We start from the raw sequence: 128,903 nt of genomic DNA, 5'->3' as shown, positions 1-128,903 counted from the left end.
CCGCCGCGGCCGAGTCTGCGAGCGCGCGGGGCTGCGGCGGGGGGCGGACGCGCCGCGGCGGCCCTCAGGGGCGGCGCGGGAGCCGCCGGGAGCCGCGAGGCCGGGGCGTCATCGCGGGGAACGCGGACGGACGGATGGACGGGCGAGCGAGCACCGCCGGGCAGATGCTGCCTCCCGGCTCGGGCTTCGCGCTGCGCCTGCCTCCGCGGCCTCGCTCCACCCCTCCGCGGCTAATAAAGCCTCCGCCGCGCTCCCGGCCCTCCTTCGCCACTGACTCACCCGCCGGCTGCCCCAGCCCAGGCCCCCGACCGCCCCGCGCCTCCGTTGCCTGACCTATAAAACCGGGCTGCCCCCCCACCTCCCCGCGCTCGCACGAGGCAGCCGGGCGCCCGAGCGAGCGAGCCGCCCCGTCACCCCCCCCCCACCACCGCCGGCGACGTCCCCCCCCCGGGGGCTGTGTGTGTGCACGGGGTGCGGGGGGGGGGGGGTGATGATGCCTTCGCCCGGGTGCCCCGGCCGCCCCCGGCACCCCGAAACCCCGTGGGACGAGTTGGGAAAGCAGGGCGGCGGCGGGGACCGGGCTCTGCCCAGCTCACCCGCCCTGGCGTTCCCCTTCCAGCCCCCCGCCGCACCGTGCCCGTGCCGGGACCCGGCATCGCTGCCCCGGCCCGGCCCGGCCCGGCTCGGCCAGGTGCTCGGCCCGCCTCTCCCGGCGGGACCCCGGCGGGACCCCCGGCTGGCTTTGCTGGGAGGTGAGGCTCGGTGTCCGGGCAGGCAGAGGCGGCCGGGGCGGCTTTTAACGTCGTAGGTGGCACTGAACCTTTTGGGTTTTACGCGGGAAGTTTCCCCCAGCCCGGAGCTGGCCGAGTTCAGTCCGGTGCGGCGGTTCCCGGGGTGCCAGCGGTGGAGCCGGCAGCCTGCGTGCAGGGGCCGCGCAGGGTGCTCGAGGGAGCTTTTCCAGCTCGCTCCTCGAGCCAACGAAACGTGCACCTTAGTCACTGCTCTCCCAGCGGGGAGATTTCCGGGGGCATCGCTTGCGCCATAGGGCCACGGCCTGCCAGGGCACAGCCCCGGCGCGGGGCAGCAGGGACTTCCAAGAACCGGCTCCTGCCCAGCGCGGTAAATCCCCAATATCAGCTCGCTGGTGCGGCCCTGCCTGGCTCCAGCTGGCCTCTGCCCAGCCGGTGACGTGGCTGCCGGACGCCTCCTTCGTGTGCCAGCAGCTCGGGCGCGCGGAGCAGCCCCGGCCGCCCGCGGGCTCCCTGGGCCGGCTCGGCTCGGCTCGGCTCGGCTCAGCTCAGCTCAGCTCCCGGGGCAGGCTGAGGCACCCCGGGGAGCGCGTGAGCCCCTCCGCACGGCTCGGCCCGGCCGCCCAGCGCGGGAAAGCGGGCTGCTGATGCTCGTCCCGCCGCTCAGCCCCGGGGAGGTCGGGCATATCTCGCGCCGCCCGCCGCTCAGTCTCCGTTGGTCTTTTCCCAACGGCTCGTCCCGTGCCCAGGCCCCCGCCTGCCCGTCCCTCCGCCGGGACCCCCGGCACCGAGGACTTGCAGGGCCTCTCGCGGGCGCCGTGCGTGGAAACCCCCGGCCGGGCAGCACTGGCGGCGCTGGCAGAGGCGGCTCGGGAGCCCCCGGCAGCAGCCGGCTCGACCTGCCGCGGCAGCTCCTCCCGCCCACGGTTTCGCCGTAGCCTGGTTTCTATTATAAGCCCCGTTTTCGTTCCGCCGGCCTCCTCCCTCCTTGAGTTTGCCCCACTTTGCCCTCCTGCAGGCGACTCCGGCGCGTGGCCGCCGGCCGCTGACCCCGGTCCCCACGGCCGGGGCCTCATCCGGCTCGGCTGGAGGCAGGAAAAACACCCAGCGGCGACGTTCCCGGCGGCTCCCGCTGCCTCGGGCGGGGGTTAGGGCGCGGGACCCCGGATTTGCCAGGGACGGTGCTAGGAGAGCGGGAGGAAGCTGGAGAACCGGGGTTAGGAAGAGTTGGTCACCGGGCTTTGCAGGCGGCAGCGCCCCGGCAGCCTTCGCGGCGTTTGTGCCCTCCCGGGAACGTGCAGGGCAGCAGCGCCCTGGGCACGGCGCTGGGGCCGCCGCTCCGGCCGCGCTGGGGCCGGCGAGCGCGCCGGGCTGCCACGAGCCTCCGCCGGGCTCCCCCGGAGGATCCGGGATCCGGAGCGCCGAGGCTCCAAAGGTGTCATTAGGAGCGTGCCTGTTTTTCCAAGCTAACTGGTTGTGTGGGTCCGGCCGCGCTGACGAAATCGCTGCCGGGTGGCACGTGAGCCACCCCTGCGGCCGGCGAGCCCCATCTCGGCGCCCGCGTTGGACACGGAGCGAGGCGGCGGCCCCGGGTGCAGCGCTGCCCGGGACCTGGGCGAGGGGAACCGGGCCGCTCCCGGGCTCGCGCTTCGGCGGGGCTCGTTTTCCCGGAACCGGGAGCTTGTTTTCCTCGAGGGCATCCCGTTTTTAGGGACATCCTGTTCAAAGGGCGGTGGCGCCGCTTCCCCGGAGCCGTTGCTGCAGCTCGTCCATCCATCCGTCTGTCCATCCCCGTGCGGCGCCCGGCGTTGGGTAACGCTCGCCAGGCGGTGACGCCGGCACCCGCGGGTGGGGGCAAGCAGTTTCGGTCGGGGCAAGAGCAGATGCGCACAAATTAATGGTTACCTTCGCCCTGAGCTGCTAAGTGGAGGAAGTCTGTGATTAGTTGACACCTCCAGCCAGGCTTCGGAAATTAAGCCGGGCTGGAGCAGGGGGCGGGTGACACCTGCTGTGTTCACAGCTGATATATAAAATCGAAAACAGGCTCCAGATGTGGTATCAGGACATTCTGGTGGTGGCGGCGGCCGAAAGGGGCTGGCACCAAATATGTGGCGAGTCCCCACGAGGGATTTGGAGGAGCAGGACAGAGCAAGAGGTGCAAGTGGGATGGGGACAGCTGTGGCACTGGGCAGAGAGGAGTGAATTACGCGTGGGCTTCGCTGTGGATTTTGCAGAGAAGGCGGCTCGGCTCTGTGCAGGGCTGTGCGACAGCTCGGTGCTGGCTGCGGGGTCTGGTTTTAGCTTGCAGTTGGCTTTGAATAAACCTCATGAATCAGCCGCCTCCCTGATCTCACCCTTGGGAACGGCAGCGATTTACCCCCGAGGTTTGCCCCTTCTGCTTTTGATGGTTCCTGTGTCTCGAGTAGCTGATGCGAAGGGGAGAAGGAAGGGCGGGGAGCGGCCGCCAGCCCGCATCGCCCTCCGGACCGGGAGCCCCGCGGCGCGGACGCAGTGCTGGCGGCCGGCTGCGCTCCGCAGGCGGCAAAGGCTCCCGGTTCCTCCCCGCAGCGCACCAAACCGCCGCCCGGCCGGGACCGCGGGGGGGTCACATCCTGACCCGGCCTCCGGGTGCGTTTCGGGGGAGCAAAGCTGGAATCTCTGCAGCTGGCTGCAGCTGGCAGGTAAATCCCTGGCTGTGCTCCCCCCCGGGGTGAGTTTCATTGCAGTTTAGCAGAGCAATTTCCCGTTTGCACCTGCATCGGCATCAGCACCTGTCCCGCTCAGGACCTCTCCGTTGGCCAATGCCATCCTGCAAACCCGGGCGTTTGCGGGAAGTTCGGCTGCGGGCGGGCGGGCGAGCTCCAGCCTCGCCGTGCAGCATCGCGGCCGGCCGGCCCCGGGCAGCACCGGCCACGCTCGCGCCGGCGACGTCGGGTGCCCCTGACTCAGCCGGGAGCGGGCCAGCCGGGCACGGATGTGAGCCACGCACTGCAGTCCCCGGGACGGGCCAGCGCGTGCTTTAATTTTCCCGTCGGTGGTGACCAGTTTGCGCCACGCCGGCTGGCACAAAAGCACATCCATGAGATTAGCGGGCAGAGGGATCTAGTTTCTCCCCGGTTCTTGCGCACCGATGGGAAGCGTTTCGTCACCTGCGGTGGCCACGAGTGCCCGGTGCTGCTCCACTGACTCTTTGCAAACAAAGAAAGTTCCCAGGAACTGGGCGTTGGGGATATTTGTTCAGGTTAAACACGGTGCCGCATCCCGTCTGAGCCGGGTTGGGAGCGCGGGGGTTATCGAAGGGCCCTGGCCGGCTGCCGGAGCTGGTGCGTGTGCCGGACGGGACCCGCGGCCACGAGGGCTGGGGGGGCTCGGTGGCACCGCGGTCCCGGGTGGCTCCCAGTGCCCCAAGGGCGCTTTCCCCCCCACACGAGGAGGGGGCTCGGGCCGGCACAGCCCCTCTTCTGGAGGGCATCCCCAGCACCCTGCCACCCTCATTAATTTTATTACCTGAACATGTGTTGAACCTATGGGGGGGGGGGAATCCCACCCGAGCCCCGGTGTCATTGCCTGGTTTGGCTTTTCCCTGTCCCGGCTCGCGGGACCCCGTGCCGGCTGGGAATGGCTCGACTCTGCACCGGGCATCGCGCTGATCCCCGCCGGCCACCCTGCGCTCGGGGGCTTGTGAGTCCTTGCTGTGGTTTTCCTCCAGAAGTGGAGGGGTTTGCTTTGAAGAAGAGGCAAAATCAGCTTTTCCTGTCACCCAGCAAGTCTGACTGGGGTTGGTGGGTGCAAACCGGGGTGGCAGCAAGGCGGCAGCAGCAAGGTTGCAACCCCAAGTCTGCAGGCCCTTAACCAAAGCGCAGCACCGTCGTTCCGGGTGCACAAGCTCCCGGCACAACGCGGCCCTGACCGCAGGGCTCGGCCGCTCGCGCGTCCTGGAGAAGCGCCCGCCCCGAGGCGGGGGCCGCAGCGGCGATGAAGCCCCGAAAGCGCCCGTGAAGCAGCTCAGCCCCTCGGCGGGGGTAATTAGGTGGGATTTGCCAACCCTGCTAACGCGGGAACACCCTGATGGTCCGTGCTTGAAATCTTCCATCGTGAGGGAGGGGCTGGGAGAACCGGCAAAAAATGAGAGCAAACCGAACGGGGCTGTTTCGTGCAGCCTGGGTGATGGATGGATGGATGGATGGATGGATGGATGGATGGATGGATGTTCATCTCCTGATTCTTTATGCGGGTGTCTGAAAGCTTAGCCGCAGTGTCGGCTGGCTCCAAGCCCTCCTCCGGGAGCCTGAGGAGGAGGGAGGACTAGAGAAGCTGTTTTTCTTGTTTGCCCCACGTTTACCCTGGGAAAAACCATCTCTCCAGTCCCGCTTGGAAGCGATCGCTCGTAACATGTGTCTCTGGAGCGAAAGCCTCGCGGGCCCCCGATGCTCCCCCGTTGCTGCGGCCGGGGCGCTTTTTTGGGGCGCGATGGTGGGAAGCGCGGAGCCCGGGGGGCGGCGAGCCCCCGCGCGAGGGTCGCTTTCCCGGGAGCCGCCCGGTGACGTGCTGCTGCGCGCTCCGGGGTCCCGTCCCGGCGAGCGCAGAGCGAGGCGGCGCGGGCGTCCCCGCAGCTTCCCGGCTCCCGGGGCGGTTTCGGGGCGCTCAGCCGGAGGTGGAGAGGGAAAAGCGAGGCAACCCTCGCTGACCGCGCCGGCGGGGAGGGCAGGGACAGCGTTTCGGCGGGGAAGCGGACGCAGCCGGTGCACGGGCAGCCGCGCGGCCCTGCGCTAGCCCCCCCTCTCCCGCGGCTCGACTGCTCTTAAGCTCCACGTTAAAGAGGCTGCCGGGGCCAAGGAAACGGTCCCTCACGGGGCAGGATGCGTTCGCTCTTGCTCTCCTCTCCGAACAAACGAAACCCTATCCCCTGCCCTAGACGCCCTGCTTGGGTTTCTCGGGGCTATTTCTGGCACGGGGCTCCATCGCCTGAAGCGTTTCCGCTGCCTCTCTCCAGCTCTTTTCTTCCTCCGTCGTTTCTCCGTCCTCTCTGCCCTCTCCGTCCTCGCCGGCGCGGCGGCGGCGGCCCCTGCTCGCCGCCCGAGATGGGGGCTGCTGCCCGAGACGGGCCGCCAAGGCGCATTAGTGCGATTGCTAATCTGCATTCGCTCTCCTCCCCGCGCCGCCCTGCTCCTCCCTTCTCCAAATTGCTCCCGCCTGGGACTCCGGCGCGGAGTGGAGCCGGAGGCTGGCAGGCTGCCCCGAGATGGACCGCGCCGCGGGAGCCCCCGGCCCGCCGCGGGGGTGAGTATCAGCCGAGGGCTGCCGGTTTTCCCGAGCCCGGCGGTTCGGGATGCTCCGGCGGCTCTCCCGGCTGTCAGCCGGTGCCGGGTCCCCATTGCAGCGCCGCTCCTTTATTTATTTATTTTTTCGTTTTTAAGCGTCGCTGCCCTTGTCGCGTCCTTCAGCCGGCGCGGGGTGGGCGGCCGGGGCGTGCGCGGGGGGCCCGAGCCCGGCAGCGCCGACGGCTCCGTGCCGGCCGCCGCGGCACGACTCGCTGCCGCCTGTGCTCAGCAGGGCCCCGGGGGAGGAAGAGCATCCCGCCGGGCCGCCGCGGTCCTCGGAGGAGCCGGGGCGGCGCGACGAAGCCCTCATGGCCGAGCTCGCGGAGCTGGTGCGGGAGGTGGTGGAGAGCAGCGGCTGGTGGGAGAGGCACGGCGTGGACGTCTGCATCATCGCCCTCAGCTTCCTCCTGCTGCCCGCGGGTGAGCGTGGCCGCGCCGGGCTCCCCGTGCCGCCGCCGCGCCGGCCTGGGAGCTGGGCAGAGGAGTGCGGGAAGGAGCCTGGGCTGGAGGGAAGGGGACGTGGGGAAGGGGGAGAAGGGGGAAAGAGGGACCGGGAAGAAAGGAGAGGAGGAAAGGCGCAAGGATGCTCGGGGCCGGCGAGCGGGAAGCGGCAGGCGGTGTCCGTGCGGATGGGGGAGGCTCTCGCCGCGGTGCGGGGTGGCAGCGAGGGCGATGGAGCGGTGGGGAGCCGGTGTGGGCAACCGGGGCGGGGGGGGGAGCGCAGGAACCGAGGCCTCCCCCGCGCCTCCCGACGTGCCGGCGGCCGATCCCGTCCCTCCGGCGTTCGCTCCGCAGGGTTCCTGTGCCTGCGGTCGGCCTCCGCCGTCCCCTTCCTGGCCGGCGTTGTCGTCCTCGGCGTGGGGCACCACGCGGTGACTGTGAAGGGCAGCCACCTGGCCAGCCACAACGCCTTGACGGAGTCCAAGGCCTGGGGCAAAGTGTGGGCTGTCTTCTTCATTGAGGTGAGCAGCGCCGAGCCAGCACCGGCCACCGCCGCCAGGCCCCCGGCACGGGTGCGGTTAGGTCCCCTTGGCCACGGCGCCGTGGAGCGGGATGTCACGAGTGCCGGTCTGGTGGTGCAGTGACACACAGTGTAGGAGCAGCCAGGAAGTGGCCAGCAAACCTGCCGTGGCTTGGGAAAGCTCTGGAGGGCAAGGAGATGCAGCATGCTGTTGCCAGCTCCCCATGACCAAATTTGGTGTCTGCCTGTGGGTTTCCTCCCCGGGACACGATGGTCGACTGCATTTGGGGTTTCTAGTGCTAATCTCCAAGAAGTTCACCTCTAAGCTGCTTTGGAGCACGTGGATGCTGAGCAAGGTGTCCTGGTGATGCATCCCCAGGCTGGTGTGATGCTCCTGCCATGGCCCTGGGGCATTGCCTCTCCTCTCTCTCCTCCCCCCAGGTCTGTTCAGCTTTCACGGCCGAGCAGGCCACCTACAACCATGTGAAGATCCACCACGGCTACACTAATGTCATCGGTTTGGGGGATTCCAGCACCTGGAAGCTGCCTTTCTTGAACCGCTATGTGTACATGTTCATCGCACCTCTTGCAGTGCCTATCATAACCCCTCTTGTTGCGCTGGGTATGTGCCTGGGAAGGGGCCCTGGGTCTGATGAGCATGTTTTTGGCAGGGTGAAACCTTGCTAATAAGCCCTGCTGCATCTGGACACATCAGGGTATCTAAGGTGTGCACAGTGCGATGCAGAGAGGAGGCGATGCTGCTCATCAGGATCTGCTCCAGCTAAGGTGTTTGCTCCAGCTCTCTTTTCTCCTGATGCTCAGAAACACTTCAGACCTCCCTATGTTGGTCAAGGATTGAAGACCCTGGCAAAAGCCGTGTTGAGCCCTAAGTGCCCCAACTTGCTCTCCCTTAATTCAGACCTTTGACTCTAGCAGGGTTCATGTTTGCACGCGGGTCTCTGGCCATTCAGAGTATCGCAGTGATGTTGATGACCGTGCGCAGGGTCAGGGCTGGGGAGGGATGCACCAGGCTGGTGCTTGACAGAAGCTCTGGCAGACCAAGTGGCAACATGGAGGAAATAATGGTGCCAGGAGATGATCATGGGAGAAAAGCCCAGAAAACGCTAATACAAGGAAGCACAGCCCTTCCAGGCTCTGGGGGCTGAGTGCAGAGCTCTGGGCAACGCCAGAAAAGCAGAGAATGACTTGGCAAATTCTTGATTGATTCAGCTTGGTTTTCCTACTCTACCCCCATCGCAGAGGAGTTAGCCAGGTTTTGTGCTGCCTTTGCTCTGTCCTTGAGCAGACACGCTCTGGCTGCCTCCGAGGGATAGGGCTGGGGGCATTTCCATGCTCCAGCGCATTACATGAGCCCTTGAGCAGGTCAGCAGGGCTTGGGGCTTTCAAGCTGGTCTGGAGGCTGAGGAAAGGGGGAGGGAGAGTGGGATGGAGGCAACGCGGGGCTGCGCAGGTGGCTCTGCACGTGCGTAAGCCCAGGCCCCTCTCCCATGTGCTGTCTCTTCTTCCTTTTGCAGATTTGCTGAGGAATGTCAAGTTGAAAACAGCTCTCCGGACCATTTGCTTCATGTTTCTGGGTCTTTATTCCCATTACTGGATTCTGCTCCATGTCTCGGGTTTCCGGTCTGCCTGGTCCGCTCTGCTCTGCATGCTGGTCACACGCTCCCTCCTTGCACATCCCTATATCCACGTGAACATCTTCCAGGTAAAAACTTTAAGCTTGAAGATGTCCTAATAGCCTTGGAAACAGGCCAACCACCACCCAGTGAAATAGTCCTGGCGTTGCTGGCTGGTGAGCTTTGCTTTAATCTCCCTCGTGCTGATTTCAGAGCTGAGGAGGTTCAGGCCTGAAGTACTGAGGAGGGAAGTGTTGGCTCCTGGAGCTGTTGGGAGAAAGTCAAGGGAGAGTGAATGCAAAAGGCCGGACTGGGCTCTCCTCCCTGCTGCAGTGAACTGGGGCGGCTTATGGGATTTGGGGCAGGGGAAAGCTGTTGCATTTACGCTGCGGTAGATGAAACCCGTATTGAAATTCCTGGATTGGAGAGAGGCTCTTTGTGCGAAGAACCAGTGTGTTTAGGGGGACGGAGCGATGGGATGCTCTGTGGGTGCTCCATGGGTGCCCCGGGCGTGGGGCATGCTCCCAGACAGAAGGGTTTGGGGCAGAGGAGGGCTAGGGACAGGGCAGACGAGCGCGATTCCCAGCGCTGCCCGGCCTCCCCTGCAGCACATCGGCCTCCCCATGTTCGCGGCCGACAAGAAACCCAAGCGGATTCAGCTCATGAGCCTCGGCGTGCTGAACCTGCCCCGCAACGCCCTGCTCGACTGGGCCTTCGGCCACTCGCTCGTCAGCTGCCACGTGGAGCATCACCTCTTCCCCGGCCTCTCCGACAACATGTGCCTGAAGGTGAGGGCAGAGGTACGCGCCGGCCCCCGCCTCGCTCCCCTCGCCCCGCGGACCCGAGCCGGTGCCGCCGCGCGCTGCCGGCCCCCCGTGCTGGGGGCCCTCTCGCCGCCTCGCACGAGCCCCAGAGCCGCTCTCCGCTCCAGTTTCCTCCGGCCTCTTCCCCGCTCCCGCTTTCGTCCCCGGCGCTGCCCCGGAGCCGCCGGGCTCGTCCCGCCGCCTCGCCCGGCAGGGCGTCTGCAGCGCCGGGCGCCGCGGCGCTCGTTTTGCCTGGAGCCCGTGCCAGCCCCCTGCAAGCCCGGTCGTGCCTCTGCTTGCCGCTCTGAGACGCGGGAGGTGTCGAAAGCCTCCGATCCGGGCGCTGCCCTGCCCAGCCCGGGGGGGGGGGGAGGGGGCCGTGTCCCTAACGCCTTTCGCTTGGGTTTCCTTCCCCCCACGTTAAGCGGCCGTAGAGCGAGCGTGGCCGGAGCTGCGGGGCGGCTCTGCGGGGCGCCCGGAGAGCCAGCGCCGCCGCCGGTGCCGCCGCCGGGACGTCCCGTCCCGTCCCGCCCCGGGGTGACTCTGCCTTTGCCTTCCCAGATCAAACCCGTCGTCTCCCAGTACCTGAGGAAGAAGCAGCTGCCGTACAACGAGGACTCCTACGCGTCCCGGCTCCGGCTCTTCCTGCAGAAATACGAGGAGCTGATGGTCCACGCTCCCCCCATAACGGAGCTGGTGGGCGTGCAGTGAGCACAGGGCCCCTCGCGCTGTCGGGGGGCCGTTTCCGCAGGGCGTTACAGCACGGCCGGTGCTTTCGGCGGGATTGGGACATCGCAGGCGCTTGCTTCCATAAAGCAATTGCATAGGAAACTCGTTTCTCCTGAATGTCTTGCTTTTGCGTAGCTGGAGCCGTGCACCGGGGCACGCGTGGGCGGCGCTGCGGGCGAGCAGCTGCGCGGCGCCGATGCCCGCGACCCAAAGGGCATCGCTGTGGCTATCTGCAGCTAGGACTTGGTTTTGTCTGCTGGTAGATACTCGCGGAGAGGAAAATCCCTCCCGGCGGCCGTTCTGTGCCCGGGTGTCCCTGGGGCGGGAGAGGACGGCGGGCGCACGCCAGGCAGCGCACGGCATCCCTACCGCCAGCGCAGCCGGGGCTCCCGGGACCGGCTCCCGGCCGGCAGCCGTGCCAGAGCCTGGATGAGCCGGGCGGCCGGGCCGGGGCTGCGGGAAAGCGTGTTGCAGCACCACGGCCGGCGGCTCGGTGGAGAGACCGTCGTGGGAAGAGGGGTCGTGTCGCTGCTGCCCGCGTGTTACCTGATTTGGGGGTAAATGAGTCTCTTCTAATAACACCAGTTTGGCAATTCAGCCTCAGCACGTGGAAGCAGATCTTCTTCCTCATGGTTTTTGCTGCGGTGCCCTCGGTGAAAAGCCGGGTCCGCGTGGGACATTGTGGCTGTGGCGGCGGGCACTGCACTAGCCCCGGCTGCGGCCGCTGCGCCCTGTAATTGCTGCTGCAGGAGTTTAGCAGGAGAATTGCCCACGGGAGGCAGGTGGGTTTGCGGTCTGCACGCGTTTGGGAGCCTTCCCCTTCTGAGAGGGGACAAACTCCTGGTCTGCTGGACGGACGGATACGGCTCCCAGTGCTGGCAGGCACCAGGGTCCCCGATGCTGCTGTGTTTCAAACGTGCCCCTGGGACGATGCGCCCACGTTTCCCCCTCTGTGTTATCACGGACCTGCAAGACTAGGAGCAAAGTCCAACGCTGTGTTGTGGTGGAGAAATGTAGGCAGAGAAGGTCGCAGCAAGGCTTTGCTCTGAGCCTGGTGTGTAGCTCCCTGCTCCTGGTCCATGCTCCCCGCCCCGATCCCATCGCCCGAGCCTCCTCCTGCAGTGAGCTGGGCTTTTCCTGGAGGCTCTGCTGGTGAGGACGAGGAGGAGGAAGGCGGCTCTGGGCGATATGTTGCCACCAGGATGCCCTGGAGGCCTGCGGGGCTCCATGGTGCAAAGGCACCTCGGGGACATAGGACCCTGGCTCCAGCCTCGGAAGGGCAGGTGACAAAGTGCCTTTTTTTAGCCCCTTTTTCCCACCGGAAATCTCTAGGAGTTCATTGGTGTTGTCGAATTAGTATTTGGCATTGAGGGAAGAGGGCTGCGGATAAAGTCACTGGGAAGGAGGGGCTGCAAAGCTGCCCCTGGCCGAGCTCTGCCCCGCTCCGGGAGGGCGTTTCGGCAGCAGGGATGTGCTGGGCCTCTGGGCCCGAAGCGGTCGTTACCCCGGGACAGCCAGCAGCAGGGAGAGGGTCGCGCCGGGAACCCCGCGGGCTTTGCACCCCGAGGGGCCCGCGTGCGGCCGCTGTGAAAGAGCCGACGGGCAGGTTCTCGCTCTTCGAGCTTGGGTTGCGCCAGCTCCGTGGGCGGCGATGAAACGCAGGGCTGGTGTCGGGGCGTAGCAGCCTCCCCGCCGCCTGCCGAGGGGTTTTGCAGCCCGGCTCCCAGAAGAGCCCAAAATGCCATTTCGCCTCCCGAGTCGCAAAGCCGGGAGCCGCGAAGCGCCCCCGAGCGCGGCGGGCAGCGGCGCTTTCCGCGGCCGCGGCCCCGCGGTGCCGTTTCGTGCAGTGCCCTCTAAGGGCAGATGCTCGCGGCTGCCGCCGTCGGCGGGAGACGACTCGTGAGCTGGGAAACACCTGCGTTATTCGCTGTCGGAAATGGCAATTACAGCAGAGGTTAAGTGGAGACAACGGATTTTCCCCAGTAAAGGAAAATTTCCAGCATCCCATGGTCAGAGACTCCCAAATTTCTGCCTTGAGCAATTTCTACCATCCGCAATCTGAACCGGGCTCCTTTTGTGGGTAATATTAATGCAGATACTTTGAAATTAGAGCTCCAGCCTGGTTGCTCTGGGTGAGGGGTTGGAAATCCCTGTGTTGCGCCGAGCCCAGGGGTTCGGAGTGGGAGCGTGGACTGTAAAGCCCTGGGAGATCCCGGCCCTCGCTGCAAACGCCCGAACGGAGCTGAGCAGACGGAGGCATATGGCCAGCTAATGTTCTCAGCACGCCTCTGCAGAAAGCCGTGAACCAATTTCTAAGACCATGAGCAAAAGCGTGTGGGTTTTATGACCCTTATTAAAACCAGCTTTTAGTTGTAAACTCCTCTTGGTCTTAATTGCTTTTAAAAAGCCCCTTTAGTGCTCATCTGCGTGTTTTGGCATCCATACAATCTTTAAATGTCTCCTGGGCCCTTTCAGATGATTTCCCTGCCTGGTGCCTTGCACAGGGGCTAAAAGGGGATGGGCTGCTCCTACTGCACGCACTCGGGAGTTGGCGTAGATGAATTTTAAATGAGCCAAGCCATGGAGGAATAAAAAGGAAATAAAATAATAGAAGGCAAAACTTTGTGTTGCGTGAAACCATCACAGAGGCTGGAGCGGGAGCCTGGTAGGGGAATTTATCCTCCAGCACTAATGTTTTATCCATGATCAGGAGGAAGCTGTGGGTTTGTTACAGCTGGCTCATGGCAGGGGCGAAGGGCCTCCCTGCGCGAGGTGGTTAAAGTCAGCATCTACTTCTCTTCTCCTGGGGGCATCCGAGCTTTGGATCTGTGCCAGACCACTTTCTGTTGCCCCTGGAGGCTTTTTCAGGCAGCCAGCTCACAATTAAACAAGCAAATGCAACTAAAATCCAAAGCAAGCATGCTTATTTGGTGCCCCTCTTCTTGCTGAATGGGAGCAGAGAAGGGCAGGCTGCTCCTGCATCCCTTGTGCAACGCAACGGGACCAACCTGGCCCAGCAATGCTTCTGGGACTCTGGGCGGTGAGGGTAGGTCAGGGGTTCCCTGGTGTTGGTGTGAGACCCTTAAGTCCTCTGGCATTTCCCTGTGGTGAAATGTTTAAATTTCCTGTGCAGCCACTAGCCCTGTAGCCCAGCAGAGTGCTTTGGCCTGAGGTCTCCACTCTTGGGAGGAGGGAGCCCCAGTGCTGCAGGATAGCCCTTTGGGCAGCCCTCGGGGCACTTGCCATGCACTAAGGATAGACTTGTGCATCTGCAGCGGATGAGATCCAAACCCACCTCGCCCCTGCTGGAGATGGGATGCCGGCAGGAGAGGCAGAGGGGAAGGCAGGTGGCTGGTACCAGGGGAGGAGAGTGTGGGCCGGGACAAGGCTGATCTCTCCCAGCTATTTGGCAGCACTGGGCCGGCTCCAGGGACTGTGGGACTGCTGAGCCCTGGCTGGGCCCTTCACTTCCGCCTCTGGCACTGCACTCATTTTTAAGCTGAAACCTAACCCTGCACAATCAGGAGGTCCTTGGCCCTGCTTGTGTGGGCCAGATAGGGGGAGCAGCGGTGCCAGCAGTCCCCCCATATCCAGCACCTGCACTTAACATCTGAGATCCCACGCCCCAAATCCCCACATACCCGCACCAAGCATCCCTGCATGCCACATCTCCACCCGGGGCATCCCTGATCCAGGCATCCCTGCAACCCCACACCCCGCCGCTCACATCCCTGCACTGCGCATCCCTGCTCGCCACATCCCACATCTCTGCATCCTGCATCCCTGTACCTTGCATCCCCACGACCTGCACCCCATATCCCTGCACCCCTGCGTCACACATCCCGCACCCCGCGTCCCACCCGGCCGAGGTAGAGCCCTGGTGCCTGGTAGGGTACCGCGGAGGCCTCACCATAGAGAGAGAGAGCACGAGCGCCCTCGAGATAAGCTCTCCCTCCCTGTCTCTCTATGATACAGCCGACTTCCGGGTGGCGCTGCAGGACGTTGCATGCTGCCATTGGCTGCCGGACCGAGGGTGGGGCAGAGGGGCGCGGCGGGGCGCCGTGTGGGCGGGGTTGCGCCAAGCGGCGGCGCTTTCCGCCTTCGCGATTGGCTGACGGGACGGGGGCGGGGCGAGTGCGGCGGCGACGGTAGCCGGCATGGGGCCGGGCGGCGCGTGCTGGCGGGGCGGCGGCGGCGTCTTGGGCGGTGAGGGGCGGCGGCGGCGGCGGCGGCGCGGCCTTCGGGGAGCGCGGCCGGGGAGGCCGCGGGGCCCGGCACTTCGAGGGAACCGTGCTCCGGGCCTTGGGCACTGGGGGCCCGGGGGGCACCTTCCTCCCTCCCGGCCTGGGGAGCGGGGCCCGGGCCCGCGGAGGACACCGGGGCTCCGGGCCGGGGCTCGGCGGTGCCTGGTGTTCCGGGGCAGGGGCCGGGGCGAGAGCACTGGGGGTCCCGCCGCCCCCCGAAGCGGGCCCAGGGGGTCCCCGTGCTATGGGGCTGCGGGGGCAGGACTGGGGGGGGCCGGCTCCCGTGGGGGGGGTGTGGGTCTCTCCGGGAGGGGCTGGGAGCGTTGGCCCCACCGGGGACGGGGGCCGGCCCGTAGGGGACCCAGGGCTGGCCCTGCATGGGAGGGTGGCCCCACGGAGAACACGGGACCAGCTTCACGTGGGGTGCTTGGAGCTGGCCCCGTGGAGGCTTAGTGTGGGCCCCCGGGGTATGGGGGCTGTGGGCAGCCCAGCTGTGGGTCAGCACTTCAGTACCGGGCACGAGAGGCCAAGCAGTGGGGCACGGGGCGAATGCGAGGGGCTGGTGTGGCCTGGGGAGTGAGGAGCGCTTTCGAGGCTGGGAAGCGTGCGGTGCTGTGCCGTGTGTGGGCTGCTGGCCTCGCTGGGGACCTGCAGGTGCCCCCTGCCCTGCCTTCGCCCTGGTCTGCAGGGACCTGGGACACCAGAGCGGGCTCAGCACAAGAAACTGCTGCCTGCCCTGGGACTCAGCAATGGACCACATGGGAATCCCAGTCTGATGCAGCTAACAGGGTTTTCTGCTATTTTTGTGGGTTATGTGAGTTAGGAAGGTGCAGGTGGCAGGTCACTGCAGGGCAGCTGACGGGTGGTAGGTCCAGACACTGCTGCTCAGCTGCCATACAACTAATGTGCTTAAAAGCCCTTTCAGCACAGTTTCTATAAGCAGGTGAAATGGCTGTGTCTCAGCCTGCCTGGATTCAGCTGGAGGAGGCAGAGCCTGTGTTGGAGTCTGGGAGAGCCTAAGAAACCATCGGGGGCTTTGCCCTAGGCATGTTCTGCTGGAAAAGCCTTGTTCTTGCCAAAAGAAGCAGAGCTGGGAGGTATCTGCTCCTACAAGCTGTAAATGCCAAGGTCACGGTCTTGGCGGAGAGCTGGAGTTGCCAGCTTTGACCTCGAGGTGTTTTGCCTCAGATATATTTTGATTGAAAAAAAAATGTTGCATTGATGGGCTAGGCTGTGCCTAGCCTGAACCGGCAAAGAGCCGTCATCTCCGTCCGGAGCGGCAGCAGCGTGGCTGAGTGTGCGATGGCCGGTGTGGGGAGATGTGCAGCTCCGGGTCGGTCTGCCCGCGGGGGTCTAGGGGAAGCGCTGCTGTTGGGGCAGCCTGACGTGCGAGTTAGCAGTTTGCACAGTATCATGTCGTCTCTGTTCTTTGCACATCCAGGTTTCAAACGGTGGCTGTCCTCGCAGGCCCTGGCTCCTCGTGTCTGTGTGGTGGGCAGCGGACCTGCAGGGTTTTACACGGCTCAGCACATCCTCAAGGTACCGGGGCTTTGACTTCCTGCACGGGAAGATTTGGGTTAGGGCTGTGACTTTTCCTGCTGTGAGACAGAGGAGGCATTTTATGCTATGTGGCTATAAGTAGCACCAGTTTCGGGACTGATTTCACGTGCTCCTAGCTAGGGCTGTGTTGCTGCAGAGGCTGCTTGCAATATGCCTGGTTCCTGCAGAGTTTTCTGGCCACTTTATTTGTAGGATCTGGGAAAGGTGTCCTCCTTTCCCCTGCCCTGCCTCTGGGTCACCCAGGCCAGAACCTGGCCTGGCTGCATTGCTATGAGTTAAGACTTAAATGATTTTTTTTTTTTTTTTTTTTTTTTTTTTTTTAGAATCAAATAAAACTGCAGATGTCTGTGTTGCTTGGACCTGCTCTTCCCTAGCGCAGGTGACATTAACAGCTTGTTAGAGGGAATATGGAGGAACTGCTTTCCTAACTCATCCTCCAGCTGAACTAGGGCAAATGGGCGATCCTCTGCTTGGTGACTGTAAATGTTAGCACTCTGGGTGATCAGAGCTCTGACTGGAAATGAGACTGGATCATGTAATTGAGCTACTGGTGCTGACCAGAGATGCAGCAGCTTAACCCAGTTATTAAACTGTGCTGTATTGTCTCTGGGATGTTTTGGAAAATAGCTCTTATTAAGCCTCAGGGACAAATTTCAGGGCTATTCAATCTCTGGGAAGAAGCTGACTCAAAATACAAGATAAAATACTTGCAGCAAAGCATTTTTCTAGAATCCCTACAAGCTCCAACCCTGAGGCAACTCAACTCAGTGGGGTCTCGGGCTCTGCACTGGGGAAATGGCTGCTGGGGGCTGGTAAACAGCACTGTGGGTCCTCCCAGCCCCGAGGGTGCTGCGCCTGGTACTTCGCATCCAGCACGTGGGGCCTCCCATGATCTCAGGAACCAGGTGGAGCCAGCTGGGCAGACAGACAGTTTGCTTCCTGGCTGTATCTAGCTGTGAGATTAGTGTTGCAGAAGGTTAGGCTGGAAGAAGGGCTGTGGGATGGGTAAGAGGATGGAGCCCCCCACTAGGCATCCTTGGTGGTGGTTAGGATCACATCTGTTCTGCCATGACTTGTGAAGCAATGGATTCAAGGTGGCAGAAGCAGGTATAGTGTCATCTTGTGTATCAAAGAGCTGTGAAGAGTCTGGAACTGGCTGTATTTTTTGCCTTACCTTCACTTGTTTCTGGCTAGAGGCTCTGGACGCACCCCTCCCTCCTGCCCCAGCAGCATGCGAGAGGTGCATGTCCCTCCTGAGAGCTGACAGGCGGCTCGTGTAGCCTTTCTGTCCTTGTTCTTCATGACTTTTCTCCTTTAGCACCATGACCTGGCACGAGTGGATATCTACGAGAAGCTGCCTGTTCCCTTTGGGCTCGTCCGTTTTGGTGTGGCACCAGATCACCCTGAAGTAAAGGTTAGTGATGGCTTCCTTCCCTCGCCCATGGCATTTGCCATCATGATGGCTGTAGGTGCGGGCCAGGCAGTCAGTGTCCTTCATGGTGCCTCACGCTAGTTTTGGTCTGGGGTATCACGCTGCAGTGGTCCTACAATGTTGCAGTCTCCTCCTTGTCCCCTCTGAGACCCAGCAAGGCCATGGCCTGGTAATATGGGACATCTGGCTTTAGGGCTCTGAATGCCAGGTCAAAACACAGGGGCTGTGTGAAGGGGAAGCGTTGCTCTGGGATAAACTCACAGCACTGTTCAGACTGGCTTAGAACAAGAAGTGCTGATGAGTTTTCTTTGCCCCAGGAAACTTTAAGCCGGGAGAATATTGTCTGCTCTCCTGCAGCTGCCGTGGCATCAGGGCAGATTCTGCATCTTGTGCTGTGCCCTAGTCTGGAAGTGCAGTTGTCTGAGCTCAGCCTGGATCCACTTTGGGTGATTGGAGATATGCAGATCTGCTTTTAGGGGTAATGCAATTTGGCTGTGTGTGTGTGTCCAGGCAAGGAGAAGTTAAACCAAAGATATATTGAAGTCGACTTGTTTCCCTTTGCATTCCAGAGGGCGTGAGTTGTGCACAGCAGTAGCTACTGTGTCTGAGCTGGGTGGAGGTGGTTGCAGGAGGAGGATACAGGAGACCCAGAGACAGCAATGTTCTGTGACAATTCCCCCATATAATCCCCTGAGGTAATCAGGCCAAAATGCCTGCATCCGTTTGATTTGAAAGCCAAGGAGTAGTTGTGTGGACGTATGGGATGTATGTGAGGTTTGGGGCAATTTCCCGCAATATAGTTGTCTGTCCTGTTACCAGGCATAGCGTTGTTGGACCTTCAAGGGAGGAAGAGGATTTTGCTGAATAGCTCCATTTGCTCAGAAGAAAAGTTTTTGGATGCTGCCCTGCCTTATCTCCTTCCTTGATGAAGAGGGTTTCTAGGAAGACTTAACACAAGAGGCTGGTGGGGGGGATCTGACAGGCAGCAGCCTTGATGGAAGGGGTTGTTTGGCAGGGCTGTGTTGCAAGTTTTACCTTTGGGAAGGAGTTTTCTCCCACAGCGGTGTTTACTTAGAGGGACTAAAAATACTAAAAGCTTCCCATTCATTCTGAGGGGGTGCAAAAAATGGATCTTTTCTGCAAGGGTGGGGGAAACTGTGCCAAGTCACAGCTGTGTTTATCTCTTGCTGAATTATCTTTGGCCATTGTTAGATAAGAGTCTCAGAATAACAGAGAGAAACGGTTTCAAGGCTGGGGAGGAAAGGGAACGGGGACCTCCTGTCTCTAGTAGACCTTGGCTTCTGGCTGCGTTTGAATGTAACCTTCTGGTGCTTGTTTGATCTCGACAGAATGTAATCAACACGTTCACGCACACGGCGCGCTCGGACCGCTGTGCCTACTACGGGAACGTCACGGTGGGCAGGGATGTCACAGTGGGAGAGCTGCAGCAGGCCTACCACGCTGTGGTGCTGGTGGGTAGCAACACCTTGCTGGGAGGTGTTGAAGCAAGAGCTGCCCTGGTTTTGCGGAGTTTGCAGGAAGGGTCTGTTGGGTTATTCCCACTGGGATCTTGAGAAGAGGGTTTGTTTAGGTAAGGTGTTTCCAGGTGCCTTATTACTGTGGTAAACTCAACCTCTCCCTAGCTTTGGGACAGCTTTGCAGCCCTGAAGTGCTTAGGAGATGTGTCCAAAGCCTCGCAGGGACCATGTATTAGAGCAGAACGTCAAATGCAGATCTCAAACTCCAGAGTAAGGAGCAGTTGTTGAGGAACCTGTTCCCTGTAATGGCCAATATCTGCCTGATGTGAATCTGTTGCCATCTCTTGAGCCCTGAGTGCTGCCCTGGGCTTGCCACATCCTGCCTAGGCCTGGGAAGGCCAGGTTTGGTGCTGGGCTCAGTACCTGGAGCAATGGTTGAGGGGATGGGTGAAGCCTCCGTGCTTGGGCTATATTTATCTACTCAGTTGAGCTTCCAGGCTGTTGGGCAAGGGTTGCCAGCTGTGTAGTGTCCTGGCAGTGGGCATTACTGGAGGGAGACATTTATGATGTGAGGTGAAACCCTGCATGCAGTGGCCCCTCTGACTGTACCTGCTTTTTCCTCAGAGTTACGGTGCTGAAGATAACCGGGTCCTGGGGATCCCAGGGGAGAATCTCTCTGGGGTTTATTCAGCCCGAGCATTTGTGGGCTGGTACAACGGGCTGCCTGAGAACAGAGATGTGAGTACAGCAGGTTTTTTTCCCTGCCTTCCTCTCCTGACCTGCATCCAGATGCATACATCCAGCTCCAGATTAAGTCCTGCCTGAAAGGCCTGCAATTGGAAAAGATTAGCAGGCACCACAGTAAATCCCTCTTAGATGATAGAAATGTGAACAATTTGCACATCAGTGAGAGCGGATTAGCTGGCTCTGTAGGTTGCCAGCACCTTTTGGACAGGCCAGATGGGAGCCCAGGGGTACACTCTGCTTTGGCCTCAGGAGGTTTTTTGGCTGGCCCTGCCAAAATAGCCACCGCTTCCAGAGATGCCATCTCAGAGGGAGGAGGAAAGGGAAACATCGGGGTGCCTGTGAGCAGCTGTGCTGTTGTGTCTCTTTGGGGAGAAGGCCAGCGTGGGGTTACCCCATCTGCGTCACTTCCGTTTGGTGAAAAGGGAGGCAAAAGGGAATTTTGACTGATGGAAGCGCATCCGAGGGGACAGACATCCTGGAAGCCTGGTGAATTCACTCGTGATTGGGCTTTTCTCTCCCTACAGCTGAAGCCTGACCTGAACTGTGAGACAGCGCTGATTCTGGGCCATGGCAATGTGGCACTGGATGTTGCCCGGATTCTCCTGTCCCCACTGGATCTTCTCAGGGTAAGTTGTGAGGGGATGCTCCAGGCTGTGAAGGCAGATTGTGGCCCAGATTTGTTCCTCACCAGGTCACTGATCTCAGCAAAATCTCTGAGAGCAACCTCTACTGAGCATGGACTTTTTGGAACCTTCTTGTCTCTGAGCTCTTTCACCAGGGAAAGATAGTGGCCCACAGTCTGTAAGGTATGAACTGAGGCTGTGGCCTGGCCAGCCAGTGGTAACACTGTGGAACTCTGTGGATTGCTGGCTTTTAGCATGTTAATATCCAAACTGGGGTGCTGGAATCCCAAATGGTTCACAGCTGAGCTTTATCCCCTCCTTTCCTGTGAGAAACAAAGGAAAAGATGCTCGGCCTCTTCCATCATCAAACTAGAAGCTTCTCCTGTTGGGATTTTTCTTCTGCTGTAGCTCAGGGTAGAAGCCTGACTCTTGCTGGTAGCACTGGATGCACTGGTTGCTGTGTGCAGGACCAAGCTGGCGGACCTCTCTCACTGCTGTGCTCCCTATGGACAGCTGAGAGCTGTTTGGCACCAGCTGCTCCATACTGCTGCTGCCCTAGATGTTAGCAGCAAAGGCTCTCCCTCCTGGAGAACTGCCACAGGGTTCATTACAGCTGTGCAACAACTTCCTGGATTAATGACTAAATTAATGACTAATGAATGTCTAAAAAAAATTAAAAGGGTGACTTTGCCAACCTCTTAGGGGTGTAAATGGTTAAACCCGGCTGGGGAGCAGTGCTGCAAAGGGCATGGTGCTGGAAAAGAGCATGCAGGCCATTTCCTGCTAAGGGTGTTGGTCTGGGATGGCTTATCCTGGTTACCTGGTGTCCCTCCCATCCTGTCTTCACTGGGAAAGACCCTCAAATAATCTAGATACAGGCACATGACTGAAATAGAGCGTGGGGTTGATACAAGATATGAACCATCAGTCGAGTACTGGTGATGCTTGTATTTGTGCTCCGAGCTGTCAGGGAGGTGGGGGACAGGCCGTGATTTTTTTTTTTTTTTAGCTGCAGTCTCTGTTGAGTTTCACTCAAGTGCCTGTATATCATGAGACTAGAAGTTACTCGAGAGCAACTGCAGGCACCCCAAAACCAAGGTCACTGGAGAAGTCTTTGCTCTTTTAGCCCTAAGATTATGCCTGCCTGCAGAAGATCCCCTTGATACAATCTCATGGGGTGTTGGCTCCTTACCTCTCCTGCTTTACGGCCTCTTCCTTTTAATTTTGAGGGAATAGCTGTTCAAATAGCTCTGTGCAAAGCAAGATGATTTGTTTTCCCTCCCACCCCGGTCTCCCTTCATGTACAGCCTGATTTTCTGCTGGTTTTCTCCTTTAGAGGCTGTACCTTTCCCCAGCTTCCTCCAGATCTGCTCTGGTCCCACTCTCCTGTCGTGCGTCTGTGTCTTGCAGAAGACTGACATCACTGACAGCTCCTTGGCAGCTCTTGCCTGCAGCAAGGTGAAGCGTGTGTGGCTGGTTGGGAGGAGGGGACCTCTCCAAGTTGCTTTCACCATCAAGGTAAGGCGAGTGTGTGAGCTGGGGGTACTGGAGGCAGCTATATTCCTGATGAACCCCAAGTTTCCCTTTCACAGTGGGGGGAGAGTCTGTCAATGGGCAGGTAAACCTGGGTGTCCTAGTTCCTGTACCCAGTTGCAGACTCTTGGCCTGGACCGCCAGGGGAGAGGAGCCTGGTGGACAGCCTCTCTCCACTGGATGTAATATCTTCCTGCCCACAATTCTCAGGAGCTGCGGGAGATGATAAACTTGCCTGGTACCAGACCTGTCTTGGACCCTGCTGATTTCACAGGCCTTGGAAATGCTGTTAAAGGTAAGATAACATGCCGTGTTCCTCCGGACAGGGACTCGCCTTGGCAGACAGGCATCCAGGAGGGTTTTGGAGATGCTCAAAAAGTGCAGGGTGAACCCAGAATCCTTGCTTTCCTTCCCCACCCAGTTGCTGAAGAGCAACAGAACCGGACTGTGACTTCCCTCTCCTCCTTGGATTGACGTTCTGGTCCCTAGCTGCTCTTGCAATCACCAGATTCCCCTGCCCATCTTTATTTCATAGATCAGAGACTCTTGCCCTGTGTGGCCTTAACGTGTGGCACATGAGAGCCAGCTGGCCATGGTGTGGCTTGTCCTCGGGATGATAGGAGAGAGATCAGAAAGGCAAGAGGACAGCCCCTTTCTCCCTGATGTATGCTGCCTTGCTATTTGGGTGTAATTGCTCTCTGAGTGATGTGGGCAGGAGGCTGGGGAAGGATGGGGAAACCTATCAAGGGACGTCCCAGGGCTGTTGATTTAAGAGCGTCCTTCAGACCTAAAAAGGGAAGGCTGAGTTCAGGGGTGTCCAGAGACTCTCTCCTCCACGAGCTGCTGCCTCTAAGCACTAGCAAGACAGCAAAACTGTAGGCTTTGATTTGTGTCTCCCACTGGCCTCAAGCCTCAGGAGCTCTCCTGGTCACTGACACGCTGTTTGTCATCTCAAAGGCACTGGACTGCTGTCTGCCTGACAAACTCTAGAAAGGTACTCGCACAGCAGTAAAAACTGCCTCGGCATGGCCTCGGCTCCACACCAAGTGGCTTTTGTTGAGGTTTCTGTTCTGAAGGTCTCTCTTTGCTCTTAGATGCCCCCAGGCCTAGGAGGCGGCTGACTGAGCTGATGATCAAAACAGCCTTGGAGAAGCCAGAGGAGAAGATGCTGGTGGCACGCGTGGCGACAGCACAGGCAGCGCCTGCCCGGGAGTGGGGCTTGAGGTTCCAGCGCAGCCCCCGAGAGGTGCTGCCCACTGCTGACGGGACGCGAGCGAGGGGTGTCCGTGTGGCCCTGACCCGGCTGGAGGTACGAGCTCAGGGGGACCCTTCTGTGGCGCTGGCCTGGCCCAAGCAGGGCTGGAGGATTGGGCAGGAAGCTGTTGCATCCCTGCAGCCTTTGGGAGCCCGCACTGATCCAGAAGGAGCTTTATTGTCCCTAGCTAATTGGAAGGGCTGATGGCAGGTCTCCTGGGGAAACTGATGCCACCTGCAAGAGCCTTTCCCTTTCTAAAGGGAGATCTGCACTGCAGCTGCAGGAAGGCCTTTAGCAAATACCCAGGGGTGAAGGATGCTGAAGGGACCAGAGGAGACTGCTGCTCTGCATTCAGTGACTGGTGGTCAGCAGCCTCTTCCTCCCTCTCGCAGGGCTCGGGTGACTCTGCCAAAGCCATCCCCACTGGAGAGGTGGAGGAGCTTGAGTGCGGACTGGTCCTCAGCAGCATTGGCTACCGGAGCCTGCCCCTGGATCCGGCTGTACCCTTCGACCCTCAGCGCGGTGTTATCCCCAACAGCTTGGGCAGAGTGGAGGGTGCTCCAGGTTTGTATCCGCAGGGATGTGTGTGGGGTGCATATTGAGCACAGCTGGCAGCTTGTGGGGTTTGAGGCGAAAAACCCTGTTCACCGAGAGCACTGATGCAGGTGGTCGTGTCAGGTGGTGAAAACTGAGGAAATGATCTGCACCGGTCAGACTCCGTAAGACTTGTACCATTCCCAGCTCACATTAGGGACTTCTGTTTTTGCTGCAGACAGTGCTGAAGGATGTGGTTGTTTTACTAGGCCTTCAAGCCTGTAACTAAAATGATACAGCCCAAACGGCTGTTTAGTGCTAGCCTGAAGTGACAAATTCCTGTGTCAGCGCTGTCAGAGGACTGCACTCAGTCCTCACCAAAGAGGTGGATTCTTCCACCGCCCACAGCTTGAAGTGGCACCCAGGGCTGGGAGAGGGCAGGAGCCTGGAGCCAGGAGGGTTTGTGACCATGGAGCCTGGCTGCTTGCTGTGCCTGTGCAGGTCTGTACTGCAGCGGGTGGGTGAAGAGAGGACCCACTGGCGTCATTATCACCACCATGAATGACAGCTTTGACACTGCCCAATCTGTGCTAGAGGATCTCCAGGCAGGCGTGCTGGACGTGTCTACCTCCAAAGAAGGCTCTGGGGCCGTGGGCAGCATCCTACGCAGCCGAGGTCAGTGAGTGTGTTGGGGGGGTCTCCACAGCAGCCAGCATAAAGGTATGATACAGCCAAATTCCTCGTGGATCTGGGTAATCCTGGGTCAGCGAGTCACACATGCTGCTTTTGGGAGTGCAGCCTGAACCAAGGAAGTGTGTCGTGCTGCTGTGTTACTGCTCCAAAGTGCAGGGAGCAGTGGGGCTTGAATTTGCTTAAAATCAGTGTCATTGCTAAGGTTAATGACCACTTTCTGGGAAGGACCGTTAAAAGAAGTGCAGGCCTTGGGTAAAAATGTCATTGTCAGCTCTTAGACAGCGAGCTATTGCTCTTGAATGGTTTTCTTAGCAATCCTTCTAGGCAAATTTGAGGGAAGATTAAAATGCCCAGGAGAGTCATTTGCTGTTGCTGGGTTTAAAGGCATTCAATTAAAGTGTGTGTTTGCCTCTTTACTGTCCAAGGTTTAACAGTGAACTGGAAGCATTTTGTCCCCTAAGGTGGTGCTATGCTTGTTGTTACGGCTTGCAAAGGTCTGACTAATCAGATTTGACTCGAACTCGCAATCTTTCCCCTCGTGGTGGTAAAAATTATTATTCCTATGTGATGCTGAAGTCTGACACCGTGTCGGAAAAAGGCCAGGGTTTGCTTTGCACATGAGGTCCCTGCTAATGGGAAGGTGAGGCTGAACTCATTCTTACTTGGTTAACGTCTCCCTCCTGTCTCTCACTGTTACCCCAGGTGTCCGTCCCGTCTCCTTCTCGGACTGGGAGAAGATAGATGCTGCCGAAGTGGCAAGGGGAAAAGCTGCTGGCAAACCACGGGAGAAGATAGTGGATCCTGAGGAGATGCTGCGGCTGATCGGTCACTAAAGCAGCAGCGATGGGAAAGCGGCGCTGATCCATCGAGTAGCCTCCTGGGGCAATGCCAGCGAGTTACAGGCAGGGGCCAAGAGAGCAGGGCTGGCATCTGGAACTGATGGTCAGTCTAGGGAAGGTGTGTGACACTTGAGGCACTCTGGTAACAAGCTGCAAGGGACTCTGGATTCCCAAAGTGAGTGTGTAGTAACAAAAACAAAAAACAAAACCACCCACGTCTGAGGCTGCTGGCTGGCCCCACATCTCTGCAGCTGGCTCCTGGAGGCGATTCTTGTTGTCATTTGAGTCCTTTGTGCGTTAGCTTATTAGCTGGAACAGGCGAAGGGAGATTTGCTTGTCGCAGGAGTCTCGGTCAGAGATGTTCCCCATGGCAAGCAGCATAGTGAAACTTCCCTGTGTCTTGCTGCCTCCCCTTTAAGCCTCAAGCCAAGTAACTTCCTTACCTTGTTGTTTCTGCCTGGGCTCTGAACAAATGTATGTGTGTTTTTCTTTTAATAATAACTGTTTTTAAATAAACCCTTCCAGAAAAGCCAGACTGGACCTGCCACTTGAGTCTGACTTCTTTGTCTGTGACTGTCTTAATCTTTGAAGCAGCCAGCAAGTGCCGTGTGTCTCGTGTAGCGTGTCCCGAGACAAACCAGCTCCCCTTGCGCGGGGTGGGACTGTTTGCTTGCTGCCTGCTGCGAGCTCTAAACAGACGAGGGTGTTAATTTGCTTTCTGCCTTCCACGATCAGAACCTGAGCAGAGCTTGGGCCTTAGCTGGTGGGGTGCAATGGGATAACAAGTGTGTAACTGCTTTGTTCCAGATCGTGAAGGATCCTGTGTATGCTGCTGCCTGCCAGCCTCGACTTGGGCACGCAGGGCCTTTCACTTCATTTCACTTTTCTTGTCCTGTGTGTTTTGAAGCTTATTAAATGCTCCTCGTAGCCCAAATTGACTGTGGTGACGGTGTCAGGTTTTAAGCCAGATTATAAACCGTGAGCTGTAATCTCCTCTTTATCTGTAGTGCAGGGGCAGCATCAGGGCGGCCCTCTCCCCTTGCAGTCCTGCCACCCACGCTGTCCCTGACCCGCAGCAATCGCCTTGGGAGCTCAGCGAGCACCACAGGATTGAAACAGCTCCTGTCTCTGACCTGTGTAAATGGTGACCATGGGTGGTGTTTGTGGCTGTTGGGACCTGGTGATGGAGGCTGAGGGTAAATCACACTTGGGAACGGGGCAGTTGTCTCCAATTCCCTGCTAATCTGTGGTGACTGCCGAGCCCCCTCCTGTGCTGAGGTGCTCACCCATCAGGTACGGTTTGCCAGGCGCTTCCAGACTGTATTTCCACTCTCTATCTCTGGTCCAAGCTTAGGCAAGGAAGATCAGTGGCTTTTTTTTTTCTTTTTCTATTTAAATCTCATTTGCAAGCTCATTAAGAAACTCAGGAAATGTGGTACTGGGAACTCATACGCAAACGAGCAATAAAGCTTTTTTCGAACAGCTGCTCGTGTGATGTGGCTCTGGTTACGTCTCATGGCTGATGCAGCCCTAATGCTGAACCCTTGAGCGGGAGATTACATCAGCTCTGGATTCGGAGGCAAATAAGCGCTTGGGAAACAGGGGTGTGGAGATGAGGGGGTTGTGCTCGGCGCAGGGCAGGCGGCAGGTGGGTTGGTGGATAGCCCGGCCAGAAACGTGATACTTGCTGAAGGGCTTCCTGTGGCTGCCTCAAATCTGCAGGTAAGAGGAAGTGGTGGACCAGCTCCTCCCCAGGGTTTTCTTCCACGCTGCCTTCAGTGTTGATGCCAAGGTGCTTTTGTAACCATGATGCAGGTCATGGGGCTGCTCCAAGGATGGCAAGTGGCAGTTCCCAAGCAGGTGGTGCTTAGGGATAGTTTTGGGGATGTGATGACAGACTAAAGGGAGCATCTTTCTTTGTGGAGCCCAGTATCTTTGCTCAGGCCAGAGCTTGACTGAGGCCCTGAGGCTAATGCTCTGCTCTAGGGAAGCCACAGGACCACCAAGGTCACCAAGGCAGGGATGGAGGACTAAGCCTCAATGGTAGAGAAAGGACCATTAAGATTGCGTAAATCTCGTTCGATACCTTTGCTGCCTGCGTGCCAAGCCCCAGCTCTGTGCCTCCCCCTCCGTCTGGCGCTCTCCAGCCCTCTCTCCTGGGATTCCTGGAACTGGGATGTGTCCAGCTTCCCCATGAAGGTCCTTATCGCCTGTCCCCGTGTCGTTAGGTGGCGCTGGGCAGCCGGGAGCAGGGAGCCGGGGGTTGAGTGAGGACGGAGGGGAGGCCGGACGCCCAGGGCGGGAGAGCGACCCGGCTGCCTCGCTGCCTGCAGAGCCGCGGCAGGCCGGGAAGCCCTCGCGGGTTCCCGTTCCCGTGCGGATGCTGCTTTTCAGCGGAATTAACCTTGCGTTTGCTCCACATATCCTCTCCCGCAGCACCCGCCCTGAGACGTCCCGCCGCCGGCGGCAGCCGGTGCTGGGCAGCTGCCCAGCCGCCCGCCGCCCTCCCGAGCGGCCGGAGGGGAGGCCGAGCTGCCGCCGAGCAATTTTCCACGGCGGTTGAGGAGCCGGGAAGGCGATGCCGTGAGCGGGACCCGGCTGCTGCCGGGAGGAGGCCTGGGAAGCCAAAGCGTGGGGCGATAGCATGGAGCAAGCGTTGAGCCTTTGCAGCCTCCCGCTGCTGCTCTGCCTCGGTTTCCCCAGCCTGCGACGTCGCGCAGCCCGACCTCCCCCTGCCCGCGGGCAGGCTGGCCCTGGGACGAGCCTCTCGCACGGGCTCCCGGGGACCGAGCCGGTCTAAGACAGCCCCAAAAGCTCCCGTTGTTACCGAGCTTTGCAATTACCCCCAGGATGTGCGTAGGGTCTCTTGCTGGCTTTGGTAACTGGCCTTCGAAACTGAGTATTTAGCGAGTGAGCTACCAGGCTACCTGTGCTCTGGTGCAAGGCAAGAGCCCGCTCGAGTCAGGCTTCAGCTCCAGCGGGGAAGAAGTATGTTGTCATTTAAGAACCAGCTCACGTGAGCAGAAAAACGGTTGAAAAAGCTTTTTCAGCGGCGTGGCTAATGTATAATTTTCCAGACCCGTTTCCGGAGTCAGCGCGCCTGCGGAGGCGGTGTCCAGCGTGCCGCGCTCGCCGGCCTCCCGCCGCGTGAATCACCGGACCGCGGCATCCGCGCGCGGGAGCGGGGCCGCGCCGGGGAGCGGGTGGCTCCGGGGAGCGCTGGCTTCAGCGCTTCGGCTGGGCGAAAGCCGCGGCGCGGCCCCCAACCCACCTTCTCGCTCCGCTCCGCTGCTCCCCGGAGCCGGCGACCGGCCCAGGACGGGGCCGGCGCCTCGGGCGAGCGCGTTGCCAGCCCTCCCGGCAGCCCCGAGGGACCCGCTTCCTCCCCGTCCTCTCTGCCAGCGCCCCCAGGACCTCCCTGGGCTCCGGACCCTCTGACACTTCCCCGTGCTTTGCCCTCCCTAAAGCGTTTTGGACCCAAAGCCACAGAGCTGCCGAGACGCTCCCACGGGTGCCCGGCTGCCGCGTGCACCCGCGCCCTGGCCGGAGGGTGCCCCGCGCCCCTGCAGGATGCCTCTGTGGCCCGGGTGGGTTTTTCCCACCCCTCTGGGTTAACTGCTCGGGAAACAGGGTGCTGGGAGCAGGTTTCCTGCGGCCTGGAGCGGGGCAGAGGCACCGACGTGAGCTCGCGGCAGCTGCTTCAAGGAGCTATTTAGGGACGCGATGAAGCGGCGGATAAAGTCGGAGGGGGAGAGGGCCGGTTCCGCCCCGCGAAGAAGCGATTTCCTCCTTTCCCGGGAAATTTCCATCTCCCGCTGGGCAGGTTGCGCTGCCTCCTCTGCCGGCGCTGGGGCAGCCCCACAGGCAAGCGCCGCCCCGCCGGGAGGAATTATCCCCGCGGGGATGAAATGATCCCTGGTTCTTTTAGCTCCCTTAATTACCGTAAGGGAAGGATGCGCGGCGGAGCCGGGCCGGGCGCGCGCGGCGGCCGCCCGCTGCTCCGGGCTTTGCTCCGCTCCCCCGCCGCGGCCGGGGCAGCAAAGCCGCTGCGGGAGGCGGCAGGGCGCCCGGGCCGGGCCGGGTGCAGGGTGGGCGCTGGCGGCGGGGACCCGGCCGGGTGCTGGCCTGGAGACGCGTGCGGTGCCCAACCGGGCCCGGGAAAGGGCACGGCGCTGCGCGTGCTCGCGCGCGAGCCCCGTCGGCCGCAGCGCGGCGGGACGCGGCGGTGGCTCTGCCCCAGTTTGCCCCGGCTGGAGCCCTCCCGTCCTCTTCCTCCCGGGCGCCTGGCCGCGGACGCGCTTGGGTTGAGAGCGCTTTGGCCGCGTGTCCGAGGGCTCCTTCCCTCCCTCGACTGCACGAGCGGCTGCGCTGAAGATTTGCATCTCTGGAGCTGAGCTGAGCATCTCAGCTTCCCCCCCCCCCACCCGCAACGCATCCCGCACAGGAGGAGGAGGAGGAGGAGGAGGAGGAGAAGGAGGAGGAGGAGGAGGAGGGCGGCGGCGGCCCGGCTCGCTGCCTCCCGGCCCGGCTAGCAGCGGGCTTTTCCCTGCAGGACGTGGCTGCGCACCAGGAGCTGTCAGCGCGGTGTCGTGCGTTTATCAAGCTGCTTTTAGAGCCTCCTGCTTGGAGGAGGCCGAGGCGCCCGGGAGGGTCCCGGGGCGCCAACCCAGCCGTGTGAGAGAGGAGGATGAAGGGGGAGGAGGAAGGCACCCCGGGACGAGGCGGCAGGCTGGGAGATGAGGCAGTTTTGTGCTCGTTTTATCTCCCACGCCACACGGAAAGCTGTGCAAAAGGGAGAGCAGGGACAGGCAGCGCGGCATCCCCGGAGAGGATGGTCCGCAGGGCAGGGAGAGAGGGGCACTGCCGTCCTGGAAAATCAGAGGGTCTTCAGCTGGGAGGAAGAGCCAACCTCGGGCCGAGCTGGGGGCTTGGGCTGGGTTTCAATCTGTGCTCTTGTTGCTGCACTGGCCTTTTTAACCATCACACTCACGACTGGTTTTTAACATAAAAAGGCTTTTTTTTTTTTTTTTTTTTTTTTCATTTAGAAGATGCCCAAATAAGGCATTTTGACAGTTGCAAAACAGCTTCCAAAAGCTGGTTCTTGGTTAAAAACCTCATGGCATGGACCTCCTGGCAGCAGGCTGGATTCAGGGAAGCTCTGCATTTTCCCATGGAAAAAGCTTGGGTCTTTATTTCTTGCCTTTTTTTTTTCTTTTTTTTTTTTTTTTTTCTTTTTAAGACACTGAAACACTGAAGGGCTTTGACAAGAGAACTGAAAACACGCAAGGGAGCTTTTAGCACCGGTCCCTGCAGAAACTCGGTCTGCAGCCAAGCCAAGCCATGCTGTCTGCCTCCTCTTAACAAGTGCTTTATTTCCTCTCAGCTAAAGCAGATAATTTGGCTCTTTTTTCAGCTGTGCCCGACTCCCAGGGGAAAGGAAACGCGACTGTCGGGGGGCCGGCGCGTGTCAGCCCCGGCCTTCGCGCCACGCGGCTTCTCCCGGCGCCGGCCAGCTGTGCGGCCAGCTGTGCGGCAGACCCCGCTGCCCACACCCGTCCCCCCACCCCGCGCGGGATGGAGCTGCCGGGGGGGGGAGGCGGCGGGGGGGGGGTACTGCCCCGTGGGGGTGGGCACGGCCCCCGGCTCTCGCTGCCACCCGCCTCCTCCTGCCTGGGCATGAGGAGGGGAGCAGGAAGGGTTAAATGCAGCCAAGCCGTCGCCTCTCTCTCCTTTTGAGGGTTAAAAGCAGCAAGGACCCTCCTGTTTTCACCTGGAAAAGACCGGAGGCAGCGAGGACCTGTTGCTGGCCCTCGCCTCTGCCCAGGCGCACGGGAGGCATCGCTGCCGAAACGCCAGGCAGCCGGGACGGGGGGGGGGGTGCCCGAAGCCGGCGCGAGCGGGGGGCCGGCGCAGCCGAGGCGGGAGCCGCGAAGCCCCGCGCCCCGGGGCCCCGCTGCTGCGGGCCGTGCGGGGCCGTGCGGCGCCGCCCGCCAAACCCGTACGCGCTGGCCCTTCGGCCGAGCCCGCCTGGGGAGGGAGAGGGGGTTGCCTGTAAATCGATTATAAAGGAAATGCTTGAGGAAACCGTGTTTTCCGTGCCCTCCGACGTTGATGCCAGCCTCTCTTATAGGCACCGTGCTTGGGCCAGGCCTCCCGGGCGTCTGCGGAGCATCTTCAACTCCCTGGTGCCCGAACACCACCTTGGTGCGGGAGTGTTCGGGACCCCGCTGTCACCCCCCTGCTCCTTGTCCCGCGGGGATCCAGCCTGGGAAAGCCCAAGCGGTTGGGCAAAGCGAGGCGGGTATTTGCCCGCGCGCTGGAAGCTGTGCCTCTCCGAAATGCGGGGCCTCCTATTTTCCCCCTTGCGGTAAGTCCCACAACCCGGAGGAGTCTCGAGGGCTTCTGCAGCCCCCCCGGGGCCTCCGGGAGCTGGCAAGGACACAGCCGCCGTGGGGAAAGGCAAGGAGAGGCCTCGCGGTTGGGCAGCTCGTGGTTAGCGGAGAGCAGCCGGTTTTCATGTGGGATAAAACCTCTCCGGAAACGGTCTTCCCAGGCCCCAGCAGCGCTGCGTTTAGCCGGAGCAGGGGGCGATGGCAGAGCTGGGGCACGGTGCTGGGAGCCGCACGTGGGGGGCTGAGATTGCGGGCGCGCTTGCGCTGCCTCTCTGCTGCAAGCGAGCGACGAAGGAGCCCTTAAATGCCACAGGGAAGTGACATCGATGCTGTCGCAGGTGGCTGCGCTGCCAGGTTGGTCCGGCAGCTGCCAAAACGCTCCGAGCGACTTGCTTTTGGGCAGCCGCTCCGGTTTTGCAGCCTCCCCCCCCCCCTCCAGGCCAGGCACTGCAGCTCCAAGCGAGTGCTCCTGCACTTCTGCCGCCCGTTTTGGGAAGGCGGTGGGGTGGGGGGGCACCTGGGCGCGGGGCACTGCCTGGGCAGCCGCATTTGGGGTGAAACAGGGCGTTTTGGTGGCTCTGAGGCGGGGCACGCTGCGATTTTTGGAGCAGCCGGCCGTGCTCGAGGTGCCTGCGCTGGGCTCTTGCCCTGGCCGGGCCCCGCGGGGAGCCAGGCTCGCTCTGCCAGCGCCTCAGCTGCGGCAGAGCGCGGGCTGCGGTCGGGACCGCAAGCCCAAGCGCGACTCCCCCCGGCCCGGGAGCCCGTGGGGCGGCTGGTGGAGGCTTCTGCCCGGCTGGGCCACGGCCCCTCGCTGCACCCCCCCAGCGGCCCCAGCCTCGGTGCGGGCGGCTCCTCCGGGTCCCAGTTCCTCTTCCCCCCCACGTTCGCCGGACCCCCTCCCCTCTCCCCCCAGTCCGCATGGCTCTAAACCAGTGCTGCGGGATCAGCTGACCCTTTAATACTGGGCCTGGCGACAGCTGGAGGATGCTGCTGCCCACCAGGGCTTTGCTCTCTCTATTGCCCCCCCCTCAAAGTGCTGGGGCTGCCCTGGGCAGCTCGTGGGGGGCCCGGGGGGGGGGGAATCAGCCTCCTCCTGCTGAGCTAGCAAAGGGCTGGAGGGTATTTCCGGGGGGCAGTGAGCGCCACTGCAGACACTTGCAGCCCCCCGCCGCCTGTCCTGGGGGGGGTGCGTTGAAAGGGGAGGCGATGCCCGGCGGGGGGGGGGGGATTGCTTTGGGTAAGCTGTGCCGATTTGCCCTGAGGTTTTTCTTTTTTTATTATTTTATTTTATTTTATTCTTTTTTCTTTTCTCTCTCTCTCTTTTTTTTTTTTTTTGGCTCCTGAGGAAGGCGAAGGGGACTCGCTCCCCCCACCCCCCGGCTCCCCAGGCGGGCGAGGCCCAAGGGAGCCCAGCAGCTCCCCGGGCCCGCGGCGGGGCGGGAGGACGTGTGCCTCGTCCTTGTGCCAACCCCTCCTTCCTCCCCCGGCCGCCTCCTCCCGCCGGCCGTCCCGGCTCCGCCGCCGCCGCCGCCGCCGGGCGACCATGAAGCGGGGGGGCGGCGGGCGCCGAGACACCTGCCGGCCCCGGGCGCGCTCGGGGCCCCCCCCCGTGCACACCCGCGCCTCTCCCTCCTTCCTCCCCTCCCGCCCCTGCCTCCCGCCGCAGCTGCAGAGCCTCCTCCTCCTCCTCCTCCTCCTCCAAGGACGAGTCCGGACCGACGGCGCCTGCCGGACCGGCGGCTCCGCCAGCTCCGGCCCCGCCGCGGGCGCCGGGCGGCGCGGGCGGGCGCGGGGCTCCGCGGCGGGCGCCGGGGCCGGGGGGCGCCGGGGGCCGGGGGGCGCCGCGCCGCCGCGGGACATGTAGGCAGCGAGCGCCGCGGGCGGCCCGTAAGTAGCGCTGCCCCCGGCGGGGGGCTCCCGACCCCATCTGCCCCACTCGCGACCCTGCCCCACTCGCGTCCCCTGCCCCTCGCCGCCCCCCCCCAAAAAAAAAAACTCCGACGGGGGAAGAGGATTAGCTTTAATTTTAGGGCTTTAATTTACGGGGATCTCGCTCTGTCTTTTTTTTGGGGGGAGGGGGGAGAAAGAGGAGAGCAAAAGGAGAGGAGGCATCCGGCCGCCCCGCCGTCCCCCCGCCGCCTTGCGTAACCCAGCAGGCGGCAGGACGCTTTGGCGTTTATTTGGGGTTAATCCATATTCGACCTTCCTAAGCCGCGTTTGGGTGGGCGCGAGCGCCTGAGCCGGCGGCTGGGGCTTCGCGGCGGCGCGGTGGGTGCCCCGCAACTGTTGCTGCCGCAGGTGCCGGCGAGGAAGAGGAGGGCTGCGGGGTGATGCTGGCTGGTGGCAGATGAAGGTTGAAAGGAGACAGCGCTCACCAGAGGGGCCTGGGGGCTGCCAGCGCTTTCCCCTGCGGATTCCCCCCGCGTGGGGACAGGGACAGCAGGAAGGGGCTGGCGAGGACCTGGCACTTTGGGGAGATTTTTGCTGCTTTCCTGCCTTTCGGGGGGCTCTGCCGAGGTGTCCTTGCGCTGTGGGGGTGTCGCTCATCCGGGCAATGACGAACCCTCACGCAAACCCGTGCCCTCCCTGGTCTCCCTGGCACGGCTCCTCTTGCACTTCCCTGGAGGTTCGGGTTCATTTTGTCCTTTAAATCCCTCAGCAGCACCGTCCCTCTCGCCTCCCCGTGCGCCCTGTGTTCCCTGTGGCTTCAGGCTTGGAGGGTTTTTGAGATAAGATTTCCCTTTCCCGGAGAGGTGTTTTGCATTTCAGGACTTCATTTCTTCCGTCCCTAAGGTCGAAATATCTGCATGATCTCTCCCCTGCCGGCTGCCTTCCGTTGCCGATCCAGGGAGGGAGGGAGGGGTGGATGGAGGACGAAAAGGAGGTATAAAATTAGGAGCAAACTTTCTCTGTTGCATTAAAATGATATTTTAGGGGGATGCAGGAATGTAAGAGCTTGACTGGTGCCTTTAAAAGCTGGTTTCTCTAAGTGTTTATTTGCCAGGTGAAACTGTGTTTAGGAAAAGGTTTTTACCTGCTTAAAAATATTCCAAAGCAACAAAAAAACAGGTGCCAAAGCAACAGGACAGCTCCATGCCGGCCCTCCGGTCCCCGGGGAGGCGGCCGGGGCGAGGCATGGCGGAGCCCCGGCTCCCGGCCGGGACACGCTCGGCAGCCGCCCGGCCCCGGCGAGGCCCTGCTCCTGCCTCGGCAGCCGTCCCTTCCTGTGGCAGCGCCCAGGGCGCAAAATCCACCTTTTCGATAATTTTCCCAGAAAGTGCTTCTGCGGTGCTTGCTTAAAGGGGCTGGAAAATGGGGATTAAAAACTCCAGAGGGATTTTATTTATTCTTTTTTCCAGCCCCAGAACATGGGCCAGCTTGCCCTAGCCCCCGCTAGACTGGCCGGCCAAGGGGCAGCGGTGGCCCCTTGCCGAGCCGTGGCCGAGCCGGCGGGGGGAAGCGCCAGGCTCCGGCTTGGCCTCCGTGCAGCATCCCGGCGGGCGCCCGGGCCGGGAGCAGACCCTGCACGTTGCCTACAGCTGCCCGGGGCCCTGTGCAGCTTTGCCGCAGCCCGGCTGGTGCGGGAACGCGGGGAATGGCTTTGGTGGCTATTTTTCCTCCTCTGTCTCCGTCATCTTTCTGCAGTTTGCTTTTCCTCTCCCCTCCCTCCAAAATCGCATTTTCCCAGGCCCAGTCGCTCTTGAGCTCGCTCCCGTTTAAGAGACAAGGGCTGTGGGTCGCGCCGGCTCCGTCGGAGGCTCTCGTTGCACTTTGCATCCTGAGCCTGGCCACGTCCCTCCGCTCTCCCTATTTCCACCCTTCCTGCGATCTTCATTCCCTTCCGGAGCCCCGGGGCAGGGGCTGCTCTGGGGCAAGGGGAGCAGTGTGTCCGTCCGTCCATCCGTCGGTGCAGCGCTGCCCGGGGCACATGCCGGCGGCCTCGCCGGGAGGGCGCTCGCTTCGTTTTGGGCAGTGCGGCGTTCCCCTTCCTCTCGCCTCCTGTAGCTGATGCTGGATTCCCGATGAATTATTTATCACGGGACTAAAAATACTTGGAAATTCGCAGCGAGGAGCGAGCGGCTCGACCCGCCCCGGTGCCGTGCCGTAGCGTGGGACGCTGCCAGCATGACTCACCGGCCACCCTCTCCGGCCAAGGAGCGCCGGCGGCTGCGCGCTCGCTCCGGCGCTCGCTCCGGCGGCCCGCGGCAGCACCCCTGCCCGGCCTCTCCGGAGGCGAGAGCCCAGCCCCGGGTGCTGGGCGCCTCAAACGGCGCCGTGCACGGCCGGCTCGCGGAGGAGGGTCCCTGGCTGTTGGAGACGTGGCTACGGGCCAGCGTGAACGGGCCACCGGCCCCGGCAAGCCAAAAATGAGTTATTCCCCGAACGAAGCTCCAGCGAGAGCCGTGCCTGGGCCGGCCACGTTTTATATGTAGCGTTGTCACCCTGGGTGCTCAGTCTGGGAGTCAGTGGAACCAAAGGCGGCTCGTCAGCCTGCGACGTATACGTATATATACATACATATATCGCGATGGGAAGGGAAGGCAGGGAGCACTCCGGCTGAGCGCGCGGTGCCGGCTGGGGCTTGGGGGAAGCGCCGGGGCTACAGAGCCGCCCCAACCTCCCCCCCAGGAGCATCTCCCCACACCGGCCTCGGGGCTCCTCTCCTTCCTGCGGATGCTCCCGGGGAGCTCCGGCTGCGAAGGGTTAATGGGTTTTGGCGCCGGGGGCCACGGGTGTGATGGGCTCTGTGCCGTCCTCGCAGGGACGCGGCGACGGACATGGGCAGAGCGCCGGCGCACACCCTGCTACTGTCGATGGTGCTGGGCTGCTCGGCCGTCTTCACCGACATCCTGCTGCCCGGCCCCGAGGAGCCCGTGGTCAACGTGGCCGTGGTGTTCGGGGGCACGTCCTACCCGCTGCACATCCGCTCCCGCCTCAGTCCCCAGAGCTTCCTGGACATGCCCCTGGAGATCCAGCCCATCACGGTCGTGGTGAACAACACCAACCCCAGCACCCTGCTCACCCAGATCTGCAACATCCTCGCCAGCCACAAGATCCACGGCATCGTCTTTGAGGACAACGTGGGGACGGAGGCCGTGGCCCAGATCCTGGACTTCATCTCCTCCCAGATGCAGGTCCCCGTCATCAGCATCAGCGGAGGCTCTGCTGTGGTCCTCACTCCGAAGGTGAGACTTCTCCCTGGTGGCTCCTGCCAGGGGGATGGAGGGAATGGGGCTTATCAGAGCCTTTTAAGGGGGGCAGAGCTGGACATCAGGGTCACTGCTGGTTTGTGCCATGGGGGCCCATTGCAGGGGACCTCAAGATGGGACCTTCCCTGGTCCATTCCAGCCCATCTCCCATACTCTCGCACAGACCAGGGCAGCCGCATCCCTGGCCTGCCCCGCTGCTCTAGGGGGTGGCAGCATCCCCGGTGTCGGGAGATGTGGAACCGGGGCTGCAGCAGGGCACCGAGCAGGCTCGGCGGGCCATCGCCGATGGGCTTCCCTCCGGCCGGGTTTCTCTCGTACCTCCTCCTCCTGTAGCTCTGCCCAGCTTTGGTGCCCGCAGGGGTCCTGCTCCTGCCGGCCTTCCCTGGCACCGGCGGCAGCCCGCTGCTTGGGGAGTTTGCATTTTGGCAAGGCAGCTTGCAAATACTGATACCGGCCCGTTGACTCCACTGTCTGGATGTTTTTGGTTTTAATATTTTGGTTTTCCGGAGCTTTTGGGGGCTCTAGCCCCCGGATCTCACCTCTGCAGGTTATTCCCCCCCCCCCCCCCGATCGGGGAGGCTGGACAGGGACCGGCTGCCTGCCCTGCAGGGGCAGTCAGCCCTGCCCCAGCAAGTGCCCCCAGGCGCCCCAGCCTGCCCGGGGCCGCGGGTGGGTGTCAGCGGGCACAGTGGGCTCAGGTGTGGCCCCACGGGGCTGTAAGAGAGCCGTGACTTTGCTGCAGACTGGATATTTTTCTATAGCCTGCTCCAAGGCGGGTGTTTCCAGGGGCAGTGAGGGGACCCGTTCGAAGGCCTGCCCTCCTCTTCCTCAGCCACGTTGCAGATCCCCCTTCTCCTGTGATGAATCCCTTGGGGATTCACCCACTCCAGGCAGACCAACGCCCCGACAGCAGAAACACTTGGCTGGCGATGGAGGCCATCAGCACGGCAGAACGCTGCTGCCTTTTCATGACCTTCTGCAAATGCCGTTCACTGAATCATTTAAGACAGAATCAGATCAATTAAGATTTGCTAATGAGAGGCCAGATGGCTGGGGAGGTGGGGTGGGAGGGAAGGCGCAGTCAAGGGGCTCCGGGAGCAGGTCGCGGTCCAGAGGCTGGAATGGGATATATCCGCCCAGCAGAGTATTTGCCCCCCTCTTCGTGCTCGTGATTTAAGGGGAAATTATTGGTGTGCTTTGGAAAGCACTGGATGAATTTTTGGTCAAAGGGGGCCTCACCAGCTCTCAGCCCCCTGAGCTCCTCTTCGGGGTGAATTCAAGGTTTGCAGGCGAGAAGCCCCAGCCACAGGACCTGGGTGCCAACCTTCTCCCCACTGGGCTTATCTTCTCCTGCAGGAGCCCGGATCAGCTTTCCTTCAGCTGGGTGTCTCCATTGAGCAGCAAATTCAGGTGATCTTCAAGGTCTTGGAGGAATACGACTGGGGCTCCTTTGCCGTCATCACCAGCCTGTACCCCGGCTACAACATCTTCCTGGACGTCATCCGCTCCTTCACGGATGCCAGCTACTTCGGCTGGGAGCTTCAGGACGTGCTGACCTTCGAGATGAGCCAGGAGCAGAGCAACTCACGGACGCAGCGTCTCCTGCGGCAGCTCGATGCCCAGGTGCTCCTCGTCTACTGCTCGCGCCAGGAGGCCGAGTACCTCTTTGAGATGGCGGAGCAGGCTGGCCTGGTGGGGCCGGGCTACGTGTGGATTGTTCCCAGCCTGACGGTGGGCAACACGGAACGGCTGCCCATCTCCTTCCCCGTGGGCCTCATCAGTGTGGTGACGGAGAGCTGGAAATTGAGCCTGCGCCAGAAGGTGCGGGATGGTGTGGCCATCATCGCCATGGGGGCGGCCAGCTTCTTCCGGGCCCACGGCTACCTCCCGGATGTGGGACGCGACTGCCGGGCACCTGCCAGCACCACCACCAACAGCAGCTTCTACCGGTGAGCCTTGGGGAGCAAAGCCTCCGTGTGGGACGGTGGGGCGTCCTGGAGCATCGTTGCTGCAAGCGTCCTCGCTTTGCAGTGGATGAAGTGAGGAGGAGCAGGGAGGAGGAGGAGGAGGGAGCCGGTGGCAGAGCCACGGCACTAGCTGGGAGCAGGACGGTGCCAGGCTGCTTGCGGCTGACCCTGGTGCCGGTGGGGTTTTTCCTTTCTTTGGTTGCTCCCACCCACATGTCTCACCATGTCCAACTCCGGGAGCGGTGGCCATGAGGCCCCAGTCGGCAGCAAGGGAGGATAGAGATGTGCCACGGGGTCGACGGGGGCCGCTCAGGCTCACGGCACTGCTGTCGCCCCGGCAGGCACCTCCTCAACGTGACCTGGGAGCACAGGGACTTCTCCTTCAACGAGGGCGGCTACCTGGTGCGGCCCACCATGGTGGTCATCTCGCTCAACCAGCACCGGCTCTGGGAGATGGTAGGGACCTGCGGGGGACCCGCTGGGCTGGGCTGCGGGAGGCTGCGCCCCTGCCCCGGGGCAGGCTGCACCCTGCACAGCCGAGGGCGGCTTCGGTGTTGCCTCTGCCGACGCGGGGCGGCGCGGACCCCCCCAGCCCCGGCGCGCGGAGCAGCCCGCGGCAGTCTCCTACCGCAGCTTCGTGGTGGAGCTGCCCGGCCCCGCTCCAGCCGGCGCCCGGCGCACGCTCGCGGCCGGGAAGGGCGCCCGGTGGGCTCTTGCCTCGTGGTCAAAACCGCGTGGGCGGCCTGCGGGGTGCCTGGGCGGCGGGGCTGCACGCCTCCCTTTCCTTTTTCCCCCTCAAATCGGTGGCTGCAAAGTTCCAAAAGATTTCAAACCGCGAACGGCCGCCTTCGGGGAAGAGCGAGCCTCCAGACCGGCCGCAAGCCACGCGGAGCTTTTTTTTGCCCCTTGAAAGCATTTCGGTTCCTACTTGGCCATGTTTTTGCTCACGGTGCTGGCACAAAGCCCGCTTTTGGGGGCCCGGGTGGAAAACTCCCGCCGCGGTCGCTGGAGCAGAGCGCGAGCGTGCCGGCGGGTCGCGGCGGCGCGGGAAGCCGTGACCGAGGCACGAGCTCCGGCGCAGCGCCGTGCGGCAGAAACGAGCCCTGGGAGACCCGCAGGGCAAAAGGCAGGACGCGGCAGGACTCCCGGCGCCGAGCGCCCGCTGCCGCCTCGCCGGGCGGTGACGGGGCTCTCCCCGCCTCGGCAGGTGGGCAAGTGGGAGAAAGGCATCATCCACATGAAGTACCCGGTGTGGCCCCGCTACGGCTCCTTCCTGCAACCCGTGGCCGACAACCGGCACCTGACGGTGGCCACGCTGGAGGAGAGGCCCTTCGTCATCGTGGAGAACACGGACCCCAGCACGGGGGTCTGCGTGCGCAACACCGTGCCCTGCCGCAAGCAGACCAACTCCTCCCGAAGGTGCGCGGGGACGGGGCAGCGCGGGGCCCCCGGGCCGCGCGGCACCGAGCCGTGCAGGCGAAGAGGGACGCGGCGGGTGCAGGCGGACGCTGTCTGGCTGAGCCTGGGCGGAGGTTTTACGGGTTTCTGGCTGTCCTCGTTACGAGAGGCGCCACTGAACTGCGACTCAAGCTGCTCCTCTCTTGCAACCTGGGGCTTCAGCTATGGTGTGGCTTGAAGCCCCCTGCCCAGGGCGATGCTCCAGGAGTTCAGCTCACCGCTTCCCCGAGGCTTTGGGGAGCTCGTCAGTGGCTTCTCTTCCTTCCTCATTTGGGGTTAACCACCCTAAACCCATTCGCTATTCAGCAGCAGGGGCAAAGCTCAGCACCTCTGGCCCTGCTCCCTGGGCAGCTGGTACCGTGGAGGCACCAGGGGAAGGGGGGATGGGGCGGCTCAGGGTGCTGTGTAACCCCTGGGGTGCTCAGGGCACCTCCAGGAGGGCCTGGCGACGTCCTAACCCACTTTTCCTGGCGCAGTTTCAGCGGCGATGGCCCCGCAGACCCCTACACCAAGCTGTGCTGCAAGGGCTTCTGCATCGACATCCTGAAGAAGCTGGCCAAGGCCGTCAAGTTCTCCTACGACCTCTACCTGGTGACCAACGGCAAACACGGCAAGATCGTCCGCGGGGTGTGGAACGGGATGATTGGTGAGGTAGGGGTGGGCAGGGCTCGTCCCCCAAATTCCCCCCACCCCCAGGCGTCCCAGGGCGTCATTCTCCAGCCTTGCTTGGGGGCAGGGCCCGGGCTGGGATTTTCCTGTTGAAACGGGTTAAAGTTTCTGCATTTGGACTCGTTTGGTTTTGGCTGCCCTCCGCGTAGGGGATAATTCGGCGTGAGAAAGAGCAGAGGTGCAGTTGTAGATCCCAGGGATTATGCCTGAGGGTTAGCGGGGAGGAACAGGCGGGGTGGTCAGAGCGCCGAAAGCTCATCATCCCCCAGCTGGCCGTGTTGGTCTCCCTGTTAATTTAATAAGCCAATATTTAAAAAAAAAGAAAAAAGTTAAGGTTGCAAAATGAAGCACTCAGGAGGTGAGGAAACGCCTGGAGAAGGTCGTCTGGGTCCCTTAGCCCTGCCTGTTGCGTGCCTGCGTTCCTGCGGGCTTTGCAAGGGCCAGCTCACGGCCCAGTTTCTCCGGGGGATCCCTGCGCGGTCCTTCGGGCACGTCCTCGTCCGCACAGGAGCGCGGGCCGCGCTGGCTCCGGTCCAGCTCAGCGCGGCCGCGGCTGCACCGCGGCAGCCAGCAAAGCACCATTCCTCACTCGAACCTCCAGCGCTGGGATTGCTGCCCGAGGGGCGCGGGGAGGCTCGGGCTGATGCTGCGAGCGCAGGCGGTTCCCAAAGGTGCTGCCCCGGAGGAGGATCACACATCCTGGCGCTCCTGGGTGCCTTCAGCCCGCCTCCTCTTCCTCCGGCGGCCGGCGGGAGGTGGCGGGCGCCGCCGCCGAGCCGCCCCCGCTGAGGGTGGGCTGCCCCTTCCCAGGTGTACTACAGGCGAGCGGACATGGCCATCGGGTCGCTCACCATCAACGAGGAGCGCTCCGAGATCGTGGACTTCTCCGTGCCCTTCGTGGAGACGGGCATCAGCGTCATGGTGGCGAGGAGCAACGGCACCGTCTCCCCCTCCGCCTTCCTCGGTGAGCAGAGCGGGCCGGGGGCACGCAGGGTCCTCCCGTGCTCTTGACAAACGTGGGTTAGAAATGCCGGTCGTCGTCATTCGAAATAAAAGGGCCTGTCTGGGCGCTGCAAGGGCGCGAGCGAGCGCGGGAGCGTTGTGGCGTCCTCCTCCCCGTGCCGTAAGTAATCCTTTTACTACGGAAACCGAGGCTGGGGTCGGCATGGCTTTTCCTCTCCGTTCCTTGCTCGGCGGAGGCAGGCTGGAGGCGCTGGAGGTTTAGAGGGAAGCCGGGGATTTGCCAGCGCTGGAGCCTGCTCGAGGGCTCTGCTCTGGTTGCTGAGCCGCCACCAAATCCCGTGTTTGAGCTGGGGAACTTCCCGGCGCAGGAGACTGCGGGTGCTGAGAGCTCGAGCGAGGTTTAAAGAACAACCGGGCGAAGCGCCCGGCGAGGCGAGGAGATGGGCCAAGGCCCTGGTAAAATCCGAACGAAAAGTCGGGTGATTTCTTGGGGCATCCCAGCGAGAGAAAAACAGCAAAATGCCCGCTGAGGCGGAGCAGGGCTTTGCAGGGCGCCGCGGCCCCGGCCGAGGCCCTCGGCTTCGCGGTGCCCGCTCCGGGCGGCCGCCGGGGCTCCGCGTCCCAGCGGCTCCCCGCTGCCTTGCAGAGCCCTACAGCCCGGCCGTGTGGGTGATGATGTTCGTCATGTGCCTCACGGTGGTGGCCGTCACCGTCTTCGTCTTCGAGTATTTCAGCCCCGTGGGCTACAACCAGAACCTGAGCAGCGGCAAAAGTGAGCGAGCGGGGCGGCGGCGGCGGCGGGGGGCGCGGGGCCGCCCTGGCCGGGCTGACGGCTCCCCGCTCCCGTCCCTCTCCCCGCCAGGGCCCGGCGGTCCCTCCTTCACCATCGGCAAGTCCGTGTGGCTGCTCTGGGCCCTGGTCTTCAACAACTCGGTGCCCATCGAGAACCCCAAGGGCACCACCAGCAAGATCATGGTGCTCGTCTGGGCCTTCTTCGCCGTCATCTTCCTCGCCAGCTACACGGCCAACCTGGCCGCCTTCATGATCCAGGAGCAGTACATCGACACGGTGTCGGGGCTGAGCGACAGGAAGGTGCGGGGCGCGAGGGACGCGGCGGGCGCTGCTCCAGCGCCGCCGGCCCGCACGTCTTCTCCATCCACGGGGGACCAGGGTAGGGAGGTCGGGCGCAGAGCAGGGATCAGCCCAAGGAGCTTCACCCGTGGGCACAAGCGGGGATGGAGAAGGCAGCGCAGGTGCCGGGCCCTGGCACAACTGCAAATTAGCCTGTTCTCCCTCAGAAAGGCGGTGGGGGTGCACGCGCCGGCAGGTGAGGGGGCCCCGCGTGACGCCGCCGCCCGGGGCTCCCCCCGCAGTTTCAGCGGCCGCAGGAGCAGTACCCCCCGTTCCGCTTCGGCACCGTGCCCAACGGCAGCACCGAGAGGAACATCCGCAGCAACTACCCCGACATGCACACCCACATGGTGAAGTACAACCAGCGCTCGGTGGAGGACGCGCTCACCAGCCTCAAAATGGGGTACGGCTCCCCCCTCCCCCCCGCCACGGTGTCTCCCCAAGGGGGTGCAGACCCCAGCTCCCCCCCCCCATATGGGACGGCTCCCCGAGACGGGCACGGCTCCCCCAAACGGGGAGCATCTCCACCGAGTCGGGCACGGCTCCATCCGGCAGCATGTGGCTCCGTCCGGCTGCCCCGGAGGGGCCGCGGCTCCCCGAGGCGGTACCCCCGGCCCCCTCCTCACCCTGCCCTCTCCGGGCGCCGCAGGAAGCTGGACGCCTTCATCTACGACGCGGCAGTGCTCAACTACATGGCCGGCAAGGACGAGGGCTGCAAGCTGGTGACCATCGGCAGCGGGAAGGTCTTTGCCACCACGGGCTACGGCATCGCCCTGCAGAAGGACTCGCGCTGGAAGCGGGCCATCGACCTGGCCCTGCTGCAGTTCCTGGGAGACGGTGGGTGGCACCGAGCCCCACCAGCTCCTCCTTGGCCTCTTCCACCTCCCCAGTGCCCTGGCTGGCAGAGAGAAGCTACCGGTTTCATTTTCAAGTGTCTTTATTTCAGTCTTGTAAAGGACAACATGAGGTCTTCCAGCCCCTGGAAACCCACCTTTTGCACAGCAAATTAGCCCAGGGACAGCAGAGGACGAGGCCTTGCCGTCTGCCCTCCCTCGGCGTGGGCCGCTTTGGTCCCTGGCACCCTTGGAGGGGTTCAGACCCTGCTGTCAGCTTGGAGGACACCGTACACAAGTTATATGAGGGTCTGGGGGTGGGGGAAGGAGAAGGCAAATCACAGGACAGGGAGTGTATCTAGCTGGCACTTGGGAGGAGGAAGATGGAGGGGAGAAGAGAGAAGGGAGAGGGCCTCGGAGAAGCATGAGTATCTCGCAGGGCGATGGCGAGGGCTGAGCTGATACCAGCTCTGGGGTGGTTTTGTCCTCCTCCAGCGATGGTGACAGGCAGGAGCTGTGCTTGGGGAGATGTGGCTCGGGTGGGAGTTTTTCACCCGCTGCCTCTGTGCATGTGTGGTGCCAGGTGAGACACAGAAGCTGGAGACAGTGTGGCTGTCGGGCATCTGCCAGAATGAGAAGAACGAGGTGATGAGCAGCAAGCTCGACATCGACAACATGGCTGGAGTTTTCTACATGCTGCTGGTGGCCATGGGGCTGAGCCTGCTGGTCTTCGCCTGGGAGCACCTCGTCTATTGGAAGCTGCGGCACTCCGTCCCCAAGTCCCACAAGCTTGACTTCCTCCTGGCCATCAGTAGGGTGAGCGTGCAGCCACCGGGGTTCTTGGGGTGCCCAGGTTTGCTCCTGTCGGGCCGCGGAGGCGGGCACGGCTTTGCTGATGCCCCTCGGACCTGCGTGGGGCTCGCTGGTGGAGATGCTTGTGTTGAAATGCATTATTGGTCAGGGCACCGCTGGGGATGCCCACGAGCAGGCAGCGCGAGCAGGCTTTTTCAGTCATGTAAGCAGACTGGTCTGTGGAATGGGGGGGGGGCAGTGGGACAGGAGCTGCTCTGTGGTGGAGGTGGGAGCAGGGATGGGGTCTGTGGAGCTGGCGTGCATGGGGTCCCCAGCGTGGAGATCAGATAGGATAGAGGATACGGCACACATGAAGATCTCGACTTTCCTAATAGCCAGAGATCTTGGCCTGATCGTGTCATCTGAGGCCAGTTCTTCTTGACCCACCCAAACCAGCTGCTGGCGTGGTGGCATTTGAGAACCGTGCATAGGAGGGCGAGCTGGCTGATGGATGTGGACGTGCAGCTCCAGCTGCTCTGCTGACGGGGCCGGGGGGATTCCTCTATCTCTGCAGGGCATTTACAGCTGCTTCAACGGGGTCCAGACCCTGGCGAGCCCCGTGCGGGCGCCCACCCCCGACGTCACAGCCGGCTCAGCCCAAGCCAACGTGCTGAAGATGCTGCAGGCCGCCAAGGACATGGTGTCGACGGCCAGCGTGGGTGGCTCCGCTGGAGACCGCCACGCGCACCATTGAGGACTGGAGCAGCCGCAGCGAGCGCCTCCAGACCACCTTCTCGCTGAGGACACCCCAGCTCGTGGTGCAGAACAGCACCGGCGCCCACCGGCACCCCGCTGCCGGCCCACCGCAGAGGTTCAGCCGGGTCTACGTGCCCAAGGGTGCTCCTCCAGGCCTGCCCCAGCCCGTCCTGGTGGACTGCAGGCTTCCCGGGGACGAGAAGTGGACGAGGGGCCAACGAGCAGCCCCCCGTCCTTCACCCGCTGAGGTTTCGGGGCGGCTGTTCGGGGGACGTATCACTGCCGGGCCCCGCAGCGGGCGCTTTCCCCCACCTCCTGGTGAAGACCATGCCGGAGGGGGACGGCCGAGACCAGACGCCGATGGGCAACCACGTGGGTGCCGCCTTGTCCCCCCTGACGCCGCCCAGGGAGCTTCCCCCTGCCGGACATCTACCGGGAGCACAAGCGGGCGCCGGCGCGGGGCGACCGGCTGCAAACCGCCCCGGCGCTCTACGGGGACGGCGGGCCCGGGCGCCCGGCGCCGCTGCCGCGGCTGCTCTCCGCGCCCACCGAGGAGGCGGCGGGGAGCCCTGTCCGGCCGCCCCTCGGGCGCCCACGGCTCCTTGCCCGGAGCCGAGAGGACTTGCAGAGCCTGGGGGCCGGGGGCCGGCGCGGCGGCGGAGCAGGAGAGGCCGAGCCGGCGCGCGGGCCTCGTGCCGGGCGGCGCGGGAGCGGGGCGAGAGGCGGCGTGGGCTCCGCGGCGGCGGCGGGGGCAGCTCGCCCGCCCGCGCCGACGTGCCCGACCTCTTCCCCGCCGGCTGCGGCCCCGCGGCCGAGGGCCCGGCGCCGCCGGGGGCCCGGCTGCCCTCGTACCGGGAAGCGTGCCGGCACGGCCCCCGCCCCGCCGACGGCACCCTGCCCCTCTACCCGGGACGCCTCCGCCGCGGGTCCCCGCCGGGCCGGAGCGCCGGGCGCCCCGACAGCGGCTACCCGGGACTGCGGGAGCCGCGCGGCGCCGGCCTTCCCGCGGGCGGCGGGGACGGGGCGCCGGGGGCCGCCGGGGGCCGCGGGGGCCGGCGGCGGGCCGCTCCTGGCGCCGCGTCTCCAGCCTGGAGTCGGAGGTGTGAGGGGCCGGTGCTTCGGCGGTGCCGCGGGTGCCCCCCGCCTGCGCCCGCCTCTGCACCAGCCCCCGGTTGGGGGTGGGGGGGCCCGAGAAGTGACCTTTTCCCGCGCTTTCCCCCCGCACGGGTCCCCCCCATCCGGGGACGGGCTTGGGCGCAGGTGCCCCGAGGCTCTCGCTGCCGCCGGCGGGCGCCCGCGGGGACGCGGGGGGGGGGGGGGGAGACACGGCTGGACACTGGTGGGGGGGATGAGCAAACACGAGCGTCCAGGTCATTAAAAAGAGCCGTTTTAAACCTTTCCGGGGACCGTGCCTCCGTCCGGCTGCACTCGGCCCCTCCGGCTGGGACGGGCAGCGCCGCGCCGCGCCGGGGGCACCCGCAGCCGAAGCTCCCCGGGGTCGGCCCTGAGCAGGCAGGAAAGTCGGGGAGCCGCCGAGCCGGGGGGGGGGGGGGGTGCGTGGGGTGCGTGGTGGGGGGGCCCTGCTGCAGGGACGTGGTGCCACGAGGCGCCGGCGCTCGTCCCGGCTGCTCTCACACGGGGCGCACGGAGAAGCGGCTCGCCGAGGAGCTGCTCTACAGCTCCTTCCACTGCCGCCCAGTTTGAAGCCGCCCTTTGGGTTGCTGGGTGCACGGGGGTGAGCGCACAGCCGGGGCGGGGGGGCAACGGCTGGGGAGGGGGCACAGCGTGCAACTGGGAGCTGCTGCAGCGCTGAGGAGCAAAAAAAGAAAACCCAACCAACAAAAAAAGGCGCCTCCCCGGGCCACCCCTCCATCCTCCCCCCCCGCTGGGGTTAAATCCAGCCCCCCCCCCCCGGGCCTCGCAGCCGCGCTGCCACCGCGCTCTGGTGCCGGCGCTTTAATTCCCATTACTTATTTATTTCCGCAATTGTCTCCTAATTGCTTTGGCGGCCTCACCGAAGGCATCTTGGCGTGGGAAGACGGAGCCGACGTACAAATAAAGCCGATAAATAAATAAACCCGGTGGGTCCCGCGCGGCTCCCCGGGGGGGGGGGCGGGGGTGGGAAGGGGGGGGCGTCCCCGGCGCGTGGCTTTGCAGCCCGAGGAGTCAGCACTCAGCACCCATGGGTGCCCCAGCGCGGCAGCCTCGGCTGGGCCCGAGCGGGGTACCGGTGGGAGCTGTGCGAACAAAAGGGAGCCAAAGAAAAGCTTTTGTTTAAAAAAAAAAAAAAAAAAAAATCCCCAACCCACGGTTTTAATTAATTAGTTATGTCCCCAGCGACTCCGCGGCGGCAATGGCTTTGCCTCATGTTTCATTGAAGGGCGCTGGCGCGGGAGGCTGCGCGGGCCCGCGGCGAGGGCGGCAGCCGGCCCCGGCCCCCGCCACCGCAGTGCCCCTCGCAAAACTTATTTACATGCTAAAACTGCAATGGGGAGGGCAGCAAAAAATCCCGGCTGGAAAAGGGCGCCTGGCACCGACCCCTCCGCGCGGGGCAATGCCGAGCGCTTTGCCGGGGTATTGCCCGTCATTCTGCCTGCGTGGGGCAGGAGCGCTGCCCCCCCCCCCCCCCCCCCCCCCCCCCCCCCAGACGAGCGCAGGGCACAGCTCGGCCCACGTAGTCGTCCTGGTGCCAGCGCGCAGGGCTTTGCAAAGCCACGGTTTGGGCAGTTTAGTGCTTAACAGCCCTTGAGGGATATTATTTCTCTTTGGTGAAAGCAGCTAATCAATCACTTTTTAATTCAGCTGGTTCTGGCACCCATGCCACCCTGGGATGCCGCAGGCTGCGGTTTATGAGTGCCCTGAGTGGGAGGGGGGGAAAATAAAATAAAAAATGGTAATAATACCGGCCGGCTCGCCTGCTTGCAGCCCGCCTCCCAAACGGCGGCTCGGCCCCGCTCGCCGCCTCCGTGGGCCCGGGGAGCCGTGCCCCCCACCCTCGCGCCCGGGCCTTTCCTGGCATCCCCATGGAGGCAGCACGCAGCCGCCCTCCCCCCCCCCCCCCCCCCCCGGGGGTGTCCCACGGCCCGGCGCGAGGACTCCCCGGCGCCCCGGTCCCCGCCGGGAGCATCGGCGCTGGCTGCGCCCCACGCCGGTCACTTGCAAGCTGACGGAGTGACCGCGAATTGCGGTAGCTAAGTCAGAGCTGGCCACCAAGGTGGGGTCCTCCCCCCTTCCCCCCCCCCCACCCCCCGATTTCCAGCTTTTAGCGAAGAGCTCAGGTGTTGCTCCTGCCCCGCCGCGGCCCAGGGCCCTCCCTGCAGCCCCCGGCAGCCCCCGGCTCGGCCCGGCTGCCACACGCGGAGCGAGGGCAGGGTTTGGGAGGCTCAGCCACCACCTTTCCACCCTGAACAACGACGCTCTTCCTTGGTGATTTTTAAGCCTTTTCTCAATCCGTTGCGCTCTCTAAACCTGTTCAAGGTCTTTATTTTCCCTTCAGCAGCTGTTGCTCTTTGAACTGCTGCAGAAGACTGAATCCATCCCTGATGCCACTTTGATTTCAGATTTACAGTCCAAGCCCCAAAATCCTCCACTGCTTGTGAGGTCCTTCGAGAGACTCACGGAGAAAGTGTTTATTTCCATCATAAAGATGTGTTTTAATATTTTAACATAAATCAAGCTGCGCTTTATGGTGATAATAAATTTGCTGGCAGAAACTGCCTTTGCAGCCCGAGGCAGCAGAGCAGTTCAATTTGTTTGGTTTTAAGCGTAAGGATATGTAATTGAGAAGGAGAAAGTACAGATGTTTTAACTGAGTTCCCAGATACCACCTAGAGTTGCAGGAGACTAATCCAGAGGAAGAGGCGAGGGTCTCCATTACCCTCTCTGCTTGCCACCTCTCCTCGGCCTGCAGACCCGTTAGTCACGGGCGTCCCCTCCAGGAATAGCTGCTTGCTATGAGAAGAGGAAGGGAGGTGAAGAAAGATGCTAGACTGAAACAGATGTATAATGTGCATTTTATTTTGCCGTTAATCCTTTTTTTTTTTTTGAAAACTAATTACAGTCAGGACAATCATCACGTGAGGATCTGTAATAGTGATCTGTTAGCACTGGTAATAGCCAAATAAAAACAGAGTCATTCCTGGTCTGCAAGAGCAGAGTGGCTCCCACCCCGCGCCGAGCCGGGGCAGCGGTCGGAGGCACCCGCTCCCCGGCTCTGCTTCCCACCAGCCCGGCCCAGGGCAGCGCGGGCTCTAGTGAGCCATCCTGTTCCCCCTTCACTGGTGATTTTTAAGGCATTGCTATGTCATGTTTTGTATGAAAAATGTTCTCTCCCCTTGGAGTTTCTTTCCACTAAACGCCCTGATTCCTAAGGTAGATTTGTTTTGCTGCTCTGCAAGGACAGCAGGTGTCTGGGAATTCTTGGTTATTTATTTAAGAAATCGCTCATGCTCCTCTGGGACCAGAGCTCTTCTAGGCGAGGTACCATGGCAAATGCTGGGGACAGGACGCGCGAGGGCAAGGCAGGCAGCGCTCCCTGCACCACGGCACCCAAACCCTGCCGCCAAGCAGCTCTCCGCTTGGACTAAGGCCCCTCGGAAGTCACTGTCGTGCACCATGCCGAAGAGGAGAGTCGGTCACCGAGGCCAGGGAAGAGAAGGCACGTCTTCAAATGCAAGTCCACCAGAGAGGGCTGATAACCGCTCTGCCCGCTGTGCGTCACGGCGGCCTGCAGTCACCCCCGCGGTGGCGGCGGGGGGAAACGCGCCGAGCCTCGCGCTGCTGTGCCACGCTGGACGGGCTCAGCCCTGCGCCCCGCTCTTGCTGCGAGCGCTGGAGTCTGAAGGCTGCTGCTGTAGGAAAAGAGAGATCCCTTCTCCGACTACTTGGCTTAGGGGCAGAAAGAGAGGGGAAGAAAGGGCAGCCCTAAGCAGGGAAAGGACGAACGGAGGCAAATAAGGAAGCGACCGAGGACAGCCCGTTCTCTGGTTGGCAATGATATGTGAAGGCAAGAAATTCAGCTCAGCGCCTGAACGGACGGAGCTGACTCAAGTGCCCTGCAAAGCACAGGCAGCCTGGGGCAAACAGCCTGCCGGGAAAGGCCTCGGCCCCCTCCATAAATCCACACCTGCGCACTGGCACAGAGGAGCAGCCTCCTGCAGGGCTGCCACCCTTCCGAAGGCTCATTTCATGAGGATTAAATCCCTCCCTCTGGCTCTGCCTACCTCCCAGCTGCACTAGGACAGAACAGCGCGGCGTGCCCCACCGGGGCATCTGCGACCTGTCCTGTTTCTGGCAGCCAGGACTGCGCAAGAGCCTTGAGAACAAGCAACAGAAGGGAGCAGTTGCAAACGCCTGCCCCACGCCTTGCAGGGGGGCCCCGCTCCGCTGCCCGCGGAAACTTCCCTCCAAACCGCGGGGCTGCTATCGCTCTTCCTAAGCGAGACACCAGCTACCCGTAAAGCAACTTGCTAATCCGGCACTCGAGATGCCACATCAGCTTCCTTACAGCACTTGGGGATGTTTACGTTCACTAGCAAGGGCTGCCAAAGCCTATTCAGGATGGAGCTGGAGATGGGTGAAACGGTCCCCCCAGCTCCTCTCCGAGCAGCGCAGCAAGGGCACATTCACAGCTCTCAGGCCTGAGAGGTGAAGGGACTTCTGCTTTCAGTATCATGTAGTGTTCTCATACAGCTCCAGGTACTTGCATATTCCCCCAGGAGGAGCACTAGGAAGTCCTACTTGAAAATAGAGCTTGATTAAAAAGCAGCTGCAGTTCAAAGCTTGCTTTTAGTGAGCAGTGACACTTAATACTATAGCAGTACAAAGGGCAAGAGGATATAGCACCAGTGGCATGCTCCTGGCTTTGAACCTGCTTTAATAAGGGCTGAGGGAGAAGAAAGGCTTAAAAGATTTCAGGTGAAAACTTCTGAAGTTCCTCCTTCTGATAGGAAAATCTATCTGATCTTTGCCTAAGGGCTTCAGATCACTACCACCCAGTGACAGACAGCATCGGTTCCGTTGCAGTGACCAAGAGAAGCCTCAGAAGCAGAGATTATAATCCAAGGCATTAGCTGCCCAAAATAACAGGCAGAGAATTATCTGGGAGCCCAGCAAACTCCCAGGTAAGCTGAATAAGATCAGTGAAAAGCCCACCTTAACCCTTCGCAGAGAGAGGACGGGTGGGTTGAGGAGCAGTCTCAGTAGGGGTCCAGTTTTCTCCCTCCCATGACACAAGCTCTGCTCCTGCAGAGCACCAGGCGCTGCTGAACCATAGCACAGCCTTTTCCTGCTGGCTCGAGCCCATTCCCTTGAGTTAACACCCACCTTGTTTCAAGGCTAATTACCCAGCACAGGAGGCTGGAAATGCATCAGTGTGCACAGCCAGAGCTCTCACAGATCTAACTCGCATCAGGCCTGGGTAATTAGCACCTCCCCAGCCCACATAAATCCTGACCACTGCAGCCGGGGCCTGGCCTGGTGCTCCAGCCCTGCATGAAATGGAGAATAGCTCTGCCAGCTGAAGTCACTTAGCTGCACGCAGGAGCCAAGGGAAGCAAGGCTGTGTTTTCCTTTCCAAAGGTGAAGAGCTACATCCCTGCATGCATATGGACACTGCTCTATAGGGTGAGGGCTGCCAAAGCAAAGGAGAACAGGACGAGAAGTGTGAATGTAAACTCCAGGGCTGTGTGTGGCAGGGGGAATCCAGTTCTGCTAAGCAAGGGATCCCAGATCCCGGGCAATACATGGTGCTCCTTACCCAGAGCATAGAACAGGTTAATGCTTCTGAAAGAAGAAAGTGTAACAGATATTATATATTAAAAAAGGGGAGCAGGGAGGACTATTCTCATCCCAATTTGTTTTCTCTCCCCTCAACTGGCACAGGAGTTTTGTGTATGTAGGGTCCGCAGCTGGAGAAGAGAGGTTAATTTCCTTCAAATTCCTGCTGGATTCTGTGCACAGCAGGTCCCTGCCTTTGGGGCAAGGGATATTTAGCTGACTACTGTAGTGACCAGCCAATGCTGTCAGCTCTCCTGTGTGCTGAAACCTGCAGCGTCAGAGAAGGGCCGCGGTAGGGGCGGAGAAATGCTTGAACAGAGCTCAAGGCAGAAATAGCTGGGCACTGGTTAATCATACAGGTTGCCAAGAGCTCAGCCCCGCGGCTTTGCACAGCGGGTCTGTGATCAGGACCGTAAAAATGCTGAGCCCACTCCATCCACACCCAAAGCGGAAGTGGAGAAAAGAAAGTCTGTGTCCAGGTCTGACCTGTGTCACCAAACCAGCGGCCTGGAAACTTCCTTCACACACACTGCCTCTCCTTCCCCCTCCGCAGTCCAGAGAAGCGAAGTGCCGGAGTCTCCTGTGGAGCCCCAGAGGGAGCATGCCGCTATGCCCACCTCAGAGTTTTGACTCACTCAGAACAATGTTTGCAGTCACAAACATGAAGCAAGAAAAGCCCCATATGAGCACAAACACAATCCAGAAGGTGTGCCGGAAAGGGGACAGGTGCTTGTTAACAGTACCACTGCCGAAGACCAGCTGAGTGTCCTTCCGACTACAGTATGCGAGGAAAGCCGGAATGAGGTACTGGATCCCATTCCCAGCATAGGCTCCCGTGATCCCCACCAAGGACTCCAGATCATGGGTGCAGAAAGCCACCAGCACTGGGGGAATCAGTGTGATGGCAGGAAAGACAATCCTATCTACCACCCATGGGTAGGTTCCCCCTTCTCTGTGGAAAAGGGTCTTCCAGTTGTTGCGCAGGGTCACAGCAATGATGGGGAAATTAGTGCTGATGGTGAAGACTGGGAAGAGGCCCAGGAAGTAGCGAATGAAGGCGATGTTGATGATTTCACAGTTGGTGAAGTTGAGCGTGTACATGTCCATGAGGGTGTCATTGCGGAAACAGTAAATGGCAGTGAAGGACAGGAGGCTGTAGAAAGCCAGTATCAGGATATAATCGAGCAGCACGAGCTTGTTGACATGCCTCTTCTTGGAGATGGGTGTGATGAGGGACGGCAGGGAGTGCTGGCACATGAAGGAGTAGACACACACCCCAAAGAGGTTGCGGATGCCCGACAGCTGGGCCATGGACGGGTGACCCTCTGCTTGGCCTCTGCTGATGCGGATGAGAGCCAGAATAATCATGAGGATGAAAGCTGGAGAGAGAGAATGTTTCAGGTCAAGCCTATGTCCATGCTCCCCATAACCCTCCTCCCATCAGCACTGGCAGCCCTGGCACCAGATCTCCCAGCTACGCCATGAGAGCATTTCCCTGTCTCTGGAGAATGTGATACTGCACATCAAAGGCAAGATACACAGGAATTAATCATGACTTACTTTCATTGCTAGTCAGAACATAAGGGAATAGGCTCAGGACCATCTTCAGCAGACATCTCCCTCCAGTCTGCCTCCCTCAGGGACTCTCTCACTTGCTTTAGGAAATGATTGCTCTAGGCCCTTCAGAGACATAACACTAACACTGCTGTCCAGACTTATTACCTTCTTCTCCAAGGGTCTCAGGCCATGTAGGCTTCTGCCACGTACACTGGCTAACTGTCACTGTCTAGAAGTGACTTACGGAAAGGTTTGAGCCCTGACTTCTAAATGAAGAAAACATCAAGCCTGGCTGCAGAGTCAAACCCAGTAATATTTTTGCATGGTTTGTGGCCAGACTAATATTTTCAAGACCTCACCTATGCACACAGGCATATGCACGGGGACAGCCACTATAGAGCTTTCCTGTCCCTATGACCTGTCAAGCACGACAGAACAAGAACTAGCCAGCCATTTCCTGGGTAGGAAGAACAGACTGTCTGTAGTCAATCCCAGGTGGAGAAGCCAGTCTAGAAGGGACTAAAACAGCACTGAAAGGCTGCTATTAAAATTCATCACTTCTAGGCATGAAGTCTGCTTGTCTACCCTTTACTTATGGCAGGGGAAAGCCTAATAACATTTTATTAGCTTGTCACAAAATGCTATTTGCTATGGACAAAAAGGAAATGGAAAGATCGGGCTAATACCTTTATTTACTCTACTGGTGGAAATTTGAGCCAGAAACAGTTACTGCTAGACTTATTCCTAGTGTGGCACAAACAGCAGAAACCTAATTCTGGCATCACAGAAATCACATCAACCTGGGAAAGACGATCATCAGCTGCTGGAGTTAACAAGGAACAGGGGAAAAAGCCTGCCTGGCTGGGCAGCAAGCAACAAAATTTACAGTCTGATGCTGGCAATGGATGGGCCACTGTAGCTTGCACAGAGCTGTCTCTTGCGCTGGTTTGAGGCATCAAAGCACAGCTATGAATTATCAGATATTGAAAAAACCCAGAGTGCTGACACTACTATTATGGATAACTTTGAATGTCATAAATAAAAGAGCAGAGAAATTGGAGCAGCACACATCCCCACAGCCAAGCCCACAGCCACTGGCACTGCAAATAAGGCAAGGCTCACTGTGGGGCAAAGATACTCGCTTACTCTACTGGAAACTAGCAGCCGGAGTGAAGGCCTTGCCACGGACGAGAAGCGATAGTTACAGACCAGTTAGCAGACACCGTCTCTGCTGTCCCCAGAGAGACCAGATTAACCTTAACTGAAGCAGTATCATCTCTCTCAAAAACACCACCCCCCCCAGCAATTTCCCAAACAGTTTCCCCTCTCACAGCAATCCTCCTTCCTTTCCTCATGTTGCAAACACTGTTTTCATGCTCAGCACTTATGTATTCACACTCTGCATTTCACCTCTTACTGCCTCAGGAAACCTCTCAGCTTCCAACTGTTTCCCAGCGACAGGGAAAGCCAACAGTTCCCCACAACCAGACAATGGACCAGAGAGACGACAGCAGATCTGTTACCACAATAGCCAAGCTATTTCGGGAGTGCTGGGCACTATAGATCTGCCCAGGACCAGTCAGAGAGGGCTAGGAAAAGCAACAGCTCATTGCTCGGGTGTGCACAATTCCCCTTGCCTTCACTCAAGCTAGTAAACGAAATGCACTCTGAACACAAGTATGGTTACTGTGTCTTTCCACGCTTCCCCATCGCTCCCTAGAGGAGAGATGCTTGCCAGCCACATCAGCTAGAGCAAGATAACCTTAAAGAGATGGTGTCAGGACATCAGGGTCTGGGGTTGCACACGCTACAAAAAAAAAAAAAAAAAAAAAAAAAAAAAAGAAGGTGCCCTGAAGACCAAGACAAACCAGGTTAAGCAACTAGCAACTTTGGAAACACACTGAGGTCATCCCTTTTGCTCTCGCTTGGGGAAGCGGTCAACCTCTGAAGCCAAAAAAAAAAAACATTCCTGTATATTGATTAGATTTAACTGCAGAAGCTTTGTACCTCTTCCTCTGCACATGAGATCGTAAATCTCTACCAGCTGTGATTAACCAAGAGCAAAGAGTGACCTATTTCTGTCTCCTAACTCTCTCACTATTGGCTCAAAATCCTTCTTTCCATAACAATGCTAACAGGACCAGCTGGACTTCAGGGGAACCTCCAAGCTCCTTCCATCTTCAGCCAGAGATCTGAAAAGCTCTTCTCTGCCCCAGCATGTGTTTTTTCTGGTAGGAAGTCCTGAAGGATCAGGTTTCCAGTGGATTCCCTAAATGACAAATAGAAGCCTACAGGCTTAAGAAACTGGAATTCAGATAACCTTCGCTTTTCTTAAATGCTTCTTTCAGAAATTAAATCTTCTAAAAGTATGAGGAGTGATAATCCAAGACTAAGATCTAAATTCATACTGTTTTCAAGAAGGCAAGGTGTGATGCCTTACTGAACACTTGGAATCAAAGTTTGAAGTGTTATACCAGCCTTTGGGAGACCATGCTGTTCCTTAGAGTAAACAGCTCTTTTCCTACCCTGGTGCAACAGTACTCTCATTTTGTCAGATTAAAGAAATCACACTCTTCTGGTCTTCCTTTCTGTCCCTTAGCACCTTTCTAACATTTAGATTTATATCAATCCCCTTTGGACTCTTCACTCACGCCAGGGCTCATCTGTATATAACATAGTCTTTCCACTCACAAACGCTATTTTGGGAAAGTAAGCCTACTCCAAGATATCCTGCAGTCATCCTTATCATTCTTGATAAGACCCAGGGAATCCTGGGGCTGCAGACAACTGTGCTTTGGTAATTAGGAAGTCCAGGATCTCAGATAGCTTGTCTGAGCTATCAGTGCCACAGAGAGTTGCTTCCTACTTATTTCCATGGACTGAAGTGGATTCCTAAAGCAAATCTGCTTAGACATCTCAGATCCCACTGGGCCAAGGCACAAAGTGACTTTGCTCAACTATATTTGGAGCTTTACTATAGACAAGAAACGGTACAAACAAGATTAAAACATCAATCCTCTTTTTTTTTTTTTTTTTGGGGGGGGGGTTGTTTTTTTCCCACCCTGAGAACAATGCATGTGAGACATGCCAGTGACTCTCCCAAAAGTTCCCAGCTCTGGAAGAGGTGCTATCTATGATCAAGCATTTCCCCTGCCTAGTGCTAGTGCTCTGTGGATGTACTGCCCTTGAGAGAGGTGGTAAACTGGAAACCTCCCCTGCCCAATTCCAACCCCAGAGGTCACAACAGCAGCCCTACCCTGACAGCTGTGTTTTCTCTCACTCCCTGGGGTGGAAGTTTCTCTTGCCCTGCTCCCAGAGTCAGAGAGTTAAAACATTTGCATCCTGGATTTATCTCTCTGTCCCTGGGAGAAGGCAAGGCTGAAATGAAACTCTGAAACCTAGTTATGCTGGATGATAAATCAAGATGAAGAGAAGATGACAGACTCTGACTGACAGGCAGCTTTGAGCAGATGAGGCAGCAGAGGATCCTGCAGACGCACACAAAGACCCTGCTCACATCCTTCTCCACCTAGGACAGCAGGCTGAAGACAGAGCCCCAGTGTACCATTTCAAGTCGCCTACAGTTGCCACATCAACTGCTCCTGCAGCGCTCCTTCACCAGGAGGACATGGGTTGGTTAAAAAAAGCCCTGATCTTTCCCCGAACAAACAGGACAGAGGATCTGAGCAACATGCTTCAGGAATGAAAGAACTTCAGATACCTCCAGCATTAGACCTATTTCAATCCCACATACTACTCAACAGGCTTTTCAGTCAACAAGGCACAGAGGACACTTCACCCATCTCATCTCCTGGTCTCTAGAGATCGGAGTATCCTTTTTACTGAAGGATGTAAATGGAGCTGGAGAATAAAAATGGGGGTAGGCTATAAAAAAAGTGTTGTGATGCACTCTCATCACCCCTGTTCAGTTGCCTCTCCCTATAGACACCTCCCTTCACTTTGGGGGAAAGATACACCAGCTTTTTCTCCCAGTCAAAATGGACCTTGCAGACAGTTACTATCTCCTGTCCCGCTTGACTCAAGAGATTTTGATTCAGAAACAAGACAGCTCTGCTATGTTTCTTGTAGATGGAAAAAGATGAATATGGATGAACACACCCAAATAGCAAAACTTATGGAAAATATGGGAGTCTGGGGATATTAAAAGGTACATTTTTGTGAGCTGTGATAGAAACATAAACAGAGCTATACAGAGAAATAGTGGAGATGATACTGAAGATAATTTAGCCATTTAAGTATTGTTTTGCAGCATCAGAGCAAACACCTTTGCAAATAATAAATGCTGTCTCATGCTTGTGCTTCATTTCTCTGCAAAAAGGCTGCTGCAGAAAAAAAAAAGTCCTAAGCTCAAACACTTTTTTTTTTCCCCTCCAATCATACAAGGTTCTTGGAAGAAGAGGAGCTGACAGCTGATGTTCAGAATGAGGTTTTGGCTTAACTCTTCTTCGTGTGCCCCTGGCAAGACACTATGCTATGTTTGTAAGATGTTTCACCTGGTGGACCCCTTCCGTCTCTCTCTTGGGATGTAGAAAATAATGGAAAGACCCTAAACTCAGCCGTACTGGGAAACGGGGAGGAGAGACACGTGCTGCTACACAATTCAAAAAGAGCTGCCCTGGCAAGGAGGATGTGAGCTCAGAAGTGAGGTTCTGCAGATTTATGACTTTGGATAACCTCTGTGATCCCAGGAAGGAGGGCTAATTGCTGATAATAGCTCCCCAAGTTCAACAATAAGCTCCCACTTTCAAAGCACTGGTCCCGGTTAAAAGCGGGATGGTTTTATTGGCTCTGGAAAGCAGGGGCAGACAGCTACAAGCCATAGAGGAGCAGAAAAGTTACTGAAAAAAAAACAGAACAAAGGTCACATTACAGCTACCTGTACATTAAGAAACAGAAAAGTAGAGATGGGGAGGAAATATCTGGTACACCCATTCACCCACAGCTCAAGGCACGTCCTTTCTGACTCTGTGCCTACTCTCTTTCCTTCTTCCATGAGGAAGGCCCAGTATCATCACCAAACCTGTCATCCCTTCCAGCAATCCACACCACCTTGCCATCAGCAGAGCAACCCATGCCTCACTGCTCCCCTACCCCTACTCGGAACCATTTGTTTAAGCAAGTGCTGCGTTACACTTCTGGCACATTTGCGGCAGGGCCATCCGTCAACGCTGGCTGATAGCGTGACAGAGCTTTCTTGTCGAAGCGGAGAATCAATATGCCAGGAGATAATGATAATGAATCACCCTTTCATAACGCGTGCCGCTTGCTTCCCTTTTCATATATTAGGCTGCATGATGGATTCCAAGAGGAGGAAGTCTTCATGAGCTTCCTGGGCTCATTGTCTTCAGATGGACTCAAAGGAAGAAGCTTTCTGTGCATCTTAACCTTGGTCTTGAAGCCTCACCAAGCCAAAGCACACCAGACCCCTCAAATAGAGGACTGGACTTCCTCCAATTTATCATTAGGCAGCTCTTCCAAGAGAAGCATAGAAGAAAGACTGTCTCCTCTGCACATACTGAACAGCATAGTGCCACGTCAAGATAATTTCACTTTCTGTATCCCTAGCTATCACTTGGTTTGCCCATCACTATGATTGATATCCTTCTAGGCTGCTATTCCCCCACATCAGAGCCAGCTGCCTTCTGTGAGTTCTTTAGGCAAACTTAAGAGCCCAGTGCAGCTCTCTGGAGTTGCTAGGCATCATGGATGCTGTGGTGTTTGAAGTCCTAAAGCATGGTTGAAGTTCACTACTCCAGCAGAACAAAGCATCTGAAATGAAGACACTGATTCTTAAATGTAAAACTCGGTTACCCAGTTTATCCTTCAGAAACTGTATCCTGTCACTTGCTCATGACCTCAAGCTCTCTAAACTCTGGAACAACAACCAATAAATTGTTCCAGGCTTCAGAGGTTTCTACATGAAATGATGGTAAAGGGGTAGTACGAAAACCAGATTTGCCCCATCAGATGTGGGAACTGGAATACTTTGGATCAGACGAGGCAATGACTGAGCCTGAAACACTGTCTCTAGGAAGATGAAGGATTTATGAGTACAGAGACTATGGGGAAGCAAGACAGATCTGTTCACAGAAGACAGCAATTCTCTTGAGAGATGTCAGAAAGAGAAGAGAGAAACTACTTCTCAGAAAAAAGTTATCAGCTATGAGAAACTGTAGAACATTACAATGGCTAGTTCTCCTGGTGGAGGGCAGGGACCTGCAGGAATAAGTTACCTCCCTGTCCCAAAGACTCATGCACAGTCTACATGGCCATGGACTGTTGCTCATACAACAGGGGAAGAAGAGCAACATGTTGGGCATATTATGATCACAGAAGCACAATGCCACTTACCAAGAAGGCAAGAAAAACCCTGAGAAATGGAAGCATTGTATCTCACTGCACTACTGCTCCCCATGCCATTTCACCTGCATTGCCAGGTTTTGCTAGCTCCTGCTGCAACCCTCTCAGCCATTACTGCTGCCCTGGCCTTGCGCCAAGCAGAGCCAATTTCGTTAACAAAGGAAAGCTTCATTAAACAACACCAAGTCTTTTTGGCTGTCAAAGGCAGTTCACTAGGACTCCTCTGCTGTGAAGAGATCACCTCTCTGCTTTTCTTCATGGTTTGGGGTAGTGTTTGCTACATGGTAACTGAGATTTACAAGCAACCTCCCCAACCTGGTAACAATTCCTGCTGTGAAACTGTTGGAGGTACCCTGCTCTCAGCCCACATTTGCTGTTTTCCAAAGGCATCTGCACACCAGTAACAGTTCATAGAGAGAAAAAGTGCTCTGTACTCTGGTGTTTATCACCGATGGTTTATCTCAACATATGGGAAGGGAAGATCAGGCAGGGAGGTTTGCTTCTGCTTGAAAAATCACCTGTATAGTTTATTTTCTGTCACCACCAGCAGAAACATCATAAAGCCTTTACAACTGGGACTCAGTTCAGAGTTCTGAGCTCTGCTCTTGACTTGGTCTGTTAGCTTTGATAGTTGCTTCCCTCTCCATGCCTCAATTGACTCTTCTGTGAGAAGGGAATATTACACACTTCGGTGTCACTGTGAGCCTGAGCTAGTTCTGCATGTTTTGGAAAGCACTGGGTGCAGCACGCCCATGTCCCATGAAATCTGGGTGCCCTGCAGCCTCAGCCATACCTTCTGCATCTTGCCACAGACCATGCTCAGCAAACAGTTTTAATGACCTTGTCCCAGAAGTTCCTCCTTTCACACTCTCAACAGCAGAGAGTAGCTTTGCATGCCAGACTCCTGCCCTGAAAAATCTGTGTGGGCACTGTCATCCAGATCCTTCAGTAGGGCAGGGACATAGGGCTGAACTCAACTTGGTGTTTTCAGCTCCCTCTCGCCACCTCTCAGACCCATCAGTTTGTCTCTGCTGCCTGGCTAAAGTACTCTTTTCAGGAACGTTGACTCTTCAAGCAGGATCTCAGTGGTCCTGTCCAGCACTGCACGTCACTCTCCATCTGCATCTGAAGCCAACAAGGCACTTTCACTCGCACTGGCACTGCTTCACCCCACTGCCCCCCACCAGCACCACTGAAATGAGCTCCTCAACCGACAACTCGAAAAGCAGGCATGACAGAAGCATAGCCTTTTAACTAACTCTTCATAAATATATTCACTTCTCCTAGTGAATTATTTACCCCAGGCTCTGGCAGCAGCTTTCTCTGCTCAAAAGGGATATAGGAACATAAAGTAACTTTGTGGAAGGTTGTCAGAATCCTTAAAACAATTCAACATGCAACAGTGTCCTGATTTACAGTTCAATTCCATCTTCCTTGTCATTCCCTTATGCTCTATGAAAGGAGAGGGGCAGAGGTCTAATGGGCCCTTCCATAAGCTGTGGCAGAGAGCTCCATTTTTAATCTGGAAAAGAGGCTGCCTTGAGGACTGTGGACACTGGCAAACTAATCCTTCTGCAGGATACTGGAAATACAGGGCTTCAGACAACTGCCATGGCCTCTGACATCAGTGTCCTCTTTAATTCTTACAGTCTACAGTTAAAGGAAAATAGCAGAGTCACTCTAGGTATCTACACTGGATCAACTCAAGCATGGCTAGGTAAGCCTGCTAAGGATGGCAGAGACAGTTACTACAGCAGGTGAAATCTGTTCTCTGCAGAGGAGTGCTGAAGACACCTATCACAGGCAGGACTCTGATGGGGAAAGCAGAACTGCCAATGAAAAGCTGTGAAAGTCAGCCTCACCAGTACACTTTGGAGAGCTCTTCCCCAGTTTATTCTCCAGCAGCCTTTCACTAAGCAAGCTGGAAGGGGAACAGAGAGCTTAACGCACACTTCCTGCTATTCTTGTCCTTCGTCATTCCATCTTACCAGCCATGAGGGAAGAGCTCAGCAAGAGATTAATGGTCTCCAGTTTTATGCCCACAATTTGGGAAGAGTTGGAAGTGATCGATCTGAAGGGCTGTAGTTACTGGAATGGATGTAGTATGCTCTGACTATGCTACAGGGAGAAGGAACTGAGCATGCAGCAGCCAAACCCAGAAGTTTATTCCTCTATAAAATGGCTTTTTATTAAAATACAATACTTTAATAACTACAATATAACATCAAGAGCAGCACATGAAGCAAATGTCCCAAGCGGGAGCTGTCTGGGAACATTTGCCAGAGACTATTCAATAACAGCAGCAATAATCATGCTACCACAATCTTTAAAGCCGATGGTCCCTGCCTATAGAGCTGGGCATCTCAGGCTGTAACAGGCTGCAATTAATTGGGTTAGCTGCTTAACACACAATAGCCCAGTGTCTGCTGGTGAGCTCCACCAAGCCCTGTCCTTTTTGTTAGCTTCCCTAATCCATGCACCTTTCTGTGACACTGCGAAACAGTTATTATCTAATAATAAAGAGGTAGGGCTGGGCACCGGAAAGCTGTGTGTTCCCTTTGCTTTGACAAGTGCATCAGCCTTGTCTGACTCAGTCTGTTCTCTGCTCCCTTTACCAAGGAGAAAGGGCTGTGCTGCCCCCTCCAACAGCTCATCCCTAATGCAATCTATTTCACCAGGACTGGCGAGAGGAGGGTAAGAAAAATAGCTAGACATCAAGTGTCTAAAGTGAGCAGTCTCTCACTACCAAAGATTTAAACCCTTTGGGGGAGGGGAGGGGGAGAATAAATAAATAAAAGACAGAAGCCTGAGCAGCAAAGTTTAAAATACCAACAGTTCAACCTAACCTATTGATGGCTTAGTTGGATTAGCCTTCTGCTGAAGGCTCCCTATACCAAAAACCTTTTAAGAGACCTGCAAACAGGCTCCAAAACTCATACCGCTTGGGCTAATAACAGCTCTACTCTTTGGTTAGGCTGAGATGGAAGGAAGCTGAAAGAAAGGAAAGAAAGAAATAATTGTTGGGGGAAGGTATCCTCCCTATCCTAAAAAGGGGATTCACATCGGCGACGTACTTATCCGGTCATCTAGTCTGGGTCTTGGGTGTGCTCTTAGCAGTGTTACTCAAACACTGGTGGAGCCAATAAGGTTTTATCGCTAACTCAAATCAAGGTCTTACCTTAAACATTATCTGGATTTTCCTGACTATAGCCCTTCGTCCATTTAAGCACAGCAGGCTTGCTTTCTATCACACTCCTCAGATGTATATGCTTAAGAGTACTGAGGTCTCCCGAGGCATTTCGGACACCAGCAGTATAACAGGGCTGACAAAGGTTGAGGAGCTTTTGCTCTTGGGTATGGGATGAGAACTTGGCGTAGGCAAACTCTCACACAATGGCCAACTCTGAGAACCAAGACTGCTAAGCACAGACAAGCCCTTTAATTTATGCATCGACTACTGCACTAAGTTTAACTATTGGCACTCGCCCATGGGAGGCAGCAATCAATTCTGCAGCCAGGTCTGTAAGCTGTTACTCTTGAGAAAGCTGCCACTGGATCCACATCTCTGGAATCCGTCTCTGCTCTTAGCCCCTTTCCACCTGGAGATGCAGATCCACCCTCCGTGCTCCTATTAGTCCTGACAGAGAAAACGCCTCACCGTGCCAGCCTGGTTTCCAGATGAGCTCTCTGTGTTCAGCAGGCCCAAACAGAAAAACTCCATCTGTTGAGGCTCTCTGGCAGTATGGCACTTGAGCTTTCAAGCTCCTTCTTCAATGTTCTCCTTTTAGAGACTTGAGAGGAGCCTGTCCTGGCCAGTCCCCCTGTCCCGGAATGAAAAATGCAACAGAGATCAGCCCTATGTCTGGCTGCAACTCCACATTCTTTGAACTGATTCAATTTTTCTCTCTAATTCAGGTCTTAGCATTCAAGATAGTGTATTTTTTCATACAGAGACGGGGTGAAATTTTTCTTCTCCACGAGGTGCAGAGAGAGACCGCTGTAAGCTTTGTTAGCTGAAGCGTTGCTTGCAATGAGCACAAGGCTCTGCAAAGAGGCTAGTGACATTTGATTATCACTTAGATGAGGAGAAAGAAGAAAAGCAACTTTCAAAGGCAAGGCTGACACTGTTACAAACATTAGCAGAAATGACCTTCACACACAGCTAGCTCTCTGCTGCCAAGAATCATCCTTTCAGCCACTGTCATCTTTATCTCCAGTACACCTGAGGCAGTGCAGTCTTACATCAGCCATTGCTGCTGCTGCTGCTAAATTCAGGGGCTTTTCACCAGGCTGGGAAAAATGGTGTGTGTGTGTGTGGGGGGGGTGGTCCTGCATGGTAGAGCGCCTGAAACTGCCTCATGGCTCGAAGAGGAGGCTTGGTTTTTCAAACAGTGGTGCAAAGCATGGGTCAGCTTCCCATCCACACCAGGCCAGCAGATACAGGTAAACTGAATAATCCACTATCTGTACAGAAAGAAGTTTTTACCCAGCAAAGCGAACAGCTAGGCTGGCAGCTCCAGCATTCAGCTCTGCTGCTCAGAGTGCCTTGCAGAAAGAGAACCACCTTCAGCACCGCATGGCTAAATCCAACCAAGGGAAGAAGGAAGAAAAGGCAGATTGTAGAAGGACAGAAGTCTACATCTGGCCACTGATGTTCAGGTCAGAAAGGTTCAGGAGACTACAAAACACAGGCTAAAGTCATTCTTTAGGATCTTGTCTAAGCTCTATCAGCAACATAAAACCTACCCATGTTTAACTCAGAGCTCTACTTTTGGAGAAGGGAGATGGTGGGTGATGTGAGAACATGCAAGAAGCCAGTTTGGTAAGTCCGAACAGTGCTGGATCCATCCTTAGCCCAGAATCTGCAGCAGAGAGTGTTACACTGTTCCCTGCATCACATGGCTTTCTGATAAATAGTCTTTCCTAATAAATCTATCCCTCATTGTACACATACGGAATCCATTGCTCTAAGTTGCCACTGAGGTACTGTCAGAGTCATTAAATATCATTATCTGGGGCAGCTGTTCCCCAGTGGGCTGATGCAGGAATCAATCAGGCTAAAGCATGAATTTCCCCTGTGCTTCTCCAAATGCTGCTTTTGTCCCTCTCGATCAAGCGAGAAAAAAAGAGGCAGTTTGCCTTTATGGTAAGGTTTTTAACAAACCTCATACTAGAGGGAGCTGGCTAAAAGGAAACCAATGGCAGACCAGACAGGCATCAGGTTGTCACAGAGACAGGATGAAGTCTGACTGATGTCTCTACCGGGAAAGAGCAGGACAGGTGATTGGAAACAGGCCAATGAGCTGAGAAGAGATTACTTTTTTTTTTTTTTTTTAAAAAAAAAAAACTTACTTTAATACCCCTTAATGAGATAACCTCTTTCTCTGAAGAACATGAGGGCTTTCAAACCTTTCATGTGCTCAGACAACAAAGGGGAGAAACCAACATTCAAGATTTTCATGCCTCCCAAGGTCAGCATTCATTAACTCAAATTACGCAGCATCTGAGGCTCCAGGCTTAAAACCCAACCTCATTTTCTTGGGTGACAACTGCTTAACCCCACCTCAGATGTTCTTTGGAACAGAGAATCTCTGTTCCCCTACAGTTACCGCCAACCATTTCCAAGCAGGATCAGGGCCTTTGAACTCACAGAAAGTTATGTTTTCCCCAACTAAAGTCAGGTCAAATAACGGTGTGTGTGCAGTTGTGGTGGGAAATAGTCTGAGAAACAGCTTTTCTTTGCGTTGCAGGTCAGTGACAGGCACAAGCAGCACTACCCTGTGCTAGAATGGTCTGGGACCATCAAACAGGAGACTCCTAAGCTGCTGAAATGCTGCTAGTGCTGTACCACCCTTTCTGTTAGCTCTGAATATCAGTTATCCTGCCTAGGTTACACACAGTAATATGAACCTCAACATAAGCCTCCATAAGACACACTCGCACCTCTCTGCATGTACACATGCAAACCAGATACAAGGCAAACGCATCTTTGGATGACAACAGCACTGCAAAAGCGGGGATCTTTTAATCCCCTTAAAGGAAATATGGTTTGCACTGATGTCTTCCCCAAAGTCCTTGGCAGTAAGATTTTGAAAAGAGCTCACGAGAGCAGTGCTTCCCAAGGACAGCAAACATTGGTTCAGGAGTTTTCAATGCAGCATATCCTACACTAAAGCAAAACCCATGGAAAAAAAATGCAACCAAATAATAAAACAAAGGGGAAAAAAAAAATCCTAGAGAAGTCCCTTTTGTTCTCAGATCAAAAACAAGATTGTTCAAAACCTGTTGTTCACACACTGAGAGGCAGGCTTACTACAGAACAGCAATTGGTAGTTAGCGTATTTAGCCCAGATAAAGGAGATCAATCCAAATCTCTTCCATCTCTCTCACATAAATGAGGTTAAAGCTGTATCTGCTAGACCATGTCTGATCAAGAACAGTGTTAGTTTCAGTCAGAAATTTCATTCCAGAAGAAAACCACATCTTTGCTGATCAAAGATTTATCAGGCCTGGACAATCCTCCTCAGAGAGGCTGTTTTGACAAGCATTTGTTTTCAAACAAAAAAAAATCTTGCCAAAAAGATTCATCAATAGCATGACTCAGTTCCATCTACAATGAAGAGGTGGGGGCCTGCCAAGACTCACCTATCCATCTCATCAGGGACGTCATGATTTGTAAATACTTTGTCTTCTGCACATTGAAGAAGGTGAAAGGACCCAGGAGAAGAGTGAATGCTGCCTGGAAGGATAACAAAAACATGCATTAGGTTAAAAAACAGAAGTTGTGCTATTAAGACTAATTTATTTGTAAAGCTAAGCTTGCCTTGAAAGTTCACCTCCAGACACATCTGTTTGTCACTGAGCTTTCTTTGTTGCTTAATTTTACAGCTGGTTTGGCTGAGACACAAGAGGGTCAAGCAAGTTGCTTGGTATCAGAGAACACGCCTCAGGCAGAAGTAGAGAGCAGGATTCTCTTGGCTCTCAGCCGCTTGCTATCACTGCTACAGCACGCCTTTACTGACACATTTCAGTATGAGCTCTCAGTGCAGCTTTACAGAACATTAAATATTAAACTGTGGCATCTTTGTCTGGGTACATGCTCAATTTAGGTCTGGATAGGAATAACTGTGACCAGTCTGCTTGTATTAACATTGATGGGCTAGCTTTGAGGTGTTCTAGGCTGAATGGCAATAGAACCAGGTCTACCCAGACCATTTCTTCCATGCTTTAAATTGCAAGTTTTATAGTAGGAAGTTTACACTATAACAGTTAAGCTGTTGACTGGAAGCTGAAGTATTTTGCAAAGTAAGGAAAATCAGAGACGCTCTTAAGAACAAACTCTATTCAGTATGGAAATTAAAGATACTGTCAACAAGACTGCGCTCTTAGACGTGAATTTAGAGACCAGTGGACCTTCGTAAAGTACACTGGCAAATGCTGTAGTACCGAATTGTTGCATCTCTTTCGGGCATGCCACAGAACACCCGACAAAACTGGAAGTTAAGACTGAGTGGTTTCCTATGAGTTCCTTCCAGCACTCTACCACGGTGCACAAGGCAAACTGTCAGCCCACACCAAAAGGAGCCATGCTCTCTGCCCAGCACCACTACCACAGGAGACCGGAGTACCTCTCAAAAGCCCTAGCTGGTCCAGGTGGAGAAGAGAGAGAACTTAACTCCATGAAGATGATAGATCTTGACTGAGGTCTGAATGTGGATGGAGAGAAGCCTGTAGGACATTGTTTCAGTGCAGCTACCCGTACTGGGGAGACGGACCGAGCGTTACCAAAGACGGCTCTACCTGTGATCCAGGGGGCAGCATAGGTTGACCACTGCTACTGTCATGGGCTAATGATACACCAGCAGATCCAATCAGTAAGAGAGCAGTGTGCCGAAGGCCACAGCACACACTGTGCAGATTTGTTCAACATCCCAGAGGGATTTTGAAGACACATACTAAATATTAATATTTACACATTGCTCTTTTCTATGACTTCTTAAAGCAGTTCCTAAAAAAAGGTGTCACCAGAAGGGAAGAACAGAGACTCAAAAGGGCAGGCTGAGGAGCCTCAAGGTCTCTGTCAGCCCCAGCAGAGTCAGTGACAGCACAGAATCCAAGCTATTTTGAGATTAGTACAACCCCAAGAAACCTTTCTTTGAGTCAGCTTCAGAACATCTGCAAGGCAAATTGGAAACGCCTCACGTCACAAGTATTCTCAGACGACCAAAGTATATCCAGAGAGGGGACCCGAGGAGAGAACTCTTGGTTCCACACGTCGCTTGGTCAAGACATATTCTGACCTGGGGCCAACATTTACTTCAAACTTTGTTTTTTCTGCTTCCAAAAGAAGGACAAAAAGCATACAGAGAATTCAAATTTGTGAAGCAATTCAGGATCCTTGGAGGAAACTCTGAAATCACACAGAAAATACTACGTCACAGGCATAATTGACAAGACTAAAACCTAAAGCTGCCTTAACTATTAACATGCTTTCAATTTCAACACAGAGACAAAACAATCAGATACAAGTTTTTTTTTTTTAATTCTCTCTCTGGCTACTTTCTTGCAACCAGATGCGTAATGCCACTCTCCTTCCACTCTCTCCTGCCCTCTGCAGACTGTTGTTATGTCCTAGGATAGCGCACAAACCCTAAAGGACTAAATAAACTTTTGACTAAGAAGAGAGATGTAGGTCAAAGACTCAGAGCAAACAAAGTAGACACCAACTCTATTACTGGAAATTATGCTCAAGTTTGTAACTAATCTCTCTGAACTCCCTCAACCCCACAAACATACTACTGAACACAACCTCCTTTCAAATTATGTATGCTTACGTGTCAGAAAGCTGAAACAAAAGAGACAGATGAAGGATGGCGATAATTAAGGAACAGGTGTCTTTTGCAAATCAGTACGTACCAGAACCAATTGGCAAAACAGTAGTTCAATCCAATGCAAAGACTGATACAAGATCCCCGGCCACCAAAACTGCTGGGTTTGAAATCTAGATTTGCCCTAAGTAGCGAAGTAAGAACTGCACTGAGGAGTGTTTGGGGCTTGATTGTCAAAATGCACAAAAAGCATCTTTAGACAATGGAAGAACCCGGATCCCCTAAGTGCTTCCCCACAACTACTGCACAAGCATAAAGAATCCCTTTCAACTTCACACTCCAGCTTGTACCGCTATTCTCCAGTGCTCTCAGCATCTTAAACAACTAAATCCATGATTAGCAGAGTGCATCTTTCCACTCTCCATCTCCTCTGCTGGCTTTGCTTCTCAACACACTGCGGGCAGGGGGGTGATAGGACTCTTTGTGCCTGAAGGGTTGGAGTCCCCTCCCATCCTTCATGGGTTTTGTTCTTAACAAGATCCTGGAACCGGTCTGAAGGAAGTAAGCGAGAGATGAATTCAAGTGCGATAGAAATACATATTACCTTTTCCACTCGATGCCCATTAATGAACCAAAATGGGTATCCAAGGATCAATACGAATGATGCTAAGGCCTGGAATGAGATGAGGTTGCACTGCTTTGCAGCGATTTGTGCCAACCACTTTTAGGAAGGGAAGCCATGGTACACACCAAACTGCTTGAGAGGAGAAAGGCAGAGCAGAAGAGGACATTAAACAGCAAGATTAACATCACTTCAAAGTGAAATTGTGTACAGCTCTACAGGAGTCAGCATAGGACAGGAAAGAGGAGTCAGTTCTTCACCATTAGCCAAGAAGTGAGGGGCAAGGGCTCAGTCCCTCGAACGGAGCTGATCTTAGCAAACTTCAGAAGCATCCTGAGGCCAGGTAGCCTAATTAAAAATGCATCCAAAAAGGATGAGAAGAGACCATGATGCTTAGAAGGAGGATATCTACTTTCCCTGCTTCACTGTGCCAGGCACCTAAGTGCCCTTCCTACTCTGGACTTAATTAGTTTCACAACTTCTTCCCAGCTCCCCAGGGGAAAAATAAGCCCAAATATGCACACGGGACAAATACACACCCAAACTTTCTCCTGATGTTTTCTAAGCTCAGGTTTTCCCCAGAGGGATACAATTTACAAACCGAGTTTCATTACATGTGCAATTCAAACATTCTGAAGCCTACATGGAAAACTGCGTCAGTTTGCCCTGTCAAAACATCAAACATGCAGAGATCTCACACATCAAGAAAGCTCTCCTGAGCTTTCCAGTTCACCTCTTGATCTGGCCTAAAAATATTCCTAGGAGTTTATCACTCACCTCCTAAGCTTCAGCACATTTAACCCAAGGCAGAACGAATATAGTCTACTTCAATTAAAGATTTGTCTATTACCGAGTTGGTTTCCTAGCAGGAATAAGCAGCTGTACAAGGCAGATTTCCACCCCCCCTCAAATTATACAAAGTAAAAGAATCCTCCCTTTGGCCACAAAGGAGCATTAGCTCTACTGAATGCTGTTTACATTCACAATAGGATGGGAGAGAGAAACCTTTACTGCGTTTTTGCACAGGACTGGCAGTTAAGAGACATTCCCTAATTTCTCTCCCAACCTGTTCCATTAAAGAGGAAAGGCCAGACATGTCCCAGGCCTGTTACAGAGGGGACGCGGAATCCCTATACAATAACAAATAAATGCAACAGATGCAAAAAGCTTTACTTTTCCTTTCAGTTTCCTTTCTAGTGTTGAAAACAGCATGAGGACCCAGCACATCACTCACTGAAAAGAACAGTGGTTTTGTGGCTTTTACTGAAAATTGTATTTCCAGTCAGAAAAAATTAGAAGCTGACTAGTACAGAGGAAAGAGCAGCAGCTTGTCACCCTGAATTCCACGCTGCCTTGCAGGCTCATAGGAGCCACAGGCAGCAGACCAGCTTCCTCGACCCTGGCAGGGTCTTCAACCCGTTCCCCCACCAAGCCAATCCAGAAACACACTCAGGTTGGGGCATCTGCCCCAGCCAGCAATGCAGCCACCGCTGCTCTCCCCACCTCCATACCTGTCAGCTCACAGCATTTCAAACTGAAACGCAGCCTGGTCAACTCGAGTCTTCTTGCCACAGGAAAACTAGCTGGGGTGTACCACGGTCAGAAATGCATCTCTAGAAGTATCTTTTACTAAAGCTCTTATGTTAAAACTTGGTTACATAACTTTGTTTATTGGCTTATCTGAAAAAACAAGAGTAAGACCAAGTATTAATAGGACATCTGACTGATTTTATCAGCTTAGTTTCAGTCAAGAGGACTACCAAGAGAGCTCTCAACTACTAAGTCACGGCCACCTAAAGCCAAGAGTAATTCAGACCATATAAACACGCTTTATACCAAAGTCACAGGGCTGTATTGACTAAACAGGCTCTTTATTGACCTGAAGTGTACTTAAATCACTCTGAACCAGTACAGTTCAATAGCTTTCATCTGCTTCTCAGCATGTGGCTTTTACAAAAAACAATACGGCTCGGGAAGTACAATTAGCATCCCAAACTTCATTGATTCATGTACTAGATGTAGTAACTACAGCATTACAGCTAGTGTCTGCATATATTTGCAAGAGAAGCAGCCGAAAATCAGTTTCATTCATAACCGTCACTTGCTCATTTTCAGGCTCCACAAACCCATCTGTAGGAATGACATCTGTATTTGGTGCTCACTGAACAGTGAATTAAAAAGAGTAGCTACCATTTCTTGTTGATTTAGAGCCCGAAAGCCCTCTCAGCCAGGCTGAGTAGAAATAGGGTATTTGCATGAGACAATGAAGACTTATTTTTATTAAATGGAGCAACTACTCCAGGAGCAGAGCAAAAATAAAAATTTAAGATTCTTTGGATAAATTCATTCAAGTAGCACAAAACCATCATACCAATACAAAGTTAGCAAGGCTCAAATATCAGGCCAAGGATCCTTCATTCTAACATAAATCAGACAAATTATAGCACTCTCTCCTTAAATATCACTGTTTGGGCTGTGCTCCCAACCGCTCTTTCCCTTCCTCCTCCTAGCCTTCCTAACCCTCAGAGCCAGGGCTCACCTCAAAGGAAAACTTTGGAAGTCCTCACTTTACCTTGATAGAAGAAGTGCCAACATCTCACACAAACTTCATTTCAGGACAATATCAGCTCTCTCTCTCCCTCTCCAGAAAACGATGTTTCAACTTCACAGATGCTGAGCAACAGTGCTTCCTCATCCTCCCTCCCCTCCCGCCCCGTCAAAGAGTCCTACAGATGACTTAACACTAATGGGCAGCAAGCTGACATTTAAAAAGAAAGAGCTATGAGTTTAACTTGCCATCTTGGTTGGAAAGCTCAGTGTCGAATGCTTTACAGAATTTTCAAGACTACAGATATGGAGCACTCCCACAGCAAAGCAAGATTTGACAAGCAGATGCAAGCTCTACTGAACTAGCACCTCCCAGAGGAAGCTCGCTCTTTGATTCAGCGTTTAGAAGCAAGGAAAGTCTCCTTGAACACTAGGAGAAAGCAGACATTTCATGCACACTGTCAGGAGCGGCAATTCTGACACCAGTTCTGCTTCTGCAAGATGTCCCTGAGCTCGGAGCCCCTTCACAACCCAGAAGAGTGCTGGAAGGGACAGACAAAAGCACAAAACAACAAAACCAGTCTATGCAAGTATGGAGATGAGACAAGATGTTACAAGAGCAAGGGACTGGCTGCTCTGTTCCCACGTCAGGTGCTCTCCTCGCGAGTACGTCTGAAGAGGCACATGGGAAAAGAACTTGATTAACCAGTACTGACACTGGTCAGAGGTTTCATCCCTGACTGGAAGCTTGAAACAGCTATTGTCTTCAGTAAAGTAGTTTTGTTTGAATTTGTGTTCCTGAAGTCCATTCATGTTCTCAGGGTATTTTTAGGGCTGACTTCAGACAGAAACATTAAATTTAAGGTGCCTTCCCCATTCCCATTTGTTGCTCTGAGATAAGGAAAATATAGCTTTAAAACATTTCAACGCTTCTAACAGCTATACCAACATCTACCAGCAGTCTCTGACACTGCTACAATAGTTCCACTATGTCCACTTCAAATTATAGCAACTGCGATGCTACTCAACAGCAGGCTCCAGTCACTCAAGCCAGAACTTCAGCATTTTCAGCTAACATTTGTCAAGGGGAAAGGGTCTCGAGTGCAGCATGGTGCCCCCCTCTGCCATCTCTCCTCCCCCTTCACTACCGTGACAAGGCCACGTTTCTCTCCCGCATGAGCTCATATCTCAAGCTAAAGAGCCAGATGGTACATCACTGAGGGCTGCGATCCAAGCTTTCTTTGGTAAAGCTTTACCCCTTGCAGTGGACAGTACAAATATAAATACATGAAAGGAGTCTGATTGTTCAGGAAGGAGCTTTTTAGAGAGCTGGGGAAAAAAAAATAAAGTTGAAGATCCACAGCCTCTCAAGGCTGGAGGTAGGGCTGCAGCAGAGGCCTTACTGACAGGCAGTAAGTTGTAAGCAGACAAGCGACTATGAAGCTCTTAAAGTTGGTTAAAAAGAGATAACCCAGCAGCAGAACAAGAATTGCTCAAAAAACCTGAGAGGTAAGAAGAATTTTAACCTCCAGATCCCCCACAGAGTAATGGGTTGCAATGGAAGGAGCATGCGATTGCCAGACATCACACAAGCAACATTTATAGACAAAGAGATGAGGCCAGTTATACCCCGAGTAGAGCAGGCATCTACTGCCACAGCAGCTCTGGTCATTAACATGCTGTTCTCGGGACAGCCGGCAGCGGTTTAGAGTCGTAACTTGCACAAAACATACCGCTGGCACTAAGGAGCCCTCATCCACCTGAGTCTCACAGGGCAGGGAGCAGATATCCCCGAAAACTAAGACCTCAGCTGCTGTGAGGCCAGATTTTGCCAGTGAAGTAAGTGGCACTTTGTCCATCTCCACCCATGGGACCCTAAGCCAGATGCTTCTTCTCATGGTTCCTTTGTCACAACACTAACAGCTCGCCCAGCTTTAAACCCCACTACTTTCTGGCATTTCCTCCAAGACTGAGGCTTTTTGTAAGACATAGAAAGAAGTACAGTACTCTCAGAGCTACTTGGTTTAGTGGATCCAAGTATGATCTAGAGATTTTCAAAGGCTCTAATCCAGCACCAGCTGATGGCAGTTTTTTTTTTTTTTTTTTGGATCAGCAGTCAAATGAAGTGCTCATTTCACAGCTGATGTCACTGCAAGTTTTGATCTTGCTGGGCATCTGACACACCAAGGACTACAGGAAACTGAACAGCTTCCACATGCAGCTCAAGGAGGTCAGGGTTGAAGCAGTATGTGGAGAGAAAGGATGGTGTTCTTCATCTCTCCCCATCCTGATTCAGAGTCAGAGATGGTTTCTGAAGTTGGCCCTTTTCAATGTGCACTAGGAAGTTTTCACTTTGGAAGGAGCATCCCAGAAAACCAGTTCTTTCTCAAACTGAAAAATATCCAAGCCTAAAGTGTTTTCAGAAAGTCATTCGATGTAAGGATTGCGGTCACTGGCACACATGGGTCCAGAATGGCAGCCAGCAGCAAGCTTGCATTCTCTGGGGTAAATCTATCTCCATAATCGTTTTTCACAAAAAAGAGAAAGATGGAGGCCAGCAATATCCCTGAAGTGACTGGCACCTAATTTTTCATCACAAGAGTATTTATGGCACAGCCATTTGCAGCAACTTGTAATCACTTTAGTGCCTCCTTGACCCCTGGCTCCCCCTTACTCTGCATCTTCTAATTGCATCTGAACAAGCAGGAGAGAAGCAGCAAAGCGGGTAGATACAGGAGAGCTGAATAGTTGGCCTGCAACACTTGGAAGGACTGTAGAGAGTAGTTGCAGAGCCAGGTCTGGCTGCACCTCCCTCTCACACTCCAGCTTGCTTTGGCCTCCCCTTGGCTATGAAACAGAGCCTTCTTCCTTCCTGATACCAGGTAACCTTGAGGAGTGTCTCCCTGCCTTGCCCCCCCCCCCACCCCCACTCCACAATTTGTTAGTGTGGTACAAGAGATTAATGAGTTCCCTCAAAGACAGCATGAAGACATATTCATTACTACACAGACACCACCCAGAATTCCTGCAAATTCGTATCATCTCCTGGCAGGGTATTGGCAGTTAAAACTACATTTATATTTACTCCTGAAGTCCCTGGGTCAGACAGCTGTAAAGCAAGAGAGGCACGGACTAGGGTGACACTGATGCGCAGAGGGCCCTGCAAACATGTCAAGCCACAAATCGCCAAGGGTTAGGAGGTACTTGGCTTCTGCAAGGATGACCGTTCCTGAAGGCCACTAACCCCTCATCTGCCACAACGCACACACACCAGCTCCATCACTAAGCCATCATGTTTGCTCGACTTCCCCTCCTTCCATCAACTTTTCAGTAGAGCTTCAAACAATTTTTCAGTTGCCTCGAGGTCGTAACTTCAGGGACCAGAGCCTCATCCCATTCACAGTGCGGTGTCACGGAGGAGCTGCCTGGAGGCAAAGCGAGCATCCCACGCTTTGTAAGTACTCTGCAGTGGCACAAAGGCAAGAGATAAAGCCACAGCGCTTGGGGCTAGCAGGCAGCCTGCTTGCTCTCTGCCTGCTTTGCCTACACTGTACAGCACACACCAACAGACTGGTGCAACAGGCTTCAGAGATCAGCTCTGCCTGAGAGCATTATACTGACTTCAACTTATAAGATAAATCCCAGCTGCATTATTTGTATTTATAGTCCTGCTTACAGAAGCATGAGCCACACGTGGGATTTGCTGATGTAGTCCAAAAATCCACATTTTTGGACAAGAGCACAGTGATCTCATCCAGAGATAAAGCACAATTTAGGAGGCTGTTAAGAAGTTGCAGACTTATTTCAGCATATAAAGAGATACTATCCTGTCCAGAGCCCTACCTCGTATAAACTTCTGGCAATGTTCAGAGTAGCAGATCTGCACAATTCTGCAGCCCTGGTGCTTTTTACCTGTATTGAAGAATTAATGACATTTTCAGGAGAGGAAAGAACAAGACTGCTTCTCAATGAAAATATTGCTGTGAGGTTAGGCAGGCAGCAAGGTTGGAGCTCTGTTTAAAAGTAAGACTAGTGTTAAAGCACTGAACAAAGTACTGGAAAACATGCTGTTGAGAAACAGGCTTGTACCAAGTCTCCCAGGGGAGTGCTTAGTTGACTTAGCAGGTCTCCTCTAGCTCTAGTTTCTAGGATGTTGCCGCTACCATTGCACGAGGTAACACTAAACAGAGAAAATATATTTGTAACTTATTTTCTGCAAGAGTAATCATCAGAAGACAGATCAGTGATTCTCCTGGAACAATATAGTCCAGAAAAGGTATCTTAAAAGGCCCCTTTTAAACCTTTCCAGTTTGTGCAGTAAATGGGTAATCATGAGCAGATATCAGTTCTGACACCTGCTCTGTTCAGGGGAGGCAGGTCTTCAACATCAAGAGAGAAAAGTGTCAAGTGTTGGTGTCTGCACAAGCAAGCTCACTCTAAAGGACAACTTTATTTAGGGAGAGAACAGATGTGCCCTCTCTGTCTTACTAGGAGTGGTTTTGCTGGCAGCAGGAGCTGCAGTTTGAGCCCCAAAAATGGCTTAGTGAGTTCATAACTGCAGAACTGTACAGAAGCAGTCATATCTAGAGCTACTTCTTTCCCGAATTTGTGCGCATGTCTTGCTTCCGAGGCTTACGCCCACTGCCCATCATCACATAAACCCAACCAAGTACTAAACCACACAGGACTTCTGTGGGGAAACCAAGTGTGTCTGAGCTTGCTAGTGGCCTCTGCCAGTTATGTCAGGCATGCTGCTTCTCATAAAGGTTGGTAGCACCTGCAGCACATCTGGCCAGATATTCAACCAGTGTCTGTACCCAGGAGTCAGCACAGCACCCTGCCCTTCTGCACAACCCTGGCCACTCAGCTGGAAGCAGCAAGGGGAAGGATTGGCCCTCTGGGAGGGAGACTCCAGAAAAGCTCAGTGTCTGGCCAAGCATCAGCACAGCCCAGGCTCCATTTAAGAAAAAAAAAAATGATTCACATTGTGAAGCAAACAGACTGCTCTATGTAAAAAACACATTCCAGTCCCCTGCACTATTGATTTCTCTGTAAAAAAGAGACAAGCTAATCCTTTAAAGCTAGTTGCTTCAATCCATGGTCTTGCTGTTTCTGCACTGCTATACCAAAGAACCACTTTCCCATCCAAGCCCTAGCAGCAGGGGGGCTTGCCTTCCAGCTGACGCTTCCTTTATTTGAAAGGCCAGGAGTTTATAACAAAATCAAGCAAATCAAATATCAAAAGCTGATCTCCAGCTCTTGGGTCAGCAACACAAGTTTATACTCCACTTTCAGATTGTACTTGTTCCTGTCACTCCTCCTGCCAGGCCAAGAGAAACCTCTTATTCACAGGCCAGTTACTTCAGTAACTTTGGCGTTAGGAAAGGTAAGGACTGTGAAAAACTCTGCAAACTGCTAGTTTATCTGTCACTGGCATATGACGGGTGAGCAATAGAGAGAATTTATTGACAAGCCCACAGAAAAAGAATGAACCAGGGTGAAGGAGGCAGGATTTATGCCACATTAACAAGACTATGTGCCAATTTCAACCTTATTAGTTTCACAACAAAAAAAAGCTGAGAACTGCTTTCCTGTTCCACACCCAGACACCATTTATTTTAAATTAACTTGGCTCCTGTCCTTCTTCAACCATTTCAGAGCAAAAGAGCAACTTAACTGACTACACCTTCTGGAAGCTGACTAGGTGAGAGGCACAAGATGATGCCCATCAGCCCCTGAGACTGGGCTTTTAGCCAAACAGAGCTGTATTTCAGAAGAACCTGTAACAAACATAGTTAGGACTATTTATATTTACGCTTAATGTAGTGCTAATTCCTCTCCTGTCACAGTAATGGCTCAAAGCTCAGGTGCTCGTACATACAGAAATGGCAAAATATTCTGGATTCTCAAAAGAGGCTTTTCCCTATTTTGAAGGCTTTCATAACCGGAACTATGCATGGAAATAGCAGCTTTTTTTTGTACATTTGTTTCTATTTCCATATTAGCACCATAATACATCACACTGGAGTATTTTTTGCTAGTGAAGAGCATGTAACACCTTTGGCAAGGTCTTATCATAAATAAATTCTGATAATGCATACAGGACAACATGTTAATAGTGCTCCAGTCCGGTAGCATCCTTACTATAAGTTGCGGTAATTTGGAACATAATGCTACAGAACTGGAAGTGATTTATTTAAACAAGACATTGGCTTCACACCAGCAAGGTAAACTTCCACCAGCCTTTGTTCCTTCCTCCCAGCCTCACCCCGGGGCTCAGGACAAGCACCTCAAACCCAGGCATACTCAAACCCTTCTGACTGATGCGCTGTGAACTGATGCCCTCCCTGCTCTAGACACCTGCCGCTGAAGCAGCTACCTTCCCCACCGCTGGTTCTCAAGGTCTCTAGACACTGAGACCTGTAAGAATAAATATCCAGGAGACAGCAGCTGTGACCCATTTATTACTGGATGCTGCTGCAGGGCACAGCTGAGGAAGGCAGGACAAAGCAAAAGCACTTGCTGCAAAGCGAATGAGTGGGGCAAAGCCAGGTGCCCTTGGAAGATGCATCCTGTTTGCAGCACTGCTCCAACTGTTTCTGCTCTCCCAGGTGGCAAGAGACAGCTCAGATCAAGCACGGCTGTTCAAGTACAGCCATAAGGGCCCCCCTCATATATTTGTTGGGAAAAACACGGAGGCTGCAAGGCAACCCAGAGCTGGAGGTATGGGCTAAAACTGGTATGGGGAGCTAAAACTAGTCTAATGCACTGAAAACGTTGATACATTTGCCCACACTACAGCAGTTTTAACCATATCTGTTTTGAGAATAAAATCACAGGTACCTTTACACAAAGGAGGGAGTGTACACACACGCTGTACGGTCAGAAAGGAGAAATGCCAAGGAGAGAACAGAGCACGTACGCTGGAGGAACGAGGAAGGAGCTCTAGGCTACAGCAGAAGCAGGCCCAGGAAGGCAGCACCACGTGGAGACAGAGGGAGACGGATCTACATCAACACTTATCAGTTCAGCCTTTGCATTTACCGATTAAGTTCTGCTGGCACTGAGCAATTGTAAGTGTCCTCAGCCTACCTCCTCACTCCCTGCACAGCCTCCCACGGCAAAAGCCAGACCCCGCTCTGCTCGCTCAGTACTGTGATCAGAGCGTCAGGCTGGGGTGACATTGTCCCTTCCTGAAGGGAGATGGTAAGCGTCTGAAAGCCCGCTCATTTTATTCACTGCACAAGCATGTTTCCAACTGGGATAATCTCCATTAAACCATCTGCGCTCCCATCTTCACTCGGCCCACACCCGCTGGGCTGCCTGCGATACTGCAGCATCTGCGAACCTGTAAAAGCGGATGCCGTGTCCCTTTCCCAATCAGCTAAAAAACCAACAGAGACTCAGACGGAACAGATGCACCTGGTAGCTTCAACACAGAACTAAGTCAGGCTACCAGGAGTACCCGTGCCAGTGCCTCTCTTCTGAAGCACAGATAGTTTCCCCTGGGAATTTGAGCCATTTCCTTTCCATTCTTGGAAGACACCATGTCTCAAATTGCCAGAAAAGGAGGGCTGAGAAGAACGTAAAGCTTTAGCTACAACGGCTGCCTCGGTACAGAACAGAATCGCTATTTGCCAGGTCATGAATGCATTTTGGATCAGATATTCTGGATGGCTGCTGATCCCCAGGATTTAATCTCCTATTTGCTTTCTAGAAACAAGGACTATCATGTCACATTTCTACATCAGAGTAGCAGTGGATTAGAAAGACAAGAAAGTATTATGAAGAGAGATCTGAAACTTAAATCCACTGCCCTTTCCCCTTGGTCTACACAGATGATACCTAGCTGGCTTTACAGAAAGCACAATAAAGAGATTTGTGGAATTGAAGCACAAATCCAATGTAGAGAGAACTCTGCTCTGTCCTTACATTGCCATCAAAGCAGCCAAGGGACTCAGGAGTCACTTCAACTGTCGAGGACATGACTGTGTTGTGACTATTCTGCAGGGAAGATAGAAAGCCATCAATCTGCTTTAACTGTAATCAGTCCTTGCCTTCAACAAGGTCACCAGACCATCTAACACATGCCTCTTTCCTATCCAAGTTGCCCTGCATGGTCTTGTCTTCACAGGCTTGGAATAGAATTGCCCGGCCTGCCTTCTAAACCCACCCAAGAACCCTAAGGTCCAAAAGAGAGGTGGCAAACGTTAGCAACAAGTGCTACAAGCAAGGAGGACAGGAACAAGAGATTACTTCCGTATTCCCTGGCACTTGCCTCCAACTATTTATTTTGCAAGCCTTTATTTTCAAAGGCAATTTACAAACGAGAAGCAAGAAAACCGTTTGTTCAGACATAGGTTAATAGAGGTCTAGTGGTCTCTGAAGACTCTGCAGTTGCACTTAGGTGTGAAATTTTGGAGCAGCAATAAAGATGCTGCACAGACAGACAAGTCTCAAGAGAAGGATTTAATCTGTTTAACTATTCTCATTATACACACAGTTTTCAGCTTCCATTCACAGTGATCAGAGTCAAGACAGCTTCTAGAGGCCTTTTTGCACATTAAACCACGAAACAGGATTTTTACATCAGTCATTCTTTTTTCCCCTTCTTACCCAGCTTGAAGGGTCAATGTTTGAAATGGTTACTGTTGAAAAGACAACAAGGTGTTTGGGCAGAAAGAATCGACAGGAGAAAGGCAGGACAAATCTTTGGCAGAGTGGTGGCACTTGGCACAAATGAGTTCCCATTGGCAGCATGTTCCCAGAAAACCTACAACAGTCTATTTGTCCTGGTAGTTGTGCTTGCCTGCCCCCAACAAAAGAAAAAAAAAAAAAAAAAAAAAAAGCTTTCTGTGCAGCCCTGCACAGAGTAAGTAGGGATATAGCATCACATTTGGAGACCTGCTTCACTGGAACAGGGAAGGAGTTTCTGTTATATCCACCCGTCATGCTCCTATGTCACTCAAAGCCTAAGTACAGCATGAAGACAAGGTGAGAAAACTAGAGGCAGGTATCTAGGACAACAGGGTTGTTCCAAAAGAGCTGCCTTCTTTTAGGATTGCAATGTCCATCTGTTCTCTTCCCACAGGGGAACTTAACTTGCAAGAAAAGTCCTTATTTGCCCACTGAAACATGGAACCTGAATTATTCAAAGGAAGGAGAACTTAAAACAAAGGCAAGGAAATAGAGTAAATTCTCTAGAGGCTGGGATCCCCCAGGATAGAGAGAGCAAATTTCTGTGCTCTTGTGGCATCTCACTCCTCCAATTTACTTTTATGTTGTCTTTTCTCCTTTGTACGGGCAGTTTTCAGCTGTCTCACATATCCAAGACCCCACTTCTGTAAACAAGCTTGGAAAAAACTTGCAGAGAGTTACAGTTCTCCATGCTGTAATAAAACTCAGAAAGCTTGAGGATATATTCAAGAAATAACTGCCAGACTCATCACTGCAATGGAGCAGTGAACATTTCTCATGTCTGGTGACGCCAGGTTTTATATTATACACACTATTCTAATTAAGCTTAAAATAAGTGCTGCATACAGCAATTCTGGCAGCATCATGTTCAATAATTGAAAGCTTGACCACCCTGTAGCCCAGTCCATAGAAAGATGAGCAATTTGGAAGAAATTTGGCACAGAGACAACATTCTTTTTCTTTTTTAAATTAAGGATAGCAGCTGTATCTGACTGTATCAACCGCTTCAGTTTATGCAGCCCTCCAATAGGCGTTTGAAACTTCCTACAGCAGAATGCTTCAGAACTCAAAGTGCTTATGTCACAACAACCCAGTAAGCTATAAAATCTTTTCATTCCTAAAAATTTCTTTTTAAGTGAAACTTTAGGAGAATTTGGCTCATTCTGTGATGACTGTATTAAAACATCTCTAGCAAGATACCACATTTGGTGGACAATGACAATCTGTGTTGCTAATAATTTTTTACTTGACACTAAGTGACTTGCTCCCCCTGCCCCCCATCCCTGGGTTTCTCTCAGAAAGTTTAAGAGCTCTCACTATCGGTCACTAGTCATCCACATCATAAAACCAGGACGCTGGGGAAAAATATTAGCAGTATAATCTCTTCAGATGCGGCCCAAACTTGAAGATAGTGTCAGTGCTGTGATTCGCAGTGTTCCATGAATGACTACCCTCTCTGGACAAGTAGAACAGTATCATCTTTGCTTTTGGGGAAATAAAATGAGACAGGGGTCAAGCATTAAGTGAAACTAGCAGTGCTAAGGACAGAACAAGTCCCTGTTTACCCGCATACTCATCTAGTAAAAAAACCTTAATAAAAACTACAGCTTGCAGGTAACACTGACACTCAGCAGTCTTCCAAACACAGAGAACATGGAAATGACTCCCCCCTAGTAATCCACCATAGACCACCACAGCATTTTCCTGCAAACACTCCTTTTCTACTCCTAACAAGGAGCTGAGAAAATTATTGAAATCTTCATCTCAATTACTGAGCAGGGAAGAATTAACCACTACCAAAGACTTTGTAAATATTTATTCTCCAAATCCAGAAGAGGAGACAAGCAGAGGGAAAGATGTCTCTGAAAGTCACACAAACACAGACAACAGCAAGTCTAATGCTCAATTTTTTTTTTAATTTTTCAAGTGCTAACAACAATTACCATCATGAGTTATAGGTATAATATCTGGGAGACGCAGGCAGTAATTAATGCATGTCTGCCTTTTCTGACTAGCTCCTTCTACTGGGTCAGGAAGAGTTATTGAAATTCAGGGAGGAAATCCTCAATCATGTGGAAGTTTTAAAGAAATAGACCAAGAAGCAATTTAACAAAGCAATAATATTTCTCTTAAATAATTAACCAGGCTTTGACATTCACTAATATTCCTGAAGCCCAGCTCTTATTTTTGCTATAATGCTGGAACAAGTGCACTCAGATGTGATCCACCACAAACACAGTAACCACAAAATAACTTCATATAGTCACTACCCCTGAAATCTTCTGCAAACAAAAAAACACATCCATCCAGAGCCTCTTCACTTTTTTCCCTCAAAATTGTCACCTCGAGCCTTAACAGCTCTGCCCAAAAGCCACACTGTTTTTTCTGCCACAGCTATACAACTATTCAGCACTAAAATATTTCCCTCTTCTCGTTTTGCCATACTGACATCTGTCTTCAGATATAAGCATTCAACGCCCACCAAGCTGAAGAAAAGCAGTGTTTATCATCCTTTGGGAAAACCTTGGTTTCACAGCAGAACCACTACGCAGTAATAGATGCAATAGACAATCCTAAACCGGACAGAAAGCTATTACAAAAGCAGCATATAGCACTAGATGTTGTTTAGGTGGTATGTTTCCATCATCTTTCAAAAAGCAGATCCTCTTGCAGCATAAACAGATTTTATTCACATAGAGAATGCACTCAAGAGAGCTTAATATACTTGAGTATATTGAGAGCAATTACTTCAAAGCAACTTACTTCAGCCAGGCACTGAAAAAAAAAACATAAAAAAAAAGCAAAAATAAACAATCTCCCCTCCACTTTAGCAAGGGCACGTCACCTGCTTAAGCAATACAAACTATAGAACAGTGATAGAACATTATTTAACAAACCCAAAACCATAAGGATGATTTTGACGGCCAACGCAACCACCAACCGAAACACAGCAATGTCACCAAGACGACAAAAGAGGTAATAGGCCAACAAGACATGACTGAGTTTAGAGTTTCACACCTTTGTTGTTCACTTGAACCACATTATCCCTATAAGAAAAAGAAACCGCCACATGGCAGAAAAGGCTGCCATGCTATTTTGGACTGGAAAGGGAAATAATGGCCATACCAGTTTCAGAAACTCACCAGGTACATTCTGTAAGCATCGATCCGGCGAATTGGCCCCCAGCACTTATCCGTATCATTATATTTCGTGCCATCTCCAACACTGCAAGAATGGTTGCCAGTGGCACTACTGAGAAAGAAGGAGGTAGAATTGAAAGGCAGTAATTCACTCCTAGCAATTATCTTTGCTTCTCCTACATTCAAGAAATGGGAGTGCTCAGAGAAATTAAGTGCCTATTCCTCACCCCTTTCCCCCTGCCTTCAATATACGCACACTCCTTGCTCTGTTGCACAGTTCAGCAAACAAGTCATCAAAAATACACGCTTAAAGGCAAATCTCAGACTGCATACAGTTACTTAGAAGTTTGGCATCAGGCTTTACTGGCCATATGCGGATCACCAAGGCTTCCATTTCCAAGTCATGAACCAAATTCAGCCAGCAATTTTGATTCAGCTGATCAAAATGATCTCTTCTGCTAGCTGTTTCTTTGATTATGATAAAGGAACTAGTCTTAGTCCAAAGCTCATCAGGTAAACATTACAAAATAATATAACATTATCACTAGCTGGTCACAGGCTTGGTAAGTGTCACACCTCTCAGTTCATACCCTAAGTCACAGGGGAGCTAAATTTTGCACAGGCTACAGCAGTTAAACTGGTGAGCAACAAGTCCCACATCTGCAAATTGCTGAAGCTGGAAGTACTTCACACTGCTGGACTCATCTGAAATCAGGCATCTAACAGTAGCTGAGCATGCAGCAGGCTCATGGCAGGAGAACATAAAGCAACCTCATCTTCCCACCTGTTAAGTGGTGAGCTGTTCCTGAGTCACTTTTCTACTCCAGTCTTCAGAGGGAAGAGCTGATCTCAGTTGGACTTACCATCCCATCAAATCCAGAACCCCCCCCCTTCATCATTAGCATGCAATCCCAGAGCAAAAAGCACACTTACCAGGTCACCTGCATGAGAGAGACCGGTACAGCCGCTGCGTAGATTGCCAGGTCCCCATAGAGGTAGATAATTATGCAGAAATAGAAGAGGTTGACACCCACTGCAGGAAAAGGGAACATTGTACAGAGATGGCAGAGTACACACAGATTCTTGAACTCTGCACTTTACATCACATTTCACATAGAACTTTTCCAAGGTCTTAAAAAAAAAAATACACTGCCTCCTTAGTTTACTTCTTTCTGCAGAAAACTTTATACAAGGGTCACAGCAGCAGCTCAGGGAACTTAGTTATAACAGAGAAACTGATAGGACGTGAGGTATCTTAGATATCAATTCTGCCTTTTTAACTATCCGGCCTTGACACTAGGCCCTCTAGTTTAAGCCCATCTTGCAGCAGCTGGCCAAGACCAACAGGTCTCATACAAGCCATCCACCAGATAAAGCTGTCAACTTGGAACAGCCCCAGGCAAACATCTAGAAGATGCTGACAGAGCTGGTAGCAACACAGCTTCAGGAACAGCAAAATGAAAAGATAAGACACCTTCAGCGCTGCGCTGACGCTAAACTCTGTGCTTGTAAAACCACAGGACTGTCACATTAGAAGTTTGGCCCCACAGAGCTCAAGTTCATTAGGGCTGAAATGAAGCTGCTCTGGGAGATCCCTGAACACCAGCATGCTAAGTCAAGTTTCAAACTTGCAAAGCTTTAAAACCTACTTTCTGCAGCTCTCTAATATACCAGTACCACAGACATGGAAAACGGTCTTTCCTGCCCTACACTGTAGGCTTTTTTGAAAGTGTTTTGTAGTGTTTTGAAAAAAAAAAAAAAAAAAAACTTGCTCTACTTTTAGCTATGAGATTAAAAATGTCTTAACTAAGTAGACAAAATAGTCTTACTGGGGCACAACAATATACAGATGTTCAGGGCTGAAATCAACAGGTATAAAAAGATGCTTCATGAGATGCTGGGCTTTTTTCTTACAAGTGAGTTGGTATAAATCTCACCAAGGCAAGACAAAACAGAGCATAATTTAGTTCAGAGACAGGTGAGCTATGAAGAAAAAACACCCTTCAAAATTGTTTCATTTAAGAAGCTGATACTAAAGGAAAACTGCTCAGGGAATCTTCCCATGCTTTCGAATTCCACTGGTTGATGCTAAAATCTTAGTGCAGCCTGGGCAAAGCAGTTCACCTCTCCAAGCCTCACACATGATGACTATCAAACAAGGACAACATTATTGCAGAAACAGGGATTAATTTCTGCAATGCTCAATAGCTCCTGAGTTTTACCATGGGCTTTACCATCCTACTGCCCCTGGATCTCTACATGTCAGGAGACATTAATAGTCATTCTCCTTCATTTAAATAAATTATTCAATATGCTGAGCATACTTAAAAAGCATTTCTAAAAGAGGCTATATTTGGAAAGCAGCAACACAACTTCCCTAGTTCTATAAAGCAATACAGTAAGCCAACATACTAGAAATGTTCCTAGTTTGTCTAAATTAGGACATGCTAAGATCTTCAACCCCTCTACAAATACTCAGCTCATTTTATACACGTCCCCCCTCGTTTTTTTCCCTCTGTGAAAGATTTAAGATGGCTACACCCTCTGGAGCGTCTGCATCATTCTGAAGGCAGCGGCAAACTGCCTACCAGTTTTCTCCAACTTCATATTAAAGGAAGTTGAAAATTATAACAAGTATCTGACATAAGACAGAAGCTCAAGATCCACTAAGCACAGAATGAACCAGACACAAATACAGATTTTATTTTAGGGACTTGCTACCGATTTCAGGCCTCAGTTGCTCAATTCATAAAATAAGGTTAATGTGACAAGCTAAGAATTCAAGACAAATCACTCCATGTGCCAACAGTCATCTTGCCTGTGCTAAACAAAGTTGAAGGCTTTCCCACACTGGGCACATAAGGGTATACGAGAACAAAATTTTGCTTTAGCATTTCTTTCATCTGTTGGAACACCAGCACCACTGGGTATCCACTGGAACTTTGCTTCTGGGCATACACTCTACCCCTGTTCCAGGGTCGACTTCTGCCTACAGGAAGTCCAGGTGATATTTCTCTCTGAAACCCTTCCTTTCCAAAGGCAGGGAACTTTAGTGTCAATTCTTTTATAAACTGCTACTGACCCTCCCCAATCAATACTTTCATTACTAGACTCAAAACAGGAAAAATCAATGACGTCCTGCGAGAACTCAGCACAATAGATGCGCCCAGGCTCCATTATTACAATAAATGACTGCTGGATTCCAGAAGAAAGCACCCAACACTGCAAGTTTAAAAAAGAGGAGGGGGGAAAAGAAAAGTCATCCTTTAGAGCTGGTTCGTTTGGAAGAGCATGCTGCAGACTCTTCACAGGCTAAACTTAAGTCAGCTCCCTTTAAGAAAGCAGACAGTCTGAGACAGAGATTTATCCCCAGCTTAACTCTCAGAGTTGCAGATTCAACTCTTGTTAGATTGTTAAAAATCCATCAGGGGAAATAAGCAGGTAACTCACTAGAAACCACAGGTTTTGAGGTCTGTTGCAAAGCCTCCACTAGCCTTCCTCAGGAGGCTTTACAGCCTCCTGAAGGCTGTAAAGCCCTCAAACATCTCATCTTTGGACCCCTCCTTTGTATACTGCAAACAAAAAAAACAACTCAGATATTTGCTAGCTGTGAAATTGCAGAGATTGGTGCTTGGGGTCAGGACTTCAGGTACTGCCCAGTTTCTCACAGTAGCTGACTGAGCAACTACCTTCAGTCAAGCCTGTCTGTGCCACTGTCAGAAGGAAGCACTTTGACGAAGTATCTGCAGAGGGATGTACTTCACCTCTCTCTGCAATGGCTCAGTAGACTAGAGGGCATCTCTGAACTGGGACTCTGCAACACTACAGGGATGGACTCTCATTTCTGAGCGCAGAAAAGGGGAAAGCAGCAAATGAGTGACAGCTATCCTACCCTTAGCTATATGTATCTTTCATTTTAACTGGAAATCACAAATAGTTTCATGCTATGGTCTGTAGCTGTTCCAGCTGACTTCCTTCATAGCATCTTATCCCTTTGCATTGGACTGTGTGGGTCCACAGGAGGATCCCTAACACACAAATCAGATAGCCCTGGCTAAAGCAACATTAAGAAGGGGGATTAAGATTTAGAATACTAAGCAGTTTATATGACTTTGCTAGGAAAAGTATATGAGCTTCTCACAGCAGATAGGACATGAATTTCCAGCACCCTCTGCTGGCTGAGAAGCAGCTAGCATTAAGGAAGAGGGACTTCTAGAAGGCAGCATTCCCAACCCCTGGCTTGCTTGAAGGGTCCTTATCATCTCCCTCTAGGAAACTGATGCAGAGTGGCCTTCTGAAACCAGCTTATGGGAACACTCAAGCACATGGGTTCCTCCAACTTACCCAAAGTCACAGCAACTGACTGCTACAGGCTAGACCAGGAACAAGAAAATTCTGGCTTTCCAATACGCATTGAATTCACCTGTTCTCCTTTTCAATTAGAAAAGCGGCAATGAGATCCAAGACATAATATTTTGATAGTCCTAAATGACTTAAATCTAAAAAGGCCTGGGAGAAGGGTTTTTTTTTTTTCATCTGAACTTAAAAAACAGTGAAAATATAATTCAAAGAGTTCTTATTCTTTAAGCCCAGCTGTCCTTCAAAGGCAACAGGCTTATACTGGCATAAGGCTGGTGTGATGTAGTGGAAAAGACCAGCCCATTGGGTGTTTATAAGGGGCCTAGTAAACAAAAGAAAATACTACTTTCCACAAGAAATAGGGCCCAACGAGCTCAAAACCATACAGCTATGATGTATGATGATTTTCTGGCTCTGCATAGTGTTTCTCAAGTATTGTTCTCTGTATCTAAGTATCTGCATGCCTAACTTTACAGCTGCATTTCTATTGCATGCAGCAATAGATATGGCTTTATTGCAGCAAAATTACAAGATTGTTCCCTGATATGCAACAAGAGGCATTTAAGAGCGCACAGATAAAACATCTGTCTATTCAAGTGCACTCCAGGGATCCTTTCTGATTCAGCAGCTTAGTGTCCAGGCAGCCCTTCTAGATGACCTCCTCAGATACACACAGCTATAAGTTCTCTCCAGTGGCCTCTCTTCTTCGGATCAAAACTTTGGGGGTTCAGGGAAATGTGAACATCTCACTCTCAAATGTTATCGCCAAAGTAGGACTAGTGTACTCTATAGTTTGGCTCCACTGCTTCAGATAGTGAAGATGATAGAAGATATATGCAGCCCAGAGCTAGACTGAAAGTAGTCAGAAGAGGCAGTGACTTACTTATTTGTCTCAAGAAACTGGGCCTATATTCTGCAATTGTTATTTCTGCTACTGCAAGCTTTCTTATGCAGGTTCCAGCCTATTCAAGTACAAAATACTTCACTTTGTGTGAATACTACACAGGCGGATGAATATAGTTTACAGAGAAGGAATAACACTTTTGGGTGGAATATCACAAACTCATGATGCAAACTGACACTGAGAAGCACCCAGATTTAAGGAACAGCCATATGCACACTGTGCAGCAGGACTTGAAGGGACTTGTGAAAACATTAAGCATTTACCTTTATTGAAGAACATGGAAGCCATCTGACCCATTTCCACCCTTTCGGTGATTTCAAAGATATTGAGTGAGCCACGTCTCTCTGCAAGTTGAGAACAAGAAGCATTTCAGTTACTCCAATAAACCCAGACTATCTGAACACATCCAAGAAGCTCTAGCAACAGCTTTAAAGACAGTATGCACTATTCCACACCTGCAAAGTCATCTGCCCAGTAACCCTGAAGTTAGTTTAAAATGTTTCCAAAATAAGATATTCTCATCTCAGTAGCCTAGAAGGAAAAGATCTTTATCAGAAAAGAGAAGATAAAGAGAATTAGCAATGAATCTTATCTTACAAATCCTAAGGACTTTGGGATGCAAACGCAGGGAGTTAAAGCTGAAATGGACAGAAGAGTCCCACTCTGCTTACTGGAGCCTATTGGGATGCTGTCTGCAAGGGAGTCTCAGATCTGGCGAAAGCATGAACTGAAACATGAACTTACGAACTGAAAGGATAGGTCGTGTCTCCGCTCGTTCATAGCCATCTTGGAGGAGAACATCACTGTCAGATACTCCAGAGGAAGAATCCTCATCATCATCTTCCTGGCAGAAAGGAAAGAAAGATCACAGCTGAGATTTCTGCTACTCACAGCACAGGTTGTGGCACCACCAGTATCACAGCCTCACTTCCAGCACCTCAAAGGAAAGTTCCAAACAGCGAAGGGCAGGACAGGCTAGCAAGCAGAGGTGATACCAGGGAGCTCTTGTGTCTGGGCTTGGGACATGCTGATGGCAGAAAAGGGCACTAGAAAAGCAGGCTAAAGTGAGTGACAGAAGAGACTCTGTTGTCCTAGCAGGTCATATACACAGGAATAGTGTCCAGTTGGTGTAGTAATAAGTGGCACTAGGAAGTTAGAAAGAACAAGTCTGGAGATCAGGCTGATCTGCAGGATCGCAGAACTGAAAAAATTATCCAAATTCATTCATTATTATAGCTGGCCAAGGCAGACATGTTTCTCTCTTACTTCCAATCCACTCACCTGCAGGCAGGGTTCTAAATCAGTGCAAACAATTATGCCTCACATTGATCCAGAAGAGCCACTAAAGCCAGGATCCAATACACCAGAAGTTAGTTTTACAGTAAGGACATACTCTGAGAATGTCCATTCCCTGGAATACAGTTCAAGTGACAGCAAGGACATTCGAGTTTGTTCCAGTTAAATGACCTGCGATCAGCAAGGATTTACAGACCTCAGCACACTCCAAATGGCACCAGTGTATCAGCTGCCACTTCTCTACATTCAATGAGCAGTGCTTCAGGGCAGGGAGAGCACAGTCAGTACGAAATGTAAGCAGCACAAGAGATTTTTCAAGGCAGGAGTAGAAATTCTTGACTTTAACGAGCAACCCCACAGGGAACTAACAGCCATATTTTATATGGCAAAGTTAAGTAGAGTAGAAATTTATTCCTTTATTAGAGATACTAACGAGGCAAGGCAAAGCCTGCAGAGGAATCTGCGTACAGACCTACAAGATAGAAGAATGATAGGAACCTGAAAGTTAAAACCTGCACAAACCTTGCGTTTTTCCATCCTCTTCCATCGCAGTTGGGCGTTTGCAGCAGCCATGGCTTCTACCACAAAGGTGGTAGTCATATAGCTAGAGGGAGAAATTCAATTGATATTAATAATAGCAAAGAACGGTAGCTGAAGAGACAAGGCATTATTCTCATCTGTTTTTAGGAACAGAAGCTTCTACAAAACCTTTCACCAACTTTTTCCCCACCTCTGCCTTTTTGGTACAGTTTTTTAACCCAGTTTGCTGCTCCCTGCTGTCCTTGAGATTAAAGTGCTCAAGCAGGGCACAAAATACAACATGCAGTAAAATATAATAAGCCTTTGGATTAAGAAAATGCCTTAAATATCTGGAAGGCACCTTGCTAGTGGTTCAGGAGGTTGGAGAAGGCAAGAGGATTTTCCCCTTTGTTAGGCAGCAAGTTTCCTTTCCCCTTTCAGGTCATAGGACTCATACAGCACTGCTGCGAAGCTTATCCCTTAGAGGCCCATAGCATAGGTACTGCTGTTCCTAGAAGGAGCTTACAAAGGGCATTAAGCAGCAATACAAGACCAACGAGCAGATCACAAGTGCATGCAAACATGCCTTGCTGAAGGACCATGGAAAAAACCTGTCCAGGGAAATAGCTGGAACTACCCCAATGCTTCTACAGATGAACTGTCACTATCTCAATTAAACAGTCCTATAATAAAAACCTCAAATCAATCTTACTTAAGGCTTTAAAGTGGTTCCTTACTGCTTCAGGAACTGGACTCATTTATCAAGTTCAAATGAGAAATTAGTTTTGCCAGGATAGAAGAAAGCAGCCCCATCCTGAGGCCCACATAGCAATTTCTGCACAGATTCTTCTCACATTGAAGAGAAGCTCCCTAGAGGGCACAAGGGAGTCACAGGCATGAGGATATAACCAAAGCAACAAGGAGACACCGCTCCCAAAGCTCTTAGCACCAGCAGGCAACCCTTTCAGGTCAGCAGAAGAGCACAAGCCTGCAAACCCACAGACTGTGAATGCACCAAATTAAATCCAGCAAAATTGTATCAGAAGGTACTGAATTTTATGCACTGACTTCACACTTTAAAAATAACGCATCTAGAAGGAATTGGTTCCAAATCTCCTAGTTACTGGCACTCCTACAATTCACATTTTATCAAGCCTCTGAGACATACAGCTATGAGGTACGGAACTTGCAAGCACCAATACATTCAGTACTGACAGCTGGCTACCTTTATACAGCAGCACCTAACCGATCAGAAAAGCACTGCCTCCAAGTCAAAGGTACCTTCAGGCTGACAGAGCTGGCTACCCACAAGAAAGGAACTTTTACATTCTGTTCTTACAAAGTCAGGAGGACATTTTTTCAAAACCAAGCAAGGATTCACAACTCGCCTGGAAGAGGGCATTGCTGTTAGTAACTGGAGAATCTCAAGCTATTTGAACATCACTGCTGTATCAATAGCTTTTAGCTCCACCTGCTGCTCCAGCAGGGAGGCATCCGGGCAGAAATTCACAGTGAACCAGCATGGAAATCATGAGACCAACTTCAAGATCTCAAGCAGCAAAGGTGGGAATCAGATGGGCCCAGCTACACTGTATTTTTTTTTCCTTGACTCTCTTGCCGCTGTTCAGAATGTTGCCAGAAGCAACGAAAAAAAAATAACACAATCGGTCTGCTTCACAAATTACAAGGCAGAGAAATGAACCTGTGTCACTTATGACCTGGCCAGCCATTGGGAAATCTATCAGTGACAGAAGCAGGCACAAGACATATCTGTGTGAGGGCAATTTCAAAAAAAGGAAGCTGGGAAAAAAGTCCCAGAAGACTCTGGACTACACAGAAAGTCTTTCCTTTCAGTCAGGAGATGGGACGTAGCACCACATCCTGGATATTAGTCAGACTTCCACAAAGATGCAACCCTCCAAATAAGGTCCACAGACAAGAAAACTGAAGAAATCTCAGTGCCCAACCAGCAGAAGGAGAGAACCACTCAGAAGGGCAGTACTTTAAGTCTTAGCACTGCTCTTAAAGCTCCACTCAGCTGAAGTCTGCTAAAGATACATACCTCATGAAGCCCAGGAACATGAGGAGAACAAGGCTGACAAGCCACCCTGCTGTTGCAAAGGCCTTTGGCATGGTTAGAGCTCCTGTCCCGACGATGAGGTTGAACATATAAATGAGACCAACCTGCAATCATCCACATAATCCAATATCAGAGTTTGCAGCTTTCCCAGAGATCATCCAAGACACCTCACAGGCATACTAATTGTACAGAGAGAGTAATCTTTATGAGCTAGCGGAGAAGGAGCAAGCCCAGACTAGAAATAAATACAGAAGGAGGTGCCTGATAACCAAAGAAAATGAAGTGAGTTTCAGTATATTTCTGGGGAAATTGATACTCCCTCTCCAGTTTTCTACTTTTCAAAGCTTATGTGGATTATTTCATGATCTTGAAGTCACATTTGGCCACATATCACTCCATGGGTTTGGGAACAGGGAGTGCAGAGTATGCTCAGTACTGTGAAACCCTTCGTTCAGCACACCTTGGAAACTTAAGAGTTGCAGAAACGCGACCTCCGGCTACTCTAGACCGTCAGTACCACTGCCATGGAGTTAGAGGTGATCATCACCTTAAAGACAACAACCTCACCTACCTGAATAAACATAAGGCGCATTTCCATCAGCTGCCATGGAGAATTTAACATTTGTGCACAGTGCTGTCCAGTCTAGGAAATGGGTGGCAGCCTGAAGCAACAGCACTTCCCATTTGAATTTTAATTTGGATTTTCCTCATTATCTTTGAAGGTTGATCGGACAACGCAAAACCAGTGTTACTGACGGAAGGGGATAGCCACAAAATCACACAACTCACACTGGTCAACGGATGGTGGTTTTAAGTGGGTTGCTTAAGGCACAGACTTCTCTCATTCATGATCTTTGCTTGAAAGATTAACAGAGCAAAGTGTCAGCACCCAGGAGGATTAGCCACGTCCCAGTGGAATTACTCATATTTGCCCCAAAACTATACACATGCTCCAGTCATCACTCAGCAAGAGCAGAAAGCTCACAGAATATGTGAGGAGACTATCACTTGTAAAGATAAGTTTACCTCCAAAGGTAAAGTTAGAAAGCACAGAAAGCACACAGGATTTTTTTTTTTTTTTGGTCATTTTTAAATCCAAGCCTTCTACCAGAAGGATCTATAATACGGGTCTGGGTCTCCTTAATTTCTGACCCCAAACTGAGTAGTTATGATTGCATACTAAAGACCTTATTAAAATCTCTTTTTCCTTTATCCTTAGCCAAGCAGGAAATATCCAAACAGAACTAATAATTTCTAACTTCTAATTCAAAATCTGCTTGCCATTTTACTAGGAAGCTGCTGAGTACACTCTGAAAAAGGGGTATTGCTCATGAAAGGAGAAGGATTTCATCCTCACTAGCAACTAGCTTTTTTCTGACTGGGGCAAAAGATAATTGTGCACCTGGACAAGATGGTTCCCCACACCAAAAATGTAAATTCAGCTAAATTCAAGATCAAAAACTACCCCCGAAGTTTTTTATATAGGTCAGGGTCTCTCCAGAAGAGAGCTAGTAAAGAACTCTATCCGAGTACCATTTCCTGGGCATGGAACAATTAACACCAGCAGATTTTTTTCCTCAGAGAACCTGCAAGCACTCCTGCCCTACATTTACTGACATTAGCAAAGTAATTTCAGCTTTTGACTGGTCTCCCAAAAGGGAGAAAATCAGCTATTGCAGCTTGCAGGAAAGTTCTTTTCATTCAGCTGGCAGAGCTGTCATTTCCCAAGCACATCTCCTGCTCCAAATGCCAGGGCCATCACTCACTTTTCAGTGAAGGACACTTGAATAAAAACTCAGGTGATTTTCTTTGACTTTGGTCAAGCAGACAGAGATGAGAATGATGCCTGTGTATTCAATCTGGCTAGACATCTTCAGGAAAAAGGAGAGAGTGCAATAGCCTTTTTGGTGAGACTCTAGATTACTGCAAGACTAACATAACAACATAAGAACAGGTGACATGAATCCTTTAGGGTCCAGGTGTCCCAGTTACTGCCTTGTTCTCTCTCCTTTTTCAGTTGCAGGCTATTTTTGCAGCCTAATATCCAGTAGTTCTAAATTCAGTCATTAACATAGAGATGTTTTAAAGCATTTGAAAGCCAACACTGAGGTTTCAGTACTGATTCTATCTTGAATGATTTGTGAATTCACTTCAGAAAAAAAAAAATGTTTGCAGAGTAAGCGGCCATACTGTTTTTAAGAGCCAACATTGTACAAACACCAGTGGCTATGACCACCAGTATTTCCCGTAACATAGTAAACTACTAATTGGCTCTGCAGAAAAAGCTAAGTGGAACAGTTTCTATATCACAATAGCCCCTTGCTTATGCTAGCTTCATATGACAAGTTTGGGCTAATGAAAACACTAAAGAATATATAAACAATGAGAACAGGGGCTGATACAGGATCTGAAACTATTCTTAACATATTTAGGATAAGCAGACATTGTCCCTTTACAATATATAAAAGGATTCATGATGTAAAAAAATACAAGTACCAAACATATTAAGTAGCTTATGCCTTGAAGACACACCACCTCTGAGGCCTTGAAGTAAGATATCCCCAATTGTAGTCGTGTTTCTGACTGTAAATGCAATAAATCAAGCTAAATTTTCTAAGTGTCTTGGAGACAGAAAAATCTTTGTTTCACAGACTCTTGAGACTTTTTCAAGACAAGATACCACAATAAAGAAACTAAGCTATTTTACCACCCTTTCATCTCCATTATCTCATGAAACATTGAGGTTATGATCATGGGGAAGTAGGAAACAAAAACACAAATAATGCTGAGAGAGTAGAATTTCCAAAAAGACTGCTAAGCAAAAACCCAAATGGCAGTCAACGGCCAAAACAGCAATACTTACGTAAGGAGAATAAAGCTCTCCAGTATCAGTAATGCCACCAGCCATGTTGAAGATGGTAGGGAGGCTCGGAGCAGAGCAAGCAGGGAGTATTCAGCCTCTACTGCCTTCAACCTAAGGAAACATCATAAAGTTTCATCATCTTTTTCAGAAAGAGTAGGAACTCATGAGTCAATTGTTGCATAGTTTTTTCTGACATTAGAACAAAAGGGGAGTTCAGCAAGACATTGCACTTAAGACTAACATGCAGATATACCCCATTGACATGTAACACTTGGTTCAATCAGCTGTGAAAAGTTTTCCATATCTGTTAAACTAGTTAAAGAAGTAATCAGAAAGCTGTCCTTTTACAGCGCACAGTGACCTAAATTCATCTTCCCAAAACAGCTAGAAGGGCCATTTCAGATGCTAAAACCTCAAGAGAAAGAATGCCTGCCTTAAGGATGATTTCATACTTTTGCTTCTCACACAGGTACTACTCCTAAAGAGCACATGCCTTCTGCAGATCAAAGCAGTAAAATACAGCCCACAGTCTCTCCTCATTATCTCAAATAAGAAACGAGCAGATAAATGAAAGTACTAGACCTTGGAAAACAAGGCATTTTGTTACATATAGCAAGGCTTCCACAGCAAAAGCATTCAGAGAACTTCACACCATCTGGAAAAAACTACTGCAGGGGGGTACTCCAATGTTCTGAAATATTTATAAATTAATAAATAATTAGCTGTAGTTGAATTATTTAAGAGCTTTATCAAATTCTTTATACTTCTGTAGTACAAACTGTTGCTGTTAGTTATTACTGGGACAATTCATCAGCACAAACTTCATGTGTTAAGAACGCTGCTCAAAAAGCAAACTGGTTCTGAACTTTTCACTTCCTCCTCCACAAACCTACAGAAATTAATTAGCAAGTAGAGTCCACTGTCATAACTAGATTGGCCCTTAGAACAGTAGAAGAAACAGTCTCTTTCATTTGATCTCAAGTCACTAAAGACAAGAATTAAAAACAAGGGGCAAGCTGCTATCATACTAACACCGCAGAGACACGGCTATGGGGAAGTGTGCTAGCATAGGGCAAATCCTGCCCATATACCACACCAGCAATATTTTAGTTACTTAGCAGCCACTAAAGAGAGAGATAGACAAGGCAAAGGTTCCCACGGACATTCACACTACTTCAAGTAACGGACTGGGGGAGGATAGGGAGAAGCCAGTCTATCGGAGAGGCCAAGACAAGAAATTGCAAAGAAAAGAGCCGGCGCTGTGCTATGCAGCAAGCAGCTCGGAAACACAAGTGATAAAAGCCACAATACACAACAGAGCCTCAGCTGGGCAAACTTTTGCCCCTTGTGACAAGAGGTCCAGCCCTTGTCCTAACTCAGCGGCTCTTCCATGGACAGCAGCCCCTCGTCCCCTCTCCCAGGGAGAGGCGCCATCCCGGGAGGGCCCTACCCACCCCTGGAGGGGGCACCGAGCCTCCCCGCCTCCCGCAGCAGAGCCCTGTGGAGAGAAACCACCTCCCAGCTCCCTGGCGCCCAGCCCCATCAGAGCCTCAACACTGCCGCCAACCCTCGGGAACCCCCTCCAGCCCCACAGCCCACCCTCTGCAGCCCCACCGAGCACCGCAGGCCCCCTCTGTGGCCCTGTGCGCACCTTTCCCAGTCCGACCCCACTCACTCCAGTCACAAGCCGCCTCCCCACGCCAACCCTTGTCCCACAGAGCCTCTCCACACTCCTGCCCCCAGGGGACCCTTCCACCACCACCCCACAGACCCCCTCCCTAGGCTGCCCCACATGCCCCCCGCCCCACACACGGCGACCCTCCCCAAGGCCCCCCCCCATCGCTCGCTCCCCACAGCGACTCCCCCTATGGGGACCGGCCCCAAGGCGCCGCACAGCCCTTTCCACAGCCAGCCCACATCAGCGCCCGCCCGCACGAACACTCCCCAAGACGCCCCACATCGCCCCCTCCCCACAGGGACTCCCCGGACCACCCCACGCCGTCCCCCCACGCAGGGACCCTCCCCCAGTCCCTTTACAGCCCGCCCTCACACAGACCCTCCCCGAGCCGCCCCACACCCGCCCCTCAGACCCCCGCCCCGACCCCCGAGCCCCCCGGGACCGTCCCCCGCCCCTCCCCCCGGCCCCTCACCGGCGGCGGCTCGCGCGGCGGCCCCGCCCCACCCCGCGCGGGCCGGCAGCCCCGCCCCCTCCTCCCGGGGCGCTTACAGCGCACGCGCCGCCGACGGCGCCCTTCCACCCACGTGACACCCCTCCCTCGGTGGCGGGAAGGGGCGGCTTTAGCGCCCCGCCTGCCATTGGGCCCTGGAGACACGTGCGCGGTACCGTCGAAAGAGGGCGGGGGAGGGAGCTGGGCGATGACGTGTCTTCCGCCCCCGTGACGCGCTTCAGGTGGGGGTGGCAGGGGAGGAAGCGGGGGGGGGGGGGGGGGGAGTGCTGCGCATGCGCAGCAGGGCTGTGGGTGGGGTAGACCTGGCCGCCGCAGGTAGAGCCGCGCGCGCTCCCGTCCTTCCTCCCCCCCCCCCCCCCCCCCGCGTGCACGCGCAGGGAACCGACCTACCGCCCCCCTCCCCGGACTGCGACCCGCGCCCGGCCCGGCCCGGCCCCGCACGCCGGGGCCTGGCTCCCCTCGGGCCACGGCCTCCCCGCGGCCCTCGGGGCTCCCGTCCGGCCCCGGATCTCCCGTCCGGCCCGGATCTCCCCTCTGGCTCGGATCTCCCCGCCGGGCCCTGATTCTCCTCTCAGGCCCAGGCACTGGCTCCCCTGGGGCTGGGGCCCGTGAGCTGGGTGCCTCCACCGTCGCCCCGGTCGTGGGGTGCTGGAAGGCCCCTGGCTGGCGAGGCCCCAGGCTGCCAGCTGGGTCTCTGGGGCCCTGAGCACCAGTACGCTCCCACCTCGCGGGGGGAAGCACAGAGGGTGCAGGAAAGCGGCTGTGTGGGGGAGTGGTGTAAGCTAGTGCCTGTGCACACACTGAGCATTGGCCTCTTTGCCTTCTGCAGGGCTCTAGGTCATGCTGCCCCATCCCCTTGACCTCACTGCAGGCGCCGAGTGATGTGTCAGGTCTCTCCTGCAGAGCAGGGCCATGAAGATCAACCAGAACACAGTGCTGCAAGGAAAGAGGGTGACTCTGGTGCCGTACACTTCCGCACATGTGCCCCGGTGCGTGGCTCGTGCCCTCCCCTGCTACTGTTTGCGCTGTCTGATTTCACCTCTTTTTTTAAGTCTGTGGTGTTCAGAAAGAGTGCTGGCTTGACAGCTGCAGGGACTCCTTCCCCATGGGAACAATACATCAGAGAAAACACTAGTGGAAAGACAGTAAGTTTTGCCCTCCTTGCTCTGTAGCAGCCATCCCTGGCAGATCTGTGCCCTTCACCAGGTTGGCTGACAAAGAAAACTTCATCTGTGTCACTGTGTATCCAAGGGAAGGGGAATACCTGCTTGTGAGTGAGCAGCCAGCTGTTCTGATGCTTGCTGCAATCTTTTTCTAATGACCATGGAATAGCAAAACTTCACTGTGTAAAGCCAAATGGATGGTTGATAAAGTAGAAGCAGGCCTGCAGGCTGTTTGTAAAGTGCTGGCCTGGCCAGCTGCAGTCTCAGCACAAACATGCCTTTATTAGTCAATTTGTCAGTGCCCAGGAGATGCTGTATCAATCTCTGTCGGGATGAAATGTGCTGATACTCAATGTCCCTGGACCAGTATGCTCAAAAACACCAAGTATTCCTTTTCAGACAAAGCTGCAAGACAGACAAATTTGCTCTTCTAGATTTCCAAGGTGTTTCCAGAATGGATTTATGATAGGGCACAATCCTTAGAGCACTTCGTGGAAATCAGACTATGATATTTAAGTTAAGCCTGTGATCTGTTTCTGGCTCTCATCAGGTACCACGAGTGGATGAAATCGGAGGAGCTGCAGCGCCTGACAGCGTCTGAACCATTGAGCCTAGAGCAGGAGTATGAGATGCAGCGCAGCTGGCGGGAGGACACAGATAGTGAGGATCTTAAGCATTTTCTAAGAGTGGGTGGACGTGGCAAGCAGGTCCCTTTCTGCCCTACTAAGAAACCACAGTGGGCTGAGAGCACCTGGTGAGTGGACTCTACTAGCCAAAGCAGAGGGGATGTAAGATCTCCTGCAACAGTAGCTCCAGCACCGTGAAACTTCAGTCTAGCAGCCAGCTATCTCTTTAGCAGCCAGCTGTACATTGGTACCACAGCATATTGGCTTACTCTAATCTTAAAATTTCCCGTGCTTTGTGGAGCTTTGGGTTTGTTAGTTTTCAATATTTGTAATCAGAGGAATGGTGACAGTTTGAAGCAAGGGTAATATGGCTACAGGAGCTTTCTAGATGCATCAGAGCATCTTTAGAGCTGGTATATGCTCAGAGAAATAGAGAATGTCGATGGCAGCAGGTTTCCTTTTTATCCACTTTTTCTAAGATAACAGTGATTTAGTTCATTATCTGCTGAGCTGTTGCTGCACAGTCAACAGTCCCCAGGTCTCATCATCGTAAAAAGGTGGAATGGAGTTATATTTTTCACTGAGAAATTGAACGACTTCATAATTACCTGGTTGAGATGTGTTGGCTGAATTGGTTCCCTGGCTCTACTGCAGGTAGTGAATCACTGCCCGTAAAAGCCTAGCAGAAATACAGTGAGAGCAAAATACTGAGGCTGGCAAAGATAGCTTGGAGCATTTGTCTTAGCTGACATTAAAAGTCTTACTGACAGCAGCAATAAGATGGACTTAGTGAGTCACCAAGTCTCAATCTCTTGTGCGCCAAACAGAATTCTTTGCCCAAACTTCCTGCAAAGTGAGATGAAGCGGGGGGACCTCAATCATGGGGTGGGAGTTTTGGTGCTCCTTGCCTATGCTGTTTCTAGTCCTAGCCTGTGTAATACTTTGCCTTCCCAACATTTTTTTCAGGATATTTCTTATATTTCTAAGGGTGGGAGCATGCAACTTGTCACAAGAGGCCGAATCATTAGGTCTTCCTCATAACTGAGATTTGGAATCTGTTGCTTTTCTGTCCATTACATGCCTTTAATTTTATCTTTCATGAATGTGTGAATATACCCTGAAAATTCTGCTACTTCTTTATTTTCCCCAGAGTGCACATTCATTGTGCTGGACACGGAGCGGTGGTCGGGGCAGGCATGTGCGGATGAGGACTGCATGGTGGGGGATGTGAATTTGTTCCTCACCGACTTTGAGGATCCAACTTTGGGCGAGATTGAAATTATGATTGCAGGTAAATTCTGCTTGTGGGCTTGGCCTTTGTTGCTTTGGCTAAAGCCAGCTGCAGGCAGTGATGTTATGTACAGGCTTTTTATATCATTGCTTTGCCATGCTGTTCAGTCTTGATCTGCATCCTGTGATGGTCTGGGTCACAGTCTCTTCTGAAAAATATCCAGCATGGCACATTTATCTGACATTGCTAGGTGCTGACTTCTGTGACTGTCTCTTTCAGAGCCCAGCTACCGTGGCAGAGGATTTGGCAAGGAGGCAACTCTGATGATGATGTCCTATGGTAAGGATGGCCCAAGGCAGGAGAATGGCAGGAAAGTCATGAAGTGATCTGGGAGCACATACTCCTAGTGATATAGACAGGGTAATAAGGGACAGGGACACATCTTCCCCAGAAATGGGAGTCTTTGCATATATGCATATATACCTTTGCATATATGACAACAGAGCAGGTAACAAGAATGCATATGCAAAGTGTTTATCTTTCTGCCTTATTTTGCAGGAGTGACAAACCTGGGGATCACCAAATTTGAGGCAAAGGTTGGCCAGGAGAATGAAGCCAGTATCTGCATGTTCAAGAAGCTTCATTTCAAGGAGGTGCGGTAATAGCCTGTCCTCGTCCCAGAGAATACGAGCAGTGCTTGTCCTGTGCCTGGAACTGAGCTGTTATTCTGTATATGATACAGGTAGCTGAGAACAGTGTCTTCCAAGAGGTGACCTTGAGGCTGGATGTGAGTGACCAAGAGAAATGTTGGCTCCTGGAACAGACAAACCATGTGAAAGAGAAAAGCTATACTGAACTGAAGCTACCAGCTGTAGTGCTAGAAACCTGATGGATACATCCAGAGGCAGGCCTGGTTTGCTGGGAGGAAGAGCTGCAAGGTCTGAGCATGAAAGATACCAATAGGCCAGCATTGCACTTGACTGTTTCCATCTCTCTAGCTGGTTACTTTGTGATCTTGTCAACTTTGCACTTTGTTGCAACAGCCAGAAACACTGCCTTAAATTTGGACTGCAAGAACAGCCACTGATTCACAGGCTTGACAAGGAACAGACCTTTCGAACCTCAAAATACCTGACTGTGCCAGCAGAACCTACAAACACCAGCAGTGAATTGATTCCTAATGCAGCGAGTCTCTGGACAAGCAGTACTCTGCGTTTCTACTCACCCTGTCCTTAGAGCAGAATTCAGCAGTTCATAGAGGGAATCTAAATGTTCTGGTAGCTCAGCTTGTTTTCTGTTGAATAAAAACCTGACAAAAATCTGACATGCCTGAGTGGTCTGGAAGCAGTGGAGTTTGACTGCTTTCTTTGGCTGATGAGAGGGTGGTTAGAAATCGTAGAGGACAACACAGACTCTGAACCCTGTCTTCTGGGGTATGTGGGTTGCTGGAGGCACTGCTAGGTCCTGGAGGTGAAAGCCTCAGCAGTGGGTGAGCACAGTCAAAGGGAAGGGGCTGGTTCCCTTTAAGCTCTGGAGGGTGATCCAGAAGTGGATGTAACCTCTTAGGGAATCAGTAAGGAATGCTTGACTGATCTCTCTGCTCAGCTAAAACAAGGCCAGGATTAAGAATACAGTTTCTCACAAGTAAAGGTGACAGTCTGGAGGAGCACAGCCCTTCCAGTTCTACCCAAAGGCTACTGATCCACAATAAAACCACAAATGATGATGAAGTCAATCTGTTAAAGTGTTTAAAATCACCAATTATCAGCCAAGTAGATCATGGTGAGACTAGAACACAGCCTCTTCCTGGTCTCTAAATAACCTGGGGAACCGACAGCTGCAGGGTGCTGTTCAGATAAAATACTGTGGTTGGGTTCAAGACCCTGCTTTGGCGCACTGACATCTGCACGAGCGCAGACCTTGACGCCTCAGGCTGTCAGTGAAGTGGTGATTTCACTTCCATTTTATCTGTCTGCCTCTAAGGCAAGTGGGAGGAAAATACATCTGAAAGGAAACAAAATAGTGAGCACGTTCTTCACGGCAGCTCAGCACTTGCTTTATTGAGCCTGGAGGCTCAGTTCACTGCTCTCCACTAAGATGAATGCAGTAAAAATACACTTTGTACTGGGAGCAGATGTCCTTGGGGTGCGAATGAGCTCACCATTCTGCACTGTGATATATCTGACTTTAAGATCTACTGCTCAGGAAGAGGCACTCGACTGGATCTCATACTGGACAGACTTTTAAAATGCACTTATTTAATCTGACCTTTCCTGCCCCTTGTCAGCATGCTTTCCATAGCGAGGAACCTTGCTAAAATGAAAGCGTAGGTAAGGAGGGCAACTGAAAATCCTGTGCGCTTTCCCCACTATAACAGTAACCATAATGGCTAATCCTAGACCAGGAATTACTTGTTCCAATTGTGAAGTATCAGAGGATAGATTTAAGATTTGCCCAGGGATTAGAGACTGGTAGAACATGGAGTTTTCAGTTTCATTCTGCCTGTATTTTTAGGGCCTGGGAGATTTTAGTTTTCCAATTCTAGTTCATTTAAACGCATCATGCCTGTGACTAATATTAAAACCAAGCGTAGGAATAGTGTATCATAACATTTTAATCAATGAGTGAGCATTTAGCATGGATTTTATCGGGCGGTAGTAAAGTAAAGAGCAGCTCTACTTAGAGCTGAGATTAAAGCTACAAGGGTTATTAAGCCTCGCGCTCTCAATCACCAGCTGCAAGCAGGAATGTATTTTTGTCTCTCCAGAACAACCAGGAATATTATTGGAATCCCCCTACCAGGGAAGCTCTGGTTCAAGCTGGGGCAGGGGGGAATGGCGCGGGGCCGTGGTGCGCAGGGGAGGACACAAGGGCCGAGGGGAGCAGGCGTCGGACACCGCTCGCAGCGCCCGGGGCCGCCCCGAGACGTGCCCGGGGACCAGCGACGGCGGGCAAGCCGCCCCCCGAGCCCCAGGCGGTTGCTCCGGAGCTGGCGAGCGCCCGGCTCGGCATTCCCGGGTCCCAGGCAACGCTCCCCGCCGGCGCGCCGGAGCCAGCCTGCGCCTTGGCAACCCCAAACAAAGTCCGGTCTGTGCCCGAGCCCTCGCCCAGGCGTTAAATAAATAAATAATAATAATAAAAGGGAAGGGGGGCCCAGCCCCACCACCCTTCCCACTCTCCCATGCGGCCAGAGCAGGGCTTAGCGCTGATGCGCTTAAGCTGCCCAGCACAGCCCATGCTTAAAAATAGCACTGCACCCTGGGGGGCTGCCCAGGACACCCCGGCCCACCGCCCCCACCCCACATTAGAGCCTTTCAGCCACCCCCAGGCGCTGACCTGTGCCGGATGCCGCCGTCCCCGCTCCTCCCGCCTGGCCCCGGGGCGGCCGGGCTGCCCCAGCAGCCGGATTTACCCTTAAGCAGACACGTGAAGTCAGAAAGGTTTATTCCAGTAAATAGAATTTCTCGAGCTCAACAGTACAATACCTGATCACAAAACATGGAATAAAACATCCACAGGAAAATTTCCACAAAATATATTAAAAAAAAAAAAGAAAGACCCTGGTGTGATTGGAAAACCTATTTCAGAAAAAAAATAATAGACGGAGTCTATTGGAGAAGCTTTTAAATTAAGCATCATCGGACTGAAACCCTGATCGGCGCTGCCTCCGGGCAGCAGCGGGCATCGCCATCGTTATTGCTTGCGGTGCCAGGTCCGGACGCTCCCCCTTCCCGGGGGGCGCCGGGGGGGCCTGCAGCCGCCACCCTGCACGGGCGGGCGGGGGGCAAAAGCACCAATTCCTGCAAGCAATCACATTTGGTCCTCGGCTAGAGGGGGACGGCTAAGAGATGCCTAAAAAAGCCTAAGGCAGCAATGCAGAGCTCGTGGGGGAGGGGGGGGCTCTAACAGAGATGGCTTTGGGGGGAGGAGGGGCAAAAAGGAGGAAGCGAGACCCCAAGAAGTGTCGGGCGTGGGGTTGGGTCACCCCCAATCACCGCTCCCCCCCCCCCCCAAGCTCCGCTTACACCTACCGGGGTTGGCGGGGCTCCGAGCAGAGCCGGCGGAGCGCCCGGGGGGCCCCGAACCGCCCCGGGGCTGGGGGGCAGGGGTGGGGGGAGCCCCCACGGGGAGGTGCCCGCGCCGCCCCCCCCCCCCAGCGCCGCGGCCGTCACAGGTTGCTGAACAGTTCGTTTTTCTTGCTCCAGTCCATCTGGGGCGCCCGCTTGCTGGTGCGTTTCTGGTGCGCGCGCTCCTTGGCCACGGCCAGCGGGATGTCGAGGTCCAGGAGGGAGCCGGGCGCCGAGTCGCCCTTCTCGTCCTCCTGGGAGTCCGGCTGCGGGGAGAGGGGGGGGGCAGAGCTGCGTCAGCCCCACGGCGCCTCCCGGGTGGGGTGGGGGGCCCGCAGCCGGGCGAGGGTCCCGGCTGCACCCCGAACCCTCCCGCCCCCCCCCCCGGGCCGTACCTCGCCGTGCGTCTCGCTCAGGCTGGGGTACGCGGCCAGCGGCCCGGGGCTGCAGGGGCCGTCGGACACGGAGGGGGGCCGCGGCTCCGCGGCGTTCTCCTGCGAGGGAGGAGAGGGTCAGCGGGACGTCGCCGCCCTCCACCCCTGGCTCCCCAGCACGACAGACATCCCGCCGCCCACCCCCAGGACGGACGGACAGACAGATGGGCCGTGCTCCGCGCGGACCCCAGCGCTCCCCCCAGAGCCCGAAACGCGGGGGCGAAATCCTTCCTCCCAGCACGCATAATCCGCTGAGAGCTCCGCACCAGAATACCTCCGGGGCCGGGAAGGATTAATCCCCAGCTGACCCCCCCGCCGCTGCCATTAGAGGCGGCGAGGAAGAGGAGGAGGAATGGGGGGGGCGGGTGTAGGGGCTCCCGGCCCTGCCGGCCAGCTTGCCCCGACCCGCGGCGGAGGCGGCAGGAGAGGAGCAGTCGCAGCTCAGCGCCCCAAGCGACCCCCACCCCGTCCAGGGGGGCTCTGGGTCCCCGCGCGAGAAGGATGCCGAAACCAGCAGGGCCCACGCGCGCGGTTCGGCCTGGGGGAAGACGGAGACCTCCTACCTTCCCCACGTCACCGTTGGCAACCGGCTCCGGCAAGGGACCTGCGGGAACAAGGCGCGGGTGCTGCGCACGGGGAGGCTGGTGCCGCCCCCGGGGGTCCCGGGGCGGATTTACCCCTCGTCCAGCCAGCCCGCCCCACGCTGCCGGAGAGCGGGCATGGAAGGAGCCGAGCGCTCGGCCGCCTCGGTCTCCTTCCTCCAGCCCCGAAGATCTCCATCGGCGCTAAAACCGGCACAGGGCCGCCCGCGGGGACCCCCCCCCCGCCCAGCCCGGCAGGAGGGGGCCGAGGCCGGAGGCTGCGGAGGAGAGCGAAGGGCACCCGCCCGCCTCCCCGCGCTCCCCGAGCCGTAAACCTCGTCGAACTGTAACCGGCAGGGCCGTAAAACGCTCCTCCCCACGCAGCCGGCACCCCGCGTGCCACCCCCTCCCTGCGCTGCGAATTCAGGTGTCAAAGCAGCGTTTGGCCTTGAGTGCAAACGAAACTGCCTCCTCCAACAGCCTGGAGGCTTCTCACCCACTAGCCTGCTTCTCGCCCAGCTCCTTCGGAGCAGAGTCCTCGGGTTGGGGACGAGGTGACGCAGCGAGGGCCAGCGCTACCGCGGCTGACGGAGGCGGCGATTTGTAGCACGGGCCCCACCGAGCACGGGCCACCTCGCGGGGCCCCCCCCCAACGAGCCACCCACCTGCCAGGTGGGCCTCCGAGGGCACCACCTTGCACTTCTTGAAGAACTCGTCCGTGAGGACGTCCACCACCAGCAGCTTCGTCTCGTCGCCGCCCGCCTTGATGGCCGCCACGACGTCCGCGTGCTGCTTGCCCTCCACGCACACGCCGTTCACCTGCGGGACGCGGCGCTGGGCGAGGGCTGCGCGCGGGGGGCCGGGCAGCGGCGCTGGGGGGGCACTGGGGGACCCGGGAGCACCGCGCGGGCCCCCGGGCGATGGGCACCCCAGAGCAGCGCGACGCTCCAGCCGCGCTATTCGCATCCACGGGAAGCGGCAAGCCGAGAGCGCCGCAGAGCTCCCGCCCCAGCCCCGCGGCCCCCAAACCCGGGGGGAAGAGGCGGGCGGCGCGGCCCGGCGAGCGGAGGCTCACAAGGATTAGCGGAGAAGCCAGCAAAACCTCGTTAAAAGCAGATTTTCTCCGAGCGATTAGCACGGGGTTGCAGGAGCAGAGCTGCCGGGAAGCGCGAGGCAGGGCACGTGCGGGGCCGGGGCGCAGCAGGCACCGTGCCCGCCGGCAGCCCCGCGCCGCGCCGTGCCGGCGTACCTCAACGACGCGGTCCTGCGGCAAGAGCCCCGCCGCCTCCGCCGGCGACTCCGGGTCCACGGCCCGCACGTACTGGCCCGGGCGGCTCTTGTCGCTGTGCAGGTTGAAGCCGTAGCCGTTGGGGCCCTTCTTCATGTGGCAGAGCCGAGGGCGCAGCTCCTCCTGCGACGGGCGAGAAAGGCCGTGGCAGAGCCGTCGCCGGGCCGCCCGCCCCCTCCCAGGGCCGGCGCGCGAACGGGACGGGCCCCCGGGGTCTCTCCTGCCGCGGGAGAGCAGCGCCGGGCTCGGCCGCGCGAGCCATTTGGGAAGCACCGACACCTCGAAACGGGGGACGGGGCGCCGACGCTCGAAGGGAACTCTGTCCTTTAGGTGCAGGACTGCAACCACCTGCCCCGGTGACGGCAAACGCAAGGGTGCAAATGCAGCCCGGGAAATGCCCGACCCCGACGGGGCACCTCCACCCTCCCCCCGCAGGCTTCACCCTGCGGGGAGCCAGCTTCCTGGGGGCTCGGCCCCGACAGCAACGCGGGGGCCGAGCCGGGCTCGGCCGCAGCGCCCCACACGCCGAGCCCAGCCCTGACTCCCGGGCGAGACCCTCGACGAGTGCAAAACCGGGAAACCGGCTCAACCGGCTTCACCCCGACGCGGCACGGGCCTGGCCGCGGTCCCCAGCGCCCTCCCCGCGAGGGTGAGGTGCACGTCCCCCCGCAGCCGACCCTTCGCCAGCAGCAAGCCCAAGCCCAGGGCACGAGGGCTTCGCGCCTTCGGCCTCCCCCAGCGGCGTGCAGGGCCCCCTCGCGAGCCCCGAGCCCTCCTCGGCCGCCAGCGCCCCATCTTCGGTAGTACTTTCTGCCCCAGTAGCTGAACCTCCGCTAGAACTCTCCAAATAGCCCTCACTTTGGGTGTTTAACGTTTAATCTGTCCCCGAGCGTTGTCTGGGCTCCGTACTGTCCCCAGGGGCGCGCGATGGCTGTGCTGCATGAATTCTCCCCCACCCCGGTCAGATTTGCACCGCGCCGCTCTTGTTGCCCGGTGCACTGACATCTCCAAAACTCCCTTTCCCGCTGCCAGAAGGGCTGGTCCCGAGGCTCCCGGCACCCCGGGCACCAGCACCGCGGCGGCAGGCGCAAGGCACTCCGGTTCGCGTAAGCGAGGGTGACGCATTCGCATGGCGCCAGATAAGCCCAGCCTGTGCTATAGTCCTCCTGTGCAATAAAACCCCGTTCCTCTTGCACAGCACATTCCTCCTGGGGTCAAGGCTGGCTGTCACCGTGCCCACCGCCGTCCCAGGGAGGACGACACACGCAACGCCCAGCTGGAGCGCCCGAAACCAGAGATGCTCCACGCCGGCAGTGACGCACGGGCCCGGCTCTGCCCGGCATCTTGCTTGTGCAACGTCCTGGTGCCACTGCCTGGTTGCACCTCCCGGAGCCGCCCTGGGTGCCTCGAGCCCCCGCCCGGGCAGGCGCGGCCCTCTCCTCCGCAGCCTGGCCACGCTGCGGCTGCTTTCTGGGCTGGGGAGAGGATTGCAACACCTCAACCTCCCCGAGCACCCGTCACCCTGCCGCCACGGGCGCCACACAGCACCTTCCTGCAGGCTCCTCCTGTCCAGCACACCTGCACCGCAGCGTCCCCTTCGACAAGGGACCCGGCACCGCCTGCCCCAGCCCCAGGGAGTAGGAGTCCCGAAATCTCAGTGGCCAGAGCGCACCCGAAGTTAGAGGCGTCCATCAACCGATTGGACTCCGACACCCAGACACGCGGGTCCGGGCGGGAGGAGGGATCCGGGGAAGGGTACCCCGCGGCACGAGGGCTGCGGAGCAAGGAGGCCGGGCACACGCCGTCCACAGCAGCTCAGCAGGACAGCGAGCTGGTCAGAGAATCATGAAAACACCCCTAATTTCTATAAGCTTTCTCGTCCTCCCCTGGAACGTGAGCCACCCTCCCGCTCCCCGCCGGGGTGGATTTAGCAGATCCTCATTAAAAGCTTTCCTCCACCTCCCTCGGGGACAGCAGCCCAGCGGAGGACGAGCCTGGCGCGACCCCGGGCTGCCACCTCGCTCCTCCGCGCCCACGTCCCGGCTGGCAACCGCGGGATGTCCCCCTGCCCGCAGGGCTGCCGGCGGAGCGGGCGCCCCGCGGCCTCGCGTCCCGGTGTCCGCCCTCGGACCCGGTCCTGTCGGCTCCTGGGAGAGGGTCCGTACCCGGAGAACGGGAGGCATCTTCGTTCCCACCCCACGGCTCTGATCGAAGCCCAGGGCCTTCCCTTTGCTTCGGTGCCACCGCATCCCGACTCCCCCTCTCCGAGCCGCCGAGGCCGCCCGCCCTCCTTGCGCTGCGGGACGCCGCGGCTCCGGGCGCCAAGGCACACCGAACCCTTCCCCTTCCGCTCGGCACGTTCCCAACCTCCCTTCCCCGCCGCCTCCGAGGGAGGACGGCAGCTCCGGGTGCCCAGGGCGCTGCGGAAGGGGCTGCCCCGGGCGCACAGCACGCTGCAGAGGCGCCTCGCGCCCCCAGAGCCGCTCACCGGCCCGGGGCAGCTTTGGAAGCCCCAAATTTCAGGAACCACCCTGCTGCCCCACAATAAGCAACAAGCCCACAGGCAAACCAGGCTGCAGTATTTCTGAATCACTAACAGAGACCCAGCGCAGCGGCCCAGGGCCTGCCCCACGCGCTCGCCCCGAACGCCAAAGGCATGCAAAGCAGCCGCGCTGCAGCACACCCGGCACGTACCGCTCGGCCGGAGGCGCTTTTCAAGCGGCCTGTTCTGCTCCCTCCGGCTCGAGAGGGAATTCAATTCATTTCCTAGCTACACCCTGGCTCCCCCGGTGCAACGCTCCCAAACATGGGATCTCCTCCCTGAATTACCCCACCGCCCCAGGACGCTCACCCGCATCTCATAGCGCGGCGGGGGATATCGCTTACAACAACGGCTCTAATTCAGCACTGATTTGCAAGGGGGAAAGCCCGGGACACCAGGCAGAGCCGGCAGCAGCTGTCGAGAGCTTTGCCATGGTGACAGCACCCTGCCCACGGAGGAGACGCGGCAGCCCGGCCCGTCTCGGGGCGCTGCTTCGGCAGCTGCCACCCGCAAACGGCTTGCGGTTTCAACGAAACTTTCTCAAGACCCTCCCAGGCAGTCATCACCTCCGGAAACGCGAGCAACGGAAGGGGATCCGTGGGGCACCCAGCACGGGCGGCAGCCGCGGCAAGGCGGCCGGCGGGGACCAGCCCCCGCGGTGCAAATCCTGCCCCGGACCCCGCAGCTTCACCCGCTGCGACCCCAGGGGCTGGGAGCACCTACCAGCCCCCCCACGGCGGGGGCTCGAGGGCTTTCAGGGTAGGGGTGGAGGCTGCAAAAAGGCTTCCGCCAGCACCGGAGGGACGCGTGCTCCCCAGGGGCGCTCCCGGCGGGCTCCCACGCGAGGCTGGTGGGGCAGCACCCCTGGCACCCATCCGCAACGCTGCCCTGCTTTCGAGCCTTCCAGCCCAGCAGCCGTGTGCATGCACAAGTGCCTGAGGGCTTTCAGGAGCCAAACCCCCCGCGTTTTTCAGGGCAGCGGATCACCCCTCCCTGCTCCCTCACTCATGCACTGCATGCACCGGCCTGCAGCTGTTTTTACAGTCACTAAGATGGAATTGAGAAGGGAATCCAGAAACTCCCTTCAGGAACTCCCTAAAACTTCCTTTCCTTATCTGAGATTTTTTAGACCTCCAGCAATTCCAACATTTGAGCAAAGCTTTCCTATACAAGGGCTACAGACAGCCGCAGATACCGCCCCGTGCCTCTGCGCGGCCCTCGTCCCCCGAGCCGTGCCTCCGGGGCAGCAGCTCCCTATGCCCAGGAGCCAGGTTACACCCAGAGCACAGGGATCAGAGCAAAGGGCTCTGGATCGACAGTGCCAACTAAACCCTTTTCCGGATCCCACCTCAGCGTGGGAGGTTTTAGCCCCTCGCCCCTCCTCGGGGGAAGCACCCTTGCTTGCAGCAGGCCCTGCCTGGCAGCGAGCATCTCCAGGCTCGTTAAGCAAATAAAGGCAAGTCCAGCCCAATAAAGCAAACAGGACTCTGAGACATGCAAATCTCCCCCTCCCTGCTGCGAGGGCCACCACCGGCAATGGGAATCACCCGGCCGGGAAGAGAGCAGCCAGGAAAGCAGCCCCTCGTCCTCACCCAGCCGGGAGCCCCTTCCCAGGGGGAGGGCGGCGAGCCGAGGCGCAGGGGGATGGGGAGCACGAGCGGGGAGGCAGGCAGGCGGCCAGCGGAGGGAGAACAGGCAGCCCAGTGTATTCCCAGCTCGCCACCGAGAAATCCCTCTCTGCACGCTCCGGCCTCGGCTGGGCTCAGGGAGCGCTCGGCATCCCCCAGGCGCCGCACCGGGGCCGACAGCCTCCGCTGCTGCCCCCTCTCATCCAGCAAGGCTGGCTCCCGGGTCTTCTCCGCTGCGGTGAGCCAAGCCACTGGGTGGAAGAGCTGGGGAAACCTCTCCCAGGCCCTTCGCCAGCCAAGCTGGTAATTCAGCAAACAAACATTACGGAGCATCCTCCAGGCCAGCTTTCCACGCAAGTCCTGCCAGCTCCAGCACGCTGAGCATCTTCCCACCGTAGCAAGGAGAGCTGCGACTTGCTGAGGATGTCAGGCCAGGCTGGTGGGACAAGTAGTCTCCTTTGCTTTTTTGTCCCTAGCACCCAGGCCTGGCCCTGCCCTCAGCTGCAAGATCTCCTGCTACCCGTTGAGAAACACGCCTGGGGCCGCAGGGGTGAGCTGTGATGCTCTCACAGCCTTTCACAAGCCCAAACAACTTCCTGTTCTGCAACAGCAGAAAAGCCCCATGCTCCTTAACTCCACGCACAGCCTCCCCAGGCTCTCGCTCCCACAGGGCTGCGAGACCTCGAAGCCCCTTGAGGGCAACTCAGCCTCAAAAAGCACGTTGTCCCCAGCACAAAGCTCATCCAAACTGCACTTACTAGGTCTCTTATTTTTTCCAGCTCATGGAGAGAGCTGACTGAGCTGAAAGCACACCACAGAAGGTCGTGGTAGCCTGGGAGAAGCACTGGCTCCATGACATATGGGATGCCCCAGCACGCTCCCCCCATCCAAAGCTGCCTGCCACTGGGCAGCAAGCGATCACATAGCCAGACCCAATGGACCAAGGAAACCGCAGCTGTGGCTTTCGGCACTAGCACGTGGCAGGGAAGGCGAGACACAGGCACAGTCAAGGATGGGGTGGGAGAAGTCAGCTGCAAGGTCTGAGGACGCATGGCGAGCAGAGTCCTCAGGTGAGGCCTGGGAAAGGACCTCCTCTTCCCTCAAAAGGGCAGAGACACCATGCCCAGGCCAGCCAACTCTCCACACCCCCCCCCCCCAAAGAGTCCTCACCTTAATGAAATGCAGCCTGTTTCCCCAAAACAAGACAGAGGATCCTTAAAGATACAGGAACACATAGGTGGCATGAGCTTGTCAGTTCACAACACAGAGGAACCATCTGATTCAGCCAGACTTCGTCCTCCAGTTATCATTGAGCACAACCTGCCCTTAAAGTGCGTTGGCTGTGAAGCCCACAGCACTCCTGGGATAACAGGACATTTGTCCCTTAATGCACATGACTGGCTCCTGAGGGCTTCAAGGCCCCCGTCACTGTCCCAGCCAGTGGATCAGGGACAGGTCCTTCCTCTGCCCAGCGAGGACAAGGGGATGTTCCTGGTTGTTTTCACCTGACTCCCGAGGAACAAAACACTTTGTCCCTCTCATCCAGACTGGAGAGGAGGCGCTCTGCCACCCCTCACGGCCACCTCCACCACCAGACAATGCTATTAAGCATTAAAGCAAGGGTTTAACTAGACCTGCCTGTTCCAGGAGCTCCCCGGGCCAGCATGTCCCCATCAGGGTCAGCTAGACCAAGGCGGAACATGCACCCACACTGGGCTAAAGTCCAACAAGAAAATGAGAGCAGAATTTCTGCTCCTTGGCAAAGCCCTGAGGGGATGAAGGCTTAGTGAGGCACCAAAGCCCAAGCATTCCCTCCTGACACCCTGCTGAGAAATCTTCATCCCTCCAGAATCCTGCTTCGCTCTGTAGGACAGCTCAGGAGATTGCTTACAAACTGCAGCTCCCCCTCAACCTTCTTAGAGGCACAGGCCTGAGAAACACCCAGCTGGCAGCTGACACTCATAAATCCTGCAGTGATTCCCAGCCAGGCCCCAACACCATTTGCTTGGGCATCCACAGCATGACTGCTAGGGATTTGCAAGTGACCACAGCAAAACATCCTGGGAGCCTTTTGCCTAGGGGCTCAGCACCAGCAATGGTAATGCCTGCAGCGGGCGACCCTCCTGGGGCACCCTTGGTGCTTGGTGCCGGAGCGGGGCTTTGCCAGCCCCACCAAACCTGCTGACAAAACCTCACTCCTGGCTTTTTAGTGCCTGGTCCCTCGCTTCACAAAGAAAATCTGGTTCTGTTGCAGACGGTTGGTCAAGGAGGGTCCCTGGTTAGCGATGAAGCAGCCCACAGCTATTAGACTTGCATTGCTGCAACTGTCACAGCTGGTTTAACCTGTTCCTAAAAACAAGAGCTGGCACGAAGGCTTCCTCGCCCCCAGGATGGGCTGGCTGACCCTAAGAGCTGTCCCAGCCTACTTCCTAGGAAGACTCCATCTCCATCATAACAAACAACGTATGTTTTCACCGGGTAAATAAAAAGCAGTATTATCTCAGGCAGCCAAATGCGTCTCTTAGAAACCACTCTGAGTAGGAAAGGTCAGATATTTCTCAACTCCTTACCTCTCTATATTGCTTTGTTTGTGCAACAGTTAACTCCCACGCGCTGTTTAAGGCTGACATTCCTGAATCGATAAGTGTCCGTATAGGAAGCCCTATGGACCACACAGTGCAAAGTCCCCCCCCTCCCAGGATGGTCACCCCCATTTCCACCCTGCTAAGGGCCAAACGCTGCTCAAGGCACATCCCAGCACCAAGGGCTGGATCTTCGAGGTAAAGGGGATGCAAACCACAGAAGACTGCACTCAGCCCCCAAACCTACCTTCAGCCAAGGCTTTCCATCGTACTCTGGAGATGTTTGACACTAATAAGGAGATCTCTAGCCTTTTGGAGGGGAATAAAGGTGCAACCTTGCCTCCAAGGCCCTACCGCCCATGCCCACTGCCGCGGGAGAAGGCAGGGCACAGAGTCACCGTCCCAGCCCGCGGAGCAAACACCGGCTCAACCCGAAGCCCAGAGCAAACCGCGGCGCCCCCAGAAGCGCCTCCTCAGAGCCCCCAGCGCGGCCGGGCAGCGAGCTGGCCGGCTCACGGCGAGCCGCGGCTGCCCGCTCGGTGCCCGGCGCTGGCAGCCTCCTGCCGCGTTTCGGACGCCGCTTCACGGGTCCCGCAGCGGGCGGGCTCCACGCCACGCGCGACGCGCGGCTGGCCCCGGGGCCCCGACGGCCGCAGGAGCCCGCTCCCCGCCGCCCCCTCCCCACAACGCAGCCGATAACGAGCGTTAAGCAAACAAACCAAACAGCTAAATAAAAACCCAGAGCGACAGAGCAGCAGCCCGCGGGGCTCCCCGCCCGTACCCGCTCGGCCGCCGCGCTCCGCTCCTGCCGCGGGGGCTCCGCCGGCGCCGCCTCGCCGCCGCCGCCCGCCGGCTGCTCGCGGCCGGGGCCGCCCGCGCCGGGCCGCTGCTCGCCGCCCGCCGGCTCCACCACGAGCAGGCGCACGGCGCCGGCCGCGCCGCGGATCCGCTCCACCACCTGCTGGTGGCTCTCCGCCTCCACGTTGTCGCCGTCCACCTCCAGCAGCCGGTCGCCGGCGCGCAGCCCCGAGCGCTCGGCCGGCGAGCCCGCCTCCACGAGCCGGATGAACTGGCCCGGCTTGCCCTTCTCGCCGTGCAGGTGGAAGCCGTAGCCGTTGGGGCCCTTCTCCAGGCAGCAGAGCCGCGGGCCCGGCGGCGCCGCGGAGCTCATGGCGGCGGCGGCCGCCCTGCCCCGGCCGCTCCCGGATGGGCCCGCCGCCCGCCCGCGCCGCCTTTTAGGGCGAGGGGCGGGGCCCGGGCGGCGCGGCGGCCAATCGGGCGGAGGGGGGGCGAGCCCGCAGCCAAATAAGGAGCGTGGGGCGGGGGTTATGCAAATATGGACGCGCGAAGCCCCGCCCCTCCTCGCCGGGACCCGGGGGGCCGGCGCGGCGCGATCCCCCCCCACCCCCCGCAGCGGCGACCCCGCGGCTCCGCCGGGGCCGGGGCCGGGGCCGGGGCCGGGACAGGGACAGCCCCGGAGCCCCCGCTCTGGGCTGCGGCCTGGCGCCTGGGGCCGCAGCCGGGAGCCGCCCCCCGCCGGGAGCCGCCGCGGGGGCTTGCTCCCCCATGGAGCCCGATCCCTCCCCCGTGGGGTCAGATCACTCCCCCGTAGGGCCGGATCACTCCCCCGTGGGGCCACATGGCTCCTCACTGGGGCCCAGTCACTTCCCCGTGGAGCCAGATCGCTCCTCTGTGGGGCCCCGTTGCTCCCCACTGGGGCCCAGTCACTTCCCCGTGGAGCCAGATCGCTCCCCCGTGGGGCTCCCTGGCCCGAGCAGCGCATCCCCCCGGACCCATGTCCTCGCCTCCCCGCTCCGTGTCTCTGTGGGCTTCCCGAGTGGGACGCAGGGCCGGGGCACCCCGCAGCCCCGGCATCGGGATGGGCTTTGCTCTCCCTTCCTCTCTACCCCCAGAGCCACCTGCAGCTGCCGACTGCTCCTCTTGGAGGATTTAGGAGACTCCCGGGGGGGTTAGCGTGTGCTAAAACAAACCATGCCCACGGCTCTGCCCGGCCAGGGCCCGGCCGGCGCCGCGCGGCGAGCTCAGGCGGCAGGGTGGGAGCAGCTGGCAGCACCGCCAGAAACCCTCCCAGCTCTTGGGAAACCGGGAAGCTTTTTCCTTTGCAGCCACGCGAGGAGGGGACACTAAGAATAGCCGAGGCAGAGTCGGATGAAACAGCCACTTCTGTTGTTTCAGAGAGGAAAAGGGAGTAGCGCTGGCGTATTCCTGCGCAGCCCTTACCCCGGGCGTTCCTCCTCTGGGCCGGCCCGGGGCCCGCAGCAGCCCAGGAGAGGCTCAGACACGGGGCAGGTCTGGGTCACGCACTGCGGGCCCTTCCTCCCAGTGCTCTCTCCCAGTTTGACCATTTTAACTCCGCTCCCACCGCTGGGCCGTGGGGCAGTTCAAAGCCGAGGTTTGGAGGGCCTCAGTGCGCTTCAAAAATGAAAAAACAAACAGGAATGGCATTTGCATGGGAAAACGGCAGCGCTTTCCAGTAACCCGCTGCTCAGCGGAAACGAAAGAGCAGCCCAGTTCCCCAGAGCGGCCGCGAGCCGGGCCCAACCTCGGCCCTGCACACGGGGCCCGCAGGGCGACGGGGGCGAGGGGAAGCACCCCTGGGTGCGGGCGCTTGCGCTGGGGAAGCTGGAGCACCCGCGGGTGCTCGGGAGAGTGCGAGGTGCCGGTTTGCCAGGGCAGCCGGGCAGGGGTGCGGGCGGGCTCCCGGCCCTGGCGCTGCTCCTCCCGCCGCGTCTTGCACCGCCGAACCTCAGAGCCTGGTCAGGATCAAGGTTGGCTGCAAATCTTTGCAGCATTTGGGGTCACTTTTAATTACGTTACAGCCGAGCAAGGCAGGAGGGGGAATTCCAGCGCTTTTTGAGAAACATCCCTCCAGAGAGGCGCTGCACTGAGCACCTTGCGGGGGGGGGACGCAGCGCGCTGGAAGGGGCGCGGAAACCCCAGGAGGAGCCGCACGGCGCAGACCAGCGGCTCGTCAGCCCCGCATCCGGCCGAGCAAACGCTCGCGTGTCGTGCAGTTTGCTGCACTCCGCTCTGTCAGGGCTGAGCTCGGGAGCGGAGCGTGGGTCCATCTGTTTCCTCCGCTCCGCTGAGCGTCAGCTCGGGGCCGTTCAGCTCCCCGAGAGATGCAGGCGGAGGAGGCAGATCCAGCTATCAGGCTTCTCCAGAGAAACAGCTCAATCCACCGGTCCCAACAGCGGCTGCTGTTCCTGCAACGCAGCAAGGCTCAGCCTTCCCCTCGGAAGGAGTTTGCAAGTGTTTGCGTGGGGAAAGGGGGGACAGGCTCTTTGGGAGCACTAGCCTAAGTCAGGAAACAAAACCCAGTCCTAGCAAGGATGGTTTCGGCACAGGACCGAGATAAGGAAGAAATGCAGCACAGAAGGAAACAGCCAGAGCCACATTGGGGCCAGGCCCCATCTGCACCCGCGGGGAGGCAGGATGCAGGCGGCACCGCTCCTACCCCAGCTGCGTCCTCCTGCCGGGGCTCTTCGCAGCCCGGGGTGACGTTCAGAAAGCTCAAGGTGGAGGATGGAAAGCAGAAAAGAGCCAACGTCTGCTTGAGTTGAAGCTAAGCAGCGCTTTCTGCAGACCTCAGCCAAGACGCAGCAGCAATGCCATTGGTGGGAAGACGGAGTTATTTGGGGAATGCTGGACTCCGCACCATGCGAACGGCAGGGGAGGAGGTTGGTTTTAATTTAACAGGCCATGTTTACTCTTCCCCTCTCACCTTTGGACTGTCTGAAATCTGCAGCGTAAGCTCTGGGAGGAGGAAGGGGCCGCGGCGCTCCCCCCGGCGCCCGCGGGGCCGGCGCGGACCCCCCGCCCGCGCGGCAGCGCCCGCCCGGCCCCGGCACGGCAGCCTCCCACGTCGCGGCCCGGGGTCGGCGCTTTCTCACGCGTAGGAAAACAGGCGGATGCCAGGCCTCTAAAATACTGAGCTTTAATTCTGTAAACTTGCAAAGAGAGACCCGTGAGCGGAGCCGAGGCAAAGGCGGCCCCGGGGCAGGCGAGAGGCGGGGGCGCGGGCTCCGGGCCAGGGAAGATGCCCGGGGGACGGAGGCGCTGGAGCCGAGCGTCATCCCAGGACTCCCGCGGGCGGCAGTGCCCGGCCGCTTCAGCCCCTCTGCGTCCGGTCCGAGCAGCAGGTCGTGAGCTGTGTAACCAAATAAGCGGTGTCTCGCACCGCTCCCTCGCCCCAGGAGCGTCCTGCCCTCCCTGCCAGCGCGGGGTGCGCGCAGGCAGCGTGCCGGAGGTGACCGCAGCCGCTGGAGCAAGGCTGGACACCAAAGGAGAAGTGAGGTATTGCAGGTCTAAGGTTTGCACCCAGGGTCCTCTCCAGCTCCTACGAAGCACATGTAACAGTGTCTGCTGGCTGAAGCATCTTAGGCATCTGCTCTTTAGAGAGTGGGTTTAATCTGCTATTTGCCAGTGGTAGAAAGAAATATTTGCACTACATGCACAGCAGTAGGAGAAAACCTCAGCCAGGATTTTGGGCTGGGAGTTTATGAAGTCCCCTGTTACCACCTTCACTTGGTCCCGAACCCTGGAGCTGACGCGGGGATCAGCAGCTCCCTGGTTATGCGCAGAAGGAGCATGTTGGAGACCAAAGGAAAGACCCGGATCAGGGGAAACCCCGGGGGCACAGGGAGCTCCCGCTGCTCCGCGGCTGAACGGGGCCAGCGCGAGGCGACACGCCGGGCTGGGCAAAGCCTGACGGAGGGACCTGAACCAGACTCGGTGCAGGAAACGCCGGAGATGGGAGAGCAACGCGGCAGGCGGGCCATGAACGGGGCCGCGGCGAGCCGCTGCGGCTTGGGAGAGCCCGGGGCGCGTAGGGGCCCACGCGCGAGGGACGCTGCAGGCTCACCCGCACCACGGGACCAGAAAACCTGGCGAAAACAGACCTGCGCAGGAGGAACCCGGTTGCAAAGCACCCCCTGCTTCCCTCTGACGCCGGAGAGGGCAGCGGCCGGGCTGGAAGGGGCCGAGCGGGGCTCCCGGCGCCCGGCCACCGGCGGGTTCCTCGGGGCCCGCTGCCCGCACCCCTCGTGCCGCCCCGGCGCCGGCCGCCTCACGCCAAGGCGCAGCAGCTCGATCTCTTCTTCTGCGACTCGACGTAGCGGTGGATCTGGAAGCGGGGCTCGCCCGGCCGCTGCGCCGCTCGCTGCTTGAGCTCCCTGGGGCAGGCGGCGGGGCCGCGTCAGCCCCCCGCAGCCGCCCGGGAGCCGGAGCTGCCGGGGGCAGCGATGCCGCTCTCCCGCTTACTCACTTGGCAACGGCCAGAAACGCCAGCTCCACGTTCATGCCCGTCTTGGCGCTCGTCTCCAGGAAGGGCACCCCGTACTCCTGCCGGGGCGGCACGGCACCGTCAGCGCCCACGGGAGCCGCGCGGGGGGGGACGGGGTCCCGTCCGCCCTGCGCGGTGCAGCCGAGGCTGCCGCCGGGCCAGGCGCGGGCGCGCGGGATGGGCACCGACAGCCGGGCACAGCTCACCCTGGCCAGCGAGGCGCCGTCCTCCATCCTGACAGCCCTCTCGCCGCTCATGTCGGCCTGCCGACGGCAGGGGGAAAGCGTCACTGCTCGGCACCGGCACCTGGGGACGCCCAGGGACACCCGGCAGCCCGGCGGCACTGGGCGCACGGAGGGCGTCCAGGAACAGGGAGACCCCTGGAACATCCGTGCCCAGGGGAGAATCCAGGGTCCTGCTGGGGATCCGGGACCCAGTGGCATCCAGAGCACCTGGGGGCATCCAGGACCTCCGGGGAGAACCTGGGGCCTGGGATGCATCTGGTACCCAACTGAGTACAGGGGACCTGGGGACATCCAGGGCCTGGAGGGGGGCATCAAGGACCCTTTGGGCATCCAGGACCAGGGCAGAATCCAGCAGCCGGGGACATCCCATAGCATCCGGACGCAGGGAGAGTGCAGCACCCAGGGGCACCTCGCCTTCGTGCTGCCTACCACCAGCAGCTGGAGACACCAGCCTCCCTGGCCCCCCAAACCTCTGGGGCACGTCTGGGCCTGGTGAGCCCAAAAAGCAGCACAAGCAGATGCGGGCGAAGGCTGGGTGCACCCGAGCCCTGTCACCCGGCGGGCGCGGGGACGGGGCAGGGACGGTGTGGCACACCGCGGGGTGAAGGAGGGGGCCCGGGCGCCGCACGCACCTTATTGCCCAGCAGCATGATGACCACGTCCCGCTGGGCGTACTCGTGGATCTCCGTGAGCCAGGCCTGCCGGGGGAGGCCGGGCTGCGTCGGGGCGAGCGGCACCCGGCCGGCCCTCCCCTCTCAGCCTTCCTAATGCCCCCAGGACCGGGGAAAGGGGGCTTTTGCGTGGAAACTGTTGCAGAATCACAGTCCAAATAATTTAAATTCATCCTGAACTATGTTTTCCCCCTCCAGGCATTGACAATGTCCCGCAACAAAACTCGTGCAGTTGTAGGCGCCCGGCCCGCTGCCCCGGGGACGAGCTCTGGGCTGGCAGGGTCTGGAAGAGGCACCTGGTGCACATGTGCAGAACAGGCCTAAAACTGACCCGAGCGCCCCGAAAAGCCACGTGGGGAACAGAGGTCCCTGAGCCCCGGTGAGAAAGGCGCTGCCAGCCCGCGCAGGGCGCCGGGAGAGCGCCGGGTACTCACGCGGATGTTGTCGAAGGAGAGCTTGCTGGTGATGTCGTAGAGCAGGAGCAAGGCTGGAAGGGCAGAGAGGCAGCGGGAATTGCCATGGGGAAAAGCTCCGGCGGGTCCCGCCGGCCCCTGACCCACCTTGGGCGTCTCTGTAGTAGGCGTGGGTGACGCTGCGGAAGCGCTCCTGTCCCGCCGTGTCCCAGATCTGCCGAGGCACGGCCCCGGAGGGGGGTGAGGGGCAGCACCCCGCTCCCCGGGGACGAGGCTGGTTTCGGGGCAGCTCTGCTACAAATAGCCTGCCCGCTCCCCAACTCACCTGCAGCTTCACTTTCACGCCGTCCACGGCCACCACTTTGTTCTGCGGAAGAGGAGGATACGGCGCCCGTCAGCGGGAAGCGCGGCCCGGGCTCCCGCGGCCCTGCCCTCGCCCGCCGGGGCCGCTTGGCTGGGCTGGTTTGCATCAGCTAGATGCAACCCTGTGTTTTTACGATGTTTGCCCAGCATAAAGCTCGCCTGGGCCCTTGCTGGGTGTTCGGAGGAACCCGTAGCTTTTTTTTCCAGCCTGGGCACTTGGTGAACACACCAACAGAAGCGCTGAAGCCGAGCGGGTAACGCCGCAGGATTTCTGCTTCTCGCTGCCCACGGACAAGCCGGAGGCACCCGAGGAGCTGGGGGCAGGCAGCCCGTGGGAGGCAGCTTTGAGCATCGGCAAGCGAGAAAAGCTCCCCACTCCGTTTGCCTTTTGCTGGAAAACCAGCATGTCCAGCACTGGCGGCAGGGACCTGCCCCCACGATAACACACCCAGTACGAGGCTCTTGCATGAGCCGGGAGAGGCGGCAGAGCCCAGACCAGCACAGAAGCCCCCACCTCTCCGCACGGAGACCTCCAGACCATGCCTGCGCCGAAGGGACTAACAGCTGCACTAAAAGTTTTGGCCACTTTCAGCAATTTAAGGCCTTCAGATGCTGAGAGGTGCCTTGGTGATGCCCACGGGAGATGCGGGTTGTCCAGCTCACGTTCCCTCTCCCTTGCCTGTCCCTGGCAGCCTTGGAACGAGCTGCTCCTCGCAAGCGCAGCTGCAAGTGCTGCAACATGGGGCTGCGAGAAGCAGGCACCTCCATACAGCACTTAACGGAGAAATCCCTGTGGTTACGGGAACGCCGGGCGGTTTGTCCCCCGCGCATCGGGGCCATCCGATCCCGCAGCCGGGCTGGGGACGCAAAAATGCATTGGGCATCGGCAAGGTCCGGGCATCAGCGGGGAACGCAGTTATCTGAGAAGGGTTGAGCAACCGCTGCGCCAAACTGCGAAACCCAGGGACTTCCCTCCGACGGGCGGTGAAGAGAGAAGCACGGGCTGCTCAAGGGGGATTTTAAATAACGCTGCTTGGAGGGACTGTTCTGGAAAGAGACTTGTATAAATAATCTGGTTGTCTGGAATGATTTGAAAGAGAAATTCAGCTCATGTGAAACTTAAGGGTTAGCTCAGGAAATGGGCTGAATGAGACAAAAAGGTGTCTTAGGATACTCTGGAAATTACCTCCTGTGAGAAAGAGGTAAGTTGAATTACGGAACATTTGCACTAAGCAGGGCGGGTATGGACAAGCTCAAAACGCTCCCGAGGCCGCCGACGTTGGGCTGATGGGAACCGGCAGTTTTTCCTTCCTTCATGAATTTACTGGAAGGACAAGCTACGGGTCCTCTCCGAAACGAACCCCCCTCGCGCTGCCCCCGAGCCCCCGCTGCACCGCTCCCCTCGCTCAGCCCCCAATCCCTCCCCACAAGCAACGGCGGCAGCAGAGGTGGCCAGAAACCCCGCACAGCTGCAGCGCAGGCTCGAAAGGCAGCGCCGTCCCCCGCCGCCAGCGTTCAGCGCGTGTCGGCCAGCCCGCGGCTAGCGCGCTGCCCGGGGACGGATCCCCCTCGAGGGCGCTGAGCCTGCTGAACCGCTCGAGTCATTTCTGATGCAAACTTCCTGTTAGAAGCCAACTGGTTTAACCGATATATCCCCCAGAGAGACAGTGCAGCCAAAATTTGGTAAACAGAGCACCGCAGCGGGGTTTAAGGGGGATTTTACGACCTTAGCAAGGCTGTAAAGCAGCTTCCCGCTCAGGCGGGTAGGATACGCTAAGCCGAGGCGTTCGGCCAGTGTCAAGGAGAGGGGTGAATGCCGAGGAGAGCGGCCGGCAGCTGTTACGCTCCGGGGTCGGAGTTTCGTCCTCGCAGCCGTGTGGCCGGTGGCACGTCCCCGCCGGCAGCGCGGCACCGAGCCATCTGGGCTGCCCGCGCCACCAGGTCGCTGGGGGCCCGAGGCTGGGAACACCCCCGGGAGCCGCGGCGGTCTCACCCGGAAATCTATGCCCACGGTGGCTATGAACATCCCGGAGAGGAAGGCCCCGTCCTTGAACCGCGTCAGGAAGCAGGTCTTGCCCACGCCCGAGTCTCCCAGTAACATCACCTGCAAGGCGGGCGCAGGGCACCGGTGTCGGCAGACGGTGGGACGGCGAGGGCGGTGCTGAGGCACCCTGGTGTCCCCCTGGCAACTCCCCGTCCACCCCGCCGGGCCCGGGGAGCCCCCCGGGAGCTGGCCCCACTGCGAGGTGGTCGGGAGCCCAGAGGGATGCAGGCAAGCAGCCAGCCAAGAGGGAAGAGGAGAAGTTTGCAGCAACCGGAGAGGGAGAAAGAGCAAAAAGAAAAGGAGAAGGTGGGGAGGGCAAGAGGGGAGGAAGGTCCTGCAGCAGACAGGAGATGTCTCCTGACCCTGGGGGCGGCAGTGCAGAGAAGCTGCAGGTTCCAGCTTTCTGCTGCATGTCCCCATCAGGATGCTTTGCACAGCCCCAGTGGCCCCAGGCCAGGAAATCCAGGAGATTTCCTGGAGAGCCGGACCTACGTCCCCAGCCACGTCACACCAACCTCCGCACGGCCGTCGCCCAGCCCGGGGCGACTGGCACGCTGGCCTGGCCTGGCCGCTGCGTGAGCAAATCCCACTGCCTCCGGGGCTCCTGCCCTGTCCCTCGCCCGGGCCCTGCCTGTGGCAGACACCAAAGCAAACACAGTGCGTTTTCCACTCCTGCAAAGCAAACAGGCCTCACCCGGGCTGCCCGGCTCCCGCGGTACCTGCGCGGCGAGCCCCGTGCATCCTCGGCACAGACCAGCAAGGATGCACAGAAAGTGCCCCGCTGCCAGCACAAAGCTTGGGGCCTGAAAATGCTCTTGCTCTGGGCAAATTCCCCTGGTTGGTCCGATGCATCCCCGTGGCACTACTGCCCAGGCCGGGCTGCTGGCGAGGACTGGCAACAGCACTCACTTTTGCTTCCAGCTCGCTCAAGATCAAGCTGGCAACAGTTTTCTTCTTAAACCTAAGACTTTACCTTCACTGCCATCCCTTGAAAGGAGCCAGGGGGAAGAGGATGGAGACATGAGAGTCGAAAGAATAAAAGCAGCTAGAAAAGCCGAAAGCACCCGGGACCGCTTTGGCAAGTGGTTCAGGGAGGTGGTGGGAAGTCTCGCAGCAAACGCTGCCGGCGGTGGGTCAGGCTGGGTCCCGCGCGTCCTAAGGACCTTGAGGACGAGCGGTCCTGCGGCTCCACACCTCCCTGCCTGGAGGGCAGAGGGGGCCGCGGGGGGTGTGTGGGGCCCCGGGCCGGCTCGGCTCGGCTTGACAGCACGTGCGCTCCCGGCCTGGACGCCAGTGGTGCCCTTGGGGTGGCACCAGAGGGGTGCGTCCCCCCTCAGCTGGTGGGAGACTCATCCTCTGTGCCAGGGGAAGGGGATACGGGCTGGTCTTCCTGGGGTGGGGGGGTCCCAATACCCCTTGAGCTGAGACCCAAGACCTCCTACTTCTGCAGCTGGACCCCCAAGGTAGGAACCCCCATGCCCACCTCTGCCAGGGCAGGGACCCCCATCCCCATCTCCCCTGGAGCAAGGATCCCACCTTACCCAGGGCAAGGATCCCCCCCTCCCCCGGCGCAGGGGTCAACCCATCCCCACATCTCCCGCAGCAAGGACCCCCACCCTCGTTTCCCCTGGAGCAAGGGCCCCTCTGCAACCCCCTGGAGCTCCCCTGGCTGGGGCCGAGCTGCAGCCTCCCTCCGGAGGGGCTGTGGGGCTCCATCCCCGCTCCCCCACACCCCCCGCACCCCGCAGGCCCGGGGCGGGGGGATCCCACGATGCATCCCACCTTGCCGGCCAGCTCGTAGTCCTGCGGCAGCGACGGGGCGCGGCGGGGAGGGCCTGGCGGGGCGGCCCGGGGGCCCGGCGCGGGGGGGCCGGGGCTCGCCGGCGCGGCCCCGCTCCCCGCCGGTGCGGCCCCGCTCCCCGCCGCGGGGGCCCCGCCGGGGCCGCTCATGGTGCAGCGGAGCGGAGTCGCGGAGTGCCGGCGGGAACCGCGGCCCCACCCGGCCCGCCTTCCTCCTCCCTCCGCCCTCCTCCTCCTCCTCCTCCTCGGCCAAGGCGGCCGGCGCCCCGGTGCTGCTACCCCGCCGCGGGGGTGAGGAGGAGGAGGCCGAGCCTGCGAAGCTCCCCCCCGCACCCCGGCAGCCCCCCGCCGGGGACCGCCGGGGCCTTTGCTCCGCGGCGGGGTGGCCCCGGCGTCCCACCGCCCCGGCGGGCGAAGGGCGCGTAGCTGCCCCGTGGCCAGGCGGGAGCCCTGGCGCGTCCCTCTGGGCTCGGGGGAGCGGAGGACCCCGCTGCCGCCCGGGGTGCAGGCCGAGCCCCCGCGCTACAGACCCCCCCCCCCGGGCGCCGCGGGGAGACGGGGCGCCCTGCAAGCGGGCACGCGCTCGCACCACTCGCCCCCCGTCATCCCGCGCCGGAGGCTTTGCGCCGTGAAATGCCAGCCGAGCTGGGCCCCGCGGCGGGGCTGGCGCTGGGGCGCAGGGAAGCGCGAAACAAGAAGCGTCGGCTGCCGTTAGCCGGAAGCCGAAAGCTGAGGCGGGCTGATTCTCCGGGCGCCTGCAAGTGAGCTGGGGCACCCGTGGTCGCCCGCCTCCGCTCGGCCCGGCTCGCGCTGGGGGCGACGCTCACCCGCCCCCTCCGCACCCCGCGCATGCCCAGGGACCCCCCGGCGGTGCCCCAGGCCTCGGCCCGCGAAATCCCACCCGGTGCATGGCTCGCCCGTGCAGGGGGCCGCGGCATCGCCGGCAGGAGCCTGGGGCCCCCTCCGCCCAATCTGCCCCGGGGGCGCCAGCCCGTCGCCCTGACGCGTCCCAGTGCAGCGGGGCCACCGCTGCTCGCCCCCGCCGCTGTGCCAGCCTGGACCTTCCCATGCCCCTCCGGAGGTGCAGAAACTGGAACCTGTATTTCCAGTCCTGTCTCTGTGCCGCAGATGGAGCCGGGGAATTTATAGTGTATATAGTCACGCTCTGGCCAGGAAACGGCCCGGAGCTGAGGGCTGGATGCAGGCTGGGCCCCAGGAAGCAGCCGAGCTCTCCTGCAGGGCGCTGAGCGGGCAGGGGGGAGGCTCACGCAGCCGCTGGGGGGCAAGGCGGCCTCGCTTCGTCTCGGCACCCAAACGGCAGAGCCCCATCGCAGGGCCGGGCGAGGGGACGCGCCGGAGCTGGAGCCTGCCGTTTCCATCCGCCCTTTGCGAGTGCCCCGTCTCGCTCTCCAACGCGAACACATCGGAGGCAGATCCGGACCATCCTCCCACGCCCGCTGTTTCCAAGGGCTCATTCACCTTCCAACAGCCAAGTGCTCCCGGCCACACCAGCCCGGAGGTGACCTCCAATGGCAATTCCTACACTATTTTTCCTGCAGCACCACATCAAACTTCCCCACTGTTTGGCACTTAGCCCCACTTACCCAAGGAAAACCACTCCCCCAACCTGGGCAAGGTCAGCTAGACTCGGCTCTTACTGTAAATCCGATGCCCACGGTGGCTGAGAAGGAGCCTGGAATAAACTTGCCCTGGTCAAACTGGACGAGCAGAGACGTCTTCCCCACTCCGCTGTCTCCAACCAGGATGGTCTGCAAGGAACCAAGGAGAGGGGTGTTAGGGCACAAGGGAGCCAGGACGCCTGGTGAGGGGCTCTCTGCTGCACGCAGAGGCGCCCCGGTGCCTCCCCAGCACCGGGGGCGGGAGGGGGCGGCTCGGCCCCGGCCTGCCGCCGGCCCGTGACTCATCCCTGGCACCGCTGCGTGTCCCTGCTCGGGAGCAGATTGTCACCTTAGGCTGCCGGCTGCCTGTGCAGGGGCCAGATGGCTCGTCCGGGTGCACCCCGTCCTTCGCCATCACCTTTGCTCCTGCCGCCAGCCCGGGCACGACGCCTGGAGCAAGGCGACCCGGCAGTCGCAGGGCCCCTCGCCTCTCTGTCCCTCCGCGGCTGCTGCAGAGCCCGGCCGCCCTCCCGCAGGGAGCCGAACGTCCGGGGACACGCGGCCAAATAAACGCGCAGCTGGCGGGCGCCTCGGCGAGATGCGCAGCGGCCCGCGCACGTGCGGAGGCAGCCACCTGCCGCCGGATCTGCTCCCGGGAATTCACCCGCTCCTCCTAACCAGGCGGCAGGCTTTTTTCCAGGTCGCTGGCACGCTGAGCGCAGCCAGGAGCGCCTGCGTGGGCTCGGCGGCCCGGGGCTCGCAGCAGCACCGCACTGCTTTTTTCGGCAGTAGAGACCGTTCCCAGGTAAGATGCCGTGTGCTGCAGCGAAAGCAGCTGCGACCCGCGGCGCTCTCATCGGGAGCAGTTAATGCAGAAAAGGGCATTAATTATGGAGGGGGGAAACTAGCTGGAACGAGCACCGGAAAGCCTCCAGGGCCCAGGATTTACAGAGAACTTGTGTAAAAGGGCGACTCTCCTATCAATAATTTAATTGGGATTTATAGCAGAGATAACTCATGAATTGCTTTGCTACTTAACAATAATAGTAAATTTGGCCTGAAACAGCCGAGAGAGAAGCTGCAGCTCTGCCCGGAGCCACGCACCCGGGGCCTCCACAGCGGGGAAGAGGCAGGTGAGGATGCTGCCGCCCCACAGACTGCTCAGGGGCAGTAACCCTAACACCTCAGTCACAACTTCTCGCAGGGTCGGAGGAGACATAGCACAGTGGAAACCACAGAGCCCTCCTGGCTACAAAATAAAATAATAAATAAATAAACAACCCTCACTCGCTGGAATGGATGTGGCCAAATGGCCATCGAAACCTCTGGCTGGGCATGCCTGGGTCACGGCAGGAAAAGGACTCCCAGCTACGAAGCTCCGTGTCTGTCCTGCGTCTCTCTTGCACGCACCCCCCTCCACGAGACGAGCAGCACATCCTTTCCCCAGGCGTTTTCGCTGGGGTTTGCTTCTGCCTGGAAAGCTCCAGCGTTAGGAGGCTCCTTCCAGTGGTTATTCCCCACGTGGAGCGGTGCTTTGCCAGCGTGCACACACACATGCACATGCGCGCACACGTGCGTGCATAGCTGTGCAGCACGCTCCGTGCCTGGCCCTGGCACGGTGTTTGTGCACCCCCTGGTCTGGAGGGAAACCCAGCCCAGGCAATGCAAAGTGTGTGGTGACAGCCCCAAAGCACTGTTCTTGGTCCCCACCACGGTCAGAGAATCAGAGCAGTTTCTGTTTCCAGTTGAAGGAAATGATTCTTTGTATCCCCCCAAAACCCTGCTTCATTAAAATATGCTTGGGACTGAAATGGAGACACATGTGCAGTAGTTTGAGGCTGAGAAAGCCATCACTGTGCACCACATAGCGGGGAGTAACTTCGTGGCAGACCCGTCTGCCAGCTCTAGGTTAGCGAAACAGCAAATATCCCTTCCCGACACTGCGACCGGGGGCTTTAGCTAATTCGGATCTAGACAAACAAAATCACCGCTGGCTCGGCACGGGCTGCAGAGATGAGGCAGAGCGACGGGGTGGCAAGGGTGAAGCATCCGCCTGCCCTGAACTGCCAGCTCGTGAGCAAAGAACAGGAAGATATTAGCCCTAACGCGGCTGGAGACGAGTGGCTTTGCACGGCTGTCAGGGCAGCTCAGGGAGGCGATCGCAGCGTTTCCACCGCCAGCCAAGCGGCAGGAGATCGGAGGTACTGCGTGTGCGTGGGGGGGGGGGTAGGTCACA

General features: G+C 56.1%; 7 protein-coding genes across 14 annotated transcripts; 4 read left to right on the top strand and 3 right to left on the bottom strand.

Annotated features, from left to right (window-relative positions):
• The first annotated feature begins 5,991 nt into the window (after positions 1 to 5,991).
• Positions 5,992 to 10,299, top strand: FADS6 (fatty acid desaturase 6). Its single transcript, XM_062592015.1, has 7 exons — positions 5,992 to 6,029; positions 6,300 to 6,490; positions 6,866 to 7,032; positions 7,473 to 7,653; positions 8,567 to 8,754; positions 9,274 to 9,453; positions 10,030 to 10,299. Exons 1-7 carry the CDS (start codon positions 5,992 to 5,994, stop codon positions 10,177 to 10,179), a joined length of 1,095 nt encoding a protein of 364 aa, XP_062447999.1. The 3' UTR covers positions 10,180 to 10,299.
• Positions 10,300 to 14,344: 4,045 nt separating this feature from the next.
• FDXR (ferredoxin reductase) lies at positions 14,345 to 25,682 on the top strand. 2 transcript variants are annotated; one of them, XM_062591970.1, is made up of 12 exons: positions 14,345 to 14,403; positions 15,883 to 15,980; positions 17,320 to 17,415; positions 18,783 to 18,905; positions 19,536 to 19,649; positions 20,183 to 20,284; positions 21,692 to 21,799; positions 22,025 to 22,109; positions 22,909 to 23,123; positions 23,462 to 23,633; positions 24,105 to 24,278; positions 24,999 to 25,682. In XM_062591970.1, the coding sequence occupies exons 1-12, from the start codon at positions 14,355 to 14,357 to the stop codon at positions 25,127 to 25,129; spliced, it is 1,467 nt and encodes a 488-aa protein (XP_062447954.1). In that variant the 5' UTR covers positions 14,345 to 14,354; the 3' UTR covers positions 25,130 to 25,682. The 2 variants fall into 2 exon arrangements, with proteins under 2 accessions (XP_062447954.1, XP_062447955.1); XM_062591971.1 differs by lacking the exon at positions 18,783 to 18,905.
• A 7,388-nt stretch (positions 25,683 to 33,070) lies between these two features.
• On the top strand, positions 33,071 to 46,312 carry GRIN2C (glutamate ionotropic receptor NMDA type subunit 2C; the record flags this gene model as incomplete). Its single annotated transcript, XM_062592108.1, is given in 20 exon segments — positions 33,071 to 33,271; positions 35,683 to 35,837; positions 36,290 to 36,713; positions 38,094 to 38,686; positions 39,046 to 39,160; positions 39,912 to 40,123; positions 40,645 to 40,813; positions 41,642 to 41,795; positions 42,441 to 42,566; positions 42,657 to 42,886; positions 43,168 to 43,328; positions 43,575 to 43,762; positions 44,342 to 44,574; positions 45,125 to 45,277; positions 45,279 to 45,512; positions 45,514 to 45,726; positions 45,728 to 45,886; positions 45,888 to 45,992; positions 45,994 to 46,269; positions 46,271 to 46,312. Coding segments are annotated over 20 exon segments (4,143 nt in total), but the record flags the coding sequence as incomplete, so codon positions are not given.
• Positions 46,313 to 50,064: 3,752 nt separating this feature from the next.
• Positions 50,065 to 98,088, bottom strand: TMEM104 (transmembrane protein 104). Of its 4 annotated transcripts, none has more exons than XM_062591967.1 (11): positions 97,331 to 97,358; positions 96,459 to 96,567; positions 95,877 to 95,987; positions 92,996 to 93,117; positions 90,937 to 91,018; positions 89,863 to 89,962; positions 89,382 to 89,462; positions 84,789 to 84,888; positions 83,859 to 83,967; positions 66,667 to 66,760; positions 50,065 to 53,462 (listed from the first exon to the last, which is right to left on the bottom strand). In XM_062591967.1, exons 3-11 carry the CDS (start codon positions 95,919 to 95,921, stop codon positions 52,702 to 52,704), a joined length of 1,494 nt encoding a protein of 497 aa, XP_062447951.1. In that variant the 5' UTR covers positions 95,922 to 95,987; positions 96,459 to 96,567; positions 97,331 to 97,358; the 3' UTR covers positions 50,065 to 52,701. The 4 variants fall into 4 exon arrangements, 3 of the variants coding, with proteins under 3 accessions (XP_062447951.1, XP_062447949.1, XP_062447950.1); XR_009960364.1 differs by lacking the exons at positions 96,459 to 96,567; positions 97,331 to 97,358 and adding an exon at positions 98,027 to 98,088 and having other exon boundaries at positions 50,090 to 50,156; positions 52,570 to 53,462; XM_062591965.1 differs by lacking the exons at positions 96,459 to 96,567; positions 97,331 to 97,358 and adding an exon at positions 98,027 to 98,088.
• A 249-nt stretch (positions 98,089 to 98,337) lies between these two features.
• NAT9 (N-acetyltransferase 9 (putative)) lies at positions 98,338 to 102,409 on the top strand. Its single transcript, XM_062592006.1, has 7 exons — positions 98,338 to 98,380; positions 98,895 to 99,054; positions 99,779 to 99,888; positions 101,005 to 101,145; positions 101,365 to 101,424; positions 101,644 to 101,738; positions 101,828 to 102,409. The coding sequence occupies exons 2-7, from the start codon at positions 98,978 to 98,980 to the stop codon at positions 101,972 to 101,974; spliced, it is 630 nt and encodes a 209-aa protein (XP_062447990.1). The 5' UTR covers positions 98,338 to 98,380; positions 98,895 to 98,977; the 3' UTR covers positions 101,975 to 102,409.
• Positions 102,410 to 104,512: 2,103 nt separating this feature from the next.
• Positions 104,513 to 115,402, bottom strand: NHERF1 (NHERF family PDZ scaffold protein 1). The gene is made up of 6 exons (XM_062591984.1): positions 114,989 to 115,402; positions 107,417 to 107,578; positions 106,833 to 106,986; positions 106,150 to 106,190; positions 105,548 to 105,646; positions 104,513 to 105,418 (listed from the first exon to the last, which is right to left on the bottom strand). Exons 1-6 carry the CDS (start codon positions 115,376 to 115,378, stop codon positions 105,254 to 105,256), a joined length of 1,011 nt encoding a protein of 336 aa, XP_062447968.1. The 5' UTR covers positions 115,379 to 115,402; the 3' UTR covers positions 104,513 to 105,253.
• A 2,747-nt stretch (positions 115,403 to 118,149) lies between these two features.
• On the bottom strand, positions 118,150 to 125,114 carry RAB37 (RAB37, member RAS oncogene family). Of its 4 annotated transcripts, none has more exons than XM_062591991.1 (9): positions 125,031 to 125,114; positions 123,198 to 123,308; positions 121,167 to 121,208; positions 120,989 to 121,055; positions 120,863 to 120,915; positions 120,390 to 120,455; positions 119,719 to 119,775; positions 119,495 to 119,571; positions 118,150 to 119,402 (listed from the first exon to the last, which is right to left on the bottom strand). In XM_062591991.1, the coding sequence occupies exons 2-9, from the start codon at positions 123,303 to 123,305 to the stop codon at positions 119,297 to 119,299; spliced, it is 576 nt and encodes a 191-aa protein (XP_062447975.1). In that variant the 5' UTR covers positions 123,306 to 123,308; positions 125,031 to 125,114; the 3' UTR covers positions 118,150 to 119,296. The 4 variants fall into 4 exon arrangements, with proteins under 4 accessions (XP_062447975.1, XP_062447974.1, XP_062447972.1 ...); XM_062591990.1 differs by lacking the exon at positions 125,031 to 125,114 and adding an exon at positions 123,764 to 124,150; XM_062591988.1 differs by lacking the exon at positions 125,031 to 125,114 and adding an exon at positions 123,611 to 123,661.
• Between the last annotated feature and the right edge of the window lie 3,789 nt (positions 125,115 to 128,903).

This window comes from Rhea pennata, chromosome 19 (genome assembly GCF_028389875.1).
Source record: "Rhea pennata isolate bPtePen1 chromosome 19, bPtePen1.pri, whole genome shotgun sequence".
Lineage (NCBI taxonomy): Eukaryota > Metazoa > Chordata > Aves > Rheiformes > Rheidae > Rhea > Rhea pennata.
Note: the sequence above shows the minus strand (reverse complement) of the source record. Positions and strands in the feature narration are given on the sequence as shown.

What these genes read in the sequence shown, in the direction of transcription:
- NHERF1 (XM_062591984.1), bottom strand. Translation starts at nt 115,378, where the DNA reads ATGAGCTCCGCGGCGCCGCCGGGCCCGCGGCTCTGCTGCCTGGAGAAG. An exon ending in CTCGGAGGCCCACCTGGCAG is followed by an intron (nt 106,191 to 106,832) that starts GTGGGTGGCTCG and finishes TTGTTCCCGCAG; the next exon opens with GTCCCTTGCCGGAGCCGGTT. An exon ending in TGAGCGAGACGCACGGCGAG is followed by an intron (nt 105,419 to 105,547) that starts GTACGGCCCGGG and finishes CTCTCCCCGCAG; the next exon opens with CCGGACTCCCAGGAGGACGA.
- TMEM104 (XM_062591965.1), bottom strand. Translation starts at nt 95,921, where the DNA reads ATGGCTGGTGGCATTACTGATACTGGAGAGCTTTATTCTCCTTAC. An exon ending in AGAGGATGGAAAAACGCAAG is followed by an intron (nt 89,963 to 90,936) that starts GTTTGTGCAGGT and finishes CCTTTCTGCCAG; the next exon opens with GAAGATGATGATGAGGATTC. An exon ending in ATGCTTACAGAATGTACCTG is followed by an intron (nt 66,761 to 83,858) that starts GTGAGTTTCTGA and finishes TTATCCTTCCAG; the next exon opens with GCAGCATTCACTCTTCTCCT.
- NAT9 (XM_062592006.1), top strand. Translation starts at nt 98,978, where the DNA reads ATGAAGATCAACCAGAACACAGTGCTGCAAGGAAAGAGGGTGACTCTG. An exon ending in CTGGCGGGAGGACACAGATA is followed by an intron (nt 99,889 to 101,004) that starts GTGAGGATCTTA and finishes TATTTTCCCCAG; the next exon opens with AGTGCACATTCATTGTGCTG. An exon ending in TCTGATGATGATGTCCTATG is followed by an intron (nt 101,425 to 101,643) that starts GTAAGGATGGCC and finishes CTTATTTTGCAG; the next exon opens with GAGTGACAAACCTGGGGATC.
- FADS6 (XM_062592015.1), top strand. Translation starts at nt 5,992, where the DNA reads ATGGACCGCGCCGCGGGAGCCCCCGGCCCGCCGCGGGG. An exon ending in CTTCCTCCTGCTGCCCGCGG is followed by an intron (nt 6,491 to 6,865) that starts GTGAGCGTGGCC and finishes TTCGCTCCGCAG; the next exon opens with GGTTCCTGTGCCTGCGGTCG. An exon ending in AACCCCTCTTGTTGCGCTGG is followed by an intron (nt 7,654 to 8,566) that starts GTATGTGCCTGG and finishes TTCCTTTTGCAG; the next exon opens with ATTTGCTGAGGAATGTCAAG.
- FDXR (XM_062591970.1), top strand. Translation starts at nt 14,355, where the DNA reads ATGGGGCCGGGCGGCGCGTGCTGGCGGGGCGGCGGCGGCGTCTTGGGC. An exon ending in CGGCGGCGGCGTCTTGGGCG is followed by an intron (nt 14,404 to 15,882) that starts GTGAGGGGCGGC and finishes TTGCACATCCAG; the next exon opens with GTTTCAAACGGTGGCTGTCC. An exon ending in TGGCCCTGACCCGGCTGGAG is followed by an intron (nt 23,124 to 23,461) that starts GTACGAGCTCAG and finishes TCCCTCTCGCAG; the next exon opens with GGCTCGGGTGACTCTGCCAA.
- RAB37 (XM_062591987.1), bottom strand. Translation starts at nt 123,668, where the DNA reads ATGGGGACATGCAGCAGAAAGCTGGAACCTGCAGCTTCTCTGCACTGC. An exon ending in TCATGCTGCTGGGCAATAAG is followed by an intron (nt 119,776 to 120,389) that starts GTGCGTGCGGCG and finishes TGCCGTCGGCAG; the next exon opens with GCCGACATGAGCGGCGAGAG. An exon ending in GCGTTTCTGGCCGTTGCCAA is followed by an intron (nt 119,403 to 119,494) that starts GTGAGTAAGCGG and finishes CGCCTGCCCCAG; the next exon opens with GGAGCTCAAGCAGCGAGCGG.